This window comes from Oncorhynchus nerka, linkage group LG3, assembly GCF_034236695.1.
Source record: "Oncorhynchus nerka isolate Pitt River linkage group LG3, Oner_Uvic_2.0, whole genome shotgun sequence".
Classification (NCBI taxonomy): domain Eukaryota; kingdom Metazoa; phylum Chordata; class Actinopteri; order Salmoniformes; family Salmonidae; genus Oncorhynchus; species Oncorhynchus nerka.
In genome coordinates this window covers 58,081,335-58,224,258 of record NC_088398.1, presented here as the reverse complement: position 1 = coordinate 58,224,258, position 142,924 = coordinate 58,081,335, and the positions used below count along the sequence as shown (strand labels likewise).

Here is a 142,924-nt window from a genome sequence, read left to right as displayed (position 1 = left end):
GTACAAAGAGGGGAATGTAAGTAACTTAGTTTTCCACACAGACCATCCTCTGCCATGGCACAGGGTATACGAGTACTCTACTCCTATATCAAGATAGAGGGTCGGGGGCCCAGGGTGGAAACTCAATATACTAGACATTTAGGAAATTGAAACAACCTCTGTCAACGTGTACAATTCTGGGACAGTAATGGTGCAGGGAATCTTTAAACAGTTTCAGCAGGACCTTCACGGAATCAAAGAGAGAGCACAGCAGGAAAAGCTTTCTCTTAGTGACGACTCTCCCATCCTGAGTGAGTCTGATCACACCGTATCCTACAACTGCCCTGCAGACGAAGAAGCCCCAAGAGGAGAGTCACTCTCTCTCAGCACAACTGCACTGCTCCTCCATTGTTGAGAGAGATAAATTCACAGCACTGGAGAGAGAGATGGTGGAGCTCAGAAAGCTAGTCCACAAACTCCAGACAGAACAAACCCACAAAACAGACCAGCACAACAATACACTGCCAAAAAGACCCGGAGGGCTGAAGGTGGAGATAGACGACTGTCTGAGAGAGCTGGCTACACCCTGCACTGAGGTGAGAGAACTCAAACAAGAGAGAGAGGAACACACAGCACAGCTAACAACACTGAAGGAGGAGAGGAACACACAGCCCAGCTAACAGCACTGAAGGAGGAGAGAGAGGAACACACAGCCCAGCTAACAGCACTGAAGGAGGAGAGAGAGGAACACACAGCCCAGCTAACAGCACTGAAGGAGGAGAGGAACACACAGCCCAGCTAACAGCACTGAAGGAGGAGAGAGAGGAACACACAGCCCAGCTAACAGCACTGAAGGAGGAGAGGAACACACAGCCCAGCTAACATCACTGAAGGAGGAGAGGAACACACAGCCCAGCTAACAGCACTGAAGGAGGAGAGAGAGGAACACACAGCCCAGCTAACAGCACTGAAGGAGGAGAGGAACACACAGCCCAGCTAACAGCACTGAAGGAGGAGAGAGAGGAACACACAGCCCAGCTAACAGCACTGAAGGAGGAGAGGAACACACAGCCCAGCAAACAGCACTGAAGGAGGAGAGGAACACACAGCCCAGCTAACAGCACTGAAGGAGGAGAGAGAGGAACACACAGCCCAGCTAACAGCACTGAAGGAGGAGAGGAACACACAGCCCAGCAAACAGCACTGAAGGAGGAGAGGAACACACAGCACAGCTAACAGCACTGAAGGAGGAGAGAGAGGAACACACAGCCCAGCTAACAGCACTGAAGGAGGAGAGGAACACACAGCCCAGCTAACAGCACTGAAGGAGGAGAGAGAGGAACACACAGCCCAGCTAACAGCACTGAAGGAGGAGAGAGAGGAACACACAGCCCAGCTAACAGCACTGAAGGAGGAGAGAGAGGGACACACAGCCCAGCTAACAGCACTGAAGGAGGAGAGGAACACACAGCCCAGCTAACAGCACTGAAGAAGGAGAGAGAGGAACACACAGCCCAGCTAACAGCACTGAAGGAGGAGAGGAACACACAGCCCAGCTAACAGCACTGAAGGAGGAGAGAGGGACACACAGCACAGCTAACAGCACTGAAGGAGGAGAGAGAGGGACACACAGCCCAGCTAAGAGCACTGAAGGAGGAGAGGAACACACAGCCCAGCTAACAGCACTGAAGGAGGAGAGGAACACACAGCCCAGCTAACAGCACTGAAGGAGGAGAGGAACACACAGCCCAGCTAACAGCACTGAAGGAGGAGAGGAACACACAGCCCAGCTAACAGCACTGAAGGAGGAGAGGAACACACAGCCCAGCTAACAGCACTGAAGGAGGAGAGAGAGGAACACACAGCCCAGCTAACAGCACTGAAGGAGGAGGTGAGAAACCTGCGGTGTGACAGAGAGCAGGACACTCCCTCAGAGAAGCCAGCAGAACAGCCCACCTCAGACCTGGACCACAATCTCAATACCACAATGGGACAGACAACACAGGAGCCACCAACCCAACAGACCCCACTCCCTCCTAACAGCCCCTCAAACAGCTCCCCCGATAGCTCTCCTGACAGCTCTCCTGACAGCTCTCCTGACAGCTCTCCTGACAACTCCCACACATCCACCAAGGATAATGACTCAAATGTGACCCATTTCAGGAAACTTGTCGCGGCTCACTACTTCACACGAGAGTCATTTGAACATGATCTTTTTTGGGGGGATCAAAATACGTTTTTTGGCAGAAATGCCTTCTGGAACATGTGAACTTTCATGTGCCTTAATATCAAACTTGTATGCCTGTAAATACGAATACAATTGTTAAATTATGAGCCTAGAAAATGTCACACCCTGATCTGTTTCACCTGTCCTTGTGCTTGTCTCCACTCCCTCCAGGTGTCACCCATATTTAAACCGGTGTTTTCTGTCTGTCTGTGCCAGGACTGCTCCTCAAAACCTAATGTCTACCTGGCCCACCACTCCACCCTGAAATTGAACAGCCTTTATGACTAGGTCGACCTATATACATTCACAACTTTTGCCAGGACCCTGAAGGACCCTTACCCTCAGCCCCAGCACATCACACAGGACCAACAGAGCAACGGACACCCCACCCAGACTAGTAAGACACCCTCCTGAAGGACCTGAACCGAGACAACCCAAATGAAAAGGACCTACACCCAGACCACAGCATCACCAGCCACATCCTCAACCCCACCCAAAATAGCCGAGGCCTCCCCCCAAAAAACATGGCCACACCCTATATAGGCACCCTGAGATCAGACCTCAACAGAGAAAAATGTACTTTAACAATGACATCTTCTCTATCCAAGAGGGGAGATCAACCATTTTCAGGCCCAGGGAGATGTACTAGTCTATGGCAACCTAAATGCCAGAATTGGACAAGAACCTGACACTCTTAGCACACGGGGACAAACACCTACCTGGAAGTGACAGCATTCCCTCCCAAATATGCCCTCCTAGACACAACTGCAGTATGACAAAACAACCAACAAAACAGGTCACAACTCCTGCAGCACTGTCTCACGCAGGGTCTGTATATATTCAATGGTAGGCTTCGAGGGGACTCTTAGACTAGGTACAGCTACAGCTCATCCCTTGGCAGTAGTATTGTAGGTTACTGACCCCAACCCAGTGTCTCTCACAACGTTTACAGTCAGCCCACTGACACCCCTATCAGATCACCGCAAAATAACAGTCTACTTGAAAAGAGCAATACTCAATCATGAGACATTAATGGGGCGGCAGGTAGCCTAGTGGGGTGGCAGGTAGCCTAGTGGTTAGAGTGTTGGACTTGTAACCGAAAGGTTGCAAGATTGAATCCCCGAGCTGACAAGGAAAAAATCTGTGTTCCTAGGCCGTCATTGAAAATAAGAATTTGTTCTTAACTGACTTGCCTACTTAAATAAAAATGTAATCCAAAGGAACTGCATAATATTAAGAAATACTATAGATGGAAAAAAGTGGTGTGGAAACCTACCAAGAAAAACAGTTAGACAACAAGTTCAATCCCTTTTAGACAACTTCCTGGACAAAACATTTCACTGTATAAATTCTAAATAGTATATTAGACCTCTCAGCTTTCCTATCAGATCCCAAAACTTCAAGAAGACCCTATAATTAACATCAATGACAAATGGTTTGATGAAGAATGCAATTGAGAAACCTATCCAACCAAAAACATAGCGGCCCAGAAAACTTGAGCCTACGCCGTCATTATGGTGCATCACTAAAACAATACAGAAACTATGAAAAAATAAATAACAACACGTCAGAAATCAGCTCAATGTAATTAAAAACATCCATGGAATCTAACCACTTCTGGGAAAATTGGAACCCACTAAACAAAGAACAACACGAAGAGTTATCTAGGTTATATCCTTCCTGTTTGGCCCTGTCCGGGGGTGTCCTCGGATGGTGCCACAGTGTCTCCTGACCCCTCCTGTCTCAGCCTCCAGTATTTATGCTGCTGTAGTTTATGTGTCGGGGGGCTAGGGTCTGTTTGTTATATCTGGAGTACTTCTCCTGTCCTATCCGGTGTCCTGTGTGAATTTAAGTATGCTCTCTCTAATTCTCTCTTTCTCTCTTTCTTTCTCTCTCTTGGTGGACCTGAGCCCTAGGACCATGCCTCAGAACTACCTTACATGATGACTCCTTGCTGTCCCCAGTCCACCTGGGCGTGCTGCTGCTCCAGTTTCAACTGTTCTGCCTGTGATTATTATTATTTGACCATGCTGGTCATTTATGAACATTTGAACATCTTGGCCATGTTCTGTCATAATCTCCACCCGGCACAGCCAGAAGAGGACTGGCCACCCCACATAGCCTGGTTCCTCTCTAGATTTCTTCCTAGGTTTTGGCCTTTCTAGGGAGTTTTTCCTAGCCACCGATTTGATTCTACACCTGCATTGCTTGCTGTTTGGGGTTTTAGGCTGGGTTTCTGTACAGCACTTTGAGATATCAGCTGATGTACGGGTTTGGCCAGGATAGTCCGTCATTCTAAATAAGAATTTGTTCTTAACTGACTTGCCTAGTTAAATAAATGTGAAATAAAAAAATACAAACAATAACAATTAAACTCTAAAGTCAGTGCCACAAGGCAAGAAGGATCTTCTACGCCATCAAAAGCAACATCAAATTTGACATACCAACTAGGATCTGGCAAAAAATACTTGAATCAGTTATAAAACCTCTTGCCCCTTATGTTTGTGAGGTCTGGGGTCCGCTCACCATACAAGAATTTGAAAAAATGGGACAAACACCAAATTGAGACTATACATGCAAAATACATCCTCCGTGTACATTGTAAAACACCAAATAATGCATGCAGAGCAGAATTAGGCCGATACCCGTTAATCATCAAAATTCTGAAAATAATCGTTAATTCTACAACCACCTAGAAGGAAATTATTCCCAAACCTTCCATAACAAAGCCATTACCTACAGAGAGATGAGCTGGAGAAGAGCCCCCTAAGCAAGGAAAGCAACACAATTAGACCCAACCGAATCATGAGAAAACAAAAGATAATTACTTGACACATTGGAAAGAATTACTAACTAGAATGCTATTTGGTCCTAAATAAAGAGTACAAAGTGGCAGAATACCTGACCACTGTGACTGACCCAGCTTTGACTATGTATAGACTCAGTGAGCATAGCCTTGCTATTGAGAGAGGCTGACGTAGGCAGATCTGGCTCTCAAGAGATGTGCACACTGCCCACAAAATGAGGTGGAAACTGAGCTGCATCTCCTAACCTCCTGCCAAGTGTATGACCATATTAGAGACACATACTTCCCTCGGATGACACAGATCTACAAAGAATTTGAAAAACAAATCCAATTTTGATACATGCCCATATTTGTTGGGTGAAATACCACAGTGTGCCATCACAGCAGCAATATTTGTTACCTGTTGCCTCAAGAAAAGGGCAACAAGTGAAGAACAAACACCATTGTAAATACAACTCATATTCATTTTCCCATTTGTACTTTAACTACTTGCACATCGTTACTAACACTGTATATAGCGATAATATGCCATTTGAAATGTTTCTATTCCTTTGGAACTTTTGCAAGTGTAATGTTTACTGTTAATTTTTGATTGTTTATTTCACTTTTGTTTATTATATATTTCAATTACTGTGGCAATGTAAACATACTATATGTTTACCATGTCATTGAAGCTCTTTCAATTTATTTTAATAGAGAGAGAGAGAGAGAGAGAGAGAGAGAGGGGAGAGTAATAAAAGTGGGAGCTGAGTGATAAAAGGTTGAGTTTGGAACTAGCAGTGACTCATTGAGTGAAGTCATGCTCTGTTGGTCTGTGAGGGAAGGGAGTGGTTTCCATATGTGCATTAGGATAGCTATCCCTACTATTCCCCTTTCCCCGATTCCCTGTTTCCTACTGCTGGGGCTGGATATTTGTTATGCACAAATGTACTGATCTAAGATCAGGTCCACCATGTATGTCCATATAATGTCATTCATTATGATCTAAAAGGCAAAACTAGATCAGTACTCCTACTTTGAGACTTTAAAAAAAGAGAGCCCTTTGTAGGCTACATTAATGTGTTGTTGGGATGCAGAAGAGGAGACATTAATGTGCTTTAGAGTCACAGTATACACTGAATGTACAAAACATTAGAACACATTGATACTGGCCCATGTTGACTCCAATGCTTCCCATAGTTGTGTCAATTTGGGTGGATGTTCTTTGTGTGGTGGACCATTCTTGATACACACGGGAAACTGTTGAGCGTGAAAACACCCGCGGGGTTGCAGTTCTCGACACAAACTGGTGCGCCTGACACCTATTACCATACCCCGTTCAAAGGCACTTAAATCTATTGTCTTCCCCATTCACCCTCTGAATGGCACACATACACAATCCATGTCTCAATTGTCTCAAGGTCTTTAACGTGTCTCCTCCTTGCGCGATGAAAATACAAATAAAGTAAGGGAACACAAAAAAAGATCAATACAGACAACCATGGCTGTTTGTTCGTCTGTTGTCTATAAGACCTTGTTTCATTTCCTCAAGACCATGAAAGAGGCTTGGGGGAGTTAGGCAGAGGGTTTGGAGGGAGGAAAGCATGGGATGGGGGGCTTTGCCTTTCACAAAAAGAAAAGCAATAGGAGAAAGAAAGAAGGGAGAGTTGGTTAAGTTATACACCAACCACTTCCAGTACGAGCGTAACATAATGTAATATCAGGACGACAGGGACACAAAAAGTTTACACTGTTTTTCTTGTTTGTGACATTGGTTAATTGAGCTGTGTACATTACTCTGAGATGAGTGTGGCAGCTGTGACTGAGATGTGAATGACTGGCAGCAGTGTCCCAGCTCTGAGCACCCAACATCCCCAGTGGTGCCCATCGGTGCCCAGACCCTAGAACAGCTGTCCCGGCCTACAGGCAAGAAACTGTCTGAACTGGAAGAGGAGGAGAAAGGGGGAGGAGGGGGGAAGAGGAAGGAAGAGGAGGGAATATAAGGGAGGAGGGAAGAGGAAGGAGGAGGAGAGGAAGGAAGATGAAGGACGTGGAAGGAAAAGAAGAATAGAGAGGAGGAGGGAAAAGGAGGGAAGAGGAGGGATGAGGGACAATGAGGGAAGAGGAGGGAGGAGGAGGGAAGAGGAGGGACAAGGGACAATGAGGGAAGAGGGAAGAGGGAAGAGGGAAGAGGGAAGAGGAGGGAAGATAAGGGAGGAGGAGGGAAGAGGAGGGAAGATGAAGGACGTGGAAGGAAAAGAAGAATAGAGAGGAGGGGGGAAGAGGAAGGATGAGGGACAATGAGGGAAGAGGAGGGAGGAGGAGGGAAGAGGAGGGACAAGGGACAATGAGGGAAGAGGAGGGAGGGAAGAGGGAGGAGGAGGGAAGAGGAAGGACATGGGACAATAAGGGAAGAGGAGGGAGGGGGAGGGAAGAGGAGGGACAAGGGACAATGAGGGAAGAGGGAAGAGGGAAGAGGGAAGAGGGAAGAGGAGGGAAGATAAGGGAGGAGGAGGGAAGAGGAGGGAAGATGAAGGACGTGGAAGGAAAAGAAGAATAGAGAGGAGGAGGGGAAAGTGAGGGAAGAGGGACAATGAGGGAAGAGGAGGGATGAGGGACAATGAGGGAAGAGGAGGGAGGAGGAGGGAAGAGGGGGGAAGATGAAAGACGTGGAAGGAAAAGAAGAATAGAGAGGAGGGGGGAAGAGGAAGGATGAGGGACAATGAGGGAAGAGGAGGGAGGAGGAGGGAAGAGGAGGGACAAGGGACAATGAGGGAAGAGGAGGGAGGGAAGAGGGAGGAGGAGGGAAGAGGAGGGACATGGGACAATGAGGGAAGAGGAGGGAGGGAAGAGGGAAGAGGAGGGAAGAGGAGGGACGAGGGACAATGAGGGAAAAGGAGGGAAGAGGAGGGATGAGGGACAATGAGGGAAGAGGAGGGAGGAGGAGGGAAGAGGAGGGACAAGGGACAATGAGGGAAGAGGAGGGAGGGAAGAGGGGGGAGGAGGGAAGAGGAGGGACAAGGGACAATGAGAGAGGAGGAGGGAGGGAAGAGGGAAGAGGAGGGAAGAGAAGGGAAGAGAAGGGACGAGGGACAATGAGGGAAGAGGAGGGAAGAGGAGGGACGAGGGACAATGAGGGAAGAGGAGGGAGGAGGAGGGAAGATGAGGGACAAGGGACAATGAGGGAAGAGGAGGGAGGAGTGAAGAGGGAAGAGGAGGGAAGATAAGGGAGGAGGAGGGAAGAGGAGGGAAGATGAAGGAAGTGGAAGGAAAAGAAGAATAGAGAGGAGGAGGGAAAATGAGGGAAGAGGAGGGACAATGAGGGAAGAGGAGGGAGGAGGAGGGAAGAGGAGGGAAGAGGGAAGAGTAGAGAGGTGGAGGAGTAGGATAAAGATGGAGGAAGGGGGTCCAGCCCAAAGCCCTAGAGAGGAGACAGCAAGGTGCTGGCTGGCTGGCTGGCTGGGTGTCTCTACCACTCTCACTGGAACCCTTGGAGAGAGGAGGGATAGATAATGCTGTCTCAACATCCATGGGTACATGTCATAGAGGAGAGGATCCACCTCTGGAGTGTTGGGTGGCTTGCGTGCTGGCTGAGGGGAAGAAACATCATTGCAGCTGTTTCCCTTCATAGTTACAGAAAGGGAAATGTCCTGTGTTAGAAAGGAGGCAGAGGGACCACTACCTCAGTGAGTAGTACACAGAGGGAAATATCCTGACTCAGACAGACAGGAGGAAGGGATGGGGGCCACTACCTCAGTGAGTAGTACACAGAGGGAAATATCCTGACTCAGACAGACAGGAGGAAGGGATGGGCACAGAGGGAAATGTCCTGACTCAGACAGACAGGAGGAAGGGATGGGGGCCACTACCTCAGTGAGTAGTACACAGAGGGAAATATCCTGACTCAGACAGACAGGAGGAAGGGATGCGGGCCACTACCTCAGTGAGTAGTACACAGAGGGAAATATCCTGACTCAGACAGACAGGAGGAAGGGATGGGGGCCACTACCTCAGTGAGTAGTACACAGAGGGAAATATCCTGACTCAGACAGATAGGAGGAAGGGATGGGGGCCACTACCTCAGTGAGTAGTACACAGAGGGAAATATCCTGACTCAGACAGACAGGAGGAAGGGATGGGGGCCACTACCTCAGTGAGTAGTACACAGAGGGAAATATCTTGACTCAGACAGACAGGAGGAAGGGATGGGGGCCACTACCTCAGTGAGTAGTACACAGAGGGAAATGTCCTGACTCAGACAGACAGGAGGAAGGGATGGGGGCCACTACCTCAGTGAGTAGTACACCGAGGGAAATATCCTGACTCAGACAGACAGGAGGAAGGGATGCGGGCCACTACCTCAGTGAGTAGTACACAGAGGGAAATGTCCTGACTCAGACAGACAGGAGGAAGGGATGGGGGCCACTACCCCAGTCAAATCAAATCAAATCAAGTCAAATTGTATTTGTCACATACACATGGTTAGCAGATGTTAGTGCGAGTGTAGAGAAATGCTTGTGCTAGTTCCGACAATGCAGTAATAACCAACAAGTAATCTAGCTAACAATTCCAAAACTACTACCTCATAGACACAAGTGTAAGGGGATAAAGAATATGTACATAAAGATATATGAATGAGTGATGGTACAGAGCGGCATAGGCAAGATACAGTAGATGGTATTGAGTGTAGTATATACATATGAGATGAGTATGTAAACAAAGTGGCATAGTTAAAGTGGCTAGTGATACATGTATTACATAAGGATGCAGTAGATGATATAGAGTACAGTATATACGTATACATATGAGATTAATAATGTAGGGTATGTAAACATTATATTAGGTAGCATTGTTTAAAGTGGCTAGTGATATATTTTACATCATTTCCCATCAATTCCCATTATTAAAGTGGCTGGAGTTGAGTCAGTGTGTTGGCAGCAGCCACTCAATGTTAGTGGTGGCTGTTTAACAGAGGAAGGGATGGGGGCCACTACCTCAGTGAGTAGTACACAGAGGGAAATATCCTGACTCAGACAGACAGGAGGAAGGGATGGGTGCCACTGCCTTTGATGACTAGCCCTCTGAAAGAGGAAGTACTGAGTTTACCGATGTGACCATGACCCCATAACATGAATGGCAGAATTCAGACCAGGTTGTAAGTTCCTCGGACAGAAGGAAGGGAAGAGGGCTTCCACCTCTCCTAACTAGGCCCTGAAAGAGGAGGATTTGCTGACCATCCCTTATGGAAAAACCAAATGAATATCACAGAACATGTGACGTTTTCCAAAAACACATGTGTTCACAATATGACTGTCAGAGTTCAGACCAGGGGTGTATGAACTACAGTGCCTTCAGAAAGTATTGGGACCCCTTGACTTTTTCCACATTTTCTTAGGTTACAGCCTTATTCTAAAATGTATTCATTTTTCCCCCTAATCAATCTAAACACAATACCCCATAATGACAAAGCAAAAACAGGATTTTAGACATTTTTGCTAATGTATTAACATAAGTATTCAGACCATTTACGCAGTACTTTGTTGAAGCACTTTTACAGCCTCGAGTCTTCTTTGGTATGACGCTACAGTATATTGTATTTGAGGAGTTTCTCCCATTCTTTTTTGCAGATCCTCTCAAGCTCTGTCAGGTTGGATGGGGAGCGTTGCTGCACAGCTATTGTTAGGTCTCTCCAGAGATGTTCGATCAGGTTCAAGTCCGCGCTCTGGCTGGGCCACTCAAGGACATTCAGAGACTTGTCCCGAAGCCACTCCTGCGCTGTCTTGGCTGTGCTTAGGGTCGTTGTACTGATGGAAGGTGAACCCTTACCTCAGTCTGAGGTTCTGAGTGTTTTGGAGCAGGTTTTAATCAATTATCTCTGTACTTTGCTCCATTCATCTTTGCCTCGATTCTGACTGGTCTCCCAGTCACTGCCGCTGAAAAACATTCCCACAGCATGATGCTGCCACCACCATTCATCACCATAGGGATGGTGCCAGGTTTCCTCTAGAAGTGATGCTTGGCATTCAGGTCAAAGAGTTCAATCTTGGTTTCATCCGGCGAGTCTTTAGGTGAGAGTCTTTAGGTACCTTTTGGCAAACTCCAAGTGGGCTTTCATGTGCCTTTTACTGAGGAGTGGCTTCCGTCTGGCCACACTACAATAAAGTCATGATTGGTGGAGTGTTGCAGGGATGGTTGTCCTTCTGGAAGGTTCTCCCATCTCCACAGAGGAACACTAGAGCTCTGTCAAACAGATCATCGGGTTCTTGGTCACCTCCCTGACCAAGGTCCTTCCCCTCGATTGCTCAGTTTGGCCAGGCAGCCAGCTCTAGGAAGAGTCTTGGTGATTCCAAACTTCTTCCATTTATGAATAATGGAGGCCACTGCGTTCTTGGGGACCTTCAATGCTGCATACATTTTTTGGTACACAAGTTGTAGAAACATTTCAAGGATGATCAATGGAAACAGGATGAACCTGAGTCTCATAGCAAAGGGTCTGATTACTTATGTAAATACATTTAATATATATATACACTGCTCAAAAAAATAAAGGGAACACTAAAATAACACATCCTAGATCTGAATGAATGAAATATTCTTATTAAATATTTTTTCTTCACATAGTTGAATGTGCTGACAACAAAATCACACAAAAATTATCAATAGAAATCACATTTATCAACCCATGGAGGTCTGGATTTGGAGTGACACTCAAAATTAAAGTGGAAAACCACACTACAGGCTGATCCAACTTTGATGTAATGTCCTTAAAACAAGTCCAAATGAGGCTCTGTAGTGTGTGTGGCCTCCACGTGCCTGTATGACCTCCCTACAACGCCTGGGCATGCTCCTGATGAAGTGGCGGATGGTCTCCCGAGGGATCTCCTCCCAGACCTGGACTAAAGCATCCGCCAACTCCTGGACAGTCTGTGGTGCAACGTGGCGTTGGTGGATGGAGCGAGACATGATGTCCCAGATGTGCTCAATTGGATTCAGGTCTGGGGAACGGGTGGGCCAGTCCATAGCATCAATGCCTTCCTCTTGCAGGAACTGCTGATACACTCCAGCCACATGAGGTCTAGCATTGTCTTGCATTAGGAGGAACCCAGGGACAACCGCACCAGCATATGGTCTCACAAGGGGTCTGAGAATCTCATCTCGGTACCTAATGGCAGTCAGGCTAACTCTGGCGAGCACATGGAGGGCTGTGCGGCCCCCCCAAATAAATGCCACCCCACACCATGACTGACCCACCGCCAAACCGGTCATGCTGGAGGATGTTGCAGGCAGCAGAAGGTTCTCCACGGCGTCTCCAGACGTCTGTCACGTGCTCAGTGTGAACCTGCTTTCATCTGTGAAGAGCACAGGGCGCCAGTGGCGAATTTGCCAATCTTGGTGTTCTCTGGCAAATGCCAAACGCCCTGCACGGTGTTGGGCTGTAAGCACAACCCCCACCTGTGGACGTCGGGCCCTCATACCACCCTCACGGAGTCTGTTTCTGACCGTTTGAGCAGACACATGCACATTTGTGGCCTGCTGGAGTTAATTTTGCAGGGCTCTGGCAGTGCTCCTCCTGCTCCTCCTTGCACAAAGGCGGAGGTAGCGGTCCTGCTGCTGGGTTGTTGCCCTCCTACGGCCTCCTCCACGTCTCCTGATGTACTGGCCTGTCTCCTGGTAGCTCCTCCATGCTCTGGACACTATGCTGACAGACACAGCAAGCCTTCTTGCCACAGCTCGCATTGATGTGCCATTCTGGATGAGCTGCACTACCTGAGCCACTTGTGTGGGTTGTAGGCACCGGCAGCATTCAAAAGCGACCAAAACATCAGCCAGGAAGCATAGGAACTGAGAAGTGGTCTGTGGTCACCACCTGCAGAACCACTCCTTTATTGGGGGTGTCTTGCTAAATGCCTGTAATTTCCACCTGTTGTCTATTCCATTTGCACAACAGCATGTGAATTGTATTGTCAATCAGTGTTGCTTCCTAAGTGGACAGTTTGATTTCACAGAAGTGTGATTGACTTGGAGTTACATTGTGTTGTGTAAGTGTTCCCTTTATTTTTGAGCAGTGTATATACATTTGCAAACATTTAAAAAAAAATCTGTTTTCGCTTTGTCATTATGGGGTATTGTGTGTAGACTGCTGAGGATTTGTATTTTTTTAATCCATTTTAGAATAAGGCTATATGTAACATAACAAAATGTAGAAAAGTCTAGGTTTCTGAATGCTTTCTGAAGGCACTGTGTCTGTATGACAATGGTTGTATGTCCCCTGTCTCCCCTGTATCACTACCCCTGACCTAACGATGAAAGCAAAATGGCTCAAGATGATGGGTTGTTGTCATAGGGTGTGAAACCATCAATCTGGTAAACACTACTATGAACATTCCATTGTGTCCCACATAACCACTTTCAGCAACTTTCTCTTCTCTATCTACATATATGACTCATGTGCTGATACTGTCTCTCGTAGTGATGTTGGTGCAACCAGTGAGTGACAGGACTAACCAATGGTGGATTGTTTAAGTTTCATCATGTATTCAGTCAGTACACAGTTATCACTGCCAAGATAAACAGCTTACACTGTACATGTTAGGCCTAAATGTTGACACAGCTAGGCCTGTACAGTTAAAACACAGGGGTTTGTTCACAACTATTTTAAGTTAGCTAAAACACAAGGGTACTACCCACATCTACTCTGTGTTGGCTTGTGTATAGACAGAAAACAAGGATACCATCCATCCACAATTACTTTGAAATAAGGGGACAAGGCATTGTTAAGATGTTAGCTCAGAGTCAGAGCCTGTACTACATGTGATTGTGTAAACTACAACATTGCGCTGCTGACAGGAGGAAGCAGTCAAAGCATTGTTAATGTCAACGGCTGCTTTTGTTTGGCGTTGCCCATTGGCCCGACATATGGAAGGAAGAAGGCTACTTAAAACACATCACTTGAGACAGAGTATCCCAAATGTCATCCTATTCACTTTATAGTGCCCTGCGTTTGACCAGGCCCCAATTTCGGGACACAGCCTGAGACTGAGCTGTTGACTGTGGCAGCCAACATCCTAATGGGTTGATTAAACCGCTTCAGAATGACAGCCTTTTCCTTGAACATGCCTCTATTCACATTCTGTAATATCAAAAAAACAGTCCGTACTCTAGTCTCTCTTCCGAAGTTGAGCAATCTCCCAAAAGTACAGCTTCAGAACTTCAGAGCTCTTTAGTGCAAAAACACAGCTTGTTATTGTAAGCCTTTTAAGTCAATGTTTGTGTCAAAGGTCAATGCTTCTGCTAAACTAACACTTTTGCACTGAATAACCACAAGTTTTGCCTATGTATATTTAAAAATATTTGCTTCTAAGAAATTACAAGACAGCTCACTCCAGAACACAGGATGTGACTGCATTGTTACAAAAGGTTTGAAGTGCTCTGTTGATGTCTGTCTGCATATACATGAACCTTGCAAAAAAATAAACGCCCTCTCACTGTCAACTGCATTTATTTTCAGAAAACTTAACGTGTAAATATTTGTATGACATAACAAGATTCAACAACTGAGACATAAACTGAACAAGTTCCACAGACATGTGACTAACATAAATGGAATAATGTGTCCCTGAACAAAGGGTGGGTCAAAATCAAAAGTAACAGTCAGTATATGGTGTGGCCACCAGCTGCATTAAGTACTGCAGTGCATCTCCTCCTCATGGACTGCACCAGATTTGCTAGTTCTTGCTGTGAGATGTTACCCCACTCTTTCACCGGGGCACCTGCAAGTTCCCGGACATTTCTGGGAGGAATGGCCCTTGCCCCCACCCTCCGATCCAACAGGTCCCAGATGTGCTCAATGGGATTGAGATCCGGGCTCTTCGCTGGCCATGGTAGAACACTGACATTCCTGTCTTGCAGGAAATCACGCACAGAATGAGCAGTATGACTGGTGGCCTTTTCATCCTGGAGGGTCATGTCAGGATGAGCCTGCAGGAAGGGTACCACATGAGGGAGGAGGGTGTTCTCCCTGTAACGCACAGTGTTGAGATTGCTTGCAATGACAACAAGCTCAGTCCGATGATGCTGTGACACACCACCCCAGACCATGACGGACCCTCCACCTCCAAATCGATCCCGTTCCAGAGTATAGGCCTCGGTGTAATGCTCATTTCTTCAACGATAAAAGATCATCTGACCATCACCCCTGGTGAGACAAAACCGCGACTCGTCAGTGAAGAGCACTTTTTGTCAGTCCTGTCTGGTCCAGCGAAGGTGGGTTTGTGCCCATAGGCGACGTTGTTGCCGGTGATGTCTGGTGAGGACCTGCCTTACAACAGGCCTACAAGCCCTCAGTCCAACCTCTCTCAGCCTATTGTGGACAGGCTGAGCACTGATGAAGGGATTGTTCGTTCTGGTGTAACTCGGGCAGTTGTTGTGGCCATTCTGTACCTGTCCAGCAGGTGTGATGTTCGGATGTACGATCCTGTGCAGGTGTTGTTACACGTGGTCTGCCACTATGAGGACGATCAGCTGTCCGTCCTGTCTCCCTGTAGCGCTGTCCTATACGTCTCACAGTACGGTCATTGCAGTTTATTGCCCTGGCCACATCTGCAGTCCTCCATGCAGCATGCCTAAGGCACGTTCACGCAGATGAGCAGGGACCCTGGGCATCTTTCTTTTGGTGTATTCAGAGTCAGTAGAAATACCTCTTTAGTGTCCTAAGTTTTCATAACTGTGACCTTAATTGCCTACCGTCTGTAAGCTGTTAGTGTCTTAATAACGGCTGTTCTACAGGTGCATGTACATTAATTGTTTATGGTTAATTGAACAAGCATGGGAAACAGTGTTAAAACCCTTTACAATAAAGATCTGTGAAGTTGTATGGATTTTTACGAATGATCTTTGAAAGACAAAGTCCTGAAAAAGGGACGTTTCTTTTTTTTCTGAGTTTATTACTGTGTACAGTATATTATCCAAACAAGTCTTTCCACATAACACAAGCACTTCATACCACATTATCTTTATACAGGTGTAGGATCTTAATTTGATCACTCTTTTGTTGCTGAGAATCTTCCTGCACAATTTACATAAATTCACTGAAAACCCATACTGACACACAGTTATATTAACGGTATTGCAGTTTTCATGTAGGCTAATTTTGTCCAGCTAGCAGCCTGATCATAATTCAAGCAACATTATAGACTAAATATTAAAAACCCTGTTGCTGCAGGATTATTTTGCTGTGGCAATACTGGTCAAATTAAGATCCTCCATCTACAGTGGGGAGAACAAGTATTTGATACACTGCCGATTTTGCATGTTTTCCTACTTACAAAGCATGTGAGAGACGGAATCTAAAACAAAAACTCAGACAATCACATTGTATGATTTTTAAATTATTAATTTGCATTTTATTGCATGACATAAGTATTTGATCACCTACCAACCAGTAAGTATTCCGGCTCTCACAGACCTGTTAGTTTTTCTTTAAGAATCCCTTCTGTTCTCCACTCATTACCTGTATTAACTGCACCTGTTTGAACTCGTTACCTGTATTAAAGACACCTGTCCACACACTCAATCAAACAGACTCCAACCTCTCCACAATGGCCAAGACCAGAGAGCTGTGTAAGGACATCAGGGATAAAATTGTAGACATCCACAAGGCTGAGATGGGCTACAGGACAACAGGCAAGCAGCTTGGTGAGAAGGCAACAACTGTTGGCGCAATTATTAGAAAATGGAAGAAGTTCAAGATGACGGTCAATCCCCCTCGGTCTGGGGCTCCATGCAAGATCTCACCTCGTGGGGTATCAATGATTATGAGGAAGGTGAGGGATCAGTCCAGATCTACACGGCAGGACCTGGTCAATGACCTGAAGACAACTGGGACCACAGTCTCAAAGAAAACCATTAGTAACACACTACACCGTCATGGATTAAAATCCTGCAGCGCACGCAAGATCTCCCTGCTCAAGCCAGCGCATGTCCAGGCCCATCTGAAGTTTGCCAATGACCATCTGGATGATCCAGAGGAGGGATGGGAGCAGGTCTGATGAGACAAAAATAGAGCTTTTTGGTCTAAACTCCACTCGCCGTGTTTGGAGGAAGAAGAAGGATGAGTACAACCCCAAGAACACCATCCCAACCGTGAAGCATGGAGGTGGAAACATCATTCTTTGGGGATGCTTTTCTGCAAAGTGGACAGGACGACTGCACCGTATTGAGGGGAGGATGGATGGGGCCATGTACCGCGAGATCTTGACCAACAACCTCCTTCCCTCAGTAAGAGCATTGAAGATGGGTCGTGGCTGGATCTTCCAGCATGACAACGACACGAAACACACAGCCAGGGCAACTAAGGAGTGGCTCTGTAAGAAGCATCTCAAGGTCCTGGAGTGGCCTAGCCAGTCTCCAGACCTGAACCCAATAGAACATCTTTGGAGGGAGCTGAAAGTCTGTATTGCCCAGCGACAGCCCCGAAACCTGAAGGATCTGGAAAAGGTCTGTTTGGAGGAGTGGACAAAAATCCCTGCGGCAGTGTGTGCAAACCTGGTCAAGAACTACAGGAAACGTATGATCTCTGTAATTGCAAACAAAGGTTTCTGTACCAAACATTAAGTTCTGATTTTCTGATGTATCAAATACTTATGTCATGCAATAAAATGCAAATTAATTACTTAAAAATCATACAATGTGATTGTCTGGATTTTTGTTTTAGATTCCCTCTCTCACAGTTGAAGTGTACCTATGAAAAAAATTACAGACCTCTACATGCTTTGTAAGTAGGAAAACCTGCAAAATCGGTAGTGTATCAAATACTTGTTCTCCCCACTGTATATATGGGTCTAAGAATTTCTAAGGACTTTGATTGAACAAACTTGATAATCACGTTGTAATTAATGGGTATAGTCAACATTAGAGGGTATTGTACCCAACAGCTGAATGTGATCCAGGTCAGTGTGACCCGAGGGGAAGAAGCCAGCACTGGCGCATGATCTCACCATCAGAGTTACAGTATGTACCTCCTCTCTGGCTCCTGGTCTGGTCTGGTTTGGCGGGTGCCTTACCCATGTGAAATAAGTCAGTCTGCAATGCTACCTTAAAAAGACATCTAGACTTTATTTAAGTAAAGTTTTTACAGTGACAAATATAGAGTGATCCTGTCCTGTCTGAGGGAGTTCTATAGACTATATTCTGAATATTGAAGGTCAGTCTGGACCTCAGCTGACCTACCCTTGTCCTCTACAGTGATGCCTGGCGCAGAACCCATAGACTGAAAACACACAGCAGTATACAGTAGATAGCAAAAGAAGGTTCCCAGACCTTCTAGCCATGGAATCGCTGTCTTCGTCTCACATAATATTTCATGTTATTTCTCTGTATGGAGAGAGAAGGGGTGGGGTGGGGAACTCTATGAAAAAGGAAAGTGAGCACGGTCACAGCTCATTGACATAATATTCTTTCTACTCACTAACTGAATAAAGATATAAAGCAACAGCAGCAGCGTTGTCAAAGGCACTAGCTAGCAAACAACAGGGAGCTAAATGCAGAGATCAAAAGATGACGATGAATCTATCTGATTACAGACCATTTATATTTGGCTTGCTGTCCTCTGCACAAACAAAAAGAGGCTCAGTGCCCTACAAAGGGCATTATGCATTTAACTTTTGTTACAGTCCGAACTGGATTCAAATACTACTTGAAATCAATCCAAATACTTAAGCTGGGCTTGATTGAATTTGCCTGGTGCAATGGAACCAATAGAATAGTCACAAAAGAGCAAACCCCACCATCTGGCACTCCAGGGTGGCTACAGCAAACGCTACAAGTATTTGAAAGATTTCAAATAGAATTTGAACCCAGGTCTGGTTACAGTAAAGTGTTTCAGTGGTCTTGATATAAATGTAAGCTTTAATTGTAGTCCAAATACGCTCTTCCTGTTTGCAAAGTTCCCATGCACAGCTGACAGAAACCATGGGAGATTTCCCCACCAATAGGAGAAGGCCTTTGAAGAAGCTTTACTACATTAACAATGCATGGTCATACTTAAATGTTATTACTATGCTGCTGTAATTAGCTGAACTTGAGTGTTGTTTTGCAAAACTCGAAATTAAAGTTCAAAAGATGAACTTGTGGGTTTTTAAAAATGACCTGACATTCTATGTCTAGAGGTCTTTTGACCTCAAATGGAGCCAACTGAGTCAGTAACTGAGCACGTTGCCGTGCAGAGATTCGGAACACTATTCTCCATATTTGGAGTTGTTTATAGGACGTGTGCCGTTGATGGTTTCAAGTTCGGAGGCCACCCCAAACCGAAACACAGGTGTTTATTTGGACAGGCACCTTCTGGACTGTCCACACTTTAGAACTGATGTAAAACACTTTTAGAGCTCTTATGTGCTTACAGTAGCATGTTGACTGTTTCACAGATATGTTTCACAGCCCAGACTTGCAAGCTAAGTGAGTGTTTATATGCATGATGTGAGTTCCACCACTGCAGTAGCCTTGCTTATGCTTGAAGTAGCTAGCTCCCATGTTCTCCACGATGACTGTTTCATACGTTTTATAGCTCAGACAAGCTACAGTTTATCGTGTGTGTCACAGGAGGCTGCTGAGGGGAGAATGGCTCATAATAATGGCTGAAATGGAGTAAATGGAATGGTATCAAACACATGGAAACCATGCATTTGGGTTTGATATCATTCCATTATCCTCCGTTCCAGCCATTACTATGAGCCTGTCCTCCCCAATTAAGGTGCCACCAACCTCCTGTGGCATGTGTGTAGTGTACTCTACTGCTGGAATAAATAAGGATACTACACTCCACTGCTAAAAGCAGCCTCCAGTACAGTTCATAGGAGGGCATCATCTGTTTCTTCTGGGTTATGTGTAGGAGCTGCAGCTATGTTGTTTGTTGCTGATGTTCTTGGATGATGTGCTCCAGCTTAGCTTGGTCCTCTGGAGGAGGGAACCCAAGTGGAAAATGCAAAGTGATGCATGTTGCCTCTTTGTCTCCAGCTAACAGGGCTACAGTGAGGCTGCCAGGTGGGAGAGTGTCTGTGGCTCCAGGGGCCCTTCCTGGGCTTTGTGCTTTGTGTTAGCAGGGACCCCAAGCACAGAGATCCACACTACATGTCAACCAGCTGGATTCACATGAACTCACATCAGCCCCAGACACACACATTAGTAATGTGATACAATACACATACAAACAAAGCAACATGTATAATACGCATTGTCAGACTATAATCCTCATGTGGCAGAAGTCAATCACGTAAAATAAGTTATTTGTGCTGGCATTTTGTAGCTATCTTCATATTTTCACAGATACTGTGTAAGCTTTAATTGAACACAGACCGACAGCCACACAATGTACTGTATTCCTAAGTGGTGTGGTATACTATTTGAACAAGGTTTAAAAACAAAGGGGAACTTGTGGCTTGTTCATAATTACATTCTTTCCCAATCGCCACAAAATCTAACTTAACAGGGGTGAGTTGTTTCCCAGTCTATGGTTATATCCCAAATAGCACCCTATTCCCTACATTGGGCACTGCGTTTTACCAGAGCACTATGGGCCCATGTCAAAAGTAGTGCACTATTTAGGGAATATGCTACCATCTGAAATATGCTACCACCCTTCTTCACCCCTTCCTCTCCCCTTCTTAACATTTCCTCTCCCTTTCTCACCCCTTCTTAACCCTTCCTCTCCCTTTCTCACCCCTTCTTAACCCTTCCTCTCCCTTTCTCACCCCTTCTTAACCCTTCCTCTCCCTTTCTCACCCCTTCTTAACCCTTCCTCTCCCTTTCTCACCCCTTCTTAACCCTTCCTCTCCATTTCTCACCCCTTCCTAACCCTTCCTCTCCCTTTCTCACCCCTTCTTAACCCTTCCTCCCCCTTTCTCACCCCTTCTTAACCCTTCCTCTCCCTTTCTCACCCCTTCTTAACCCTTCCTCTCCCTTTCTCACCCCTTCTTAACCCTTCCTCTCCCTTTCTCACCCCTTCTTAACCATTCCTCTACCTTCTTCACCCCTTCCTAACCCTTCCTCTCCCTTTCTCACCCCTTCTTAACCCTTCCTCTCCATTTCTCACCCCTTCTTAACCCTTCCTCTCCCTTTCTCACCCCTTCTTAACCCTTCCTCTCCCTTTCTCACCCCTTCTTAACCCTTCCTCTCCATTTCTCACCCCTTCTTAACCCATCCTCTCCCTTTCTCACCCCTTCTTAACCCTTCCTCTCCCTTTCTCACCCCTTCTTAACCCTTCCTATCCCTTTCTCACCCCTTCTTAACCCTTCCTCTTCCTTTCTCACCCCTTCTTAACCCTTCCTCTCCCTTTCTCACCCCTTCTTAACCCTTCCTCTCCCTTTCTCACCCCTTCTTAACCCTTCCTCTCCTTTCTCACCCCTTCTTAACCCTTCCTCTCCCTTTCTCACCCCTTCTTAACCCTTCCTCTCCCTTTCTCACCCCTTCTTAACCCTTCCTCTCCATTTCTCACCCCTTCTTAACCCTTCCTCTCCCTTTCTCACCCCTTCTTAACCCTTCCTCTCCCTTTCTCACCCCTTCTTAACCCTTCCTCTCCTTTTCTCACCCCTTCTTAACCCTTCCTCTCCCTTTCTCACCCCTTCCTCTCCCTTTCTCACCCCTTATTAACCCTTCCTCTCCCTTTCTCACCCCTTCCTCTCCCTTTCTCACCCCTTCTGACCCTTCCTCTCCCTTTCTCACCCCTTCTTAACCATTCCTCTCCCTTTCTCGCCCCTTCTTAACCCTTCCTCTCCATTTCTCACCCCTTCTTAACCCTTCCTCTTCCTTTCTCACCCCTTCTTAACCCTTCCTCTCCCTTTCTCACCCCTTCTTAACCCTTCCTCTCCCTTTCTCACCCCTTCTTAACCCTTCCTCTCCATTTCTCACCCCTTCTTAACCCTTCCTCTCCCTTTCTCACCCCTTCTTAACCCTTCCTCTCCCTTTCTCACCCCTTCTTAACCCTTCCTCTCCATTTCTCACCCCTTCTTAACCCTTCCTCTTCCTTTCTCACCCCTTCTTAACCCTTCCTCTCCCTTTCTCACCCCTTCTTAACCCTTCCTCTCCCTTTCTCACCCCTTCTTAACCCTTCCTCTCCCTTTCTCACCCCTTCTTAACCATTCCTCTACCTTCTTCACCCCTTCCTAACCCTTCCTCTCCCTTTCTCACCCCTTCTTAACCCTTCCTCTCCATTTCTCACCCCTTCTTAACCCTTCCTCTCCCTTTCTCACCCTTCCTCTCCCTTTCTCACCCCTTCCTAACCCTTCCTCTCCCTTTCTCACCCCTTCCTCTCCCTTTCTCACCCCTTCTTAACCCTTCCTCTCCCTTTCTCGCCCCTTCCTCTCCCTTTCTCACCCCTTCTTAACCCTTCCTCTCCCTTTCTCACCCCTTCCTCTCCCTTTCTCACCCCTTCTGACCCTTCCTCTCCCTTTCTCACCCCTTCTTAACCATTCCTCTCCTTTCTCGCCCCTTCTTAACCCTTCCTCTCCATTTCTCACCCCTTCTTAACCCTTCCTCTTCCTTTCTCACCCCTTCTTAACCCTTCCTCTCCCTTTCTCACCCCTTCTTAACCCTTCCTCTCCCTTTCTCACCCCTTCTTAACCCTTCCTCTCCCTTTCTCACCCCTTCTTAACCCTTCCTCTCCATTTCTCACCCCTTCTTAACCCTTCCTCTCCCTTTCTCACCCCTTCTTAACCATTCCTCTCCCTTTCTCGCCCCTTCCTCTCCCTTTCTCACCCCTTCTTAACCCTTCCTCTCCCTTTCTCACCCCTTCCTCTCCCTTTCTCACCCCTTCTGACCCTTCCTCTCCCTTTCTCACCCCTTCTTAACCATTCCTCTCCCTTTCTCACCCCTTCTTAACCCTTCCTCTCCATTTCTCACCCCTTCTTAACCCTTCCTCTTCCTTTCTCACCCCTTCTTAACCCTTCCTCTCCCTTTCTCACCCCTTCTTAACCCTTCCTCTCCCTTTCTCACCCCTTCTTAACCCTTCCTCTCCCTTTCTCACCCCTTCTTAACCATTCCTCTACCTTCTTCACCCCTTACTAACCCTTCCTCTCCCTTTCTCACCCCTTCTTAACCCTTCCTCTCCATTTCTCACCCCTTCTTAACCCTTCCTCTCCCTTTCTCACCCCTTCTTAACCCTTCCTCTCCTTTTCTCACCCCTTCTTAACCCTTCCTCTCCCTTTCTCGCCCCTTCTTAACCCATCCTCTCCCTTTCTCGCCCCTTCTTAACCCTTCCTCTCCCTTTCTCACCCCTTCTTAACCCTTCCTCTCCCTTTCTCACCCCTTCTTAACCCTTCCTCTCCCTTTCTCACCCCTTCCTCTCCCTTTCGCACCCCTTATTAACCCTTCCTCTCCCTTTCTCACCCCTTCCTCTCCCTTTCTCACCCCTTCTAACCCTTCCTCTCCCTTTCTCACCCCTTCTTAACCATTCCTCTACCTTCTTCACCACTTCCTAACCCTTCCTCTCCCTTTCTCACCCCTTCTTAACCCTTCCTCTCCCTTTCTCACCCCTTCTTAACCCTTCCTCTCCCTTTCTCGCCCCTTCCTCTCCCTTTCTCACCCCTTCTTAACCCTTCCTCTCCCTTTCTCACCCCTTCCTCTCCCTTTCTCACCCCTTCTGACCCTTCCTCTCCCTTTCTCACCCCTTCTTAACCATTCCTCTCCCTTTCTCGCCCCTTCTTAACCCTTCCTCTCCATTTCTCACCCCTTCTTAACCCTTCCTCTCCATTTCTCACCCCTTCTTAACCCTTCTCTCCATTTCTCACCTTCTTAACCCTTCCTCTCCATTTCTCACCCCTTCTTAACCCTTCCTCTCCCTTTCTCACCCCTTCTTAACCCTTCCTCTCCATTTCTCTTCCCCCTTCTTAACCCTTCCTCTCCCTTTCTCACCCCTTCTTAACCCTTCCTCTCCATTTCTCACCCCTTCTTAACCCTTCCTCTCCCTTTCTCACCCCTTCTTAACCATTCCTCTCCCTTTCTCGCCCCTTCTTAACCCTTCCTCTCCATTTGTCACCCCTTCTTAACCCTTCCTCTCCTTTCTCACCCCTTCTTAACCCTTCCTTCTCCCTTTCTCACCCCTTCTTAACCCTTCCTCTCCCTTTCTCACCCCTTCTTAACCCTTCCTCTACCTTCTTCACCCCTTCCTAACCCTTCCTCTCCCTTTCTCTCCCCTTCTTAACATTTCCTTCCTTTCTCACCCCTTCTTAACCCTTCCTCTCCCTTTCTCACCCCTTCTTAACCCTTCCTCTCCCTTTCTCACCCCTTCCTTAACCCTTCCTCTCCCTTTCTCACCCCTTCTTAACCCTTCCTCTCCCTTTCTCACCCCTTCTTAACCCTTCCTCTCCTTTCTCACCCCTTCTTAACCCTTCCTCTCCATTTCTCACCCCTTCTAACCCTTCCTCTCCTTTCTCACCCCTTCTTAACCCTTCCTCCCCCTTTCTCACCCCTTCTTAACCCTTCCTCTCCTTTCTCACCCCTTCTTAACCCTTCCTCTCCCTTTCTCACCCCTTCTTAACCCTTCCTCTCCCTTTCTCACCCCTTCTTAACCATTCCTCTCCATTTCTTCACCCCTTCTTAACCCTTCCTCTCCTTTCTCACCCCTTCTTAACCCTTCCTCTCCTTTCTCACCCCTTCTTAACCCCCCTCTCCTTTCTCCCTTTCTCCTCTCCCTTTCTCACCCTTCTTAACCCTTCCTCTCCCTTTCTCACCCCTTCTTAACCCTTCCTCTCCTTTCTCACCCCTTCTTAACCCTTCCTCTCCCTTTCTCACCCCTTCTTAACCCTTCCTCTCCCTTTCTCACCCCTTCTTAACCCTTCCTCTCCCTTTCTCACCCCTTCTTAACCCTTCCTCTCCTTTCTCACCCCTTCTTAACCCTTCCTCTCCCTTTCTCACCCCTTCTTAACCCTTCCTCTCCCTTTCTCACCCCTTCTTAACCATTCCTCTCCTTTTCACCCCTTCTTAACCCTTCCTCTCCATTTTCACCCCTTCCCTTTCTCCTCTCTCCCCTTCTTAACCCTTCTCTCCATTTCTCACCCCTTCTTAACCCTTCCTCTCCTTTCTCACCCCTTCTTAACCCTTCCTCTCCTTTCTCACCCCTTCTTAACCCTTCCTCTCCATTTCTCACCTTCTTAACCCTTCTCTCCCTTTCTCACCCCTTCTTAACCCTTCCTCTCCCTTTCTCACCCCTTCTTAACCCTTCCTCTCCCTTTCTCACCCCTTCTTAACCATTCCTCTACCTTTCTCACCCCTTCCTAACCATTCTCCCTTTCTCACCCCTTCTTAACCCCTAACCCTTCCTCTCCTTTCTCACCCCTTCTAACCCTTCCTCTCCTTTCTCACCCCTTCTTAACCCTTCCTCTCCTTTCTCACCCCTTCTTAACCCTTCCTCTCCCTTTCTCACCCCTTCTTAACCCTTCCTCTCCCTTTTCTCACCCCTTCTTAACCCTTCCTCTCCCTTTCTCACCCCTTCTTAACCCTTCCTCTCCCTTTCTCACCCCTTCTTAACCCTTCCTCTCCCTTTCTCACCCCTTCTTAACCCTTCCTCTCCTTTCTCACCCTTCTTAACCCTTCCTCTCCTTTCTCACCCCTTCTTAACCCTTCCTCTCCCTTTCTCACCCCTTCTTAACCCTTCCTCTCCCTTTCTCACCCCTTCTTAACCCTTCCTCTCCCTTTCTCACCCCTTCTTAACCCTTCCTCTTCCATTTCTCACCCTTCTTAACCCTTCCTCTCTCCTTTCTCACCCCTTCTTAACCCTTCCTCTCCTTTTCTCACCCCTTCTTAACCCTTCCTCTCCTTTTCTCTTAACCCTTCCTCTCCTTTTCTCACCCCTTCTTAACCCTTCCTCCCTTTCTCACCCCTTCCTCTCCCTTTCTCACCCCTTCTAACCCTTCCTCTCCTTTCTCACCCCTTCTTAACCCTTCCTTTCTTCACCCTTCTTAACCCTTCCTCTCCCTTTCTTTCACCCCTTCTTAACCATTCCTCTCCCTCACCTTCTTAACCCTTCCTCTCCCTTTCTCACCCTTCTTAACCCTTCCTCTCCCTTTCTCACCCCTTAACCCTTCCCTCCCTTTCTCACCCCTTCTAACCCTTCCTCTCCTTTCTCACCCCTTCTTAACCCTTCCTAACCCTTCTCCCTTTCTCACCCCTTCTTAACCCTTCCTCTCCATTTCTCACCCCTTCTTAACCCTTCCTCTCACCCCTTTCTTAACCCTTCCCTTCCTCTTCCTTTCTCTCACCCCTTCTTAACCCTTCACTCCCTTCTTAACCCTTCCTCTCCCTTTCTCACCCCTTCTTAACCCTTCCTCTCCTTTCTCACCCCTTCTTAACCCTTCCTCCCTTCCTCTCCCATTTGTCACTCACCTTCCCTTCTTAACCCTTCCTCTCCCTTTCTCACCCCTTCTTAACCCTTCCTCTCCTTTCTCACCCCTTCTTAACCCCTTCCTCTCCCTTTCTCACCCCTTCTTAACCATTCCTCTACCTTCTTCACCCTTCCCCCTTTTCACCCCTTCTTAACCCTTCCTCTCCTTTCTCACCCCTTCTTAACCCTTCCTCTCCTTTCTCACCCCTTCTTAACCCTTCCTCTCCCTTTCTCCTAACCCTTCCTCCCTTTCTTCTTAACCCATTCCTTCCTTCTCACCCCTTCTTAACCCTTCCTCCCTTTCTCACCCCTTCTTAACCCTTCCTCTCCCTTTCTCACCCCTTCTTAACCCTTCCTCTCCTTTCTCACCCCTTCTAACCCTTCCTCTCCCTTTCTCACCCCTTCTTAACCCTTCCTCTCCTTTTCACCCCTTCTTAACCCTTCCTCTCCTTTCTCACCCTTCCTTCTCCCTTTCTCACCCCTTCTTAACCCCTTCCTCTCCTCTCACCCCTTCTTTTCCCTCCCCTTTCTCACCCCTTCTTAACCCTTCCTCTCCTTTCTCACCCCTTCTTAACCCTTCCTCTCCTTTCTCACCCCTTCTTAACCCTTCCTCTCCCTTTCTCACCCCTTCTTAACCATTCCTCTTCCTCCCTTTCTTCCCTTCTTAACCTTCCTCTCCCTTTCTCACCCCTTCTTAACCCTTCCTCTCCTTTCTCACCCCTTCTTAACCCTTCCTCTCCCTTTCTCCCCTTCTTAACCCTTCCTCTCCTTTCTCACCCCTTCTTAACCCTTCCTCTCCTTTCTCACCCCTTCTTAACCCTTCCTCTCCCCTTTCTCACCCCTTCATTTTAACCCTTTCTCTTTCTCACCCCTTCTTAACCCTTCCTCTCCCTTTCTCACCCTTCTTAACCCTTCCTCTCCTTTCTCACCCCTTCTTAACCCTTCCTCTCCTTTCTCACCCCTTCTTAACCCTTCCTCTCCTTTCTCACCCCTTCTTAACCCTTCCTCTCCTTTCTCACCCCTTCTTAACCCTTCCTCTCCCTTTCTCACCCCTTCTTAACCCTTCCTCTATTTCTCACCCCTTCTTAACCCTTCCTCTTTCTCTCCCTTTCTCTTCCTCTCCCTTTCTCACCCCTTCTTAACCCTTCCTCTCCATTTCTCTTTCTCCCCTTCTTAACCTTCCTCTCCCTTTCTCACCCCTTCTTCCCTTTTCACCCCTTCTAACCTTCCTCTCCCTTTCTTCACCCCTTCTTAACCCTTCCTCTCCCTTTCTCACCCCCTTCCTTCCCTTTCTCACCCCTTTAACCCTTCCTCTCCTTTTAACCCTTCCTCTCCCTTTCTCACCCCTTCTTAACCCTTCCTCTCCTTTCTCACCCTTCCTTCTCTAACCCTTCCTCTCCCTTTCTCACCCCTTCTTAACCCTTCCTCTCCCTTTCTCACCCCTTCCCCTTCTTCCAACCCCCTTCCTCTCCCTTTCTCACCCCTTCTTAACCCTTCCTCTCCCTTTCTTTCTTAACCCTTCCTCCCTTTCTCACCCCTTCTTAACCCTTCCTCTCCTTTCTTCTTAACCCCTTCTCTTCTTTTTCACCCTTCTTAACCCTTCCTCTCCCTCTCACCCCTTCTTAACCCTTCCTCTCCATTTTCTCACCCCTTCTTAACCCTTCCTCTTCTTTAACCCTTCCTCTCCTTTCTCACCCCCTTCTTAACCCTTCCTCTCCCTTTCTCACCCCTTCTTAACCATTCCTCTCCATTTTTCTTCAATTCCTCTCCTTTTCACCCCTTCCTAACCCTTCCTCTCCTTTCTCACCCCTTCTTAACCCTTCCTCTCCATTTCTCACCCCCTTCTTAACCCTTTCCTCTCCCTTTCTCTTAACCCTCTCCTTCTTAACCCTTCCTCTCCCTTTCTCCCTTCCTCCCCTTCTTAACCCTTCCTCTCCCTTTCTCACCCCTTCTTAACCCTTCCTCTCCCTTTCTCGCCCCTTCCTTCCCCTTTAACCCTTTCCTCTCCCTAACCCTTCCTCTCCCTTTCTCACCCTTCTTCCTCTCCCCTTTCTCTTCTTAACCCTTCCTCTCCTTTCTCACCCCTTCTTAACCCTTCCTTCTCTCCTTTCTCACCCTTCTTAACCCTTCCTCTCCCTTTCTCACCCCTTCTTAACCCTTCCTCTCCCTTTCTCACCCCTTCTTAACCCTTCCTCTCCCTTTCTCACCCCTTCTAACCCCCCTCTCCATTTCCCCTTCTTAACCCTTCCCTCTAACCCTTTCACCCCTTCTCCTTCCTTCTTAACCCTTCCTCTCCTTTTCACCCCTTCACCCTTCCTCTCCCTAACCCTTCTAACCCTTCTCCCTTTCTCACCCCTTCTTAACCCTTCTCCCTTTCTCACCCCTTCTTAACCCTTCCTCTCCTTTCTCACCCCTTCTTAACCCTTCCTCTCCATTTCTCACCCTTCTTAACCCTTCCTCTCCTTTTCTCACCCTTCCATTTCTCACCTTCTTAACCCTTCTCTCCCTTTCTCACCCCTTCTTAACCCTTCCTCTCTTTTCTCACCCCTTCCCTTCCTTTTCTAACCCTTCCTCTCCCTTTCTCACCCCTTATTAACCATTCCTACCTCTTCATCTTCCTAACCCTTCCTTCCCTTTCTCACCCCTTCCTCTCCTTTCTCACCCCTTCTTAACCCTTCCTCTCCTTTTCTCACCCCTTCTTAACCCTTCCTCTCCCTTTCTCACCCCTTCCTTCCTTAACCCTTCCTCTCCCTTTCTCACCCCTTCTTAACCCTTCCTCTCCCTTTCTCACCCCTTCTTAACCCTTCCTCTCCTTTCTCACCCCTTCTTAACCCTTCCTCTCCCTTTCTCACCCCTTCTTAACCCTTCTCTCTCCTTTCTCACCCCTTCCCTTTTAACCCTTCCTCTCCCTTTCTCACCCCTTCTTAACCCTTCCTTCTCACCCTTTCTAACCCCTTCCTCTAACCCCTTCTTCCCTTTCTCACCCCTTCTTAACCCTTCCTTCTTTTAACCCTTCCTCTCCTTTCTCACCCCTTCTTAATTCCTCTCTCCATTTCTCACCCCTTCTTAACCCTTCTTTCTCACCCTTTTCTCCACCTTCTAACCCTTCCTCTTTTCTCACCCCTTCTTAACCCTTCCTTCTCCATTTCTCACCCCTTCTTAACCCTTCACCCTCCCTCTCCCTTTCTCACCCCTTCTTAACCCTTCCCTCCCTTTCTCACCCCCTTCTTCCTTCCTCTCCCTTTCTCACCTTCCTTCCTTTTAACCCTTCCTCTCCTTTCTCACCCCTTCTTAACCATTCCTCTCCCTTTTCTTAACCCTTCTTCTCCATTTTCACCCCCCTAACCCTTCCTCTCCCTTTCTCACCCCTTCTTAACCCTTCCTCTCCCTTTCTCACCCCTTCTTAACCCTTCCTCTCCTTTCTCACCCCTTCTTAACCCTTCCTCTCCTTTCTCACCCCTTCTTAACCCTTCCTCTCCATTTCTCACCCCTTCTTAACCCTTCCTCTCCTTTCTCACCCCTTCTTAACCCTTCCTCTCCCTTTCTCACCCCTTCTTAACCCTTCCTCTCCTTTCTCACCCCTTCTTAACCCTTCCTCTCCCTTTCTCACCCCTTCTTAACCCTTCCTCTTCCTTTTTCTCTCCCTTTCTAACCCTTCCTCTCCCTTTCTCACCCCTTCTTAACCCTTCCTCTCCATTTCTCACCCCTTCTTAACCCTTCCTCTTCCTTTCTCACCCCTTCTTAACCCTTCCTCTCCTTTCTCACCCCTTCTTAACCCTTCCCTCTCCTTTCTCACCCCTTCTCCTTCCTCTCCCTTTTCACCCCTTCCATTCCTTCTTAACCCTTCCTCTCCATTTCTCACCCCTTCTTAACCCTTCCTCTTTCTTCACCCCTTCCTCTTCCCTAACCCTTTCTCCCACCTTCTTAACCCTTCCTCTCCTTTCTCACCCCTTCTTAACCCTTCCTCTCCCTTTCTCACCCCTTCTAACCCTTCCTCTCCATTTCTCACCCCTTCTTAACCCTTCTAACCCTTCTTCCTTTCTCACCCCTTCTTAACCCTTCCTCTCCCTTTCTCACCCTTCTAACACCTTCCTCTAACCCCTTCCTTCTCCCTTTCTCACCTTCTTAACCCTTCCTCTCCCTTTCTCACCCCTTCTTAACCCTTCCTCTCCTTTCTCACCCCCTTCCTCTCCTTTCTCACCCCTTCTAACCCTTCCTCTCCTTTCTCACCCCTTCTTAACCCTTCCTCCCTTTCTCACCCCTTCTAACCCTTCCTCTCCTTTCTCACCCTTCTTAACCCTTCCTCTCCTTTCTCACCCCTTCTTAACCCTTCCTTTCTCACCCCTTTACCCCTTCTCCTTTCTCACCCCTTCTTAACCCTTCCTCTCCCTTTCTCACCCCTTCTTAACCCTTCCTCTCCCTTTCTCACCCCCCCTTCTCCTTCCTTCTTAACCCTTCCTCTCCTTTCTCTTAACCCTTCCTCTCCCTTCTCAACCATTCTCTCCCTTTCTCACCCCTTCTTAACCCTTTTCCCTTCTTAACCCTTCCTCTTCCTTTTAACCCTTCCTCTCCTTTCTCACCCCTTCTTAACCCTTCCTTCCTCTCCCTTTCTCACCACCCCTTCTTAACCCTTCCTCTCCTTTCTCACCCCTTCTTAACCCCCTCTCCCCCTTTCTCACCCCTTCTTAACCCTTCCTTCCCTCTTTCTAACCCCTTTCTTTCTCACCTTCCTCTCCCTTTCTCACCCCTTCTTAACCCTTCCTCTCCTTTCTCACCCCTTCTTAACCCTTCCTCTCCATTTCTCACCCCTTCTTAACCCTTCCTCTCCCATTTCTCACCCCTTCTTAACCCTTCCTCTCCTTTCTCACCCCTTCTTAACCCTTCCTCTCCATTTCTCACCCCTTCTTAACCCTTCCTCTCCCTTTCTCACCCCTTCTTAACCCTTCCTCTCCCTTTTTCTCACCCCTTTTCTTAACCCTTCCTCTCCCTTTCTCACCCCTTCTTAACCCTTCCTCTCCATTTCTCACCCCTTCTTAACCCTTCCTCTCCTTTCTCACCCCTTCTTAACCCTTCCTCTCCTTTCTCCCCTTCTTAACCCTTCCTCTCCATTTCTCACCTTCTTAACCCTTCCTCTCCCTTTCACCCCTTCTAACCCCCTTCTTTCTCACCCCTTCCAACCCTTCCTCTCCCTTTCACCCCTCATTTTACCCCTTCTTAACCCTTCCTCTTCCTTCCTTAACCCTCCCTTTCTCACCCCTTCTTAACCCTTCCTCTCCCTTTCTCACCCCTTCTTAACCCTTTAACCCTCTCCCTTTCACCCCTTCTTAACCCTTCCTCTCCCTTTTCACCCCTTCTTAACCCTTCCTCTCTCCCTTTCTCACCCCTTCTTAACCCTTCCTCTCCCTTTCTCACCCCTTCTTAACCCTTCCTCTCCCTTTCTCACCTTCTTAACCCTTAACCCTCTCTTAACCCATTCCTCTCCCTTTCTCGCCCCCTTCTTAACCCTTCCTCCCTTTTCTCACCTTCCTTCTTAACCCTTCCTCCTTCCCTTTCTCACCCCCTTCTTAACCCTTCCTCTCCTTTCTCACCCCTTCTTAACCCTTCCTCTCCTTTCTCACCCCCTTCTTAACCCTTCCTCTCCTTTCTCACCCCTAACCCTTCCTCTCCCTTTCTCACCCCTTCTTAACCCTTCCTCTCCATTTCTCCCTTCTTAACCCTTCCTCTCCCTTTCTCACCCCTTCTTAACCCTTCCTCTCCCTTTCTCACCCCTTCTTAACCCTTCCTCTCCTTTCTCACCCTTCCCTTCTTACCCCCATTCCTCTCTCCCTTTCTCACCCCTTCTTAACCCTTCTCTCTCCTTTCTCACCCCTTCTTCTTAACCCTTCCTCTCTCCCTTTCTCTCTCCCTTTTCTTAACCCTTCCTCTCCCTTTCTCACCCCTTCTTAACCCTTCCTCTCCCTTTCTCACCCCTTCTTAACCCTTCCTCTCCCTTTCTCACCCCTTCTTAACCCTTCTCTCCCTTTCTCATTTCTCTCCCTTTCTCACCCCTTAACCCTCTCTCCCTTTCTCACCCCTTCTTAACCCTTCCTCTCCCTTTCTCACCCCTTCTTAACCCTTCCTCTCCCTTTCTCACCCCTTCTTAACCCTTCCTCTCCCTTTCTCACCCCTTCTTAACTTCCTTCCTTTCTCACCCCTTTCCCTCTCTTCTAACCCTTCCTCTCCCCCTTTCTCACCCCTTCTTAACCCTTCCTCTCCATTTCTCACCCCTTCTTAACCCTTCCTCTCCCTTTCTCACCCCTTCTTAACCCTTCCTCTCCCTTTCTCACCCCTTCTTAACCCTTCCTCTCCATTTCTCACCCCTTCTTAACCCTTCCTCTCCTTTCTCACCCCTTCTTAACCCTTCCTCTCCCTTTCTCACCCCTTCTTAACCCTTCCTCTTCCTTTCTCACCCCTTCTTAACCCCCTTCCTTTCTCACCCCTTTCTTCACCCCTTTTCATCCCTTCTTAACCCTTCCTCTCCCTTTCTCACCCCTTCTTAACCCTTCCTCTCCCTTTCTCACCCCTTCTTAACCCTTCCTCTCCTTTCTCACCCCTTCTTAACCCTTCCTCTCCATTTCTCACCCCTTCTTAACCCTTCCTCTCCTTTCTCACCCCCTTCTTAACCCCTTCCTCTCCCTTTCTCACCCCTTCTTAACCCTTCCTCTCCTTTCTCCCCTTCTTAACCCTTCCTCCCTTTCTCACCCCCCTTCCCCCTTTCTAACCCTTCCTTCCTAACCCTTCTCCCTTTCTCACCCCTTTCTCTCACCCCTTCTTAACCCTTCCTCTCCCTTTCTCACCCTTCTTAACCTTCTCTACCCTTCACCCTTCTAACCCTTCCTCTCTAACCCTTCTCCTTTCTCACCTTCTTAACCCTTCCTCTCCCTTTCTCACCCCTTCTTAACCCTTCCTCTCCTTTTCACCCCTTTTCCTAACCCTTCCTCTCCCTTTCTCACCCCTTCTTAACCCTTCCTCTCCTTTCTCACCCCTTCTTAACCCTTCCTCTCCTTTCTCACCCCTTCTTAACCCTTCCTCTCCATTTCTCACCCCTTCTTAACCCTTCCTTCCTCTCACCCCTTTTAACCCTTCCTCCCTTTCTCACCCCTTCTTAACCCTTCCTCTCCTTTCTCACCCCTTCTTAACCCTTCCTCTCATTTCTCACCCCTTCTAACCCTTCCTCTCCCTTTCCTTCTTAACCCTTCCTCTCCATTTCTCACCCCTTCTTAACCCTTCCTCTCCCTTTCTCACCCCTTCTTAACCCTTCCTCTCCTTTCTCACCCCTTCTTAACCCTTCCTCTCCTTTTCACCCCCCACCTCACCCTTTTAACCCTTCCTCTCCCTTTCTACCCTTCCTCTCCTTTCTCACCCCTTCTTAACTTCCTCTCCCTTTTCACCCCTTCTTAACCATTCCTCTCCTCACCCCTTCTTAACCCCTTCCTCTCCCTAACCCTTTCTCTCCCTTTTCACCCTTCTTAACCCTTCCTCTCCCTTTCTTCCCCTTCTTAACCCTTCCTCTCCCTTTCTCACCCCTTCTTAACCCTTCCTCTCCACCCCTTCTTAACCTTTTCCTCACCCTTCTTCTAACCTCCTTCCTCTCCTTTCTCACCCCTTCTTAACCCTTCCTCTCCATTTCTCACCCCTTCTTAACCCTCTCCTCTCACCCCTTCTAACCCTTCCTCTCCATTTCTCCCCTTCTTAACCCTTCCTCTCCTTTTCCCTTTCTCCCTTCTTAACCCTTCCTCTCCTTTCTCACCCCTTTTCTTAACCTTCCTCTCCTTTCTCACCCTTCTTAACCCTTCCTCTCCTTTCTCACCCCTTCTTAACCCTTCCTCTCCCTTTTCACCCCTTCATTCCATTTCCCTTCTAACACTTCCTCTAACCCCTTCTTAACCCTTCCTCTCCTTTCTCACCCCTTCTTAACCCTTCCTCTCCCTTTCTCACCCCTTCTTTCTTTAACCCTTCCTCTCCCTTTCTCACCCCTTCTTAACCCTTCTCTTCCTAACCCTTTCTCACCCCTTCTTAACCCTTCCTCTCCCTTTCTCACCCCTTCTTAACCCTTCCTCTTAACCCTTTCTCTTTTCTCTCCTCCCTTCTTAACCCTTCCTCTCCCTTCCTCTCCCTTTCTCACCCTTCTTAACCCTTCCTCTCCATTTCTCACCCCTTCTTAACCCTTCCTCCTCTTAACCCTTCCTCTCCCTTCTTCTCTTCCTCCCTTCTTAACCCTTCCTCTCCATTTCTCACCCCTTCTTAACCCTTCTCCCATTTCTCACCCCTTCTTAACCCTTCCTCTCCTTTCTCACCCCCTTAACCTAACCCTTCCTCTCCCTTTCTCACCCCTTCTTAACCCTTTTCCTCTCCTTTCTCACCCCTTCTTAACCCTTCCTCTCCTTTCTCACCCCTTCTTTCTAACCCTTCCTCCCTTTCTCACCCCTTCTTAACCATTCCTCTCCTTTCTCACCCCTTCTTAACCCTTCCTCTCCATTTCTCACCCCTTCTTAACCCTTCCTCTTCCTTTCTCACCCCTTCTTAACCCTTCCTCCCTTTCTCACCCCTTCTTAACCCTTCCTCTCCCTTTCTTCACCCCTTCTTAACCCTTCCTCTCCTTTCTCACCCCTTCTTAACCATTCCTCTAACCCTTCTTCTCTCCATTTCCACCCTTCTTTTAACCCTTCCTCTCCATTTCTCACCCCTTCTTAACCCTTCCTCTCCTTTCTCACCCCTTCTTAACCCTTCTTAACCCTTCCTCTCCATTTCTCACCCTTCCTCTCCCTTCCTTCTTCCTTTCTCACCTTTCTTCTTAACCCCCTTCCTCTCCTTCCCTTTCTCACCCCTTCTTAACCCTTCCTCTCCCTTTTCCCTTTCCTTCTTAACCCTTCCTCCCTTTCTCACCCCTTCTTAACCCCTTCCTTTTCACCCTTCTAACCCTTCTCTCCCTTTCTCACCCCTTCCCTTCCTCTCCCTTTCTCACCCCTTCTTAACCCTTCCTCTCCCTTTCTCACCCCTTCCTCTCCTTTCTCACCCCTTCTAACCCTTCCTCTCCCTTTCTCACCCCTTCTTAACCATTCCTCTCCTTTCTCGCCCCTTCTTAACCCCTTCCTCTCCTTTCTCACCCTTCTTTCTAACCCTTCCTCTCCCTTTCTCACCCCTTCTTAACCCTTCCTCTCCATTTCTCACCCCTTCTTAACCCTTCCCCTCTCCATTTCTCACCCCTTCTTCACCCCTTTTCACCCCCTTAACCCTTCCTCTCCATTTCTCACCCCTTCTTAACCCTTCCTCTCCCTTTCTCACCCCTTCTTAACCCTTACTCTCCATTTCTTTCTCTTCCTCTCCCTTTCCCTTCTTAACCCTCCATTTTCGCCCCTTCTTAACCCTTTCTCATTTGTCACCCCTTCCCCTTCTTAACCCTTCCTTCTCTCCCTTTCTCACCCCTTCTTAACCTTCCTCTCCATTTCTCACCCCTTCTTAACCCTTCCTCTCCCTTTCTCACCCCCTTCTTAACCCTTCCTCTCCTTTCTCACCCCTTCTTAACCCTTCCTCTTCCTTTCTCACCTTCTTAACCCTTCCTCCCTTTCTCTTCTAACCCTTCCTCTCCTTTCTCGCCCCTTCTTAACCCTTCCTCTCCTTTCTCACCCCTTCTTAACCCTTCCTCTCCTTTCTCACCCCTTCTTAACCCTTCCTCTCCTTTCTCACCTTCTTAACCCTTCTCCCCTTTCTCACCCCTTCTTAACCCTTCCTCTCCCTTTCTCACCCCTTCTTAACCCTTCCTCTCCCTTTCTCACCCCTTCTTAACCCTTCCTCTCCATTTCTCACCCCTTCTTAACCCTTCCTCTCCTTTCTCACCCTTCTTAACCCTTCCTCTCCCTTTCTCACCCCTTCCTCTCCCTTTCTCACCCCTTCTTAACCCTTCCTCTCCTTTCTCACCCCTTCTTAACCATTCCTCTACCTTCCTAACCCTTCCTCTAACCCTTCTTAACCCTTCCTCTCCTTTCTCACCCCTTCTTAACCCTTCCTCTCCCTTTCTCACCCCTTCTTAACCCTTCCTCCCCTTTCTCCTTCCTCCCTTTCTCACCCCTTCTAACCCTTCTCCCTTTCTCTCCCTTTCTCACCCCTTTAACCCTTCCTCTCCCTTTCTCACCCCTTCCTCTCCTTTCTCACCCCTTCTTAACCTTCCTTCCCTTTCTCACCCCCTTCTTAACCCTTCCTCTCCTTTCTCACCCCTTCTTAACCCTTCCTCTCCTTTCTCACCCCTTCTTAACCCTTCCTCTCCTTTCTCACCCCTTCTTAACCCTTCCTCTCCATTTCTCACCCCCTTCTTAACCCTTCCTCTCCCTTTCTCACCCCTTCTTAACCCTCACCTTTCTTAACCCCTTCCTCTCCTTTCTCACCCCTTCTTAACCCTTCCTCTCCCTTTCTCACCTTCTTCTTAACCCTTCCTCTCCCTTTCTCACCCCTTCTTAACCATTCTCTCCTTTCTCACCCCCTTCTTAACCCTTCCTCTCCATTTCTCTTCTTTAACCCTTCCTCTTCCTTTCTCACCCTTCTTAACCCTTCCTCTCCCTTTCTCACCCCTTCTTAACCCTTCCTCTCCCTTTCTCACCCCTTCTTAACCCTTCCTCTCCCTTTCTCACCCCTTCTTAACCATTCCTCTACCTTCTTCACCCTTACTAACCCTTCCTCTCCCTTTCTCACTCTCCATTTCTCTTCTTAACCCTTCCTCTCCCTTTCTCACCCCTTCTTAACCCTTCCTCTCCTCACCCTTCTAACCCTTCCCTCCCTTTCGCCCCTTCTTAACCCTTTTCCCTTTCACCCCTTCTTAACCCTTCCTCTCCCTTTCTCACCCCTTCTTAACCCTTCCTCTCCCTTTCTCACCCCTTCTTAACCCTTCCTCTCCTTTCTCACCCCTTCCTCCCTTTCTCACCCTTATTAACCCTTCCTCTCCTTTCTCACCCCTTCCTCCCCTTCTTAACCTTTTCACCCCTCTAACCATTCTTCTTCTTCACCCTTCCTAACCCTTCCTCTCCCTTTCTCACCCCTTCTTAACCCTTCCTCTCCTTTCTCACCCCTTCTTAACCCTTCCTCTCCCTCTCCCTTCCTCTCCCTTTCTCACCCCTTCTAACCCTTCCTCTCCTTTCTCACCCCTTCTTAACCATTCCTCTCCTTTCTCACCCCTTCTTAACCCTTCCTCTCCTTTTAACCCTTCCTCTCCCTTTCCCTTCTTAACCCTTCCTCTCCATTTCTCACCCCTTCTTAACCCTTCCTCTCCATTTCTCACCCCTTCTTAACCCTTCCTCTCCCTTTCTCACCCCTTCTTAACCTTCCTCTCCATTTCTCACCCCTTCTTAACCCTTCCTTCTTTCTCACCCCTTCTTAACCCTTCTCTCCTTTCTCACCCCTTCTTAACCCTTCCTCTCCCTTTCTCACCCCTTCTTAACCCTTCCTCTCCCTTTCTCACCCCTTCTTAACCCTTCCTCTCCCTTTCTCACCCCTTCTTAACCCTTCCTCTCCCTTTTCACCCCTTCTTAACCCTTCCTCTCCTTTCTCACCCCTTCTTAACCCTTCCTCTCCACCCCTTCTTAACCCTTCCTCTCCATTTTCACCCTTCTTCTCTTCCTTTCTCACCTTCTTAACCCTTCCTCTCCTTTCTCACCCCTTCCTCTCCCTTTTCACCCCTTCTTAACCCTTCCTCTCCCTTTCTCACCCCTTCTTAACCATTCCTCTACCTTCTTCACCCCTTCCTAACCCTTCCTCTCCCTTTCTCACCCCTTCTAACCCTTCCTCCCTTTCTCACCCCTTCTTAACCCTTCCTCTCCTTTCTCACCCCTTCTTAACCCTTCCTCTCCTTTTCTCACCCCTTCTTAACCCTTCCTCTCCCTTTCTCACCCCTTCTTAACCATTCCTCTACCTTTTCACCCCTTCCTAACCCTTCCTCTCCCTTTCTCACCCCTTCTTAACCCTTCCTCTCCATTTCTAACCCCTTCTTAACCCTTCCTCTTCCTTTCTCACCCCTTCCTCTCCATTTCTCACCCCCCTTCCTCTCCTTTCTCACCCCTTCTTAACCCTTCCTCTCCATTTCTCACCCCTTCTAACCCTTCTCCCCTTTCTCACCCCTTCTTAACCCTTCCTCTCCCTCTTAACCCCTTCCTCTCCATTTCTCACCCCTTCTTAACCCCCTTCCTCTCACCCCTTCTTAACCCTTCCTTCCCTTTCTCACCCCTTCTTAACCTTCCTCTCCTTTCTCCCCTTCCTCTCCTTTCTCACCCCTTCTTAACCCTTCCTCTCCCTTTCTCACCCCTTCTAACCCTTCCTCTCCTTTCTCACCCCTTCTTAACCCTTCCTCTCCCTTTCTCACCCCCTTCCCTTCCTCTACCCTTCACCCCTCTAACCCTTCTTCTCCCTTTTCTCACCCCTTCTTAACCATTCCTCTCCCTTTCTCACCCCTTCTTAACCCTTCCTCTTTCTCACCCCTTCTTAACCCTTCCTCCCCCTTTCTCACCCCTTCTTAACCCTTCCTCTCCCTTTCTCACCCCTTCTTAACCCTTCCTCTCCTTTCTCACCCCTTCTTAACCCTTCCTCTCCATTTCACCCCTTCTTAACTCTCCATTTTCTCCCCTTAACCCTTCCTCTCCCTTTCTCACCCCTTCTTAACCCTTCCTCTCCCTTTCTCACCCCTTCTTAACCCTTCCTCTCCCTTTCTCACCCCTTCCTCCTTTTCTTAACCCTTCCTCTCCCTTTCTCACCCCTTCTTAACCCTTCCTCTCCCCTTTCTTAACCCTTCCTCTCCCTTTCTCACCCCTTCATTCCTAACCCTTCCTCTAACCCTTCTCACCCCTTCTTAACCATTCCTAACCCTTTTCTAACCCTTCCTCTCCTTTCTCCCCTTCTTAACCCTTCCTCTCCCTTTCTCACCCCTTCTTAACCCTTCCTCTCCCTTTCTCACCCCTTCTTAACCCTTCCTCTCCCTTTCTCACCCCTTCTTAACCCTTCCTCTCCCTTTCTCACCCCTTCTTAACCCTTCCTCTCCCTTTCTCACCCCTTCTTAACCCTTCCTCTCCATTTCTCACCCTTCTTAACCCTTCCTCTCCTTTCTCACCCCTTCTTCACTCTCCATTTCTCACCCCTTCTTAACCCTTCCTCTCCCTTTCTCACCCCTTCTTAACCCTTCTCTAACCCTTTCTCACCTTCTTAACCCTTCCTTCCTTTCTCACCCTTTCTTAACCCTTCCTCTCCTTTTCTCACCCCTTCTTAACCCTTCCTCCCTTTCCCTTTCTCACCCCTTATTAACCCTTCCTCTCCCTTTCTCACCCCTTCTCCCTTTCTCACCCCTTCTAACCCTTCCTCTCCTTTCTCACCCCTTCTTAACCATTCCTCTACCTTCTTCACCACTTCCTAACCCTTCCTCTCCCTTTTCACCCCTTCTTAACCCCTTCTTAACCCTCCTCTTTCTCTTCCTCCTTTCTCACCCCTTCTTAACCCTTCCTCTCCCTTTCTCACCCCTTCCTCTCCCTTTCTCACCCTTCTGACCCTTCCTCTCCTTTCTCACCCCTTTCTCTCCCTTTCTCGCCCCTTCTTAACCCTTCCTCTCCTTTCTCACCCCTTCTTAACCCTTCCTCTCCCTTTCTCACCCTTCTTAACCCTTCCTCTCCATTTCTCACCCCTTCTTAACCCTTCCTCTCCCTTTCTCAGCCCCTTCTTAACCCTTCCTCTCCATTTCTCACCCCTTCCTCTCCCCTAACCCTTCCTCTCCTTTCTCTTAACCCTTCCTCTCCCTTTCTCTTAACCCTTCCTCTCCATTTCTCACCCCTTCTTAACCCTTCCTCTCCCTTTCTCACCCCTTCTTAACCCTTCCTCTCCATTTCTCACCCTTCTTAACCCTTCCTCTCCCTTTCTCACCCCTTCTTAACCCTTCCTCTAACCCTTTCTCACCCTTCTTAACCCTTCCTCTCCATTTCTCACCCCTTCTTAACCCTTCCTCTCCTTTCTCACCCCTTCTTAACCCTTCTCTCATTCCACCCCTTCTTAACCCTTCCTCTCCATTTTCACCCCTTCTTAACTTCCTTCCCTTTCTCACCCCTTCTTAACCCTTCCTCTCACCCCTTCTTAACCCTTCCTCTCCCTTTCTCACCCCTTCTTAACCCTTCCTCTCCCTTTCTCACCCCTTCTTAACCCTTCCTCTCCTTTCTCACCCCTTCTTAACCCTTCCTTTCTCACCCCTTCTTAACCCTTCCTCTCCCTTTCTCACCCCTTCTTAACCCTTCCTCTACCATTTCTTCACCCCTTCTAACCTTTCTCCTTTCTCCCCTTCTTAACCCTTCCTCTCCATTTCTCACCCCTTCTTAACCCTTCCTCTCCTTTCTCACCCCTTCTTAACCCCTTCCTTTCTCCCTTTCTCACCCCTTCTTAACCCTTCCTCTCCCTTTCTCACCCCTTCTTAACCCTTCCTCTCCCTTCTTCACCCCTTCTTAACCCTTCCCTCTCCTTTCTCACCCTTCTTAACCCTTCCTCTCCCTTTCTCACCCCTTCTTAACCCTTCCTCTCCTTTCTCACCCCTTCTTAACCCTTCCTCTCCCTCACCCTTCTTAACCCTTCCTTCCTTTCTACCCCTTCTTAACCCCTTCCTCTCCCTTTCTCACCCCTTCTGACCCTTCTCTCCCTTTTCACCCTTCTTAACCCTTCCTCTCCCTTTCTCACCCCTTCTTAACCCTTCCTCCCTTTAACCCTTCTCTCCCTTTTCACCCCTTCTTAACCCTTCCTCTCCATTTCTCACCCCTTCTTAACCCTTCCTCTCCCACCCTTCTTAACCCTTCCTCTCCCTTTCTCACCCCTTCTTAACCCTTCCTCTCCCTTTCTCACCCCTTCCTTCAACCCTTCCTCTCCATTTCTCACCCCTTCTTAACCCTTTCCTCTCCCTTTCTCACCCCTTCTTAACCCTTCCTCTCCCTTTCTCACCCCTTCTTAACCCTTCCTCTCCTTTCTCACCTTCTTAACCCTTTCCATTTAACCCTTCCTCTCCATTTCACCCCTTCTTAACCCTTCCTTTCTCACCCCTTCTTAACCCTTCCTCTCCCCACCCTTCAGAATCTCCCTTTCTCACCCCTTCTTAACCCTTCCTCTCCCTTTCTCACCCCTTCTTAACCCTTCCTCTCTTTCTCACCCCTTCCTTCCTCTCCCTTTCTCACCCCTTCTTAACCCTTCCTCTCCCTTTCTCACCCCCTTAACCCTTCCTCCCTTTCTCACCCCTTCTTAACCCTTCCTCTCCTTTTCACCCCTTCTTAACCTTCCTCTCCTTTCTCACCCCTTCTTAACCCTTCCTCTCCTTTCTCACCCCTTCTTAACCCTTCCTCTCATTTCCTCACCCCTTCTTAACCTCACCTTCTTAACCCTTCCTCTCCCTTTCTCACCCCCCTTCTCTAACCCTTCCTCTAACCCTTTCCCTCACCCCTTCTTAACCCTTCCTCTCCATTTAACCCCCTTCCTCTCCCTTTCTCTTTCTTAACCCTTCCTCTCCTTTCTCACCCCCTTCTTAACCCTTCCTCCCTTTCTCACCCCTTCTTAACCCTTCCTCTCCATTTCTCACCCCTTCTTAACCCTTCCTCTCCTTTCTCACCCCTTCTTAACCCTTCCTTCCTCCCTTTCTCACCCCTTCTTAACCCTTCCTCTCCCTTTCTCACCCTTCTTCCTCCTCTCCCTTTTCTCACCCCTTCTTAACCCTTCCTCTCCCTTTTCACCCCTTCTTAACCCCTTCCTCTCCTTTCTCACCCCTTCTTAACCCTTCCTCTCCATTTCTCACCCCTTCTTAACCCTTCCTCTCCTTTCTCGCCCCTTCTTAACCCTCCCTCTCCTTTCCCTTCCTTCCTCCCTTTCTCTTAACCTTCCTTCCCTTTCTAACCCTTCCTCTCTCCCTTTCTCACCCCTTCTTAACCCTTCCTCTCCCTTTCTCACCCCTTCTTAACCCTTCCTCTCCTTTCTCACCCCTTCTTTCTCACCCCTTCTTAACCCTTCCTCTCCCTTTCTCACCCCTTCTTAACCCTTCCTCTCTTCCTTTCTCACCCCTTCTTAACCCTTCCTCTCCTTTCTCACCCCTTCTTAACCCTTCTCTCCTTTCCTTTCTCACCCCTTCTTAACCCTTCCTCTCCCTTTCTCACCCCCTTCTTAACCCTTCCTCTCCATTTCTCACCCCTTCTTAACCCTTCCTCTCCCTTCTTTTCTCACCCCTTCTTAACCCTTCCTCTCCCTTTCTCACCCCTTCTTAACCCTTCCTCTCCCTTTCTCACCCCTTCTTAACCCTTCTCTCCTTTCTCACCCTTCTTAACCATTTCTCACCCCTTCTTCTCCTTTCTCACCCCTTCTTAACCCTTCCTCTCCATTTTCCTCTAACCCCTTTTCACCCCTTCTTAACCCTTCCTCTCCTTTCTCACCCCTTCTTAACCCTTCCTCTCCCTTTCTCACCCCTTCTTAACCCTTCCTCTCCTTTCTCACCCCTTTCTCCCTTTCTCACCTTCTTAACCCTTCCTCTCCTTTCTCACCCCTTCTTAACCATTCCTCTACCTTCTTACCCCTTTCCTCTCCCTTTCTCACCCCTTCTTAACCCTTCCTCTCCCTTTCTCACCCTTCCTTCTCTCACCCCTTCTTAACCCTTCCTCTCCCTTTCTCACCCCTTCTTAACCCTTCCTCTCCTTTTCTCACCCTTTTCTTAACCCTTCCTCTCCCTTTCTCACCCCTTCCTCTCTCCCTTTCTCACCCTTCTTAACCATTCCTCTACCTTCTTCACCCTTCTTAACCCTTCTCTCCCTTTCTCACCCCTTCTTAACCCTTCCTCTCCATTTCTCACCCCTTCTTAACCCTTCCTCTTCCTTTCTCACCCCTTCTTAACCCTTCCTCTCCATTTCTCAACCCTTCTTAACCCTTCCTCTCCTTTCTCACCCCTTCTTAACCCTTCCTCTCCATTTCTCACCCCTTCTTAACCCTTCCTCTCCCTTTCTCACCCCTTCTTAACCCTTCCTCTCCCTTTCTCACCCCTTCTTAACCCTTCCTCTCCATTTCTCACCCCTTCTTAACCCTTCCTCTCCTTTCTCACCCCTTCTTAACCCTTCCTCTCCCTTTCTCACCCCTTCCTCTCCCTTTCTCACCCCTTCCTCTCCTTTCTCACCCCTTCTTAACCCTTCCTCTCCTTTCTCACCCCTTCTTAACCCTTCCTCTCCTTTCTCACCCCTTCTTAACCCTTCCTCCCCTTTCTCACCCCTTCTTAACCCTTCCTCTCCTTTCTCACCCCTTCTTAACCATTCCTCTCCTTCTCACTTCCCTTCCTCACCCCTCTCCTTTCTCACCCCTTCTTAACCCTTCCTCTCCATTTCTCACCCCTTCTTAACCCTTCCTCTCCCTTTCTCACCCCTTCTTAACCCTTCCTCTCCTTTCTCACCCTTCTTAACCCTTTCCTTCTCCCTTTCTCACCCCTTCTTAACCATTCCTCTACCTTCTTCACCCCTTCCTAACCCTTCCTCTCCATTTCTCACCCCTTCTTAACCCTTCCTCTCCCTTTCTCACCCCTTCTTAACCCTTCCTCTCCCTTTCTCACCCCTTCTTAACCCTTCCTCTCCCTTTCTCACCCCTTCCTCTCCCTTTCTCACCCCTTCTTAACCCTTCCTCTCCCTTTCTCACCCCTTCTTAACCTTCCTCTCCCTTTCTCACCCCTTCTTAACCCTTCCTCTCCCTTTCTCACCCCTTCTTAACCCTTCCTCCCCCTTTCTCACCCCTTCTTAACCCTTCCTCTCCCTTTCTCACCCCTTCTTAACCATTCCTCTACCTTCTTCACCCCTTCCTAACCCTTCCTCTCCCTTTCTCACCCCTTCTTAACCATTCCTCTACCTTCTTCACCCCTTCCTAACCCTTCCTCTCCCTTTCTCACCCCTTCTTAACCCTTCCTCTCCCTTTCTCACCCCTTCTTAACCCTTCCTCTCCCTTTCTCACCCCTTCTTAACCCTTCCTCTCCCTTTCTCACCCCTTCTTAACCCTTCCTCTCCCTTTCTCACCCCTTCTTAACCCTTCCTCTCCCTTTCTCACCCTTCTTAACCCTTCTCTCTCCATTTCTCACCCCTTCTTAACCCTTCCTCTCCTTTCTCACCCCTTCTTAACCCTTCCTCTCCATTTCTCACCCTTCTTAACCCATCCTCTCCCTTTCTCACCTTCTTAACCCTTCCTCTCCCTTTCTCAACCCCCCTTCTTAACCCTTCTCTCCCTTTCTCACCCCTTCTTAACCCTTCCTCTCCTTTTCTCACCCCTTCTTAACCCTTCCTCTCCCTTTCTCACCCCTTCCTCTCCCTTTCTCACCCCTTATTAACCCTTCCTCTCCCTTTCTCACCCCTTCCTCTCCCTTTCTCACCCCTTCTTAACCCTTCCTCTCCCTTTCTCACCCCTTCTTAACCCTTCCTCTCCCTTTCTCGCCCCTTCCTCTCCCTTTCTCACCCCTTCTTAACCCTTCCTCTCCCTTTCTCACCCCTTCCTCTCCCTTTCTCACCCCTTCTGACCCTTCCTCTCCCTTTCTCACCCCTTCTTAACCATTCCTCTCCCTTTCTCGCCCCTTCGTAACCCTTCCTCTCCATTTCTCACCCCTTCTTAACCCTTCCTCTCCCTTTCTCACCCCTTCTTAACCCTTCCTCTCCATTTCTCACCCCTTCTTAACCCTTCCTCTCCATTTCTCACCCCTTCTTAACCCTTCCTCTCCTTTCTCGCCCCTTCTTAACCCTTCCTCTCCCTTTCTCACCCCTTCTTAACCCTTCTCTCCATTTCTCACCCCTTCTTAACCCTTCCTCTCCCTTTCTCACCCCTTCTTAACCATTCCTCTCCCTTTCTCAGCCCCTTCTTAACCCTTCCTCTCCATTTCTCACCCCCTTCTTAACCCTTCCTCTCCCTTTCTCACCCCTTCTTAACCCTTCCTCTCCCTTTCTCACCCCTTCTTAACCCTTCCTCTCCATTTCTCACCCCTTCTTAACCCTTCGCTCCCTTTCTCACCCCTTCTTAACCCTTCCTCTCCATTTCTCACCCCTTCTTAACCCTTCCTCTTCCTTTCTCACCCCTTCTTAACCCTTCCTCTCCCTTTCTCACCCCTTCCTCTCCCTTTCTCACCCCTTCTTAACCCTTCCTCTCCCTTTCTCACCCCTTCTTAACCATTCCTCTACCTTCTTCACCCCTTCCTAACCCTTCCTCTCCTTTCTCACCCCTTCTTAACCCTTCCTCTACATTTCTCACCCCTTCTTAACCCTTCCTCTCCCTTTCTCACCCCTTCTTAACCCTTCCTCTCCTTTTCTCACCCCTTCTTAACCCTTCCTCTCCCTTTCTCACCCCTTCTTAACCATTCCTCTACCTTCTTCACACCTTCCTAACCCTTCCTCTCCCTTTCTCACCCCTTCTTAACCCTTCCTCTCCATTTCTCACCCCTTCTTAACCCTTCCTCTTCCTTTCTCACCCCTTCTTAACCCTTCCTCTCCATTTCTCACCCCTTCTTAACCCTTCCTCTCCCTTTCTCACCCCTTCTTAACCCTTCCTCTCCATTTCTCACCCCTTCTTAACCCTTCCTCCCCTTTCTCACCCCTTCTTAACCCTTCCTCTCCCTTTCTCACCCCTTCTTAACCCTTCCTCTCCATTTCTCACCCCTTCTTAACCCTTCCTCTCCCTTTCTCACCCCTTCTTAACCCTTCCTCTCCTTTCTCACCCCTTCTTAACCCTTCCTCTCCTTTCTTAACCCCTTCTCTCCCTTTCTCACCCCTTCTTAACCCTTCCCTCTCCCTTTCTCACCCCTTCTTAACCCTTCCTCTCCCTTTCTCACCCCTTCTTAACCCTTCCTCCCCTTTCTCACCCCTTCTTAACCCTTCTTCTCCTTTCTCACCCCTTCTTAACCATTCCTACCTTCTTCACCCCTTCCTCTACCTCTCCTTTTCACCCCTTCTTAACCCTTCCTCTCCCTTTCTCACCCCTTCTTAACCCTTCCTCTCCCTTTCTCACCCCTTCTTAACCCTTCCTCTCCCTTTCTCACCCCTTCCCTTCCTCCCCTTTCTCACCCCTTCTTAACCCTTCCTCTCCTTTCTCACCCCTTCTTAACCCTTCCTCTCCCCTTTCTCACCCCTTCTTAACCCTTCCTCTCCCTTTCTCACCCCTTCTTAACCCTTCCTCTCCTTTCTCACCCCTTCCTCTCCTTTCTCACCCCTTCTTAACCCTTCCTCTCCCTTTCTCACCCCTTCTTAACCTTCCTCTCCCTTTCTCACCCCTTCTTAACCCTTCCTCTCCCTTTCTCACCCCTTCTTCCCTTCCTCCCCCTTTCTCACCCCTTCTTAACCCTTCCTCTCCCTTTCTCACCCCTTCTTAACCATTCCTCTACCTTCTTCACCCCTTCCTAACCCTTCCTCTCCCTTTCTCACCCCTTCTTAACCCTTCCTCTCCCTTTCTCACCCCTTCTTAACCCTTCCTCTCCCTTTCTCACCCCTTCTTAACCCTTCCTCTCCTTTCTCACCCCTTCTTAACCCTTCCTCTCCCTTTCTCACCCCTTCTTAACCCTTCCTCTCCCTTTCTCACCCCTTCTTAACCCTTCCTCTCCCTTTCTCACCCCTTCTTAACCATTCCTCTACCTTCTTCACCCCTTCCTAACCCTTCCTCTCCCTTTCTCACCCCTTCTTAACCCTTCCTCTCCCTTTCTCACCCCTTCTTAACCCTTCCTCTCCCTTTCTCACCCCTTCTTAACCCTTCCTCTCCCTTTCTCACCCCTTCTTAACCATTCCTCTACCTTCTTCACCCCTTCCTAACCCTTCCTAACCCTTCCTCTCCCTCCTCTCACCTCTCCTAACCCCCCCCTCTAGTTTCTGAACTGAATTATTGGTCAGTCTGGTCCTGGGGCTGTCCTTGTTTGGGCCTAATAAGGCCAGCCTGGGAGGGAACCCAGGCCAGAGCCAGAGAAGCCCTGCTCTCTGTTCCCACTGCCCAAGCAGAGTAGACCAAAGCCAGCCTCACCAAGGAACATTTCTACCTCCCAGCTACAGTCCAGGCCAGGCAGACCCAAAGGACTGGGGGAAACAAAGGTGATTTGGCCCTTTCATCGGCTCTATGTTAGCAACAGAAATAAGGATATATTGTAGGTCTTATAGCAACATTGTTATTCTGAGAAGCCCCCAGACCCCTGTGGATTTGTCACATCTTGGGCATGAAGGACCTCCCAAGAACTGACCCTGACACGTTTAGACACGTTGTTACAGCGGCAGAAGCCAGCCTCACTGAGGAGGATCCCTCCTTGTTACAGGCCATGGCAGGCTAGGCTGAGAAAGGAGCTGGTTAAATGTACAGTAGGTCATGGACCACACTCACCTCCTCATTAATAACAAGAGCAACTTTACCAACAGACCACATATTGTTGATTCATGATTCACCACTGGAAAACCAACAAAATTCCCAGGTTTTCCAGAAATCCCGGTTGTAAGGTTTCTGGAATACGAATCGGATGATGACATGGGCTTCGGCCTGTTGACTAGACGACAGCTAACTCCACTTCAATGGTTGCTGACCAAATTCAACAAGATCATTGAATTTAAGAAAAACATCAACAACAAAACAATCTAATAATAATCCTAGGTTTTACAGAAATCCCATTTGGAAGCATTCTTGAATCAGGAGAGAATAAGCAAAAATTCAGGAATCCTCCAATTTCAGGAAAACCTGGGAATTTGGAGAAAGTTACCAGAATTTTGCAACCCTATGTATAACTTAACTTGATTAAATCCATTACTCCTCAGAGAGCATAGGCCATTGATTACTCCTTTCCATTGCACTCTGTTCTGGGAAGTCTTATCCAGCTCATTCCACCCCATGACAGTGTTCTCTAGCTATGGACAACATTAAATAAAGTGGGTATTCAAATCCCACACAGGATACCCCAGCTGGTTTGTGGGTGCGAAGACTGATGCTTGTATAATTCCACATCAAGCCTTCTATGGCACATATGGCTCCTGGAAGGACAACATTTGGTTTATTTTAGATTACAATTTGTGGGTGTAGGCTTGGAAAACCTGCATATTGTTTATGTTACACTGAAATGTCAACATGAAAGTCTCAACTATATCCCCTCTTCTTTCTTTTCCTATATCCCCTCTTCTTGCTTTTCCTATATCCCCTCTTCTTGCTTTTCCTATATCCCCTCTTCTTGCTTTTCCTATATCCCCTCTTCTTTCTTTTCCTATATCCCCCTCTTCTTTCTTTTCCTATATCCCCTCTTCTTGCTTTTCCTATATCCCCTCTTCTTGCTTGTATCTTATAATCTTTTCAAAACAGCACATTTGATCCTTTAGTGTACCATATAGATATTTTATATAGTCTCATTTCAAACTCCTGTTTCTCCAGCTGTCAGATAACCTTTCATTCATTCCTTCTAAGAACACTTAAGCTTTGACAAACCTAGACATAATAAGGTTTTTCAGAGCATTTCTGAAATACACAGGAGTTTGGCATGTCAAATCGAGATTTTCCAGTGATGCTGAATTCCATTTCAGTGAGTCGGCTACTATCAGTATGTTTACTTTACAAAATGGTAATTTACTCCATCCCTCCCCTTTCTGCCATTGACAGAGAGCAGGATCTCTCTCTCTCTAATCATGGACTACAGGAAACGGAGGGCAGAGCACACCCCCCATTCACATTGACAGGGCTGTAGTGGAGCAGGTTGAGAGCTTCAAGTTCCTGTGTGTCCACATCACTAAGGACCTATCATGGTCCAAACACACCAACACAGTCTTCCCCCTCCGAAGGCTGAAAATATTTAGCATGGGCCTTCATCTAAAAGTTCTAGAGCTGCACCAGAGCATCTTGACTTGCCGCATCAAATCAAATCAAATTGTATTCGTCACATGCTTCGTAAACAACAAGTGTAGACTAACAGTGAAACGCGTACTTACGGGCCCTTCCCAACAATGCAGAGAGAAAGAGAATAGAGAAATAATAGAGAAGTAAAACATGCAGTAATAATTAAAGTCATAATAAATGGTACATGCCTCGCTCAGGTAATACCTCCCATCCTTTCTAAGCATTGTTGTCGTACTGTTGCCTATACTGCCAGGGATGTCGGCAGTAATCTTGCACCCATTCATGTGAACTCCACTCTTAGATCTGCTATTGTTAGCTCAAAAAATAAGCCCACTGTGGTCTGCTCACCCAGTACATTTACTTGAAATGTGAATTCCATAAACTTGAAAACCCCCTCGATTTTAAAATCATGTAGAGGGCTTGGGCTGTTGCACGATAACAATCAAAGCCCATGTAAGTCTGTTTATAAAATTCCATCATTGGTTCTTCTGAGTGCCAACCTTGAAAAAGTCATTTCAATTTCTACTCTCCTATTACAAATAGGTATAGACCAAATGGTGCAGTTCTATGCAATTGTATAGCCATACCAACTACATCCATATCAAGCATTAGACAGGGCCTGCAAGAGCCTATTGAACACAGCTTGTTTGAGTTGGAGACTCCCTGTGACTTTAAAAATTGTAAAGGACTTGGGTTGATGCATCTGAACATGAGGAGCTTACTTCCTAAACTGGATTACATCAAGATCTGGGCTATGCAGACGAATCCGGACATTCTAGTATTGACTGAAACTTGGATCGATTGGGATATTCTGATATTAAAATGGATTGTTATAATGTGTTCAGAGCTGACAGAGAGGCTAGAGGTGGTGGAGTGGCCATTCCTATAAAAAAAAAAAAAATACTAAAATATTTTTTACTGAATATTGTTCTACTATCTTTAAGCCATTAAGCCTCTAGACATGTATCCATAACTGTTATAGGAGTCTACAGTACCATCCTCCCTCAGCTAACATTTGTGCACTCAAGGATTTAACTAGTTTGTTGTCTTCTTTTACTAAGTCAGAAGTTATTATCCTGGGTGACCTACATTATGATTGGGAAATGCAGGATTCAGACAATCTAAAATGCATGTGTAAATGATCTAAACCTAACCCAGCTGGTGACTTAGCCTACACGGCCCAACCCTAAAGATCCTTCAAAGTCAATTATGATTGATCTTTTTCTAACGAATACACCAGAGAAATATGTTTCTACTGGTGTCTTAGTGACCATTGCCCAGTTGTTTTTTTGTTAGATAAGTGAGAATACAACAATGCTTTTTTACATGATCATTAGTTTTGTGACATTGATTGCATTTCATCTCTGAACCTAATTTAGCTGTCAGACCTTTCAGATGCCTTCAATACTATTGTGGATAATTATGCTCCCTTCAGAACGTGAAGGGTTAAAGGTAGGTTGAATGCCTTGTATACTTCGGAATTATCAGAAGTCATTCATAAAAGAGATAATGCCAGGAACACAGGCTCAGGCCTAGACTGGCAAGCTTGTCACCCTTTCCTGCAGTCAATGACCAAAAGCGCACTCGTTGGTCTCATGGGTTGAATGTTATCAATATTTGTCATAATTTCATTAAAAAATATAAAAAATTAACTACAAGAAATATGGTGTTTCTATGTCAAGGCGTTTTGTTATATTTACATTTTCTGTGATGTACATAAAGTGTAATATTGGGATACAAACTCAAACTGTAATACATTTCAACTCTATATCTGACATGGTACAGGTGTCTTCTTTTTTTAAGCCCCTAACCATGTGTGTGAGGTGTATACTTTTGATTTAAAGTAGATTTGTTTAAGATTACCAAGAATTATTATGTGTGACCCTGATTTAGCCAACTGCAGTAAGAGGTTAAGCAACTGAGGAAGACACTGTGTAAGACAAATCAGAAAGGCAAAATCTAATTATCATATAACCTGATGGTCACTCTGACAGAGTTCTTCTGTCGAGATGGGAGAAACTTCCAGAAGGACAACCATCTCTGCAGCACTCCACCAATCAGGCCTTTATGGTAGAGTGGCCAGACGGACGCCACTCTTCAGTAAAAGGCATATGAAAGCCCACTTGGAGTTTGACAAAAGGCACCTAAAGACTCTCAGACAATGAGAAACAAGATTCTCTGGTCTGATGAAACCAATATTGAATTCTTTGGACTGAATGCCAAGCTTCACGTTTGGAGGAAACCAGGCATGATTTTCAGCGGCAGGGACTGGGAGACTAGTCAGGATCGAGGGAAAGATGAACGGAGCAATATACAGAGAGATCCTTGATGAAAACTCAGGACCTCCGACTGAGGTGAAACACACTACTCCGACCTGAAGCACACAACAAAGACAACACAGGAGTGACTTTGGGACAAATCTCTGAATGTCCTTGAGTGGCCCAGCCAGAGCCCGGACTTGAACCCGATCAAACATCTATGGAGAAACCTGAAAATAGCCGTCCAGCGACGCTCGAGGCTCCTCTTCACATACACTGCTGCTACTCTGTTTATTACCTATCCTGACTGCCTAGTCACTTTTACCCCTGAACACTTTTCTACATGAACAGATCACTTGAATTACCTTAACTACCTCGTACCTCATTTAATCCACATTGTGAAAATCTCTCTCACTCTCTCTTAAAGTATATGTATGTATGTATGTATGTATATATTTATATATACACACAGTTAAAGTTGGAAGTTTACATACACCTTAGCCAAATACATTTAAACTCAGTTTTTCACAATTCCTAACATTTAATCCTATTTATTTTACCTTTATTTAACCAGGCAAGTCAGTTAAGAACAAATTCTTATTTTCAATGACGGCCTGGGAACAGTGGGTTAACTGCCAGTTCAGGGGCAGAACGACAGATTTGTACCTTGTCAGCTCGGGGGTTTGAACTTGCAACCTTCCGGTTACTAGTCAAACGCTCTAACCACTAGGCTACCCTGCCGCCTAGTTAGGACTCCAGTTAGGATCACCACTTTATGTTAAGAATGTGAAATGTCAAAATAATAGTGGAGAGAATGATTTATTTCAGCTTTTATTTATTTCATCACATTCCCAGTGGGTCAGAAGTTTACATACACTCAATTAGTATTTGGTAGCATTGCCTTTCAATTGTTTAACTTGGGTCAAACGTTTCGGGTAGCCTTCCACAAGCCTTCCACAATAAGTTGGGGGAATTTTGGCCAAACTCCTCCTGACAGAGCTGGTGTAATTGAGTCAGCTTTGTAGGCCTCCTTGCTCGCACACGCTTTTTCAGTTCTGCCCACATATTTTCTATGGGATTGAGGTCAGGGCTTTGTGATGGCCACTCCAATACCTTGACTTTGTTGTCCTTAAGCCATTTTGCCACAACTTTGGAAGTATGCTTGGGGTCATTGTCTATTTGGAATACCCATTTGCGACCAAGCTTTAACTTCCTGACTGATGTCTTGAGATGTTGCTTCAAAATATCCACAATTGTCCTGACTCATGATTCCATCTATTTTGTGAAGTGCACCAGTCCCTCCTGCAACAAAGCACCCCCCACAACATGATGCTTTCACCCCCGTGCTTGACAGTTGGGATGGTGTTCTTCGGCTTGCAAGCCTCCCCCTTTATCCTCCAAACATAACGATGGTGATTATGGCCAAACAGTTATATTTTTGTTTCATCAGACCAGAGGACATATCTCCAAAAAGCACAAACTTTGTCCCCATGTGTAGTTGCAAACCGTAGTCTGGCTTTTTTATGGTGGTTTTGGAGCAGTGGTTTCTTCCTTGCTGAGCGGCCTTTCAGGTTATGTCTACAGGTTGGTAATGGTTCACATCAACAACCTTATTCCATAACCCTAGACCCACTCCAATTTGCATACCGCTCAAACAGATCCACAGATGATGCAATCTCTATTGCACTCCACACTGTCCTTTCCCACCTGGACAAAAGGAATCAAATCAAATCAAATGTATTTATATAGCCCTTCGTACATCAGCTGATATCTCAAAGTGCTGTACAGAAACCCAGCCTAAAACCCCAAACAGCACAACCGATGCAGGTGTTGAAGCACGTTGGCTAGGAAAAACTCCCTAGAAAGGCCAAAACCCAGGAAGAAACCTAGAGAGGAACCAGACTTTGAGGGGTGGCCAGTTCTCTTCTGGCTGTGCCGGGTGGAGATTATAACAGAACATGGCAAGATGTTCAAATGTTCATAAATGACCAGCATGGTCAAATAATATGTCTGGGAAAGGTAGCACGTCCGGTGAACAGGTCAGGATTCCATAGCCGCAGGCAGAACAGTTGAAACTGGAGCAGCAGCATGGCCAGGTGGACTGGGGACAGCAAGGAGTCATCATGCCAGGTAGTCCTGAGGCATGGTCCTAGGGCTCAGGTCCTCCGAGAGAGAGAGAAAGAAAGAGAGAAAGAGAGAATTAGAGAGAGCATACTTAAATTCACACAGGACACCGGATAAGACAGGAGAAGTACTCCAGATATAACAAACTGACCATAGCCCCCCGACACATAAACTACTGCAGCATAAATACTGGAGGCTGAGACAGGAGGGGTCAGGAGACACTGTGTCCCCATCCGATGATACCCCTGGACAGGGCCAAACAGGAAGGATATAACCCCACCCACTTTGCCAAAGCACAGCCCCCACACCACTAGAGGGATATCTTCAACCACCAACTTACCATCCTGAGACAAGGCCGAGTATAGCCCACAACGATCTCCGCCACGGCACAACCCAAGGGTGGGCGCCAACCCAGACAGGAAGATCACATCAGTGACTCAACCCACTCAAGTAACGTACCCCTCCTAGGGACGGCATGAAAGAGCACCAGTAAGCCAGTGACTCAGCCCCTGTAATAGGGTGAGAGGCAGAGAATCCCAGTGGAAAGAGGGGAACCGGCCAGGCAGAGACAGCAAGGGCGGTTCGTTGCTCCAGAGCCTTTTCGTTCACCTTCACACTCCTGGGCCAGACTACACTCAATCATATGACCCACTGAAGAGATGAGTCTTCAGTAAAGACTTAAGGTTTGAGACCAAGTCTGTGTCTCTCACATGGTAGGCAGTCCATTCCATAAAAATGGGGCTCTATAGGAGAAAGCCCTGCCTCCAGCAGAAATTCTAGGGACAATTAGGAGGCCTGCGTCTTGTGACCGTAGCGTATGTGTAGTAGTGTACGGCAGGACCAAATCAGAGACATAGGTAGGAGCAAGCCCATGTAATGCTTTGTAGGTTAGCAGTAAAACCTTGAAATCAGCCCTTGCCTTGACAGGAAGCCAGTGTAGGGAGGCTAGCACTAGAGTAATATGATCAAGTTTTTTGGTTCTAGTCAGGATTCTAGCAGCCGTATTTAACACTAACTGAAGTTTATTTAGTGCTTTATCCGGGTAGCCGGAAAGTAGAGCATTGCAGTAGTCAAACCTAGAAGTAACAAAAGCATGGATTAATTTTTCTGCATAATTTTGGGACAAAGTTTCAGATTTTTGCAATGTTACGTAGATGGAAAAAGCTGTCCTTGAAACAGTCTTGATATGTTCGTCAAAAGAGAGATCAGGGTCCAGAGTAACGCCGAGGTCCTTCACAGTTTTATTTGAGACGACTGTACAACCGTTAAGATTAATTGTCAGATTCAACAGAAGATCTCTTTGTTTCTTGGGACCTAGAACAAGCATCTCTGTTTTGTCCGAGTTTAAAAGTAGAAAGTTTGCAGCCATCCACTTCCTTATGTCTGAAACAGAGGCTTCTAGCGAGGGCAATTTTGGGGCTTCACCATGTTTCATTGAAATGTACAGGTGTGGGTCATCCGCATAGCAGTGAAAGTTAACATTATGTTTTCGAATGACATCACCAAGAGGTAAAAGGAACACTTATGTGAGAATGCTATTCATTGACTACAGCTCAGTGTTCAACACCATAGTACCATCAAAGCTCATCACTAAGCTAAGGATCCTGGGACTAAACACCTCCCAATGCAACTGGATCCTGGACTTCCTGACGGGCCACCCTCAGGTGGTGAGGGTAGGTAACAACACATCTGCCATGCTGATCCTCAACACTGGAGCTCCAGGGTCCCTTCCTGTACTCCCTGTTCACCCACGACTGCATGGCCAGGCACGACTCCAACACCATCATTAAGTTTGCAGACGACACAACAGTGGTAGGCCTGATCACCGACAACGACGAGACAGCCTATAGGGAGGAAGTCAAAGACCTGGCCGTGTGGTGCCAGACTAACAACCTATCCCTCAACGTAACCAAGACTAAGGAGATGATTGTGGACTACAGGATAAGGAGGACCTAGCACGCCCCCATTCTCATCGATGGGGCTGTAGTGGAGCAGGTTGAAAGCTTCAAGTTCCTTGGTGTCCACATCAACAACAAACTAGAATGGTCCAAACACACCAAAGACAGTCGTGAAGAGGGCACGACAAAGCCTATTCCCCCTCGGGAAACTAGAAAGATTTGGCATGGATCCTGAGATCCTCAAAAGGTTCTACAGCTGCAACATCGAGAGCATCACTGCATGGTACGGCAATTGCTCAGCCTCTGACCGCAAGGCACTACAGAGGGTAGTGCGTATGGCCCAGTACATCACTGGGGCTAAGCTGCCTGCCATCCAGGACCTCTACACCAGGTGGTGCCAGAGGAAGGCCCCAAAAATAGTCAAAGACCCCAGCCACCCCAGTCATAGACTTCTCTCTACTATTGCATGGCAAGTGGTAATTGAGTCTTGGACAAAAAGCCTTCTCAACAGTTTTTACCCCCAAGCCATAAGACTCCTGAACAGGTAATCAAATGGCTACAAGGACTATTTGCATTGTGTGCCCCCCCAACCCCTCTTTATATGCTTCTGCTACTCTCTGTTTATCATGTATGCATAGTCACTTTAACTATACATTCATGTACATACTACCTCAATTGGGCCGACCAACCAGCACATTGGCTAACAGGGCTATCTGCATTGTGTCCCACCCACCACCCGTCAACCCCTCTTTTACGCTACTGCTACTCTCAGCCTGACTAACCAGTGTCTATGTAGCCTCGCTACTTTTATAGACTCGCTACTGTATATAGCCTGTCTTTTTAATGTTTTTTTCTTTACCTACCTTATTGTTCACCTAATACCTTTTTTGCACTATTGGTTAGAGCCTGTAAGTAAGCATTTCACTGTAAGGTTGTATTCAGCTCATGCCACAAATAAACTTTGATTTGATTTATAGGACTTGTTTTACTGTGGATATAGATACTTTTGTACCCGTTTCCTTCAGCATCTTCACAAGGTTTTTTGCTGTTGTTCTGGGATGGATTTTCACTTTACACACCAAAGTACGTTTATCTCTAGGAGACAGAACGCTTCTCCTTCCTGAGCAGTATGATGGCTGTGTGGTCCAATGGTGTTTATACTTGCATACTATTGTTTGTATAGATGAACGTGGTACCTTCAGGCGTTTGGAAATTACTTCCAAGGATGAACCAGACTTGTGGAGGTCTACATTTTTTTCTGGGGTCTTGGCTGATTTCTTTTGATTTTGCCATGATGTCAAGCAAAGAGTCACTGAGTTTGAAGGTAGGCCTTGAAATACATCCACAGGTACACCTCCAATTGACTCAAATGATGTCAATTAGCCTATCAGAAGCTTCTAAAGCCATGCCATAATTATCTGGAATTTTTCAAGCTGTTTAAAGGCACAGTCAACTAAGTGTAACTTCTGACCCACTGGAATGGTGATACACTGAATTATAAGTGAAATAATCTGTCTGTAAACAATTGTTGGAAAAATTGCTTGTGTCAAGCACAAAGTAGATGTCCTAACCGACTTTCCAAAACTATAGTTTGTTAACAAGTAATTTGTGGAGTGGTTGAAAAACAAGTTTTAATGACTCCAACCTAAGTGTATGTAAACTTCCGACTTCAACTGTATATTTGTGTGTATCTGTCCCTCTCTCTTCCCCTTTCTCAATCTAATAGGGAGATGACACAAACAAATTAAGCCTGCAGTGCGAGCAATAAATGCTGCCAATCGAGCACACGATGCCACAGCCCCAGTGGTCAGTAACAGCTGCGATAACGAGGGGAGGGCCGGGGGACAAACGTACATGTGCGTGTGTATATGTTTGTGTGAGCGAGAGAGCGAGAGCGAGAGCGAGAGCGAGAGCGAGAGAGGAGGAACATATGGACTCTGCCGCCAAACATCAAGCCTGCAAGCAGGGCAGAAAGGAGCATAGAACTCACACACAGACACACACACTGTGCCAACAGCTGGATGTTGTTAACCAATAAGCTAACTAATAAGCTACAGCTCCTTATCAAACCTAACAAAAAAAATCCATCTTCAAGCACAAAACTAGCTAGTTGTAAAATATGTAAAGACTTGATCTAGAAAAAAACAATGTATTATGCTTTATTATTTTAGTTAGAAAAGCGGGTGAATTAGACAGGAAAAAAGTGCCCGCTTTGTTTTTATTTTTCTTGTCACTCCTGTCGGCTGTGCCACGTAAACGTTCGTGCTCTCTGATTGGCTAGAGTCAAGTTGTCGGCAGCTCCCAAGAATGTTGATTCTTCAAGCGGAAACTGCAGGTTCATCGGTACAAGGTCAGTAAGCAGCAGGTACGTCTTTTTGTTCTAGCAAAAGAAGGAACTCCTACTGTGGTAAGTACCTATCAGCAGTCTATCGGCAGTCAGATTGTCTGTGTGTTTCAGGCTTTACAGCAGCAACCACATGTCCAGCTACAGGAGTATGGATACAGGTCTTACAGTACCAACATTATCCCAACTAAACCCCTTACCTTGCTGATTTCACAGGTCTCAGTCACTAAGGACTTCCCAGGAACTGAGCGAACTGAGCTTTAGACACTTCTTGGTAAGCATTCTCAAAAATATACATTTGAACATGTGCATGTATTTCTACTGTAGTCTCGAAGTCATGTTGGAACAGGAAGTTGTACATTCCTGGATTATTAAAAAAAAAAACTTTAATCATAACTGAAAGATAGTATTTTTTTCCTTTATTGAACAAGGAAAATAACATAAACCTTAGCATGCCGCATCACTCCATATGGTTTCAGAATTAAGCATATTTAAGCACCTGTAAATGTAACATTCAAGAATGAGCTTTTTCATATATTACTGTTTCACTGTGCCACAGAAATACTTTTGATTAAACATTATTCTCCCAAAAATGGACAGCATCTGGAGAAGGATGAGATTGAGAGCAAGTGAGAACCTTTAGCTTTTACTAAATGAGGAAATGCAAACCAAATGTCAGTGTCCCTCTGCAGTGCCTGCTCCTCTTCCTTTACACACACACACAGTTCCATGGGTCTTAAGGCCAGACCCTAGCCAGAGGAGAGCGCCTCCAGTGTGGACTAATATCTGAAGAGTAGAGCCTCTCACATTGAGGGATGAAGAAACTCACTGCCTGGGACTCCCGGGGCTCTGAGCAGCTCTAACAGCTCTAAACGTGGCCCTGTTGGCAATCGATTGCCCACTCTCTTTGAAGAGACCCTTCCAATCTTTCATTCACATGGACATGGAGCTGTTTAGATCAACATGGTCTCATTGGAATATGTTAAACAATTGTGACATTTGACTATTGTTCTTATATAGCTAACGTCCCCCGTCTAGCTAACGTCCCCCGTCTACCGAATAGCAGCACTGTAAAAACTATTACACTCAACTGAATGACCTGATTAGTGTAGTGTTAGCTAGCTACATAGTTGTCTTTGCTGTCTTCGTATCCAAGATAATTGTGTAGTTTAGAGTGTGTAGTCTTAGAGTGATTATCTTAATTTACCGAGGTTAGCTAGCCAGCTATTTGTCGTCCTTAACGTAGGAGACACTGCTAGCTAGCCAACAGCTAGCCAACGTCCACCGAATAGAACTTCCTCACTCAACAACCCGGTCGCATTCCGCTTCGCTCCACAGGTAGTATCACATTTTCATTTCATTTCATTACAGTACAACGGTTTGATTTGTTTGATCGTAGCTAGCTACATAGCTAGCTACATAGCCGTCTTTGTATCAAAGATAATTTGTGTAGTCTAGAGCGATTTTCTAGGTTAGCTAGCCAGCTATTGTCGTTCTTTTACGCAACGTAACGTAATCAACACTGCTAGCTAGCCAGCTAGCCCCGAATAGCAGCACTGTAGAAACTATCACACTCAACGGAACGACTTGATTAGTGTAGTGTCAACAACGCAGCCACTGCCAGCTAGCCTACAAAGTCAACAACGCAGCCACTGCCAGCTAGCCTACTTCAGCAGTACGGTATCATTTGAATCATTTTAGTCAATAAGATTCTTGCTACGTAAAGCTTAACTTTCTGAACATTCGAGACGTGTAGTCCACTTGTCATTCAATCTCCTTTGCATTAGCGTAGCCTCTTGTGTAGCCTGTCAACTATGTGTCTGTCTATCCCTGTTCTCTCCTCTCTGCACAGACCATACAAACGCTCCACAGCGTGGCATGCCACCCTAATCTGGTGGTCCCAGCGCGCACGACCCACGTGGAGTTCAGGTCTCCGGTAGCCTCTGGAACTGCCGATCTGCGGCCAACAAGGCAGAGTTCATCTCAGCCTATGCCTCCCTCCAGTCCTCGACTTCTTGGCACTGACGGAAACATGGATCACCACAGATAACACTGCTACTCCTACTGCTCTCTCTTCGTCCGCCCACGTGTTCTCGCACACCCCGAGAGCTTCTGGTCAGCGGGGTGGTGGCACCGGGGTCCTTATCTCTCCCAAGTGGTCATTCTCTCTTTCTCCCCTTACCCATCTGTCTATCGCCTCCTTTGAATTCCATGCTGTCACAGTTACCAGCCCTTTCAAGCTTAACATCCTTATCATTTATCGCCCTCCAGGTTCCCTCGGAGAGTTCATCAATGAGCTTGATGCCTTGATAAGCTCCTTTCCTGAGGACGGCTCACCTCTCACAGTTCTGGGCGACTTTAACCTCTCCACGTCTACCTTTGACTCATTCCTCTCTGCCTCCTTCTTTCCACTCCTCTCCTCTTTTGACCTCACCCTCTCACCTTCCCCCCCTACTCACAAGGCAGGCAATACGCTCGACCTCATCTTTACTAGATGCTGTTCTTCCACTAACCTCATTGCAACTCCCCTCCAAGTCTCCGACCACTACCATGTATCCTTTTCCCTCTCGCTCTCATCCAACACTTCCCACACTGCCCCTACTCGGATGGTTTCGCGCCGTCCCAACCTTCGCTCTCTCTCCCCCGCTACTCTCTCCTCTTCCATCCTATCATCTCTTCCCTCTGCTCAAACCTTCTCCAACCTATCTCCTGATTCTGCCTCCTCAACCCTCCTCTCCTCCCTTTCTGCATCCTTTGACTCTCTATGTCCCCTATCCTCCAGGCCGGCTCGGTCCTCCCCTCCCGCTCCGTGGCTCGACGACTCATTGCGAGCTCACAGAACAGACTCCGGGCAGCCGAGCGGAAATGGAGGAAAACTCGCCTCCCTGCGGACCTGGCATCCTTTCACTCCCTCCTCTCTACATTTTCCTCTTCTGTCTCTGCTGCTAAAGCCACTTTCTACCACTCTAAATTCCAAGCATCTGCCTCTAACCCTAGGAAGCTCTTTGCCACCTTCTCCTCCCTCCTGAATCCTCCTTCCCCCTCCCCCTCCTCCTCTCTGCAGATGACTTCGTCAACCAGTTTGAAAAGAAGGTCGACGACATCCGATCCTCGTTTGCTAAGTCAAACGACACCGCTGGTTCTGCTCACACTGCCCTACCCTGTGCTCTGACCTCTTTCTCCCCTCTCTCTCCAGATGAAATCTCGCGTCTTGTGACGGCCGGCCGCCCAACAACCTGCCCGCTTGACCCTATCCCCTCCTCTCTTCTCCAGTCCATTTCCGGAGACCTTCTCCCTTACCTCACCTCGCTCATCAACTCATGACCGCTGGCTACGTCCCTTCCGTCTTCAAGAGAGCGAGAGTTGCACCCCTTCTGAAAAAACCTACACTCGATCCCTCCGATGTCAACAACTACAGACCAGTATCCCTTCTTTCTTTTCTCTCCAAAACTCTTGAACGTGCCGTCCTTGGCCAGCTCTCCCGCTATCTCTCTCAGAATGACCTTCTTGATCCAAATCAGTCAGGTTTCAAGACTAGTCATTCAACTGAGACTGCTCTTCTCTGTATCACGGAGGCGCTCCGCACTGCTAAAGCTAACTCTCTCTCCTCTGCTCTCATCCTTCTAGACCTATCGGCTGCCTTCGATACTGTGAACCATCAGATCCTCCTCTCCACCCTCTCCGAGTTGGGCATCTCCCGGCGCGGCCCACGCTTGGATTGCGTCCTACCTGACAGGTCGCTCCTACCAGGTGGCGTGGCGAGAATCTGTCTCCTCACCACGCGCTCTCACCACTGGCGTCCCCCAGGGCTCTGTTCTAGGCCCTCTCCTATTCTCGCTATACACCAAGTCACTTGGCTCTGTCATAACCTCACATGGTCTCTCCTATCATTGCTATGCAGACGACACACAATTAATCTTCTCCTTTCCCCCTTCTGATGACCAGGTGGCGAATCGCATCTCTGCATGTCTGGCAGACATATCAGTGTGGATGACGGATCACCACCTCAAGCTGAACCTCGGCAAGACGGAGCTGCTCTTCCTCCCGGGAAGGACTGCCCGTTCCATGATCTCGCCATCACGGTTGACAACTCCATTGTGTCCTCCTCCCAGAGCGCTAAGAACCTTGGCGTGATCCTGGACAACACCCTGTCGTTCTCAACTAACATCAAGGCGGTAGCCCGTTCCTGTAGGTTCATGCTCTACAACATCCGCAGAGTACGACCCTGCCTCACACAGGAAGCGGCGCAGGTCCTAATCCAGGCACTTGTCATCTCCCGTCTGGATTACTGCAACTCGCTGTTGGCTGGGCTCCCTGCCTGTGCCATTAAACCCCTACAACTCATCCAGAACGCCGCAGCCCGTCTGGTGTTCAACCTTCCCAAGTTCTCTCACGTCACCCCGCTCCTCCGCTCCCTCCACTGGCTTCCAGTTGAAGCTCGCATCCGCTACAAGACCATGGTGCTTGCCTACGGAGCTGTGAGGGGAACGGCACCTCAGTACCTCCAGGCTCTGATCAGGCCCTACACCCAAACAAGGGCACTGCGTTCATCCACCTCTGGCCTGCTCGCCTCCCTACCACTGAGGAAGTACAGTTCCCGCTCAGCCCAGTCAAAACTGTTCGCTGCTCTGGCCCCCCAATGGTGGAACAAACTCCCTCACGACGCCAGGACAGCGGAGTCAATCACCACCTTCCGGAGACACCTGAAACCCCACCTCTTTAAGGAATACCTAGGATAGGATAAAGTAATCCTTCTCACCCCCTTAAAAGATTTAGATGCACTATTGTAAAGTGGCTGTTCCACTAGATGTCATAAGGTGAACGCACCAATTTGTAAGTCGCTCTGGATAAGAGCGTCTGCTAAATGACTTAAATGTAAATGTAAATGTTATACTGTATGTCAATGGACCACTCTCCATTGAAAAAGTGATGCACTATATAGGGAGTAATGCAGTGTGAAGTTGGATGAAATAGTCTGCTTTAGCCAGGTATCTGCAGGTTAGCATGTGTGCTAGTTCATATCACGATTGGTAATAGAATAGCCAGAGTTGATTCCATTTCAACAACGTCACTTCAGGCATTGAAATCAGGCATAAATAGCAGGTGTTTACTGCTGTAAGATTGCTGCATAGTTACAAAAAGCTCTCTTGAGGTTGATGTGGAGTGGATAACATTATTGTGTTAGATACCAGTTCTCTCAGCGTATACAAAGAATGTTCTCTGATTTGATCTGCTTTTCATGAAATCTAGATTATTCACCACATTTAAACGAGAAACAAATCAAATCAAATGTTATTTCTCACATGCGCCAAATACAACAATACAACCTTAGTGTGAAATGCCTAGTTACAAGCCCTTAATCAACAATGCCGTTTTAAGAAAATAACAAAAAAGAGAAAGAGATAAAAGTAACAAATAATTAAAGAGTAGCAGTAAAATAACAATTGCGGGGCTATATACAGAGGTACGGGTACAGAGTCAATGTGCGGGGGCACCAGTGTCGAGGTAATTGAGGTAATATGTACATGTAGGTAGAGTGACCATGCATAGATAATAAACAGAGAGTAGCAGCAGCGTAGAAAAGGGGGGGAAGGGGCAATGCAAATAGTTTGGGTAGCCATTTGATTAGATGTTCAGGAGTCTTATGGCTTGGGGGTAGAAGCTGTTAAGAAACCTCTTGGACCTAGAGTTGGCGCTCCGGTACCGCTTGCTGTGCGGTAGCAGAGAGACAAGCAGTCTATCTTTAGGGTGAAGTGAGACAGTATTCCCCAGTACCCTTGGCCTTTTGAAAGACCTCACCCTCTGTCCTCTCTGACTCTCACCTCCAAATTCCTTTTGTAAGGAGGCCGGGTCAGTAGGGCGACAAACACACAGACACACGCACACACACCTCACCCCAAATTCCTATTCTAAGAGGGCCTGTAGGACCAGTCAAAGGAGAGGACAGCCAGGACCTGTAGCTTCCCTCACAAATTCAGTTTGACAGGGAGATTGGTCTGTGAAATACAACCAGGCTCCGAAAGCACAGGCAGAAATATCTGATAAGTACTGATGGCCAGTCAGCAGAGACATTGAACAGGACAGAAGCTGCTGTTACGACAGAGAGGGGGAGGGAGAGAGAGAGAGTGATTCTACTACATTAACGCTACACAGACTGGACAGAGAATAATTGTAATCGTGTCCTCCTAATGATAAGTTGCTTAAGACTAGTTGCTCAATATCACATTTGTTAGGCTAAGCCAAGGCATGCTAGCCCCTGTTGCTAGAGAAAGCAATGTGCAATAATCAGAGCCAGAACCTTCTTTCACTTTTCATACATTCCTTTGGTTAATTAACAAAAGAACACTCTGCCATAGGAGCCAATTTATGGAGACATGCTGCATGCTGTTCTTCTCTGTGTCAGAACGGCTCTAGCTCGAAGTGTTGTAAATGGCTGATAGAGGCTGTGTGTGTGTGTGTGTGTGTGTGTGTGTGTGTGTGTGTGTGTGTGTGTGTGTGTGTGTATATGTGTGCGTGCATGTGTGTATGTTGCTATCTGTCTCTGAGTCTGGTAAGTCACTGACTGATAGAGCGTGTCTGCACATTACAGTATAAATAACTTCACTGGTACATTCATTACCACCTCTGACTAGACTTTGCCACGCAATCACACCACACACACAGCTAATGACAACCCCAGCTAATGGTAAACCGTGTCAAAGCCTCGGCTTGATCGGCAGGATCCCTTTACACCTTCCTGTGAAGAGAAGGTGATGAGCTTGAGAACGGTAAGTATCACTAGAACAGATAACTGAAGTGTGTAAATGCACCGAAACGACAAGTCGAGGTGACAGTAGGTGTAAAACTTGCCACCTTACTCTGGTAGACATGTTAGCATTCATCTGTCATCGTTTCTGACATTTAGAGGAGTTGGAAAGAAAAGAGAAAACACTTTTTCTAGCCAAAGAATGCTCAGGGTATTAACACAAAGTATGGTCTTCCTGTCATCGTCTGATTAGCTATCACAGCTCAAACTCGTTGTAAGGAGCTTATAGATCAAATCAAATTATATTTGTCACATGCTTCGTAAACAACATGTAACGGTCCTCTTCGTCTGATGAAGAGTAGTCAAGATCGGACCAAAACACAGCATGGTAAGTGTCCATGTTAATATTTATTTTAACTCAGAACACTAAGACAAAATAACAAAAAATAGACCAACACGAAACAGTTCTGTCTGGTGCAGACACAGAGACAGAAAACAACTACCCACAAACACAGGTGGGAACAGGATACCTAAGTATGGTTCTCAATCAGAGACAACGATTGACAGCTGCCTCTGATTGGGAACCATACCAGGCCAAACACATAGAAGTACAAAACATAGAACAAAACATTGAATGCCCACCCCAACTCACGCCCTGACCAAATCAAAATAGAGACATTAAAAAGGAACTAAGGCCAGGACGTGACAGTACCCCCCCACAAAAGGTGTGGACTCTGGCCGCAAAACCTTAACCTATAGGGGTGGGTCTGGGTGGGCATTTCATCGCGGTGGCGACTCTGGTGCGGGACGTAGACCCCACTCCACCTTAGTCTTGGCCCACTTAGGTGGCGCCTCTGGAGTGGCCGCCGACCCCGAACTGGGGACCCTTACCGCGGGCCCCGAATAGGCCCCGTCCCTCTAAACGTTCAGCTCATACAAGGAGAAGACTGATCAGAGATGCAGCCAAGAGGCCCATGATCACTCTGGATGAACTGCAGAGATCTACAGCTGAGGTGGGAGACTCTGTCCATAGGACAACAATCAGTCGTATATTGCACAAATCTGGCCTTTATGGAAGAGTGGCAAGAAGAAAGCCATTTCTTAAAGATATCCATAAAAAGTGTTGTTTAAAGTTTGCCACAAGCCACCTGGGAGACACACCAAACATGTGGAAGAAGGTGCTCTGGTCAGGTGAAACCAAAATTGAACTTTTTGGCAACAATGCAAAACGTTATGTTTGGCGTAAAAGCAACACAGCTCATCACCCTGAACACACCATCCCCACTGTCAAACATGGTGGTGGCAGCATCATGGTTTGGGCCTGCTTTTCTTCAGCAGGGACAGGGAAGATGGTTAAAATTGATGGGAAGATGGATGGAGCCAAATACAGGACCATTCTGGAAGAAAACCTGATGGAGTCTGCAAAAGACCTGAGACTGGGACGGAGATTTGTCTTCCAACAAGACAATGATCCAAAACATAAAGCAAAATCTACAATGGAATGGTTCAAAAATAAACATATCCAGGTGTTAGAATGGCCAAGTCAAAGTCCAGACCTGAATCCAATCGAGAATCTGTGGAAAGAACTGAAAACTGCTGTTCACAAATGCTCTCCATCCAACCTCACTGAGCTCGAGCTGTTTTGCAAGGAGGAATGGGAAAAAATTTCAGTCTCTCGATGTGCAACACTGAGAGACATACCCCAAGCGACTTACAGCTGTAATCGCAGCAAAAGGTGGCGCTACAAAGTATTAACTTAAGGGGGTTTGAATAATTTTGCACGCCCAATTTTTCAGTTTTTGATTTGTTAAAAAAGTTTGAAATATCCAATAAACGTCGTTCCACTTCATGATTGTGTCCCACTTGTTGTTGATTCTTCACAAAAAAATACAGTTTTATATCTTTATGTTTGAAGCCTGAAATGTGGCAAAAGGTCGCAAAGTTCAAGTGGGGCCGAATACTTTCGCAAGGCACTGTATCTTGATGGTTTTTGTGACTGCACTTGAAGAAACGTTTAAAGTTCTTGAAATGTTCCTGATTGGCTGACCTTCATATCTTAAAGTAGTGATGGACTGTCATTTATCTTTGTTTATTTGAGCTGTTCTTGCCATAATATGGACTTGGAGTTTTACCAAATACGGCTATCTTCTGTATACCAACCCTACCTTGTCACAACACAACTGATTGGCTCAAATGCATTAAAAACAAAGAAATACCACAAATATACTTTTAGCAAGCCACACCTGCTAATTGAAATGCATTCCAGGTGACTATCTCATGAAGCTGGTCGAGAGAATGCCAAGAGTGTGCAAAGATGTCATCAAGGCAAAGGGTGTTGACTTTGAAAAATCTAAAATATATTTTGATTTGTTTAACACTTTTTTGGTTACTACATTGTCCAGGTGGGAGAGGGAGTGTGGAATGCAATAGAGATTGCGTCATCTGTGGATCTGTTGGGGCTGTATGCGATTTGGAGTGAGTCCAGGGTGTCTGGAATAATGGTGTTGATGTGAGCCATGACCAGTCTTTCAAAGCATTTCAGTGCTACGGCATGATAGTCATTTAGACAGGTTACATTGGCATTCTTGGGCACAGGGACTATGGTGATCTGATTGGTACATGTACGTTTTACAGACTGGGTCAAAGAGAGGTTGAAATTGTCAGTGTAGACACTTGCCAGCTGGAAAGCACATGCTCTGAGTATTCGTCCTGGTAATGAATCTGGCCTCACAGCCTTTTGAATGTTAACCTGTTTAAAAGTCTTAATTGGCAACGGATAGCGAGATCACACAGTCGTCCGGAACAGCTGATGCTCTCATGCATGGTTCAGTGTTGCTTGCCTCGAAGCGAGCATAGAAGGCATTTAGCTTGGCTAGTAGGCTTGCATCACTGGGCAGCTCGCGGCTGGATTTCCCTTTATAATCTGTGATATATTGCAAGCCCTGCCACATCCGACGAGAGTCAGAGATAGCGTAGTAGAATTTGATCTTAGTCCTGTATTGATGCTTTTCCTGTTTGATGGCTCGTCTGAAATCGTAGCGGGTTTTCCTGCAAGTGTCTGGATTAGTGTCCCATTCCTTGAATGTGTCGGCTCTAACCTTTAGTTCAGTACAGATGTTGCCCGTAATCCATGGCTTCTGGGATATGTACGTTTTGCACCTATTTTGCAGGTAAGCACCAATATTGAGTTAATAAAGCTTCATGCAAACTTGGTCTCTTTTTTGCTTTCTTGAGTAAGGCAGCTCCAAAATGCAGGTGTTTCAGCCTAGCTCAGTGCTTTCTGTGGTGGTGGGGCAACCAGTGGAAATTATGGAGCGTATGTGTTGGTAATGTTCTCTAGTTGCACCATGATTAGCTCAGTGTTCTGTCCCTCAAGTGGACAGTACGAGTTCCCGACTTACAATTCCAAGTCTAAGAGTAGACCTCGAAAATTCAAGCCCCTTGGGTGCTGCCATAGAGTTACATTAGAAGTGCCCATCCAATAAGGCTCAAGGTCATTGGCCAAAGATACAATTATGTCAAATCATGTTATATCTACAGTAGCTTTGATTGGACTGATGTCAAAATCATACTTTCAAAATCTTAGCTAGCAGTCATCATCATGAATCAAGTTGACAATCCTTTTTAATCCTTGTCATATGAAGAGAAATAATGAAGAGAAATTATGGATAAAATGTATTTTGCTCAGCGGCCATTAGACATTACACAACAAGTTGGAAATCGCAAATTCAACAATGAGTGGTTTGGTAGGAATCAGTAACAGTGGCTAACTGCAAGCATTGCAAAGCAATCACTAGTTGTCCCAAATCTGTGGTCCCAAATCTTGGACTGTGTCTCTTTTCCAAGTTTAAAATTATAAACATTCAACATTGGCCATGCTGTCAATTAAGCATGATTTGTGCCGCGCTCAAAACAACTTAACTCGGAACTGCGAACGTGAAGATCAAGGATGTCATCCTGATTCAACCTAGTTTTTTTTCAGAGTTTCCAGTTCTCTTGAAAGCATCATAAATCCAGAAATTTACCCACGAAGGACCACCGTGCCACCTTCCTGTACAAGTGAGTACAGCACAACAAGTTGAGTCCAAAAATGTATTGTATGCTGCTGCATAATTTATGTAATATGCCAGGGAGATATGTATACTGTAGATAAGAAAGTAACACTAAGTGTATGTTGTGTAGTAGGCTGTTAGTGGCCCATGTGCTTCACCCTAAAAATGTGGTCTATTTACCCCTCTTAATTTGACCTACTGTTCTGACTTGGTGGTGCACATGTTCTAGAGAATTGTAATCATCGAAATTTGTAAGAGCTTTCATTGTCTGCTTATATGCCCCCTTTATTTATCCTACGGTTCTGACTTTGTTTACAGGGAGAACACTGTAAGAATGGCCCATGTTCTGAATTATGTCGCTGTACATTTCAAAAGTGTTAAACAAATAGTTATATTGACTATGTCCGTCCTAGCTCGCTCATTAATGTCTTAATTGAAATCACGGATTGCCTCTTATCCGCTTGTCGTCCCCTTATGTCATAGTTTGTACATCTCAATTGTCAGTAGAAACCACATTTGTTTAAGCAAGTCAGCCATATCAGCTATGTTTTTTTAAAGGCAGTAAATGAGGCTGAATGAACTGTTTTGCTGCCAGACAAGGCTCCACTGATATCCAGGTGTAGCAGTAGTAAGATGTTGGGACTGCTGTTGGGACAGCTTTATGTAGGCCCTAATAGTTTGTGGGCACCGTTTGTCACCATTATAGAGCAATTAATGTATTGTTGCTGGCGTGCATCCCACGTTTTATAATTTTTTTGCCCCACCAAGATTTACATGCAAAAATTGCAACTGCTCTCTCAGCCCTATTCCAACCTTGACCCTCTCTCTCCCAGCCCTATCCCAACCTTGACACTCTCTCCCAGCCCTATTCCAACCTTGACTCTCTCTCCCAGCCCTATCCCAACCTTGACTCTCTCTCCCAGCCCTATTCCAACCTTGACCCTGTCTCTCCCAGCCCTATCCCAACCTTGACACTCTCTCCCAGCCCTATCCCAACCTTGACTCTCTCTCCCAGCCCTATCCCAACCTTGACTCTCTCTCCCAGCCCTATCCCAACGTTGACTCTCTCTCCCAGCCCTATCCCAACCTTGACCCTGTCTCTCCCAGCCCCATCCCAACCTTGACTCTCTCTCCCAGCCCTATTCCAACGTTGACTCTCTCTCCCAGCCCTATCCCAACCTTGACTCTCTCTCCCAGCCCTATCCCAACCTTGACTCTCTCTCCCAGCCCTATTCCAACCTTGACTCTCTCTCCCAGCCCTATCCCAACCTGGACTCTCTCTCCCAGCCCTATTCCAAACTTGACTCTCCCAGCCCTATCCCAACCTTGACTCTCTCTCCCAGCCCTATCCCAACGTTGACTCTCTCTCCCAGCCCTATCCCAACCTTGACTCTCTCTCCCAGCCCTATCCCAACCTTGACTCTCTCTCCCAGCCCTATTCCAACCTTGACTCTCTCTCCCAGCCCTATCCCAACCTGGACTCTCTCTCCCAGCCCTATTCCAAACTTGACTCTCCCAGCCCTATCCCAACCTTGACTCTCTCTCCCAGCCCTATCCCAACCTTGACTCTCTCTCCCAGCACTATCCCAACCTTGACTCGCTCTCCCAGCACTATCCCACCTTGACTCTCTCTCCCAGCCCTATCCCAGCCTGGACTCTCTCTCCCAGCCCTATTCCAACCTTGACTCTCTGTCCCAGCCCTATTCCAACCTTGACTCTCTGTCCCAGCCCTATCCCAACCTTGACTCTCTCTCCCAGCACTATCCCAACCTGGACTCTCTCTCCCAGCCCTATCCCAACCTTGACTCTCTCTCCCAGCACTATCCCAACCTTGACTCTCTCTCCCAGCCCTATCCCAACCTTGACCCTGTCCAACCCAGCCATGTCTCAGTCCTGACTCTCTCTCTCCCACATTCTTCAACGCTGGGCCTGGGCCAAGCAGTAAGCAGCAGAAGTCAGAGTTCATGCCTGGTGACCCATAGCCCTCAGATAGAGAGCCTCCCCACACCAAGCATCAACACCAGAGGCACTTTGAAGGGCTAAAACCAACAGGGGTCATGGTCTGAGAAAACATAAGATCCACACCTTCTCTAGCCAAACACCACAATGGCATCAAATAGCTTTCCCACACAAGAGGCATCGAAAGTCTGAGCTTGCTACACCACAGGCGCAATAAAGACGTTATACCAATAAGGTCACAGTGATAGAAAACATGAGAACCACACCTCACTCCATATTTATACCCTGTTGCGACAAAAAAATGTAACCTTTATTTAACTAGGCAAGTCAGTTAAGAATAAATTCTTATTTTCAATGATGGCCTAGGAACAAGTGGGTTAACTGCCTGTTCAGGGGCAGAAAGACAGATTTGTACCTTGTCAGTTTGGGGGTTTGAACTTGCAACCTTCCATTTACTAGTCCAACAATCTAACCACTAGGCTACCCTGCCACCCCATTACTGCCTCTCCACACCACATACACTTTCAACGGCTGAAACCAATAGGGTTCATTGTCTGAGAAAAACCTTCTCTAGTCATTCACCCTCCCCATTGTGACTACTTCTTCTCTCTCCACAGTGTGCTTCCCTTTACCACCTCAGTCAATTAGACACAGTGTATTAATGTAGCACTACATACAGATGCAGGATCTCAATTTAATCCCCCTGTTGCAAGAGAACATTCCTGCAATGCAGGATATTTAAAACCGGTAGTGTTTTTGAGGTTTAATAAGAAGGTGACAGAAGTTTGGAATTTCCACTTTGACATTTCACAATTGCTTTTCCTTTAAGAAAAATGCATCAACCCCTGCAAAAATGTCCATTAATTAAAATCCACATAATAATTCATATGTCCTGTTTCTGCAGGCTTATTTTCTTGCTGTAGAAAACGGGTTCAAATTAAGATCCGACATCTGTATGGAATCAGGTGCCATTTGAGATACACACAGTGTAATAACAACAACAGATCTGATGCCCTGAGCCAGACTCTCTCCTGGCAGGAGTGTATCAGGGTCCTGGAAACAACAGAGCACCCCCTGGGTTGTCTCAGTCACCGTAAGGGGTACAGTATGCTAATGTTAGCTACTAAAGAAGAGAAACACTAATGTTTACACAGTCTAAAGCTGTAAAAGTACAACTAGTCAAGTCTCACAACTATTTACAATCGCTTCATAACCGCAATGTAACTGTTGAAGAAATACACCAGTGAAATGTTTAAGGGAGATCAGTGTTAAGTTTTGCAGGGAGATTTTCATTCATTTTCTGCTCTTTAAATCATTTGTCAATCAATGGGCTTTCCAGGTATTTTACAGGACCCATGTTACCTTGTGTGGTTGACACGCAAGCAAAATCTATGCAAATGTAGCATCTTTTCCAAGAACATCAGAAGTGTAAATCCCTATTTTTATGCAGTGTAAATCAGTGCAACACTTTATAAGTTCCAGATCTCTCTCTGGACGTCTTGCAGAATCACCCATGTAGTTACCAACATACTTACTTGATTGTCATTCTTAACTGCAGCCAAGGGTCAAAAGGTTCTTATCACACACTCACTTTGACCGGAGCAAGGTGAAGTGATGTCACATTCTGTGAATTGGATGTGCTTTTATTTATTTCCTCGGTTGTAAAGATATCAGAGTTCCAGTGATGCCTCTCTGTGTTATTGGATGATTGAATGTTTAAGTGCAACTATAAATAACTTCTAGGCATAGTACCTTTAACCTTTCGATTAAATTAAGTGTTCAGTGCTCCCCTTGTGAAAATGGGGTCCGGTCCGGCAGAAACTGGTTGGTTAAGGACTGGTTGTGGGAGACAAGAGACCTGGGTTCAAACACTATTTGAAATCTTTCAAATACTTTGAGCGTGTGTTCTATCCTGCCTGGAGAGACAAATGGATGGAGTTTGCAGTTTTGGGAATATTCTATTGGTCCATGAAGCTGGGCAAGCTTAATCCCGCACAGATAAAGTCGTTGAAATGATTTGAAATAGTATTTGAACCCAGGAAGCCAATGAGAAAGTTTGTCTTGCTGGAAGGAGACAGTAGGAATGTAACAGGAAGTCAAGGGGCTGAGAGCCTAAATAAAGGTTCCTTCCTTTTAAAAGCCATGTCATAAACATCTACAACCTCTCTTGATGCTTCCCAAATGTCACCCTTTTCCCTATATAGTGCACTGCTTTTGACCCATAGGACTCAAAAGTAGTCAAAGTAGTGCACTATATGGGAATAGAGTGCCATTTGGGGTGCACACTGACTGTACAGGAAACTCATTTGTCACATCATGTCACAATTGTCTTGCTATTCTTTCCACATATTGTAACAGTACTGATGTTATTTGTGTGAGATTTGAAAGAATGGGCTACTTACTTGGAGTTTTCACTGATTTCCAGGGAGGGCCCCAGGCCCAAAAGTGTCCTGTAATTTACAGCTCTGGGCTCTGTTTCTCAGATAAGAAGGGGAAGACAAAGTATAGTGCTTACATTTGAGTCTCAAATTAAGCTGTCATTGGTGCACACACATTCACAGAAGTGTAGGAGGCCTGTTAAAAATGCCTCACTTCAAGGCAGGCAGAATATGGCCTCCAGATTGAACATCATCCCTGGGAACCTACAGCAAGATTGAGGCAGTGTTGTGTCAATCAATCAATCAAATGTATTTATATAGCCCTTCTTACATCAGCCGATGTCACAAAGGGCTATACAGAAACCCAGCCAAAAACCCCCAAACAGCAAGCAATGCAGATATAGCAGCACGGTGGCTAGGAAAAACTCCCTAGAAAGGCAGTAACCTAGGAAGAAATCTAGAGAGGAACCATGCTCTGAGGGGTGGCCAGTCCTCTTCTGGCTGTGCCGGGTGTAGATTATAACAGTACATGGCCAATATGTTCAAAGTTCATAGATGACCAGCAGGATAATAATCACAGTGGTTGTAGAGGGTGCAACAGCACATCCGGTGAACAGGTCAGGGTTCTTAGATGCAGGCAGAACAGTTGAAACTGGAGCAGCAGCATGACCGGTGGACTAGGGATAGCAAGGAATCATCAGGCCAGGTAGTTCTGAGGCATGGCCCGAGGCTCAGGTCCTCAGGGAGAGGAGGGAGAGAGAATTAGAGGGAGTGTACTTAAATTCACACAGGACACCAGATAAGACAGGAGAAATACTCCAGATATAACAGACTGACCCTGGCCCCCGAGACATAAACCATTGTAGCATAAATACTGGCGGCTGAGACAGGAGGGGTTGGGAGACACTGTGGCCTCGTCCAACGATACCCCCGGACAGGGTCAACCAGGCAGGATATAGCCCCACCCACTTTGCCAAAGCACAGCCCCCACACCACTAGAGGGATATCTTCAACCACCAACTTACTACCTTGAGACAAGGCTGAGTATAGCCCACGAAGATCTCCCCCACGGCACGAACCCTAGGGGGGCGTCAACCTGGAAAGGTAGATCACGTCAGTGACTCAACCCACTCAAGTGACATACCCCTCCTAGGGACGGCATGGAAGAGCACCAGTAAGCCAGTAAGCCAGCCACAGTAATAGGGTTAGCGGCAGAGAATCCCAGTGGAAAGAGGGGAACCGGCCAGGCAGAGACAACAAGGGCGGTTCGTCGCACCAGTACCTTTCCGTTCACCTTAATTAACACCCCTGAGCCAGACTACACTCAATCACAGGACATACTGAAGAGATGAGTCTTCAATAAAGACTTAAAGGTTGAGACCGAGTCTGTGTCTCTCACATAGATTGGGAGACCATTCCATAACAATTGAGCTCTATAGGAGAAAGCCCTGCCTCCGGCTGTTTGCTTAGAAATTCTAGGAACAATAAGGAGGCTTGCGTCTTGTGACCGTAGCGTACGTGTAGGTATGTATGGCAGGACCAAATCGTAGAGATAGGTAGGAGCAAGCCCATTTAATGCTTTGTAGGTTAGCAGTAAAACCTTAAAATCATCCATAGCCTTAACAGGAAGCCAGTTCTAGTCAAGATTATTGCAGCCGTGTTAAGCACTAAATTAAGTTTATTTAGTGCTTTATCCAGGTAGCCGGAAAGTGGACTGCATTGCAGTAGTCTAATCTAGAAGTGACAAAGGCATGGATTAGTGTCACGCCCTGACCGTAGAGAGCATTTTATGTCTCTATTTTGGTTTGATCAGGGTGTGATTTGGGTGTGCATTCTATGTCCTTTTTCTATGTTTTGTATTTCTTTGTTTTGGCTGGGTATGGTTCTCAATCAGGAACAGCTGTCTATCGTTGTCTCTGATCGGGAACCATACTTAGGTAGCTTTTTCCCACATGGGTTTTGTGGGTAGTTATTTTCTGTTTAGTGTTTGCACCTTACGGGACTGTTTCGGTTTCATTTATTCTCTTGTTATTTTGTATTAGTGTCAGTTCAATAAAACATGAACACTTACCACGCTGCGCTTTGGTCCAACTACTCTTCCTCATCCGAAGACAAAAGCCATTACAATTAGCTTTTCTGCATCACTTTTCTGCATAATTTTTGGACAGAAAGTTTCAGATTTTTCCAATGTTATGTAGATGGAAAAAAGTTGTCCTTGAAATAGTCTTGATATGTTCATCAAAAGAGAGATCGGGGTCCAGAGTAAAGCCAAGGTCCTTCACAGTTTTATTTGAGACGACTGTAGAACCATCAAGATTAATTGGCAGATCCAACAGAAGATCTCTTTGATTCTTGGGACCTAGAACTAGCATCTTTGTTTTGTCCGAGTTTATATGTAAAAAATATTGCCGCCATCCACTTGTCAGAAAAACAGGCTTCTAGGGAGGTGCAATTTTGGGGCTTCACCATGTTTAGTTGAAATGTACAGCTGTCTATCGTCCACATAGTGGTGAAAGTTAATATTATGTTTCTGAATGACATCACCAAGAGGTAAAATATATAGTGAAAACAATAGTGGTCCTAAAACGGAACCTTGAGGAACACCAAAACTTACAATTGATTTGTCAGAGGACAATCCGTCCACAGAGACAAACGGATATCTTTCCGACAGAGCTAAACCAGGCCGTGTAGTCCAATGTTGTTTTCCAATTTCTCCCAAATAACACCCTATTTTCTATATGGTGCAGTACTTTTCACCAGAGACCTATGGGCCCTGGTCAAAAGTATTGCACTGCATAGGGAATAGGGTGCAATTTATTACACAACCGGTGTGTTGTAATGTACCAGTTTACGACGTACCATTGTTTTCAGGCGAGGAGAAGAGATACCCCAGGTGTGATTTGTACAGGACCAATTAGTGAAGGGGGATTCGCTCCCCAACAACCGCACATCCCCCTTCCCTTCCCTCCCTCCTCTTCTCTCCCTCTATCCCTCCACTCACCCTCCCTCCTCCACACACTCATCCCATCCCCACAGTTGATGAATTACATGCTACACAAGTCCTTTTCTCATACAACTGTTTTGAATTAGACCTCTTCTCTTTATTTTGGATGAAACTAACTTTCTTTTAGCTTACTCATCTTTCTCACACACAGCCACTCATTAATAAGGAGGTAGAAGTGTGCCCTCGACGTGTGCCCTTGTTCAACTAAACAAACTCATTATACCTGTCATCAACCAGCTTGTACTGTATTGTAAGCGGAGAGGAGAGCACCGCTGTGTGTATGACAGTATGAGGGATCTAACGTCTGGGTTCTCGTGTTTGAGTGGAATGATTTATGAGCTTTGGATACAAACCCACACAGGGGTATTACAGATATTACATTTGGATTATTGTTCTGTTAGTGCACTCAACAATGTCGCGAGAGCACCGTGGTTACTGTACGTGCTTGCATTGTTTTGTTCTGTCCCTGCGGCACACATGTATAAAGAACAGACAGGATAATAAAGGGTTGTTGTCAGCGCAGCAGGTTTCTGCATCTTTCTAGCTCATCGTTGAGACCAAGGGGTCAGGTTTTCAGACCTAATTTCTCTATCCTGGGTAGCATTGGCTTTTCCTGCTCCATTATAGCCTTTAAATCCTATTTCTGTATATCTGCAATTATATGCAGTATGGTACCTTCCTCTTATTACTGGCTTGGTTAATGCAGCATAATCCACATCTCAGGTAGACTCTAAAAGTGTTTGTTTTTCCAGGCTGTGGCTCATTTGAATGGCATCAATGTTAAGTGAATCTATTCAGCTGGGGTTGCCTATGGTTCCCCATAGAGCAGGATTATACTCCAACCCAGTCATAAATCCTCTCCCTTGGAATAAAATAACCAAAAGGTTTCACCTTAAATATAAGTCTACAAAGGAGAGTTGCCTCTGTCATTTGACTATGGGTTGGTGATTCATAATGATCAGGAAACACCCCCCCTCTAGCCTGTATCAATATGTGCAATTAAAGGTACAATCAGAAATATTTACATATGATTGAGCTTCTCTGGGACAATGGAACCAATAGAATAGTCTCAAAACGGAAAAGCAGAATAAAGCAAATGCTCAAAGTATTTGAACGATTTCGAATAGTATTTGAACCCAGGTCTGCTGCTATCTACACACTGATCTGATCTACACAGCTTTCAGCTGTCTGTCCTATGCCTTGCTCTTAATAGGGTTTATGAGACACTTACTGTTAAATGAACAGGCAAGCATGCCTCAAGTATTCAAGAGTAGGAACTTGCTAGTTCTCTTGTGAGATCATGTTGGTATAAACAGTGCGGGGGAGAAATACCTTCAAGTCAAGAGGCTATATTGTGAAATCTCAAATTGAACTGAGATCCTGCTAAACATCATGTTAAATTCTCGACTTGACAGTATACAATTATTTTCTGAGGAAACTATGCTTTCTTTTAATAGTCATAGTTATGTACCTCAGTCAGAACAAATCAATTGTATTGAGTGTTTCAAAAAAAACTTTACATCTCATTATCAGCATCCTTTTCCAATTCCCACTTTATCTTCTGTTCTGGCGTTTTCTAGATGTTCAGTGATTCACTCGGTGAGTCATACATGCCCATTGACCCCTTCAATAAATCCCAAACACTCCAGACTGATTATAAAACCGCAATTTAGTTTCTCAACGATTCCCAATAAAAATGCCGATCATGTCAGTGAACAGTGTCACGTTTAGCTAGTTAACAGAAAACACATGTTGATGAAAAGCTGCTCAGTTAGCGTCATGGAAGGAAGGTTATATCCATTATCCAAAGCTGACTAACTGAAGTTTATATCCAAGGCTTACTAACTGCTTGTTCCCATCAGTTTTATGTCTTTGACTTGAGAAGACAAAAGAGCCAGCGTCTCAAATGGCACCATAGTCCCTATATAGTGCACTGGGAATAGGGTGCTATTTGGGGTACAACCAGACATGACTGAGTATACTGCCTGCTGCCCAAACCACATTGTACTCTTCAGCACACAAGAAGAAGTGGGAAACAGAACAGTCACACATTGTGACCTTATTTGGGTCTGTGGACAAACCCTATTCCTGTGTTTCCCTGTCTGTGTGAATGAATAAGACGTCTCAGAGTTCCAGAGGCACAACCTCTGCTCAGACACACACAGTGTACGCACACACATGGACCTACATGGACACACACAGACACACACGGAGACACATGCAGGCACGTACGCACACACACGAACACACACACACGCACGCACACACACACACACACACGAACACACGAACACACACACACACAGCTCAGCTCTGAACTCACTGTGGGGGCTAATCAGTGTGGTCACAGAGCTGATCTCACTGAGAATGACTATGACAGACAACACTCGGGTGACTTTTGCCTGGCAGGCAGCTAGACGCGTGGGTAGGGAGGCTTTCCCTCATATCCAGTACTGCTGGATGGGAAGGACAAGGGGTTTGTATTCAGTATTCAGCTGATCAGGAGCTGGAATGTTGTCTGAGAATAGGAGGTGTTCAGTGGGGTAGAAACCTGAGGACCTCGGGAGTAGCTCAGGGCTGCTAAAGCCCAAACCTGGCCATGTAAAAAAGCCTTCTTAACTTTTGTCTCTGTTCTTCTTCAAATATGACATTCATGTCCATGTAAAAACCTGTCCTTTGGAACATTAATCCAACTGTTCTATCTAAACTATCAGACAGTTCCTGGGACAACAGGGTTATGTTTGATGGCCTGTGAAACACCTTGGTTTTAAAGCGCGTTACAAGACGTTTATAAACATGGCATCTTATGAGATTTCTGACGTCTTCTTCATGTTCTGCCCACGTTCCTAACTTATCTTCTATAAACTGACAGACAGGGATGCTGGATTCACTCAAGCCCCATACGGGAGGGCTGTATGAATCAAACAAGCCTAAAATAGAGTAGGAGTGATCGTAATCATAACTTTTTAAGGGAAAAGAATCAGCCCAAGGTGCTGGAGCTGGCTGGAGGTACTGACAGACTCCGCAGTGGAGCGGAGCAGAGTAGAGGCCAGGTTAGGGGTCTATATAGGGAATAGGGTGCCATTTGGGACGCATTCCCACTTTGTTGCGTCATGTAAGACCTTGTGTTTAGGATATCACCATGGAGAATAAACACACAGGCTAGTCCTGTAAACCCAGAACTGGGTTCAATGGAGATGCAGTGTTTTGTTCAATCAAGTCAATCAAGTCAGTACTGAAGCAATATCACCAAGGAGAGTAAACACAGTTTGCATCCCAAATGGCACCCTATTACCTTTGTAGTGCACTACTTCGTTTTGACCAGAGCACTAAAGGGAATATGTGTAAAAAAAAAAAAACTACAGCACTCAGATGTCCCTGGTTGCAGCTTTGAGTTTGAAGAAGAACTGAAGAGGGGTACACACGGTCTAGTCCTGAGCCCTGTAGCAGGAGCAGACACCCAGAAGTGGTCCTCTTACTGCATGCAATAAAACATACAAACACAGGGATATTTCTGAAGACTAGTCTCTTGTTTTGAATTCTAAAATAACCACGAGTCTCCATCTGCTGACTAGTACACAACAACCATCCCCCACTGTACTGTGTGTGTGTGTGTGTGAAGATCAGATGAGACATTTCAAATTCTCTGACTACTTACAAGGAGTCATTGTTTGAGTTACCCCTCAAGTCCACTATAACTAATTCAAAACATACACTTGTCGACATGGAATACAGGAGGCTTGAACCACACAGTTTATTTAACATAGTCACTGTATTGTCTTTCACATGCACCTCTGTGCTGGCTGAGACTGCCATCAGCTGTACTTGTCATTTTTGTTCAAACAGGATAGACAGATGTGCAGGTGGGCTGTTTGTGTGTGTATTCTTTGATTAGCACCCCACCCATTTCCTCCTCTCACAGGGTTACAGTGAGAATGTAATCTGAAAGTACCGTAACTTTCCTTTCTGTAGCACTGACTGTGGCACTAGTGACGCCCAAACATATAGAACACTTCATGTAAATATCCCAAGCTGTACACAGGAAATGGTGAAAGAGGATGTCGTCAAGATCAAAACTGACCAAGGATAAAAATCCAAAAAAACTTAATCCAGACAGGTTCATAGTACTCTGGGTTGCTGCAGTTCCCTCAAATGATCTAAATTCAACCCATTTAACCTAATCTAAAATCACCCAAAATAGGTCAGTCATCATAGCCTATCAGAGCCCTTGCTGATAAGCTGAATGCCCATACAGCTTCTTGAATCTTGAGCAGCACCAAGAGGTGAAAATGAAGAAACGGTGGACCTCAAAAAGAGGAACTACGTAACGTACTCTCCCCTCTTCTCCACAGTGACATGGTAAGGGGCCAATGATCCAGGCAGCAGCAGTAGCAGCAGCAGCAGCTGTGGTTTGTGAGAGGAGAGCATCTCATGTTGGAGACTGATTGGCTGGCTGGCTAGTTGGCTGACTGCTAAGCTGCAATCACAACAGAATCCCAGAGGACATACTTAGCCACTCTTCTCAGATCCACCATGAAGACAAAGCAACTTCAATCTCTGTGTCGCTAGCTGGATGCAGCACAGCCAGAAATTAAAGTGTGGCTACAGCGCCATCTGTTGGTCACATACACTAGCACGCATACAGTTCTATGCCCTGAGTTGAGTACTAGAGGTGAAAATAAAAACTTCAATTTGGAGATTAGGTTTGCTAGATTGAATTTAATAGAGATAGAGATTCTTCCAATGAATAGTGGCTGAGTGAATGTGATACGATATAGTACGTGCTTGGAAAGTGTGTCCTTGAGTGATAACTTCGACACTACATTCTTTATAAAGAAGAAAAAAACATCTCAAAAAGAGAACCCATGCAATTTTCCATCAAATTAAAATTGTATTCGTTTTTGTGATTTCATTATGACCATGCCGGCCTAGTGAAAAGTGTTTCAGCTGAAAGGGAGGTTAAACTGCCTGCCATTGAAAACACATAGTCCTTGAGAAACAACCGAGAAGGCTTGAGCACACACACACACACACACACACACACACACACACACACACACACACACACACACACACACACCATCAGAGGGCTTCTATTGTGGCTTAGGCTTATGGCATTTAGGAGAGCTGTGATCGCAGCACAGAGAGCACAGCAGACCACGGATCACAATTAACTCATTGTGCCTGCCACTTGTAATGGCTCAAAACCCACGGGAGAGGAGAACGGGGTCAGGTGTGATCATGCTGACAGAGAGGGGTCAGGTATGATCATGCTGACAGAGAGGGGTCGGGTGTGATCATGCTGACAGAGAGGGGTCGGGTGTATTCATGCTGGCAGAGAGGGGTCGGGTGTGATCCTGCTGACAGAGTGGGGTCAGGTGTGATCAAATCAAATCAAATCAATGTATATAGCCCTTCGTACATCAGCTGATATCTCAAAGTGCTGTATAGAAACCCAGCCTAAAACCCCAAACAGCAAGCAATGCAGTTCTCTCCAAAACTCTTGAACGTGCCGTCCTTGGCCAGCTCTCCCGCTATCTCTCTCAGAATGACCTTCTTGATCCAAATCAGTCAGGTTTCAAGACTAGTCATTCAACTGAGACTGCTCTTCTCTGTATCACGGAGGCGCTCCGCACTGCTAAAGCTAACTCTCTCTCCTCTGCTCTCATCCTTCTAGACCTATCGGCTGCCTTCGATACTGTGAACCATCAGATCCTCCTCTCCACCCTCTCCGAGTTGGGCATCTCCGGCGCGGCCCACGCTTGGATTGCGTCCTACCTGACAGGTCGCTCCTACCAGGTGGCGTGGCGAGAATCCGTCTCCTCACCACGTGCTCTCACCACTGGTGTCCCCCAGGGCTCTGTTCTAGGCCCTCTCCTATTCTCGCTATACACCAAGTCACTTGGCTCTGTCATAACCTCACATGGTCTCTCCTATCATTGCTATGCAGACGACACACAATTAATCTTCTCCTTTCCCCTTCTGACGACCAGGTGGCGAATCGCATCTCTGCATGTCTGGCAGACATATCAGTGTGGATGACGGATCATCACCTCAAGCTGAACCTCGGCAAGACGGAGCTGCTCTTCCTCCCGGGAAGGACTGCCCGTTCCATGATCTCGCCATCACGGTTGACAACTCCATTGTGTCCTCGTCCCAGAGCGCTAAGAACCTTGGCGTGATCCTGGACAACACCCTGTCGTTCTCAAATAACATCAAGGCGGTGGCCCGTTCCTGTAGGTTCATGCTCTACAACATCCGCAGAGTACGACCCTGCCTCACACAGGAAGCGGCGCAGGTCCTAATCCAGGCACTTGTCATCTCCCGTCTGGATTACTGCAACTCGCTGTTGGCTGGGCTCCCTGCCTGTGCCATTAAACCCCTACAACTCATCCAGAACGCCGCAGCCCGTCTGGTGTTCAACCTTCCCAAGTTCTCTCACGTCACCCCGCTCCTCCGCTCTCTCCACTGGCTTCCAGTTGAAGCTCGCATCCGCTACAAGACCATGGTGCTTGCCTACGGAGCTGTGAGGGGAACGGCACCTCAGTACCTCCAGGCTCTGATCAGGCCCTACACCCAAACAAGGGCACTGCGTTCATCCACCTCTGGCCTGCTCGCCTCCCTACCACTGAGGAAGTACAGTTCCCGCTCAGCCCAGTCAAAACTGTTCGCTGCTCTGGCCCCCCAATGGTGGAACAAACTCCCTCACGACGCCAGGACAGCGGAGTCAATCACCACCTTCCGGAGACACCTGAAACCCCACCTCTTTAAGGAATACCTAGGATAGGATAAAGTAATCCTTCTCCCCCCCTCCCCCCTTAAAAGACCTAGATGCACTATTGTAAAGTGGCTGTTCCACTGGATGTCATAAGGTGAAAGCACCAATTTGTAAGTCGCTCTGGATAAGAGCGTCTGCTAAATGACTTAAATGTAAATGTAGAAGCACGGTGGCTAGGAAAAACTCCCTAGAAAGGCCAAAACCTAGGAAGAAACCTAGAGAGGAACCAGGCTATGTGGGGTGGCCAGTCCTCTTCTGGCTGTGCCGGGTGGAGATTATAACAGAACATGGCCAAGATGTTCAAATGTTCATAAATGACCAGCATGGTCGAATAATAATAAGGCAGAACAGTTGAAACTGGAGCAGCATCACAGTCAGGTGGAAGTTGAAACTGGAGCAGCAGCATGGCCAGGTGGACTGGGGACAGCAAGGAGTCATCATGTCAGGTAGTCCTGGGGCATGGTCCTAGGGCTCAGGTCAGTTGAAACTGGAACAGCAGCATGGCCAGGTGGACTGGGGACAGCAAGGAGTCATCATGTCAGGTAGTCCTGGGGCATGGTCCTAGGGCTCAGGTCCTCCGAGAGAGAGAAAGAAAGAGAGAAGGAGAGAATTAGAGAACGCACACTTAGATTCACACAGGACACCGAATAGGACAGGAGAAGTACTCCAGATATAACAAACTGATCATAGCCCCCCGACACGTAAACTACTGCAGCATAAATACTGGAGGCTGAGACAGGAGGGGTCAGGAGACACTGTGGCCCCATCCGAGGACACCCCCGGACAGGGCCAAACAGGAAGGATATAACCCCACCCACTTTGCCAAAGCACAGACCCCACACCACTAGAGGGATATCTTCAACCACCAACTTACCATCCTGAGACAAGGCTGAGTATAGCCCACAAAGATCTCCGCCACGGCACAACCCAAGGGGGGGGGGGCGCCAACCCAGACAGGATGGCCACAACAGTGAATCAACCCACTCAGGTGACGCACCCCCTCCAGGGACGGCATGAGAGAGCCCCAGTAAGCCAGTGACTCAGCCCCTGTAATAGGGTTAGAGGCAGAGAATCCCAGTGGAAAGAGGGGAACCGGCCAGGCAGAGACAGCAAGGGCGGTTCGTTGCTCCAGAGCCTTTCCGTTCACCTTCCCACTCCTGGGCCAGACTACACTCAATCATATGACCCACTGAAGAGATGAGTCTTCAGTAAAGACTTAAAGGTTGAGACCGAGTTTGCGTCTCTGACATGGGTAGGCAGACCGTTCCATAAAAATGGAGCTCTATAGGAGAAAGCCCTGCCTCCAGCTGTTTGCTTAGAAATTCTAGGGACAATTAGGAGGCCTGCGTCTTGTGACCGTAGCGTACGTGTAGGTATGTACGGCAGGACCAAATCAGAGAGATAGGTAGGAGCAAGCCCATGTAATGCTTTGTAGGTTAGCAGTAAAACCTTGAAATCAGCCCTTGCTTTGAAAGGAAGCCAGTGTAGAGAGGCTAGCACTGGAGTAATATGATCAAATTTTTTGGTTCTAGTCAGGATTCTAGCAGCCGTATTTAGCACTAACTGAAGTTTATTTAGTGCTTTATCCGGGTAGCCGGAAAATAGAGCATTGCAGTAGTCTAACCTAGAAGTGACAAAAGCATGGATTAATTTTTCTGCATCATTTTTGGACAGAAAGTTGCTGATTTTTGCAATGTTACGTAGATGGAAAAAAGCTGTCCTCGAAATGGTCTTGATATGTTCTTCAAAAGAGAGATCAGGGTCCAGAGTAACGCCGAGGTCCTTCACAGTTTTATTTGAGACGACTGTACAACCATTAAGATTAATTGTCAGATTCAACCGAAGATCTCTTTGTTTCTTGGGACCTAGAACAAGCATCTCTGTTTTGTCCGAGTTTAATAGTAGAAAGTTTGCAGCCATCCACTTCCTTATGTCTGAAACACATGCTTCTAGCGAGGGCAATTTTGGGGCTTCACCATGTTTCATTGAAATGTACAGCTGTGTGTCATCCGCATAACAGTGAAAGTTTACATTATGTTTTCGAATAACATCCCCAAGAGGTAAAATATATAGTGAAAACAATAGTGGTCCTAAAACGGAACCTTGAGGAACACCGAAATTTACAGTTGATTTGTCAGAGGACAAACCATTCACAGAGACAAACTGATATCTTTCCGACAGATAAGATCTAAACCAGGCCAGAACATGTCCGTGTAGACCAATTTGGGTTTCCAATCTCTCCAAAATCCAAATGATCCTGCTGACAGAGAGGGGTCAGTGTGATCATGCTGGCAGAGAGGGGTCGGGTGTGATCATGCTGACAGAGAGGGGTCGGGTGTGATCATGCTGACAGAGAGGGGTCGGGTGTGATCGTGCTGACAGAGAGGGGTCGGGTGTGATCGTGCTGACAGAAAGGGGTCGGGTGTGATCGTGCTGAGAGAGGGGTCGGTGTGATCATGCTGACAGAGAGGGGTTGGGTGTGATCGTGCTGACAGAGAGTTGTCTGGTCTGCTGTATCCCTGCCCACTGGGCTCCATCACCACAAGAAAGGAGGGAAGGTGCCCCTGCCCACTGGAGTCTGTTCTCAACACACCTATATCTACTCTCGCAGTCTGGAGTTAGGACTAGAAATATGCTCCATTTAATGTAAATTATAATTTGAAATGGTTCTAATGTGTCAATTAATCGAATAAATACCGCACAAAACATGAACCTTATCTCTAATATTAATGCCTTAACACATAAAACAACTAGGTGAGATTCAGATGTCCATCATGATCCCTTATGGATAGTCAGTAATACAACTGTCGGGATTTCAGCACTAGATTGGAACAGTTTGTCCAGCTCTGATCTATCACGCTGACAGACCATCCAGTATTTCCCACGTCTACATTAATCACTGTTCCGCCTATTAGCTCTGAAGGGTATATTCTCCGGCAAAAGGCCTCCCTCACTCTCCGCTGAATACATACAGACATGCACGCTCGCTTGTAGGCATGCACACACACAGAGAAACACACACACACACACGAGAGAGGAATACCACACACTCACACACACAGAGGTGGGAAAGGCCACACTCTCCATTGAATTCCTCTGAGAGAGCAGGACTGATGCCTCACTGCCGAGCCTTACGGCATGCCCTGCCCTCTGCTGCCTACCAGCCATATAGATTCTTTCAGTCTGTGTGTGTATTCATGTGTGTGTAACTAATATACACTGAGTGTACAAAACTTAGGAACACCTTCTGAATATTGAGTTGCACCCGCTTTTGCCCTCAGAACAGCCTCAATTAGTCAGGGCATGGACTCCACAAGGTGTCGAAAGCATTTCACAGGGATGATGGCTCATTTTGGCTCCAATGCTTCCCAGAGTTGTGTCAAGTTGGATGTCCTTTGGGAGGTGGACCATTCTTGATACACAAGGGAAACTGTGGAGTGTGAAAAGCCCAGCAGCGTTGCAGTTCTTAACACACTTAAACTTTGCAAATAGAATGATTTACTCTCTTCTCAGGATTCACATTTATGTTACTATCTCCCTACACAGCGTAATTAATTGTTATACACAATGTGAAAACTAGTTAAGATTTTCAACTAGCCATTAATCTGATAAGCATATTTTCCCATAGAAAGTCAGATAAATCATACAGACAATTTGAGCCATTATCTACAAAATATAAAAACATTTTGTGTCATATTTCATACAGTAGACAATCAAACAGCAAGAAATCAGTAAATTTCTCAGAGGATCATATCAACACCTCTTCATTAAACCAGCAACATACCATAGATATATGATCATAGAGGGTACTCAACATAGGACAAGACCATTATATGATACAGTATTATAATACAGTATTGGTCTCTCCCAGATACAGTGCCTTCGAAAAGTATGTAGACCCCTTGACTTTTTCCACATTGTTAGGTTACAGCCTTATTCTGTAATAAGGCTGTAATTCTTCCATTTAAGAATGATGGAGGCCACTGTGTTCTTGGGGACCTTCATTGCTGCAGAAATGTTTTGGTACCCTTCCCCAGATCTATGCCTCGACACAATCCTGTCTCGACGCTCTACGGACAATTCCTTCGACCTCATGGCTTGGTTTTTGCTCTGACGTGCACTGTCAACTGTGGGACCTTATATAGACAGGTGTGTGCCTTTCCAAATCATGTCCAATCAATTGAATTTACCACAGGTGGGCTTCAATCAAGTTGTAGAAACATCTCAAGGACGATCAATGGAAACAGGATGCACCTGAGCTCAATTTCGAGTCTCATAGCAAACAGTCTGAATACTTATATAAATAAGGTATTTCTGTTTTTTCGTATTTCACTTTGTCATTATGGGGTATTGTGTGTAGATTGCTGAGGAATTTTTTTTATTAATACATTTTAGAATAAGGCTGTAATGTAACAAAATGAGGAGAAAGTCAAGGGGTCTGAATACTTTCCAAAGGAACTGTATGTGTGTAGTTCAAAGAAACAACCACAAGGGGGAGGTCTAACTTTGAGTGGGGTAAAGCACCGCCGTGGGGTGGAGCTGCCTCTCGATACAAATCTAGGATCAGCTTGCCCTACCCACATCCTAACCTCAACCATTGAGGCAAAACACACAACTGACCCCAGACCAGCATCTAGGGTTAACTTGGCCTTACTGCTACAGCACCCATAAAAGGAATTCTTCCATCCATCTCCAGAATATCAATATGACACATTATACTCAAGACCAGAGGACATCGACCTCTCACTGCACTGTTGAGGTTAGACCGCGAAAAGAGGACAATTTGCCTGAACACTGACAGCAGCTACTCTTCAAAGACCATCTCTCAAACCACACATCACATCTGAGATCGAGAGAGAATACAGAAAAAAAAGACATAAATAAACCAGAAACCTGTGTCTTTGTGTATAGAGTGAAGAGACTGATAGCTAATATACAGATAACAGTATATCTACAGTTTACATCCTAAATCTACTATAGCTACTAACGTCTACATCAATAGCATTTATCAGTTTCTCTCTCTTTCCAGCCCAAAATGTATTTCTTTGTTATCCTCATAGGATTGAACTTCAAGAGAGAGCTGCGTCTGTTCCCCACCGATGTGAATCTGCTATTTTAGCCGCACTTTAAGTCTAGGTCGATTTGAGCACTGTCTTTTCCTACACACACCAGTCCTCGTAGGGTAAAAGGAGTAGAATCACTATGGCGTTATACACCCCAAGAGATAACAGGATGGTAGTTTGCATATCAGTAGTTCTGAGTGACTACTGTATCTCTATGCAACATAATGACAATGTCCTGTTCATCTCCCGGGGGACGGGTCCTCTCATTATGCATACTGGGCCTGAACAAATTGAGCTTTTGTCTGCATCCCAAATGGCACCCCTTTCCCTTATGTGGTTCACTTTTTTTTATTTTTTTACCAGGGCACATAGGCCTTTGGTCAAAAGAAGTGTGCTATATAGGGAATATGGTGCCATTCTGGATGCACCCCAGGTTATTGAATGCCAGCTGCCAAGTCGATCATCCAATAGTTTACACTGTACAACTCAACCCTTGGGACAAGTTTATTGTGTTTTGGGGATGTTACAGTGGTGGCTCATCTTTTGCTGCACTACAAAAAGGTTGAAATTAAATCTTGTTTTCATTACAAATTGACAAAGGTAAAACAGTCACAACAGTATAATGTAACTACATAAGTGGAAATGGGTGTCTGGCGTTCATATAAATGACATCATCTTCTCTAATAATCTACAACAGCTAATTGTTTTTTCTTCTTTAACTTCATACAGATAATGGAGAAGGCTAAAATGCACCATAATATTTGGTTGAGGAATAGTTTCCTTTATTACATCACAAAATACATTTTATTTTTTAATATCCCAAAGAAGCAAGACTTGCAAGTAGAGGCATTTAAACATAGCTAAAATCTACAGCTACAAAATTCTACTCCAATATACATTTACCTGTTGTTGGGCATTGTCTTCCGACAGATGGCGTCATTCTAACGCCCTGTGTTGCCATGAACTATCAGTAGTGCAGACGGAGACGCAGCTGCGCTATCTGACGTGAGACAATGCCTGTTGGGGTCTGCTTATCTCTCGGTCTCTCTTCAGACCCAGTCCTCATAGCAGGGTAAAATGTGGAGGAGTAGAATCAGTAATCAGACAGATACACAGAAGTCCATATTGTAAAGGCTATAAAGATTTGTTGCACAATGTGACGTCGCCTCCGGGACCTTCACACTGCAGGCAGAGGGGCTGGGGGGGACGGGGGTTCAGACAGGACGGGGTCGGGAGTCGTGACCTCTATGTGGCGTATCTCTTGGTCCACTGTCGGGCTATCCTGTCATGCTCGGCTCTGTTGGTCAGGTACTGAGTGGCAATGCTACCAACCAGAGGGTCCGCTGAGGAGAGGAGAAGACAGGAAGAGAGATGAGCAATGCATTAGTAAGAGGGCTGCCTAAGTCTAACATTTTTTTTTATTGAACATTTATTTCTACAGGTTTTAAAGCAAAGGCTGCCGCATGAAAGTATAAGCAGTGGCGGTTCTGGCTCGTATGGCTCCCTGGGCGGACCCCCCCCCCCCCCCCCCCATAAAGTATAGACAAAAATAAGACTCATTAAAATCAACAGAAAGTAACAAAGACAAATAGAAACAGATGTGTGTTGATTTGGCACTCGAGCATCAATACATCACCCATCCCCCAACCCTGTCAACCAAGAGTCAAAACCAAACCAATTCACCTTGGTGGTGTGCAGACTGGTTTTATATTATTCTTAACAATTTCGCACAAACCAGAAAAGAATGCAACAATATGTCTGTGAAACTATATATTCACAGTATTATGAATGAATTGTGGTTTATTTGGTAGCATTTCGAAGTGTGACAGATTTTTCGAATTGCATTAGTAAATGCAAACTACAATCAGGGTGCCCACTCCGACAAGGTTAATTGACCCACAATCCCACATGGTGACGTGATGTGCAAATGAGCGATAGAAAACCTATTGTGAAAATGTCGCCATTCCAATATTTTTTGTGTGGGTGCCCGGTGCCACCCCCGGCAAGATACCACCCAGGGCGGCTGCCCATGACTCCTATACCTAAACCGCCACTGGGGAGAAGTGTTGCTTGAACAATCTTACTTCTACTTTCCAAAGTGAGGCAGGATTTATTTCTATAAAAGAAACCAACTTGCTCAACTTGGGCTCCCTTCAATGTGCAAATATGCAGGTCCTTAGGGTCAATATTACGAGGCCTAGAAAACAACCAACTTCATTTTATTAGCATTTAGGACTAATTTAAGATCAGTAAGCGATTTTTGAACTGATTCAAACCATTCTGAAGGTCACGTAAGGACTGCTGTACTGAGAGGGCTCAGGAGTAAACAACTGTATCATCTGTGTAAAGATATCAATGTTACGGGTTTTAACAGACAGACCAATATTATTTATATAAATAGTGAAGAGAACATGGCCCAAAATCATCCTCTGCGGCACACCTTTCGTAATATTGAGGAAACTTGATTTGATACTGTCAGTAAGCAGACATTGGGTCCTGTCTGTTGGACAGTTCTTGAACCAATTGCAAGATGCCTGATCTAGGCCTATTTCAGACAACCTTTGAACAAGTAAGCAATGGTCAACCATATCAAATGCCTTCAACAGGTCAATAAACAAGGTAGCACAATGGTTTTTATGGTCTAAACCAGGTATTCCCAAACACGCGCAAAGCCGTCGGGGGTACGCCAAACCAAAATGTGATTCACATTTTAAAAAACATATCTTTTTACATATTTTTTTCTTCACATTTTCAAACAGTCCATTTATATTTTCCAATATACACTTGGGTGAGTTTTTTTTCTCGCTTGAGTACCCTTGTTTCACTGCCAAAAATAAAAAATAAACAATTTAGTGTTCAGCGAAATAACAACACTATGTCAAATACAGGTAGCCTAGTCAAAAAATTAACATCCAGTCACATTAACCGTTACTCTCTCGTGGGAATTTCACTAACGGTCCATCTTTTTACATATTTTTTACGTATGTAGCCAAACGTAGCTGCTGCTCATGTTGGTATCTGTACTGATGTCGCAAAAGCCATGACAGGGAGACATAGTGGAGTGGTAACCTGTGTGCAAGCAGTTGCTCCCGGCACCACTTGTTACACTGCAGCATCCACCGAGAGGCTCTTGCTGCCAAGGGAATGTCTGACAGCTTAAAATACATTTTGGACACTACAGTGAAAATGTTTAATTTTGTTAAAGCAAGGCCCCTGAACTCCCATGTATTTTTTGCATTATGCAATTATATGGGAAGTGACCATGTAACACTTTTACAACATACAGAAGTACGCTGGTTCACGAGGGGCAAAGTCTTGACACGTTTTTTTTAATTGAGAGATGAGCTTAAAGTTTTCTTTACTGACCATAATTTTCACTTGTCTGACCACTTGCATGAAGGATGAGTTTCTCACACAACTGGCCTATCTAGGTGATGTTTTTATTCGCCTGAATGATCTGAATCTAGGATTACAGGGACTCTCCGCAACTATATTCAATGTGGGGGACCAAATTGAGGCTATGATTAAGAAGTTGGAGCTATTCTACGTCTGCATTAACAAGGACAACACACAGGTCTTTCCATCATTGTATAACTTTTTGTGTGCAAATGAACTCAACCTTACGGACAATGTCAAATGTGATATAGCGAAGCACCTGAGTGAGTTGGGTGCGCAATTACACAGGTACTTTCCCGAAACGGATGACACAAACAACTGGATTCATTATCCCTTCCATGCCCTGCCTCCAGTCTTACCGATATCTGAACAAGAGAGCCTCATCGAAATTGCAACAAGCGGTTCTGTGATAATGTTATTTAATCAGAAGCCACTGCCAGATTTCTGGATAGGGCTGCGCTCAGAGTTTCTTGCCTTAGCAAATCGTGCTGTCAAGACACTGATGCCCTTTGCAACCACGTACCTATTTGAGAGTGGATTCTCGGCCCTCACTAGCATGACAACTAAATACAGGCACAGACTGTGTGTGGAAAATGATTTAAAACTGAGACTCTCTCCAATACAACCCAACATTGCAGAGTTATGTGCATCCTTTCAAGCATACCCTTCTCATTTTTGATGAACAAATAAGGTTTTATATGCAAGATCGCTAAATAAAGAGCAAAATTATTGATTATTATTATATTACTATTTGTGCACTGGACCTATAAGAGCTCTTTGTCACTTCCCATGAGTCAGGTTGTGACAAAAACTCACACTCATTCTTCTGTTTAATAAATGTATTGTATAGTGTGTGTGTGTGTGGCAGGCTTACAATGATGGCAAAAAACAACATTTGAGAGTGTGCTGACCCTGGTGCTAGAGGGAGTACACAGATGTAGGTTGAATGTTTGAAGGGGTATGGGACTATAAAAAGTTTGGGAACCACTGTTCTAAACAACATAGCACATCATCTTAGACAAGTATAGCCACTGAAACAGTGCTATGTCCAGGTCTTAAACCAGACTGGTGCAGTGCTATGTCCAGGTCTTAAACCTGACTGGTGCAGTGCTATGTCCTGGTCTAAATCCAGACTGGTGCAGTGCTATGTCCAGGTCTTAAACCAGACTAGTGCAGTGCTATGTCCAGGTCTTAAACCAGACTAGTGCAGTGCTATGTCCTGGTCTAAAACCAGACTGGTGCAGTGCTATATCCAGGTCTTAAACCAGACTAGTGCAGTGCTATGTCCAGGTCTTAAACCAGACTAGTGCAGTGCTATGTCCAGGTCTTAAACCTGATTGGTGCGGTGCTATGTCCAGGTCTAAAACCAGACTGGTACAGTGCTATGTCCTGGTCTAAAACCAGACTAGTGCAGTGCTATGTCCAGGTCTTAAACCAGACTGGTGCAGTGCTATGTCCTGGTCTAAATCCAGACTGGTGCAGTGCTATGTCCTGGTCTAAATCCAGACTGGTGCAGTGCTATGTCCAGGTCTTAAACCAGACTAGTGCAGTGCTATGTCCAGGTCTTAAACCAGACTAGTGCAGTGCTATGTCCTGGTCTAAAACCAGACTGGTGCAGTGCTATGTCCAGGTCTTAAACCAGACTGGTGCAGTGCTATGTCCAGGTCTTAAACCTGACTGGTGCAGTGCTATGTCCAGGTCTTAAACCTGATTGGTGCAGTGCTATGTCCAGGTCTTAAACCTGACTAGTGCAGTGCTATCTCCAGGTCTTAATCCTGACTAGTGCAGTGCTATGTCCAGGTCTTAAACCTGACTGGTGCAGTGCTATGTCCAGGTTTAAAACCTGACTGGTGCAGTGCTATGTCCAGGTCTTAAACCAGACTAGTGCAGTGCTATGTCCAGGTCTTAAACCAGACTAGTGCAGTGCTATGTCCAGGTCTTAAACCAGACTAGTGCAGTGCTATGTCCAGGTCTTAAACCAGACTGGTGCAGTGCTATGTCCTGGTCTAAATCCAGACTAGTGCAGTGCTATGTCCAGGTCTTAAACCTGACTGGTGCAGTGCTATGTCCAGGTTTAAAACCTGACTGGTGCAGTGCTATGTCCAGGTCTTAAACCTGATTGGTGCAGTGCTATGTCCAGGTCTTAAACCTGATTGGTGCTCATTAAGAATAGAATGAGAAGTTTAAAGCCATGGACTCTAAAACTTTGTAACCTGGACTCCATCACTTCCTTGATTACCTGCCCTATATATGTCATTCCCTTTGGTTCCTTCCCCAGGCATCATTGGTTCTGTTTCTGTTTCTGTGTCATGTCTGTGCGTTGTTCGTGGTTTCTTGTTTTGTATTATGTTATGTTTATTTATTAAAACACTCACTCCCTGAACTTGCTTCCCGACTCTCAGCGCACTCGTTACAGGTAAGAGGGTGACCTTAGATAACCAAGTCTCTCAAGGCAGGCAAACAGGATTACTTAGTTAGAAAATGTTTAGAAACGACTTCATTCAAGTAGAAATTAAAGCATGCATCAAGGTAGAATAATATTTTCTGGCTGTCCACGTCTGACACAGCACAAACGTTCTAAAACTCAATTGCAGTGTAATGTATTTGGTTTGACTCCCTGCCATAGAGAACCCGTGTCACTCACCAGGGTTACAGTCTAACGTGTACAGTATATCTACTGTATTGGTTGACCGTTGCGTCACTCACCAGGGTTGCAGTCTGTGAGCAGGGAGCAGATGGACAGCAGCACCTTGGAGATGGTGAGGGCGGGGCTCCAGTTGTCTTTCAGGATATCCAGGCAGATCACCCCCTGGCTGTTGATGTTACAGTGGTAGATCCTAGTGCGGAACGTCACCTAGGAAACAACACAAAGTAGATCAAGATCACAGACAGATCACCCCGACTGTTGATTCTATGGTCGTAGAACCTAGTGTGGGACGTAACCTAAGAGACCACAGGAAGTAGATCCTGGCTAGGAAACAACCCAGACAGACAGCTCAGTACTCCCTGATTGGTGTTTTACTGTTGTAAATCCTCGAATGGAAATTGACCTGTGGAAAAGGAAGAAATCATGAAACACATTCAGGCTTTATCAGCCAGCCAGGCAGATAAAATAAGCTACAGTGTTAACAATGGGGTCAACGATAAAGCATGCAAGGATTACGGTTACTGTAATTCACCAGCAAAACCTTTAACTGTTTCCAGTCGACAAGAAGCATTGTGTCAAAGGAGCTAGAGCATTGCCAATCCACACCTCCCAGTCTGCAGATTTTTTATTTAACCTTCATTTAACTAGGCAAGTCAGTTAAGAACAAATTCTTATTTACAATGACGCCCCACCCCGGCCAAACCCGGACCACGCTGGGCCAATTGTGCGCCGCCCTATGGGACTTCCAATCACAGCCGGTTGTGATACAGATACTATACTCACCTACACCTCACAAAGCTAAACTACACATTCTTAACCTTTCACCATGTCCCAACATTTGCCCTTATAAACAGAAAAACATAATTAAGACACCATAGATGAGAGACAGGGAGACCACAGGCCAGGAGCAAATGGTGCGTGAACATCTATTAACCTTTCCATACAATCTCAAGTAGGGCCATGGTCGGTGACATATGCTTAAACTTGGACTCTTAACATCCCATTGAAGCCTTCTCCCTCTGAGCAGACCTTCTGCGTCCCAAATAAAATAACACCCTATATAGTGCACTACTTGTCAATAGTAGTGCGTTATATAGGGAATAGGGTGCCATTTGGGACAAAGTCCTTAATGCAAGGAAAACCAATTAGACCAGGCACGGAGGATGATCTTAATGATACCACTGGCTGTGGTTATGCCTTTGACATGAGCGAGCGAGCGAGCGAGCGAGAGAGAGAGAGAGAGAGAGAGAGAGAGAGAGAGAGAGATGCAGAGAGAGAGAGAGAGAGATGCAGAGAGAGAGAGAGAGAGATGCAGAGAGAGAGAGAGAGAGAGAGAGAGAGAGAGAGAGTATACAAGGTCTGAAGTCATCTGCCTTTGGCCTAAAGAGCAGGAACCCAGACTTCATCAAAGAAATTGGAGATACAGCCATTGTCATCCTACAAGAAACCTGGTATAAAGGAGACGGGGCCACTGGTTGCCCTCTAGGTTACAGAGAGCTGGTAGTCCCATCAACCAAACTACCAGGTGTGAAACAGGGAAGAGACTCAGGGGGTATGCTAACTTGGTATAGAGCAGACCTAACCCACTCTATTAAATTAGTCAAAACAGGAACATTTTACATATGGCTTGAAATTAATATAGAAATGATCTCAACAGAGAAAAATGTCCTCATGTGTGCTACATATATTCCCCAATAGAATACCTATACTTTAATAATGACAGCTTCTCCATCCTAGAGGGGGAGATAAACAATTGCCTGGCCCAGGGACATGTACTAGTCTCTGGCGACATAAATGCCAGAACTGGACAAGAACCTGACACCCTCAGCACACAGGGGAACAAACACTTAGTTGGAGGTGACAGCATTCCCTCACCCATATGCCCCCCTAGACACAACTACGACAACATAACCAACAAAAATGGGTCACAACTCCTGCAGCTCTGTCGGACGCTGGGTATGTACATAGTCAATGGTAGGCTTCAAGGGGACTCCTACGGTAGGTACACCTATAACTCATCTCTTGGCAATAGTAATGTAGACTACTTTATCGCTTAGAGCGTTCACAGTCAGTCCACAGATTACAGCAAAATCACACTCTACTGAAACAAAGCTATGCTCAATCATGAGGCTTCAAAGCCAAAGGAACTGAATAATATTAAGAAATGGTATAGATGGAAGGAAAGTAGTCTTGAAATCTACCAAAACACTATTAGGCAACAACAAATTCAATCCCTTCTAGACAATTTCCTAGACAAAATGTTTCACTGTAATAGTGAAGGTGTAAACTTAGCAGTAGAAAACCTAAACAGTATATTTGACCTTTCAGCTTCCTATCAAATCTACAAATGTCAAGCAGACAACATAAGAAAACAAACAACAATGACAAATGGCTTGATGAAGAATGCAAAAAGTCATTTTTTTAGAAACCTATCCAACCAAAAACATAGAGACCAAGAAATCCTGAGCCAGAATCACTAAAACAATACAGAAATACATGGAAAAGAAAGAACAGCAAGTCAGAAATCAGCTCAACGTAATTGGAGAATCCATAGAATCTAACCACCTCTGGGAAAACTCTTTAGCATCTTAAGGTATAGGGGGCAGCATTTTCACTTTTGGATAAATAGCGTGCCCAATATCAGCTACTCATGCCAGGAATATAAGATATGCATATTATTAGTATATTTGGATAGAAAACACTCTGAAGTTTCTAAAACTGTTTGAATCATGTCTGTGAGTATAACAGAACTTATGTAGCAGGCAAAACCCAGAAGACTAACCGTTCAGAATTTTTTTTTTGGTCTCTGTCTGTTCACTGAATTCTCATTGGCAAATGATATTTCTTAGGAACCTGTTTTCAGTGAGTTCTCATTGGGAAACGGTATTTCTTAGGAACTTGTTTTCCGTTCCTACCGCTTCCACTGGATGTCACCAGTCTTTGGAATTTGAGGTTATTCATTTGTGCAATGAAAAAGTAGGCCATCTAGAAACTGGGTAACACTGTTGAGAGTGCGCAAGACGTGAAAAGTAGTATGGTTTGTTGTCTTCCTGTATTGAACACCCGTCTACAATTTGAACGATTATTAACGTTTAAAAATACCTAAAGTTGTATTACAAAAGTAGTTTGAAATATTTTGGCAAAGTTTATAGGAAACCTTTGAAATCATTTGTAGTGACATTGTGTTTTTTGGAAGCGGTTTTTATCTGGATCAAACGCGTCAAATAAATGGACATTTGGATATATATGGATGGAATTAATCGAACAAAAGGACCAATTGTGATGTTTATGGGACATATTGGAGTGCCAATAAAAGAAGCTTGTCAAAGGTAATGCATGTTTTATATTTTATTTCTGCGATTTGTGTAGCGCCTGCAGGGTTGAAATATTCTACCCTCTTTGTTTACTATTGTGCTATCATCAGATAATAGCTTCTTATGCTTTCGCCGAAAACCTTTTTAAAATCTGACATGTTGGCTGGATTCACAACGAATGTAGCTTTAATTGAGTATCTTACATGTGTGATTTAATGAAAGTTTGATTTTTATAACATTTTATTAATTTGCCGCACTGCATTTTCCCTGGATTTTTGACCAAGTGGGACGCAACCGTCCCCTATCCTAAAGAGGTTAACATCATCCTCAGCTCTGGCATATTACGCCAAATTTTGGAACCAAGGACTGATCACATCAATCCACAAAAGTGGAGACACATTTGACCCCACTACCGTGGGATATGCGTCAACAGTAACCTCTGCATTATCATTAACAGCAGACTCATACATATCCTCAGCGAAAACAATGTATTGAGCAAATGTCAAATTGGCTTTTTCCCAAATTACCGTGACAGACCACATATTCACCATGCACACCCTAATTGACAAACAAAGAAACAAACCAAAACAAAGACAAAGTCTTCTCATGCTTTGTTGATTTCAAAAAATCTTTTGACTCAATTTGGCATGAAGGCCTGCTATACAAATGGATGGAAATTGGTGTCGGGGGAAAAATATTATAAAATCCATGTACACAAACAACAAGTGTGCGGTTCAAATTGGCAAAAACACACACCAATTTCTTTCCACATGGCCGGGGGGTGAGACTAGGATGCAGCTTAAGCCCCACCCTCTTCAACATAATCCACAAATTGTCGAGGGCTGCAGCATAGTCAATGGGGAATATATGATCTGGTGCTTCTGTCCCCAACAGTAGCACCTAGATATTCTGCACAGATTCTGTCAGACCTGGGCCCTGACAATAAATCTCAGTAAGACAAAAGTAACGGTGTTCCAAAAAAGGTCCAGTTGCCAGGACCACGAATACAAATTCCATCTACACCGTTGCCCTAGAGCGCACAAAAAAACTATAGATACCTCGGCCTAAACATCAGCGCCACAGGTAAATTCCACAAAGCTATCAACGATCTGAGAGACCAGGCAAGAAGGGCATTTCTTGCCATCAAAAGGGACATCAAATTTGACACTGCAATTAGGATCTGGCTAAAAATACTTGAGTGATAGAACCCATTGCCCTTCACAGTTGCGAGGTCTGGGTTTCGCTCACCAACCAAGAATTCACAAAATGGGACAAACACCAAATTGAGACTCTGCATGCAGAATTCTGCAAAAAATATCCTCAGTGTATGACGTAAAACACCAAATAATGCATGCAGAGCAGAATTAGGCCGATACCCGCAAATTCTAGAAAATTCTACAACCACCCTAAAAGGAAGCGATTCCCAAACCTACCATAACAAAGCCATCACCTACAGAAAAATGTACCTGGAGAAGAGCACCCTAAGCAAGCTGGTCCTGTGGCTCTGAGACCAAACCAAATCATGAGAAAACAAAAAAATAATTACTTGACACATTGAAAATGATTGACAAAAAAACTGAGCAAACTAGAATGCTATTTGGCCCTATACAGAGAATACACAGTGGCAGAATACCTAACTACTGTGACTGACCAAAAATTAAGGAAATCTTTGACTATGTACAGACTCAGTGAGCATAGCCTTGCTATTGAGAAAGGCCGCTGAAGGCAGACCTGGCTCTCAAGAGAAGACAGGCTATGTGCACACTGCCCACAGAATGAGGGGGAAACTGAACTGCACTTCCTAACCCCCTGCCAAATGTATGACCATATTAGAGACACATATTTCCCTCAGATTACACAGACTCACAAAGAATTTGAAAACAACTTTTGGAACTTTTATGAGTGTAACATTTACTGTGAATTTTGTATTGTTTATTTCACTTTTATTTATTATCTATTTCACTTGCTTTCACAAGTAAACATATATTCCCCATGCCAATAAAGCCCCTTAAATTGAATTGAAAGACAGAGATAGAGAGGAGGGTAATCAGTAGCTCTCCCTCTCTCTAAACGGTTTGTGGCATCTATATGGCATGTTAAAGAATGTATTTTATTCCCATAACCACTGTAAAGGCTAATCCCATCACTGTGTTTAGTACTATAACTGCTGGAAAGGGCAAACATATCATGACCAGTGTAGAGTGGTAGCACATTAAGTTCCGTGGCTAATTTGTTTTTATGTGAAATGGGGTAGAAATAACCATAGTAGCTAGTTCCCCTCCACTCCCAGAAAGCAATTATGATCCAGATTAAATCCAGATTCTGTAAAAAAAAATCAGAAACATAATAAACAGTATAGCCTTCTGTTAGAAGTCTGTATTAACCTTTTGACATGTACGTGGTCCCTGCATCGAGCCATCGCAAATATTTGATTGGAACAGTAGCAACAAGTAGCAACAACTCATTCCATAAACCAGTCTAAAAAACAGGTTGCGCTGACAAAAAACAAAACATAAATTAGCGACCTAACATCTCCAACTTGCGACTTCAGTGCGTTCAAGACAACTGGGAACTGGGAGCTTAGACTGTAAAAAAAAATCCTACAACTCGGGAACTGGGGCCTCTTTCTAGAGCTCCGACTTTCCGACTTGAAGATCACTGACGTCATGATTTGACCTCGTATTTTTCAGAGTTCTCAATTGTCTTGAAAGCGCGCTCGCGTCGTGTGCGCAAGCATTGCAAAATAAATGTGCACATATGTTATTCAATCACTGCACCCACACTGCTCGCAAGCGTCTGCGTAGCCAGGCGCTAAAATAGAACTCGATTCTATTTGTGACGCTTGACGCGCTGCAAGTCCTGCCCCTTCCATCTCCTCATTGGTTTTTAGGAGCATATACCCACGTGCCATCTCTTCATTGGTTTTTAGGAGCATATACCCACGTGCCATCTCTTCATTGGTTTTTGGAGCATATACCCACGTGGGTGATTGAAAGATGAACTGAGGTCCACACTCCAGTCCAATTGGAAGTGGTAATGCAGCTTAAAGTTTGTTGCCTACCGCTATAGAAAGTCCAAAGAAGAAGCCTGAAGGAGGAGCGATTACTAGGATCTAACTGGGTTTACCGTTTTATCTGTGGATTAATTGTCGGAGTAGAGGACCTTGTGCATTTCAGGTAAAATAGCATCCCAATGTCTATATACCAGGACAAATTAGCTAGCAACAGCAAGCTAGCTAAATTTCCACAAATGTTTAATGCTTTTCAAGCTGTCCCCAAGTTAATACAGTTGGTTCAGAGTTTATTTTGATGGGTGGACCAAATCAACATGCGCGCGATGGCGGGCGCGTGTGCGGTCTGGTCAACGTGTGAGTCAGTCGGGTATCCCTTCACCTCCCTTTGTTATAATATCTTAGGTCTGACAGATGCTTACTAGACAACCATAATGCATTGTATGATGTCAACAAACATGGCACCACACATAGCTGGCAAATAGCTTAGCATTATCTCATCGTAATCAGTACAACCTTCAAAAAAGTATTTACACACATCATATGTGTCCATTACAATATAAGCAAGAATAGGAATACATGGTTTGTCACCAGTACTTGAAAACATGTTACTAAAACAGTAAATACATTATGCTCCATATATACATACGGTGTGCTACAGTAGAAACAACAACAAGATATACAGAAAATAAGGAACTTACTTTGATAGTCCAAAGTTATTATTTGTAAGAAAAACTTCAATGAAGGCCAGGGGGAAAGGGTTTGCGCAAGGCCTGTTCTGACTAGAGATGCACAATGTCGTCCGGCGCCGACAGAGAACGCTTCGCGTTCCTAGGAAACTATGCAGTATTTTTTTTTTTACGTGTTATTTCTTACATTGGTACACAAGGTAATCTTAGGTTTTATTACATAGTCGGGAGGAACTACTGAATATAAGAGCAATGTCAACTCACCATCATTTCGACCAGGAATATGGCTTTCCCGAAGCGGATCCTGTGTTTTGCCTTACACCCAGGACAATGGATCGGATCCCAGCCAGCAAGCCTAAACAATGTCGCCGTAAAAGGGGCAAACGAAGCGGTCTTCTGGTCAGGCTCTGTAGATGGGCACATCGCGCACCACTCCCTAGCATACCACTCGCCAATGTCCAGTCTCTTGACAACAAGGTTGATGAAATCCGAGCATGGGTAGCATTCCAGAGAGACATCAGAGACTGTAACGTTCTTTGCTTCACGGAAACATGGCTCACTCGAGAGACGCTATCGGAGACGGTGCAGCCAGCTGGTTTCTTCACGCATCGCGCCAACAGAAACAAGCATCTTTCTGGTAAGAAGAGGGGCGGGGGGTATGCCTTATGATTAACGAGACGTGGTGTGATCATAACAACATACAGGAACTCAAGTCCTTCTGTTTACATGACTTAGAATTCCTCACAATCAAATGTCGACCGCATTATCTACCAAGGGAATTCTCTTCGATGATAATCACAGCCGTATATATTCCCCCCCAAGTAGACACATTGATTGCCCTGAACAAACTTGATTTGACTCTATGTAAACTGGAAACCACATATCCTGAGGCTGCATTCATTGTAGCTGGGGATTTTAACAAGGCTAATCTGAAAACAAGACTCCCTAAATTCTATCAGCATATCGATTGTGCAAGCAGGGCTGGTAAAATCCTGGATCATTGTTATTCTAACATCCGCGATGCTTATAAGGCCCTCCCCCGCCCTCCTTTCGGAAAAGCTGACCACGACTCAATTTTGTTGCATCCAGCCTACAGACAAAACAAGAAGCTCCCGCGCTCAGGTCTGTTCAACGCTGGTCCGACCAATCTGACCAAGACTGCTTCGATTAAGATATGTTCCGCATTGCGTCCAACAACAACATTGACGAATATGCTGATTCGGTGAGCGAGTTCATTAGAAAGTGTATCGGCGATGTCCTACCCACAGCAACTATTAAAACAGTCCCAAACCAGCTGGCTCGGGTGTTTACGGACATATTCAATCAATCCTTATCCCAGTCTGCTGCTCCCACATGCTTCAAGAGGGCCACCATTGTTCCTGTTCCCAAGAAAGCTAAGGTAACTGAGCAAAACGACTACCACCCCGTAGCACTCACTTTCGTCATCATGAAGTGCTTTGCAAGACTAGTCAAGGACCATATCACCTCCACCCTACCTGACACCCTAGACCCACTTCAATTTGCTTACCGCCCCAATAGGTCCACAGACGACGCAATCGCAACCACACTGCACACTGTCCTAACCCATGTGAACAAAAGGAATACCTATTTGAGAATGCTGTTCATCGACTAAAGCTCAGCATTTAACACCATAGTACCCTCCAAACTGGTCATCAAGCTCGAGACCCGCCCTGTGCAACTGGGTACTGGACTTCCTGGTGGGACGCCCTCAGGTGGTGAGGGTAGGTAACAACATCTCCACCCAGCTCATCCTCAACACTGGGGCCCCACAAGGGTACGTTCTGAGCCCTCTCTTGTACTCGCTGTTCACCCACGACTGCGTGGCCATGCACACCTCCAACTCAATCATCAAGATCATCAAGGACAACAACCACCCGAGCCACTGCCTGTTCACCCCGCTATCATCCAGAAGGCGAGGTCAGTACAGGTGCATCAAAGCAGGGACCGCGAAACTGAAAAACAGCTTCTATCTCAAGGACATCAGACTGTTAAACAGCCACCACTAACATTGAGTGGCTGCTGCCAACATACTGACTCAACTCCAGCTCACTTTAATAATGGAAATTGATGGAAAAAATGTATCACTAGCCACTTTAAACAATGCCACTTAATATAATGTTTACATACCCTACATTACTCATCTCATATGTATATACTGTACTCTATATCTACTGCATCTTGCCATCTTTATGTAATACATGTATCACTAGCCACTTTAAACAATGCCACTTAATATAATGTTCACATACCCTACATTACTTGTGTCATATGTATATACTGTACTCGATACCATCTACTGCATCTTGCCTATTTACATTTACATTTAAGTCATTTAGCAGACGCTCTTATCCAGAGCGACTTACAAATTGGTGCATTCACCTTATGACCTCCAGTGGAACAGTAGTGCATCTAAATCTTTTCAGGGGAGGGGGTGAGAGGGATTACTTTATCCTATCCTAGGTATTCCTTAAAGAGGTGGGGTTTCAGGTGTCTCCGGAAGGTGGTGATTGACTCCGCTGTCCTGGCGTCGTGAGGGAGTTTGTTCCACCATTGGGGGGCCAGAGCAGCGAACAGTTTTGACTGGGCTGAGCGGGAACTGTACTTCCTCAGTGGTAGGGAGGCGAGCAGGCCAGAGGTGGATGAACGCAGTGCCCTTGTTTGGGTGTAGGGCCTGATCAGAGCCTGGAGGTACTGAGGTGCCGTTCCCCTCACAGCTCCGTAGGCAAGCACCATGGTCTTGTAGCGGATGCGAGCTTCAACTGGAAGCCAGTGGAGGGAGCGGAGGAGCGGGGTGACGTGAGAGAACTTGGGAAGGTTGAACACCAGACGGGCTGCGGCGTTCTGGATGAGTTGTAGGGGTTTAATGGCACAGGCAGGGAGCCCAGCCAACAGCGAGTTGCAGTAATCCAGACGGGAGATGACAAGTGCCTGGATTAGAACCTGCGCCGCTTCCTGTGTGAGGCAGGGTCGTACTCTGCGGATGTTGTAGAGCATGAACCTACAGGACCGAAGTTGTGGCCTATGACATTCTGTACCATCACTCATTCATATATCTTTATGTACATGTTCTTTATCCCTTTACACTTGTGTGTATAAGGTAGTAGTTGTGGAATTGTTAGGTTAGATTACTCGTTGGTTATTACTGCATTGTCGGAACTAGAAGCACAAGCATTTCGCTACACTAGCATTAACATCTGCTAACCATGTGTATGTGACAAATAGAGAAGTTTGTCTGACTCAGTAGAGCCTCAAACATAAATTGTCCACAACAGTGAAATGGGCTACATTGTATGTGAATTAATGAGGAGGCAGAACACATCTTAATTCAAACTGTTAGAAAATAATTTAAAATTGACAAATTGAAACATAATTAGCAGGCAGCATGCCTTGGTTTGAGGACAGCGCGGGTTAACTGTCCTGTTGCGTAACAATCACATTTTGGAACATTGAGTGCATTCTGACATTACGCGCATAAAATAACTCACGCTGGGGTGACCGTTAGAGATATTTGGAACTCAAGTGTGAAAAGGTTAATGAGAATATATGCTGTAAACTCAGTAAATGGCTCTAAAAAAGAGGAGCCCCTGCCATGCCTATAACACACAGAGTCTACATCCCACACGGCACCCTATTCCCTAAATAGTACACTACGTTTGACCTGAGCCCTATGGGCTCTGGTCAAAAGTAGTGAACTATGTAGGAAATAGGGTGCCATTTGGGGGACCCATTCAAGCTTTGCTGGCCTTCTCCCTTAGTATCACACAGCCACAAAGCCACGTCTGACCGAGACTGAAACCACCACTGCTGCCTGTCTCTCTCTCAATAACAGCATTGTGTTAAATGGTTCAGGGTTATTCTGGTCCCCTGGTCTCCACAGTCATATGACAGTAGCGCAGAGTGCTGTAGTGTTATTGCTACTGTGTCGTGCATAATAGCCTCAAGGAGATGATGGCCGGGCGCCGCCACAGTTAGTCAACAAACACAAGACAAGACATCATGTTTATCAGCTTCAAGGTTTCAACTGATGACCTCAGCAAACTGCTCTACCTCCATGAATAACGATAGAGGACTAGCTGCAGACAGAGGCTGCGTACCAAATTACACCCTATTCCCTACTTAGTGCACTACTTTTGAAAAGAGCCATGTGGGCCATGTTACTGAGCTGTTAACCGTTAATACTCCGACCTCTAAACCTATAAAGCAAGTGATTAAAGCATTCAGTACCTTTGGTGGCTTGAAGGGGTAGTCGGATGAGAAGGTGATATCTAAGAAGAAGACCCCTCCCTCGTACACCGAGCCTGGTGGTCCCAGGATGGTGGATCTCCATTCATAGATGTTGTCTCCCTTGGGTCCCGCACTGCAAACAAACAAAGACAACAGAACAGAGGGAGTGAAACACCGCTCAACACAGAATAACAGCATGTGCGCACTCCCTCAAATCACTTGGAGAAATTATCCTTTGTTTTATTCAGCTATATTCAATTGTATTCTTCATACTATAAAATAATGCCACAGAATTCTAAGCAAATCTTGTCTGCTAAATAGACTAGTGCAGCCCACAATCATACGGCATTGCCAGAACAGGGCTTAACATAAGGATAACTTAGAGTATACTATTGTGTCCTTCTGAAATAGACAACATTTTCTTCCTATGTTTCTTCAGGCCTGTCTAAAATAAATAATGGGTTTATTGTGAAGGTGTAGGCTACATTACATGGATTTATTAGACTTAAAATGTTGATGTTCCAAAGGTCAGCATCATTGGCTTGTAGGCTATGCATGGAAGCCAGGAGATGCTAAATGTGTTTATGTTAATTAACAGGCAAGTACCGTGAGACTGAGTTATTTGCTTGACAATCACCGGCTTACAAAATGTCATGACCACCACAGCCCTAGTGGATGCTGCTTTGAGCTGACAGACACTTATCTACACTGTCCTCTCTCCTCACCCTCAGCTCCATTACCAGGTGATAAAAAGACCACACACAAGCACGCTCTCACGTACACATGCACACACACACTCAACCAACATGTCTGTCAGTAGCCTTGAGATATATAGATATACAATTGAAGTCGGAAGTTTAAAAACGCTTAGGTTGGAGTCATTAAAACTCGTTTTTCAACCACTACACAAATTTCATGTTAACAAACTATAGTTTTGGCAAGTCGGTTAGGACATCTACTTTGTGCATGACACAAGTAATTTTTCCAACAATTGTTTACACACAGATTATTTCACTTATAATTCACTGTATCACATTTCCAGTGTGTCAGAAGATTACATACACTAAGTTGACTGTGCCTTTAAAAAGCTTCTGATAGGCTTCTGATAGGCTAAGAAAAAAAAGTTGAAATAAATCATTCTTTCTACTATTATTCTGACATTTCACAATCTTAAAATGAAGTGGTGATCCTAACTGACCTAAAACAGGGATTTTTATTTTTTATATACAGTTGAAGTCAGAAGTTTACATACACCTGAGCCAAATACATTTAAACTCAGTTTTCCACAATTCCTGACATTTAATCAGAGTAAACATTCCCTGTCTTAGGTCAGTTAGGATCACCACATTATTTTAAGAATGTGAAATGTCAGAATAATAGTAGAGAAAATTATTTCTTTCAGCTTTTATTTCTTTCATCACATTCCCAGTGGGTCAGAAGTTTACATACACTCAATTAGTATGCATGATGTCTTGAGATGTTGCTTCAATATATCCACAATTTTCCTGCCTCGTGATGCCATCTATTTTGTGAAGTGCATCAGTCCCTCCTGCAGCAAAGCACCCCCACAACATGATGCTGCCACCCCTGTGCTTCACGGTTGGGATGGTGTTCTTCGGCTTGCAAGCCTCCCCCTTTTTCCTCCAAACATAACGATGGTCATTATGGCCAAACAGTTCTATTTTTGTTTCATCAGACCAGAGGACATTTCTCCAAAAATTACAATCATTGTCTCCATGTGCAGTTGCAAACTGTAGTCTGGCTTTTTATGGCGGTTTTGGAGCAGTGGCTTCTTCCTTGCTGAGCGGCCTTTCAGGTTATGTCGATATAGGACTCGTTTTACTATTGGATATCGATACTTTCGTATCTGTTTCCTCCAGCATCTTCACAAGGTCCTTTGCTGTTGTTCTGGGATTGATTTTCACTTTTCGCACCAAAGTACATTAATTTCTAGGAGACAGAACACCTCCTTCCTGAAAGGTATGACGGCTGCGTGGTCCCAAGGTGTTTATACTTGCATACTATTGTTTGTACAGATAAACGTGGTACCTTCAGGCGTTTGGAAACTGCTCCCAAGGATGAACCAGACGAGGAGGTCTACAATTTTCTGGGGTCTTGGCTGATTTCTTTTGATATTCCCATGATGTCAAGCAAAGAGGCAGTGAGTTTGAAGGTAGGCCTTGAAATACATCCACAGGTACGCCTCCAATTGTCTCAAATGATGTCAATTAGCCTATCAGAAGCTTCTAAAGCCATGACATCATTTTCTGGAATTTTCCAAACCTTTTAAAGGCACAGTCAACTTAGTGTATGTAATCTTCTGACACACTGGAATGGTGATACAGTGAATTATAAGTGAAATAATCTGTCTGTAAACAATTGTTGGAAAAATGTCTTGTGTCATGCACAAAGTAGATGTCCTAACCGACTTGCCTAAACTATAGTTTTTTATTATTATTTTTTATTTTTTAACAGGGTGGATCAGCTTAATATTGAGGAAAGATTGTTACTTCCATCAATGTAATTGTCTGCATCATTTCCAATCCCCCATATATTTTGGGGGTAAATATATGAATCCATATACATACACGTATGCATACATATACACATATATACATACACATACCTATATAGACATACATACTTTTTAAAGAATATACCTTTATTATTCCCCGCAAACCCTACCACCCTTCTCCCAATTGGAGTAAACTAATAAACACTTAGGCTTCTACCTTCAGTTTAAACATCTTATACACATTTTACAGACACAGTCTATTTTACAATAGTTATATTTTGTTTGTTTTTAGTCCTTCCTCTATTTCTTTTTATTTGTAACTGTGCTATTTCACAGAATTTCTGAACCTAAATACATTTTACAGAGCCCATATGTTTTACATTGGTTATCTTATTAGTCCCACCCTTCAGCTCCATTCAACCCCTCCCCATCCATCTCTCAACACCATCCAGTCCCACCCTTCAGCTCCATTCAACCCCTCCCCATCCATCTCTCAACACCATCCAGTCCCACCCTTCAGCTCCATTCAACCCCTCCCCATCCATCTCTCAACACCATCCAGTCCCACCCTTCAGCTCCATTCAACCCATCCCCATCCATCTCTCAACACCATCCAGTCCCACCCTTCAGCTCCATTCAACCCCTCCCCATCCATCTCTCAACACCATCCAGTCCCACCCTTCAGCTCCATTCAACCCCTCCCCATCCATCTCTCAACACCATCCAGTCCCACCCTTCAGCTCCATTCAACCCATCACCATCCATCTCTCAACACCATCCAGTCCCACTCTTCAGCTCCATTCAACCCCTCCCCATCCATCTCTCAACATCATCCAGTCCCACCCTTCAGCTCCATTCAACCCATCACCATCCATCTCTCAACACCATCCAGTCCCACTCTTCAGCTCCATTCAACCCCTCCCCATCCATCTCTCAACACCATCCAGTCCCACCCTTCAGCTCCATTCAACCCATCACCATCCATCTCTCAACACCATCCAGTCCCACTCTTCAGCTCCATTCAACCCCTCCCCATCCATCTCTCAACACCATCCAGTCCCACCCTTCAGCTCCATTCAACCCCTCCCCATCCATCTCTCAACACCATCCAGTCCCACCCTTCAGCTCCATTCAACCCCTCCCCATCCATCTCTCAACACCATCCAGTCCCACCCTTCAGCTCCATTCAACCCATCACCATCCATCTCTCAACACCATCCAGTCCCACTCTTCAGCTCCATTCAACCCCTCCCCATCCATCTCTCAACACCATCCAGTCCCACCCTTCAGCTCCATTCAACCCATCACCATCCATCTCTCAACACCATCCAGTCCCACTCTTCAGCTCCATTCAACCCCTCCCCATCCATCTCTCAACATCATCCAGTCCCACCCTTCAGCTCCATTCAACCCCTCCCCATCCATCTCTCAACATCATCCAGTCCCACCCTTCAGCTCCATTCAACCCCTCCCCATCCATCTCTCAACACCATCCAGTCCCACTCTTCAGCTCCATTCAACCCCTCCCCATCCATCTCTCAACACCATCCAGTCCCACTCTTCAGCTCCATTCAACCCATCCCCATCCATCTCTCAACACCATCCAGTCCCACTCTTCAGCTCCATTCAACCCCTCCCCATCCATCTCTCAACACCATCCAGTCCCACCCTTCAGCTCCATTCAACCCCTCCCCATCCATCTCTCAACACCATCCAGTCCCACCCTTCAGCTCCATTCAACCCCTCCCCATCCATCTCTCAACACCATCCAGTCCCACCCTTCAGCTCCATTCAACCCCTCCCCATCCATCTCTCAACACCATCCAGTCCCACCCTTCAGCTCCATTCAACCCATCACCATCCATCTCTCAACATCATCCATTTTGGATTTCTATTTGACATGTATTTTTCAACTGTGCTGCTTCACAAAAGTACTGAACCTTTCTACTCTCATAGCTTCTACAGATTGTAAATTTAAAAAAAAATTGTTTTGCTAAAATAATTATTATATTATTGATTGACTATGGATTTTCAAATGACCCAGTATTGCTATCTACAGCGTTAATTCTAGGCTAATGTTGCAATTCTTCAGACATTCCTGGACCTGTGACCAAAAAAGAGCTACAAATGGGCAATACCAAAATAAATTATCTAATGACTCTGCCTCCTCACAGCAGAATCTGCAGAGTTGGGAAGATTGTATTAAAGATTAAATTGGTATATGTTTTTATTTATCACACTTTTCTTCAACTATTTATGTTCTTTACTACAGGGCCGACATACAAGTTCCTTACTTTTTTCCCCTTCTACTTGCCTCTTCCATTTTTGTGGTAATGCTGAAATTAATTGGTTGTAATTTTGGGTAGAGCAGACATTTCCATATGTCTGTGTTAGCTGCATGTGTGACATAACTCCACCTGTACTATTTATGATATCATTCACTAAAATTATACCTTTTTTATGAAGAATGTCTTATTTATTTTGGAACTTTTGTGAGTGTAACGTTTACTGTGAATTATGTATTGTTTATTTCACTTTTATTTATTATCTATTTCACTTGCTTTGGCAAGGTAAACATATGCCAATAAAGCCCCTTGAATTGAATTGAAAGAGAGATATAGAGAGGAGGGAGTCAGACACACCACCCAGTAGCGCTCTCTCTCTCTCTCTCTCTCTCTCTCTCTCTCTCTGTTTGAGTGAAGGAGTGCGTGTGTTGTGGAGAGTTAGATATTCACAACTTTCTTTCGGTTTGCTATTTCTTGGTGGCATTTTGTTTTGGTGCATGATTAACGTTATTATTATTATTTTTTTGTGTGGTAGAATTAAATATTTAGTTTTTCGTATCAAAATTACCCTGATTTTGGCGGGGATGGCAGCCCGAATGGGGATGCCGTCCCTGTCACTTCGGCACGGCTTTAGGTGTGTTACTGAAGCTGCTGTCACGGTGGAGGAGTTTCTGGTCGCCGTAGGAGAGAAGGTAGGATATGAGAATATTGCTTATGCATCCCGGATGAATAAAGCTGTGGTGGTATTTCTTAAAGAAGAGTGTCTGGTTGATCGTATGGTTGAGCATGGTGTACTTCTTAAAGGAATGTTTATTCAAGTTACGCCGCTTTTATCCCCGTCAACAAGGGTAACGATTTCAAATGTACCACCGTTTATTCCAAATGAGCTATTGGAGCGCGAGTTATTGCGCTTTGGGAAGTTCGCCAGTTCAATTAAGGTTGTCCCGTTGGGTTGCAAACACCCGGCGTTGAAACAGGTAATGTCATTTCGGCGACAGGTGTTTATGTTTTTGGACTCACCGGAGCAGACTTTAGAGTTATCGTTTAAAATCAAGTATGACAATAGATTGTATATGGCTTATGCTAGTACGGGTAGTCAACGGTGTTTTGAGTGTGGGGATGTTGGTCATAAGCGACATGCTTGCCCCGAAAAGGGAGAAGGCAGAGGGAGGGGCACAGGTGGTCATCGTAACGCCTGGGCCCGCTGATGTAGGGAGAGGTGGGCCGACAGCGGTAGAGCAGCCACAAGCACCTGTTGCTGAGGAACAAGTTATCCGTGTTGAGGGCACGGGGTTGCAACTTGTATTAGAAGGAAATGTTATGCTACAGAAAAGTATTGTTGTAGAAGGTAAGGATGTATCTGAAGAGCCAGTTCCTCAGACTGGTGAGCAGGTGCCCCGTATGAGTGCTGGGGTAAAGGAGGGGGTTCATGTGGAGCTAGGCTCCCAGGGAGGGGAGGAGATGCCCACTACGAGTAATGAGGTACAGGAGGGTTTTCATGTGGAGCTAGGCTCCCAGGTAGTGGAGGAGATGCCCACTATGAGTAATGAGGTACAGGAGGGTTTTCATGTGGAGCTAAGCTCCCAGGTAGTGGAGGAGATTCCCACTACGAGTGATGGGGTTCATGTGGAGCTAGGCTCCCAGTTAATGGAGGAGATGCCCACTATGAGTAGTGATGTTCAGGTGGGGCTAGTCTCCCAGGTAGTGGAGGAGATGCTTGGTACGAGTGATGAGGTGCAAGTGGGGAGTGTTGAAAGCGATGTGGTAGAGGGGAGTCAGTTGTCTGTGGTCTCAGCTGAGGAGGATCAAGAGAAGGATATGGATATCTCTTTAGATATGACAGCTGATGGTGAGGACTCAGTTTATGATCTAGAGGAGGTAAATGAGTTTCTGGATCAGACTTTTGGGAAATCTGTCAAATTGGCAGATTATTTTGATGTTGATAAGTTTGTGAGGTCAGCTGTGATGTTACAGAAGACGGTGGGGTTAGACCAGTTGAGTGAGAAGAAGCGGTTTCGCTTGAGGAAATGTATTACTGCTGTTGCAGCAGCAAAAGGTGGTGGGAAACGTGTTCAGGTTAAGAGAAGAAAAAAGAATAATGATGATGATCATGCTTCATAGGGTGTCTTTTTTCTCCTTGGTTTCTCTGTGGGCTCTTCTGCTTTTCTTTTCTCTTTTCTATATGGAAGTACTAAGGGTAGGTTCTCTTAATATTAATGGGGGAAGGGACAGGAATAAGAGGGCTTGGGTTTTAGAAGTAATAAAACAGAAAAGGCTTAATGTAGTTTTCCTACAGGAGACACATAGTGATGAGGAAAATGAGGTTGACTGGGGTATGTGGTGGGAGGGGCAGCATGTACTCAGTCATGGTACTAATTTCAGTACTGGGGTGGCAATCTTGTTTTCCTCAGGCTTAGGGGTGACTGTGGTATCTACAACAGAGATTGTCATGGGTCGGGTTTTATTGGTCAAGGTGGATGTTATGTTTTTTTAAAGTTTTTTTTAAAATGTTTATGCTCTTAATGAGGGTACAGAGCGTATTGCTGTTTTTGATCAAATTAAGGAAACCTTAAGACAGTGTGATCAAGAGGGGTGTATGGTTTTAGGGGGTGACTGGAATTGTACAGTGGATTTTACTGTTGATCGCACCGCTGAAGAACCTCACCTGCGGTGAGGCCTATTAACTGTGTTTGAGCTTTCTGATGTGTGGAGAGTAAGGAATGCAAAAGTTAGGCAGTACACATGGCTAAAAATTAATGAAGGTCGTGTCAGTGCAGCAAGGTTAGACAGGTTGTATGTATCTGAGCAATACTGTAGTATGGTTGGAAAGTGTGCCATTACTCCTGTGGGATTTTCTGATCATTATATTGTTTCTGTTGATATTCACTTGTCCTGTCCACGAAGGTCATCACTTGTTACATGATGTCATGTTTTGTGACAGGTTTTTGTTGTTTTGGGAAAAATGGAGGGTTATAAAGGGGAATTTTGAGTCCTTGAGACAATGGTGGGAGGTTGGGAAGGCCCAAATACGAGTATTTTGTCAACAGTATACTGCTCTGTCTCAAATTGAATTTAAAGAGACTATCAAGGCCCTTGAACAGGACATCAAGTCTATTGAATTGAAGCTGCTCACTCAGAACGACCCTGGACTAGTCATGAACTTACAGGACAAGAGACATGAACTGAGGTCGTTTCTGCATGAAAGAGTGAAGGGTGCCTTGATTAGGTCTCGTTTCGCTTCCCTCAAGGATATGGATGCTCCTAGTGCTTTTTTTTAAACCTAGGACAGTCGACGTTTCAACGTAAACAGATGGTCTGCCTTCGTCTCCCTGATGGGAAGGTGACTACGGATGATATTGAAATGCGTCAACATGCCGTGGATTTTTACTCGTCCCTTTATAAGGCGGAGGATTGTGACTCTCTGTGTACTGAACAGTTGTTACATGGTCTTCCTCAATTGGGACCTGAGCAGAGAGTCACATTGGATGCTGACATTACACTGCAGGAGCTGTCCACAGCAGTTATGCAGCTCTCATCAGGCCGAGCCCCTGGCATCGATGGTTTACCATCTGAGTTCTATAAGCACTTTAGGGGGTCTATTGGGGAGGATATTTATGAAGTGCTGTGTGAATCTTTTCATGAGGGTTCTCTTCCTGTATCTTGTCAACGTGCGGTGCTTTCACTGTTGCCAAAAAAGGGGGATTTGGCTCTCATAAAAAATTGGAGACCTGTTGCTTTGCTGTGCGCAGAATACAAAATTGTTTCTAAATGTCTCTCAAACAGGTTGAAAGAGTATCTGGGACTGTTGATCCACAAGGACCAGTCCTACTGTGTACCTGATCGCTCTATTGTTGACAACTTGTTTATAATAAGAGATGTTTTAGACATTTGCAAACTGTCTGATGTAAATGTGGGTTTACTTTCGTTAGATCAGGAGAAGGCTTTTGATCGTGTGGACCATCAGTACTTGTTTAAAACAATGAAAGCCTTTGGGTTTGGGGATGTTTTTCTGTCTTGGGTGAATTTACTGTATGCTGGAGCCTCGTGTATGGTGAAGGTGGGTGGTGGTTTAAGTTGCCCCATCCCTGTCCAAAGGGGCATCAGGCAGGGATGCCCAATTTCAGGGCAGTTATATAGTCTGGCGATTGAACTAATGCTTTGTTTTTTAAGAGCGAAGCTTACTGGTTTCTCTGTGCCAGGTGTAATGAAGGGTCCCACGATAGCACTGTCTGCGTATGCAGATGACGTGATAGTTTTTATTACAGGGGGTGAGGATGTTAAGGTTCTCTCAAACACTTTAAAGGTGTATGAGGGGGCCTCCTCAACTAGAGTCAATTGGGGAAAGAGTGAAGCGCTGTGGGCAGGTCGGCCTCAAACGGGGTCCACTCCAAGGTTACCAGGGGGGCTTCAGTGGGGCAGAGATGGGATGAAGACTTTGGGGGTTTTTCTAGGCTCTGATGTTTTTCAGAAAAATAACTGGGAGGGTGTATTGGAGAAAGTGTGTGCCAGACTGTCAAGATGGAAATGGTTGCTACCCCAGCTGTCTTATAGGGGAAGGGTCCTGGTAGCTAATAATCTTGCTGCCTCTACCCTGTGGCACAGACTAATGATTTTACAGCCACCAAAGGGTCTGATACAAGAGCTTCAGAGGACCCTTGTCAATTTCTTCTGGTCTGGACAACACTGGATCAAAGCTGCAGCCCTGTACCTGCCACTGCATGAGGGTGGGCAAGGCCTGGTGGACATTTCCTCTAGGATCACAGCTTTCCGGCTCCAAGCAGCCCAGAGATTGTTGTACAGAGACTGTTCGAGCTGGGTTGAAACAGCCTACACATTGATGAGGAGAGCGGGCTGTTTTTTATTTTTTTTTATTTTTTTATTTCACCTTTATTTAACCAGGTAGGCTAGTTGAGAACAAGTTCTCATTTGCAACTGCGACCTGGCCAAGATAAAGCATAGCAGTGTGAACAGACAACACAGAGTTACACATGGAGTAAACAATTAACAAGTCAATAACACAGTAGAAAAAAAAAATGGGCAGTCTATATACAATGTGTGCAAAAGGCATGATGAGGTAGGCGAATAATACAATTTTGCAGATTAACACTGGGGTGATAAATGATCAGATGGTCATGTACAGGTAGAGATATTGGTGTGCAAAAGAGCAGAAAAGTAAATAAATAAATAAAAAAACAGTATAAAAACAGTATGGGAATGAGGTAGGTGAAAATGGGTGGGCTATTTACCAATAGACTATGTACAGCTGCAGCGATCGGTTAGCTGCTCGGATAGCTGATGTTTGAAGTTGGTGAGGAGATAAAAGTCTCCAACTTCAGCGATTTTTGCAGTTCGTTCCAGTCACAGGCAGCAGAGTACTGGAACGAAAGGCGGCCAAATGAGGTGTTGGCTTTAGGGATGATCAGTGAGATACACCTGCTGGAGCGTGTGCTACGGATGGGTGTTGCCATCGTGACCAGTGAACTGAGATAAGGCGGAGCTTTACCTAGCATGGACTTGTAGATGACCTGGAGCCAGTGGGTCTGGCGACGAATATGTAGCGAGGGCCAGCCGACTAGAGCATACAAGTCGCAGTGGTGGGTGGTATAAGGTGCTTTGGTGACAAAACGGATGGCACTATGATAGACTGCATCCAGTTTGCTGAGTAGAGTGTTGGAAGCCATTTTGTAGATGACATCGTCGAAATCGAGGATCGGTAGGATAGTCAGTTTTACTAGGGTAAGCTTGGCGGCGTGAGTGAAGGAGGCTTTGTTGCGGAATAGAAATCCGACTCTTGATTTGATTTTCGATTGGAGATGTTTGATGTGAGTCTGGAAGGAGAGTTTGCAGTCTAGCCAGACACCTAGGTACTTATAGATGTCCACATATTCAAGGTCGGAACCATCCAGGGTGGTGATGCTAGTCGGGCATGCGGGTGCAGGCAGCGATCGGTTGAAAAGCATGCATTTGGTTTTACTCGCGTTTAAGAGCAGTTGGAGACCACGGAAGGAGTGCTGTAATGGCATTGAAGCTCGTTTGGAGGTTAGATAGCACAGTGTCCAATGACGGGCCGAAAGTATATAGAATGGTGTCGTCTGCGTAGAGGTGGATCAGGGAATCGCCCGCAGCAAGAGCAACATCATTGATATATACAGAGAAAAGAGTCGGCCCGAGAATTGAACCCTGTGGCACCCCCATAGAGACTGCCAGAGGACCGGACAGCATGCCCTCCGATTTGACACACTGAACTCTGTCTGCAAAGTAATTGGTGAACCAGGCAAGGCAGTCATCCGAGAAACCGAGGCTATTGAGTCTGCCGATAAGAATATGGTGATTGACAGAGTCGAAAGCCTTGGCGAGGTCGATGAAGACGGCTGCACAGTACTGTCTTTTATCGATGGCGGTTATGATATCGTTTAGTACCTTGAGCGTGGCTGAGGTGCACCCGTGACCGGCTCGGAAACCAGATTGCACAGCGGAGAAGGTACGGTGGGATTCGAGATGGTCAGTGACCTGTTTGTTGACTTGGCTTTCGAAGACCTTAGATAGGCAGGGCAGGATGGATATAGGTCTATAGCAGTTTGGGTCCAGGGTGTCTCCCCTTTGAAGAGGGGATGACTGCGGCAGCTTTCAATCCTTGGGGATCTCAGACGATATGAAAGAGAGGTTGAACAGGCTGGTAATAGGGGTTGCGACAATGGCGGCAGATAGTTTCAGAAATAGAGGGTCCAGATTGTCAAGCCCAGCTGATTTGTACGGGTCTAGGTTTTGCAGCTCTTTCAGAACATCTGCTATCTGGATTTGGGTAAAGGAGAACCTGGAGAGGCTTGGGCGAGGAGCTGCGGGGGGCGGAGCTGTTGGCCGAGGTTGGAGTAGCCAGGCGGAAGGCATGGCCAGCCGTTGAGAAGTGCTTATTGAAGCTTTCGATAATCGTGGATTTATCGGTGGAGACCGTGTTACCTAGCCTCAGTGCAGTGGGCAGCTGGGAGGAGGTGCTCTTGTTCTCCATGGACTTCACAGTGTCCCAGAACTTTTTGGAGTTGGAGCTACAGGATGCAAACTTCTGCCTGAAGAAGCTGGCCTTAGCTTTCCTGACTGACTGCGTGTATTGGTTCCTGACTTCCCTGAACAGTTGCATATCACGGGGCTATTCGATGCTATTGCAGTCCGCCACAGGATGTTTTTGTGCTGGTCGAGGGCAGTCAGGTCTGGAGTGAACCAAGGGCTGTATCTGTTCTTGGTTCTGCATTTTTTGAACGGAGCATGCTTATCTAAAATGGTGAGGAAGTTACTTTTAAAGAATGACCAGGCATCCTCAACTGACGGGATGAGGTCAATGTCCTTCCAGGATACCCGGGCCAGGTCGATTAGAAAGGCCTGCTCACAGAAGTGTTTTAGGGAGCGTTTGACAGTGATGAGGGGTGGTCGTTTGACTGCGGCTCCGTGGCGGATACAGGCAATGAGGCAGTGATCGCTGAGATCCTGGTTGAAGACAGCGGAGGTGTATTTGGAGGGCCAGTTGGTCAGGATGACGTCTATGAGGGTGCCCTTGTTTACAGAGTTAGGGTTGTACCTGGTGGGTTCCTTGATGATTTGAGTGAGATTGAGGGCATCTAGCTTACATTGTAGGACTGCCGGGGTGTTAAGCATATCCCAGTTTAGGTCACCTAACAGAACAAACTCTGAAGCTAGATGGGGGGCGATCAATTCACAAATGGTGTCCAGGGCACAGCTGGGAGCTGAGGGTGGCCGGTAGCAGGCGGCAACAGTGAGAGACTTATTTCTGGAGAGGGTAATTTTCAAAATTAGTAGTTCGAACTGTTTGGGTATGGACCTGGAAAGTATGACATTACTTTGCAGGCTATCTCTGCAGTAGACTGCAACTCCGCCCCCTTTGGTAGTTCTATCTTGACGGAAGATGTTATAGTTGGTTTTGGAAATCTCTGAATTTTTGGTGGCCTTCCTGAGCCAGGATTCAGACACGGCAAGGACATCAGGGTTAGCAGAGTGTGCTAAAGCAGTGAGTAAAACAAACTTAGGGAGGAGGCTTCTGATGTTGACATGCATAAAACCAAGGCTTTTTCGATCACAGAAGTCAACAAATGAGGGTACCTGGGGACATGCAGGGCCTGGGTTTACCTCCACATCACCCGCGGAACAGAGAAGGAGTAGTATGAGGGTGCGGCTAAAGGCTATCAAAACTGGTCGCCTAGAGCGTTGGGGGCAGAGGATAAGAGGAGCAGGTTTCTGGGCATGGTAGAATATATTCAGGGCATAATGCGCAGACAGGGGTATGGTGGGGTGCGGGTACAGCGGAGGTAAGCCCAGGCACTGGGTGATGATGAGACAGGTTGTATCTCTGGACATGCTGGTTGTAATGGGTGAGGTCACCGCATGTGTGGGAGGTGGGACAAAGGAGGTAACAGGGGTATGCAGAGTGGGTCTAGGGGCTCCATTGTGAACTAAAACAATTATAACTAACCTGAACAACAGTATACAAGGCATATTGACATCTGAGAGAGACATACAGCGAGGCATACAGTAATCACAGGTGTTGAATTTGGAAAGCTAGCTAAAAACAGTAGGCGAGGCTAATCCGCTAGCACAACAAACAGCAGGTAAAATGGCGTTGACTAGGCAACGGGGCCGACAGGTAAGACAAACAAGCAGAAAGGAGTACCGTGATTAATGGACAGTCCAGCGTGCGTCAGCTATGTAGCCAAGAGATCAGTGTCCAGGGGGCAGCGGTGGATGGGCAGGGGGCTGGGCTGGCGAGTGTTATCCAGGTTTTTTTAAACTAACAATGACTAACTAGCTTGTAGCTAGTTAGCTGGTTAGCGTCTGGAGGTTCTTGAGTGTGTCATAAAAATAAAAATAAGAGTAAAAGTAATAGCGATTCCGTATCACATTGGGTGAGGCAGGTTTCCGGAAGGTATAAACAAATTAAAAATCAAAAAGAGATAGAAAGTAAATGGGGTCAGAGAGTGATTGGGACGCGGTGGTTCAGACGGTTAGCAGGCCTGTGCTAACAAGCTAACAGTTCGTAGGCCCGAGCTAGACAAGGTAGCAGTTAGCGGACCGGAGCTTGACAAGCTAGCCGTTAGCAGGCCGAATTAGCAAGCAGGGAGATAGCGAGGGCTAGAGAGTTAACCTTTGGGGGACGTCGCGATGGGGTGAGTCTGTTTATTCCTCTTCATGCGGTGAGCTGGAGATACAGCGATTCAGAAAGCTCGCGGGCCTTGGCCAGCAGATGGATCTTTGGCGATGTCGCAGCGGAAAAGCCTGTTGAAACCCCTCGGACGATTATGTCGGCGGACCAGTCTGATGGATCGGCGGGGCTCCGTGTCGGCAGTAGAGGGTCAATAGAGGGTCCAGGCCAATTGGCAAATTAGGTATTTTTGGACCTCTTCGGCTAGTCGGGAGATGGGCTTAGCTCGAGGCTAGCTCCAGGCTAACTGGTGCTTGCTCTGGGACAGAGACGTTAGCCAGGAGTAGCCACTCGGATTGCAGCTAGCTATTTACGATGATCCGGTATAAAGGTTCAGAGCTTGCGGTAGGAATCCGGAGATGTGGTAGAGAAAAGCAGTCTGATATGCTTTGGGTAGATGTCGCTGGTGTCCTAGTTAGCGTTGAAGACCGCTAGCAGTGGCTAGCTAGTAGCTAGTTAGCGGCTAGCTTCTGATGAGGGTTCCGATTCTAAAGTATAGAAAAAGCAGATCCGTACCACATTGGGTGATGCGGGTTGCAGGAGAGTATATTCAGCCTGTAGTTGGAAAGTGAGATTAAAATATGTACGAAATATATACAGAAAAAAAAAACGAGGAAAAACTATATTTACACTATACAGGACGGGACAAGACAAAACACACGTCCGACTGCTACGCCATCTTGGATCAACAAGATGTTTGGGCTTAGACAAGCATCTTTTCCTCTTAAAGCTGGAGGGGGGTGATTTGCCTGGCCTGACTCCATTTTATGAGTCTGTTATGCAGGCTTGGAGAGTCCTTGTCAAGTCCCGTAAGGCCTGCACGCCACCAGGGATGTGGCTTTTTGAAGAGCCTCTTTTTCACAACACTGCCATCCAGTCCCGTGTTCTGGGTTCAGCTAGCCTACGTTCATGCCTGTTAGGCGTGGGGTGTACCAAGCTGGGTCATCTGATGCGGAGCAGGAGCAGATCGTTGGAGGAGCTGGGAGAAAGAGCGGGGATCCGATCATCTCGCCTACTGAGGAAGGTCGTCGATGAGGTCTGCGACTCGTTGCCAGTGCTTCATCTGCAGTATGTGACTGACACTTCCAATTCTGATCGGTGGAAGGATGTTCTGGATTATGTGTTCCCTGCACTGATTGTTAGTGCTGCGATAGGGGCATTTGAAGAGGACGTGGGGATGCTGCTTTCCTTCGATACCCCGGAGCTGGGGGAGTTCAAGGAGGTGAGAAAGAAGACCATGTACAGAATATGTGTAAAGGTGTCCCATGCCTCTTCCATGGAAGGGGTAAAATCAACGAGGTGGGCGGATGTGCTTGGTCCAGGTGCCTCTCCAAAATGCTGTTGGCGATCATTATATAAACTGCCTATTGATAAGAGGACAGCTGACCTCCAATGGAGGATAATACATGGAGCTATAGCCACTAACATGCATCTGGTACACCTGGATCCTACTGTTGGGGAGGGGTGTCCATTCTGCATCTGGTACACCTGGACCCTACTGTTGGGGAGGGGTGTCCATTCTGTGTCTGGTACACCTGGATCCTACTGTTGGGGAGGGGTGTCCATTCTGTGTCTGGTACACCTGGACCCTACTGTTGGGGAGGGGTGTCCATTCTGCATCTGGTACACCTGGACCCTACTGTTGGGGAGGGGTGTCCATTCTGTGCTGAGTCTGAATCTCTGGCACATCTGTTTTTACTGTGTCCCAGGTTGGTTGGGATGATTGAACTGATCACTGATTGGTTCTCAACGTTGGGAGAGGTTTTCTCTTCCCAACTGTATATATTTGGGCCAAAGTACAGGTTTAGTCAAAAGTTTGTAGTTGTGTTGCTTAATTTTGTGTTAGGGGCAGCAAAATTTGCGATATGGAAGACCCGAAAGAACAGTATTCGGGGACAGGGGTCTGTGGATGTGGTGGGAATGCTGGAGGGAATGTTGGCAGCGAGACTAAGGGTTGAGTTTGCCTATTATAAACTTGTCAACAATATCGATCTGTTTTTGTGTATATGGGGTATTCAGAGGCTGTTGTGTTTAGTTACTGTGGAGGAGGAATTGGAGTTGTGTTTTTAATTGATGTGTAACTGTGGTTTTGTATGAGTATTTATTGTGTGGTGGGCCCCCAGACCCAATAAAGAGTATTTAAAACTCAAAACTCTCTCTCAACACAAGTTAAAGCTGGCACATGCTTCATAATGACTGGACTGGTCATACAGTTCCATGGTTAGTGATTTTTGATGCATCAATATATTTCATGCATAAAGGCTCTCCAACCCTGTTTTTATGATTCATACATACTTTCCTAACTCTAAAATGTGCCTAAATAATCTACAAAATCAGATAATTTTTTTAATCTACCAGATGGTACTGAAACAGAGACGAGTATCCATGTATTTAGATGGCTTTCTTTCAGTGAAACTTTCAGTATTCTGATTAAAGGTACATGTACTGAAAACCTTATTGAAAATCTGTTGGTCAGCAAGTTGGCGGGTTTTCAGCGGTTGAAATAAATGTATTCAGCCTGCAAAGTCCGTTATGCACCATCATAAGGTACGTCTGAGTACTAACTGCTGAGAAGTGCGTAGGAAAGGTGTCAATTCTGAATTGGGTCTTAGGGGAATTCTTCAAGCATAGTCATTCTTACAAAACATGGTGCCAAATCTCTGTTATTACCTCTAACACTTTGCTCTACAACCCAGATCCTTCCAGTTACAAACATGGTGAATGAGCAACACTGTCTGGTGCTATTCTGAAACACAAAGCAGGAAGTGGTTTCTGAGGTGGCTGTCTCTCTGCAGTGACAGAGTATTTAGTGCAGAGAGAGAAAAATAAGCATTGTATGTGGTGTATTATAGTAGAGCTTAAAGTTATGCTGAGAGCATCATGCCAGCCCAGATCAACACGATACAGTACAAGCACACACTAGTCAACAAACACAACACAGTTTCATGCTTTTAAGCAAACATTAACCCGTTTTAAAAAGCCCTGGGAGAGTAATACATTCATGATTATGTTTTGTCATACAACCACTACTACAAGGTAAACCAACACACAATCAAATCACACCATTACATTTACATTTTAGCTAACGCTCTTATCCAGAGCGACTTACAGGAGCAATTAAGACGAAGTGCCTTGCTCAAGGGCACACCGGCAGATTTCCGCCTTGCCGGCTCCAGGATTCAAATCAGCAACCTTTTGGTTACTGTCCCAACGCTTTTAACCACTAGGCAACCAGGACATTGAAAACTAGGATAGCAGTGCTTCTATAATATATGTCCCAGGGGAGGACTGAGGAGGTGGGATCTGCGGAGGAGCGGAGGAGACCAACTGAGAGATGAATCATCCCTGACGAGGTATTGCCTTTGTGTGTGTGTGTTTGTGTGTGTGTGTGTGTGCGTGCATGTGTGTAGCTGGGCTACAAAGCTGCTCTTTCTCTCTCTCTCTGGCAAGACCTGTTGCTAAGGGATATGCCAAGACATTTAATTGTGGATTATGACAAGGCAGACAGTCATGAAAGAGAGCAGCCCTATTAATCTCCTCTGACTATGATACAACGAGAGAGAGAGAGAAACAGTGATACTACAAAGTGGAGAGACGCAGCACTTCAAAACACTGTTCTGTTTGAGGCCTGACATGGATGTTTACACAAATGAAACGCTTCCAGTGGTGTTGTGTTTATAAAGTCCTAATTAAACTCTGATTTCAACAAAGAAGGTGGAGGACAACCCACAATGTATCCTGTAACAGCTCTTCTCTCCTCTCCACCATCTATGAAGATGTACATTTATGTTAGGAGGAACATTTCTACTTGTTACAACTCGCATGAAAACATTTTAAAATCAGTAAGCAGGCTGTGACATTTCTGTTTCTGACAGATGCCAAGTCCTTTTTCAAACCTGGCCCTGCTCTTCATCCAAAATAGACACAATAACATGAACAGAAAAGTTTACACAGAGTACTGTATCTGTTGTGAATGAGATGCTTTTCTGTAAGACAAGGTCATTTCTGACTCATGAGATCTTGCTAGAATAACATGTCTCATGCACTCTCATGCACAGAGAAGATACAGCTCATGAACACAGGGAGAGGGGGTGAGTTTCCAAACCAGTGTTTGCAAACAACAGGAATGACAGATAAACAGAAGCTCTGTTTGTTGGGCACAGCACAGAGCGCATGTCATACAAGACAAACCACTGCTGATTAAAATACAAACAACCCCACCACCACATCCCAAGTCTATTGACGGGTACACTGTGATGAGACAGACGCGGCCCACAGGCCTGCATCCCTACTGGGGGTCTGTGATTAGAGTCAGCTAGCTCAGCATCTCCTGGGCCAGGGGCAGAGAGGGAGGAGGCTGTGTCCCAAATGGGCCCAGGTCAAAAGTTGTGCACTACATAGGGAATAAGGTGCTATTTGGGACGCATGAGAAGAGAAATGCTAATCTAGGAAACGGGCAGGCTTTGCTGACAAAAACAAGTGCCTGATGTGGAGAGCTGCTTGTTGACAGGCCACTTTGATGACAGGATGAGGACTCTTTTGTCTGGTTCAAAGGGACCGAGGCAGTAAAAAAAACGTTAACCAAATTGGACTGGCGCGTTGTGTAGCTGGTCTTCCCTTTGTGCGTGTATGTGTATGTGTGTGTGTGTGTGTGTGTGTGTGTGTGTCTAGTAGAAGGGCAGGTGGCTTAAGGGTCTGTAGGGTCTGGTGTCTTATGTTCTGGAGATGTAGTGAGACGAGACTCCCTCCAGAACCCTTGGCTTCCTATTCTCTCCACTACCCGGCCTGCGGCTAGCGTGAAAGTAAGTGGTGTGGCTTTGTGCTCTGTGTTACAGCGATGAGCTAGTGACCGGAGACTAGGTCTGTGACCGGAGACTAGGTCTGTGTCCCAAATGGCACCCTATTCCCTATGTAGTGCACTACTTTTATATTCCCTATATAGTGCACTACTTTCAATCAAAGCACTGTGGGGCCTCGTCAAAAGTAGTGCATTATATAGGAAATAGGGAGCCATTTGGGACTCAAAGCAGGTGGATTCGTCAGGCAGACATAGCGTGCACTCTCTGACAGCCTGAGCCTTATCAGAGCACAGCAACACAGTCAGTAGAAGTATAAAGCAGATCTGAGCCCATACTCATAAAGCGTCTCAGAGTATGAATGCTGATCTAGGATCAGGTCCTCCATGTCTATTTAATCATATTTATTATGATCTGAAAGACAAAACTAATCCTGGATCAGCCCTCCTACTCTGAGATGCTGTGTGAATACGGACCATGATTACAGAAGAAAAATACCAGTGAGTGAAACATTCTACCACAAATCAACAACAGAACATTACCAAGTGCAGTGTGGCCTGACCTCTAAACCCAAACTAATAGGCTAACAAGGTTGGGCTTCCATGGAAGCAGCCGAGAGGGGGGAGAGTGATTATAAAAGGAACACAATGTTTTGCCTTGATAGTCCCTTTAACAGTCCCTTTAAATGAAAATGAGACACGCCACAAGGTGAAGGTGGGAAAATCAGCTGTGATCAAAGTGATGAGCGTTTTATCCTTCCTATCCCTCACATAGTGGCATTGTGACATGAAGGGGCACTGTGGTGGTGGTGGTGTGTGTGTGTGTGTGTGTGTGTGTGTGTGTGTGTGTGTGCGCGCGTGCGTGCGGTCCAGGCCAAACAGCCGCACGCACGCACGCACGCACACACACACACACACACACACACACACACACACACACACACACACACTTCTATTCCGTGTTTTATCAGAGTAATGGGCTCTGAGCAGAGGAGGGGGGAGGGAATCATACTGGGACAGCCAGCTCACTCAGGAGACCCTGTAAAGGGGGTAGGGAGGGAGGAGGGAGAGGAGCAGCCAGGAACAGCCAGCTAAAAGCCTACTCCTGAGACACTGGATTCAGACAGAGCAAGGGGCCAGCAGCCTAGCAAATTACATTAGGGATATACTCCCTTGAGATTAAAGGCCTGGGGAGCACAAGCATGATAGAGATAAAGAATCATTATCTATATTTACCATGTCTGGGGGAACTAATGCAGGACCGGCTTCACATACCATCCAAGGCAATTGTAAGAATATATCTTTAAGAAAGACCCAGGCTTTCATATCACATTCCCCAAACAGCAATCAGGATTCACTCATTTATATTATGCAGGTTAGATAATCTCTTTTTGTACGCCTTTAAAACAGGATGTCATCCAGTAACACTAACAAGAAAGATAGAGGTTGGTGAGCTACTGCAAGTGACTGACCCAGGCTAGGTCCTCATACCACACCCTTCCCCTGAAGTGTGCAGTTGCACACTCTCTCCCCATCATCGATTTAAAAGCATAGGATTGGTCTAAGTATTGGCTGGAAGGAGTTTCCACCATTTGTAAGTCAATGAGAGGAAGTGTGTAAGTGCCCACTTTAGAAGACATGTGGATAATAGGGATCCAGCTTGTAGTCCTGTCCAGTGTCCAGTCACAGTCAGGCTCAGACTACAGGACATTCGCCAGAAGGTCAGACTGTAATCTAAAACACCCTCGTTCCCCTGTGGGACAAGCTAAGTGTAATTCATTCACAAACAATTCATTAGAGGCAAAGCAAGGCCTCACACAGGTGACGCTAATATGTTGAATGAATCACTCAGAACAGAGGCAACAAACACAACATTACACACTTCAATAACTCATCAAGTGTGTGATAATTAATGGGGGAGGTGGAGAAATGTCCTATAGAGAGGTGTGGGAAGGGCAGAGGGCGGTTTAATGGGGCACAGGGGCAAACAGGGTGTGTGTGTGTTTCTGCTGGGTCATTTTGTGCCACAGCAAACCCCAGTGGGACTCTGATTGCAGCCAGCCAGCCAGGGCAGGTCCAGCCAGATAAATACTATTACTGTCATCTCAGGAGTAAATGTGTGTTTGAAAGGCAGCCAGCACAGAGAATGTAGAAAGACTACAGAGAGGAAGGAAGAACCGGGACTGGAGTAGACAGCAGTTTTACCCCTCGGAAGGGACTGGAGTAGACAGCAGTTTTACCCCTCGGAAGGGACTGGAGTAGACAGCAGTTTTACCCCTCGGAAGGGACTGGAGTAGACAGCAGTTTTACCCCTCGGAAGGGACTGGAGTGGACAGCAGTTTTACCCCTCGGAAGGGACTGGAGTTTTACCCCTCGGAAGGGACTGGAGTGGACAGCAGTTTTACCCCTCGGAAGGGACTGGAGTGGACAGCAGTTTTACATTAGGAAGGGACTGGAGTGGACAGCAGTTTTACCTTAAGAAGGGAGTGGACAGTAGTTTTACCTTAAGAAGGGAGTGGACAGCAGTTTAACCTTAAGAAGGGAGTGGACAGCAGTTTAACCTTAAGAAGGGAGTGGACAGCAGTTTTACCTTAAGAAGGGAGTGGACAGCAGTTTTACCTTAAGAAGGGAGTGGGCAGCAGTTTTACCTTAAGAAGGGAGTGGGCAGCAGTTTTACCTTAAGAAGGGAGTGGACAGCAGTTTTACCTTAAGAAGGGAGTGGGCAGCAGTTTACCTTAAGAAGGGAGTGGACAGCAGTTTACCTTAAGAAGGGAGTGGACAGCAGTTTTACCTTAAGAAGGGAGTGGACAGCAGTTTACCTTAAGAAGGGAGTGGACAGTAGTTTACCTTAAGAAGGGAGTGGACAGCAGTTTTACCTTAAGAAGGGAGTGGGCAGCAGTTTACCTTAAGAAGGGAGTGGACAGTAGTTTACCTTAAGAAGGGAGTGGACAGCAGTTTTACCTTAAGAAGGGAGTGGGCAGCAGTTTTACCTTAAGAAGGGAGTGGACAGTAGTTTACCTTAAGAAGGGAGTGGACAGCAGTTTTACCTTAAGAAGGGAGTGGACAGCAGTTTTACCTTAAGAAGGGAGTGGGCAGCAGTTTTACCTTAAGAAGGGAGTGGACAGCAGTTTTACCTTAAGAAGGGAGTGGACAGCAGTTTACCTTAAGAAGGGAGTGGACAGCAGTTTTACCTTAAGAAGGGAGTGGACAGCACTTTTACCTTAAGAAGTGGTGGTACTGACAGATAATAATAACTAACAACACATGCCACAGCTTCTATTGAAATATGACTATACGATCCCTGAGGGGATTGAACACATAAAGCCACACAAAGCATGGCAGGTATAGAGTGCAGGTTGACATTTATTGTCATGAGTCTTGTCCTGGGGGCAGAACTCTTAGATAGGCCAACTGCAAAGTCAAAATTGCCTATATTGTAAAAATTCCTGAAAACTAAAATGTGCCTTTTTTTCTACATTTAAGTTCGGGTCAGGCATTAGGGTTAGCAGTGTGGCTAAGGTTAGGGTTAGGTTTAAAATCAGATTTGAGGAATTTGTCTGTGCTTCCAGAACAAGAAAAATGCTAACCTGCGTGCTATGGCAGGACAGAACAACCTTTTCGCTGTCCTGGGGGTGAGGGGGTGAGGGAGACAGGGGGGAGTGAAACGGGGAGGGGGGATTGAAGGGGGTGACTCTTTGGCCTATGTGTACGTGGCAGTGGGGACTGTCTTACACTGTGTGACCCCACAGTAATGCAGGGTAGAATGTCCAAGACGCCTACCACAGCTGACACAGACCAGGCAGTAACTGACGGACTGCCAGCAGCAGGCGATAACCAACTAACTCTGGTTCATATCAGATCTGTGCATCAAACCTTAATGACACGTTCCAGCCTAAAGGGTTCCAAAAGGGTTCTTCAGCTGTCCCCATAGGAGAACCCTTCTTGGTTTAAGGTAGAACCATTTTGGGTTCCAAGTAGAACCCTCTTTGGAAAGGGTTCTTTCTACATGGATCCCAAAAGGGTTCTACCTGGAACCAAAAAGGTTCTAAGGGTTCTCCTATGGGGACAGCCAAAGATAGCACCTTTTCTTCTAAGAGTGTAGAGCTTTCTTTAAACGTTTATTCAGGGTAGATCAGATTGGGTGAACAGGGCAGAGAAATCAGCATTATATTTCTTCATAGCCCATTCTACATGCACTGCTTGCTTTAAGTGTAATAATACAGCTGAGGGGTACAGTGTGTGTAGAGTTTCTCTGGTTGAGCCTGTTCTATAGTGATACACACTAACATTGCTTCTTTCCTGATCTGTTTCTGAACTAGACTATATGCAGAGAGGAATCACCAATTACTGAACTAATCTAACAATTATATACAAATGAGATTGTTTGAATAAATGAATGGAACACAGATAAATAAGATGGAGAAGGTCTTTTCATAATTTGTCTAAATTATTCTTCAACAGTATCCCTCTAGAAACCAGATAATGAAAAGGATGAATTCCAGACGCTGTCTTCTAACAGGGGTAGAGGTAGGGGCGGCCAGACGGTGAAATGTATCCTGCCATGCAGAATAAACTATCAATCCACAATGCAAGCTAACAAGAAGAACGGCTCCAATGTATACACAATTGTATCTTGTATCTAACTATTTTCAATGATTATGTATCCTTATATACATAATACATATATAACAAGGGAAGTCACATTGAGATTGACATGTCTTTTTCAAGTGAGCCCTGACTGGATATGCAGTGCAGATGCAGAAGTCCTCTGCTACAATATGTTCACTCTCACTAGAAATTCCATGGCTATTAGCACTTTGTCCTTTCAAAGAAGAAGTGAGCAGAGTGCACGTTGTAAACCAATACCAGGAAGACCGGCACGGGGAAAGAATTGCATGTCAAGGTACATTACAAACAGAGCAGACTAGACTATACAGTTGATGTGCTTTATAGTAGCTTTATTTTGTTTAGTCATGTCGTCATTTAGATGTTTTTCCTTTTCTAAAGGAGTAAACATCCCCATATATGTCCTTTGCTCATAAACACGTGTGTTCATGTCTGGTCAGACAGGTCTGCATGGTGGCGTTGGTGTTTCATCAATAGCAGTGCTTCTCTGCATTACTATCCAATAGCCTCGGCATAAACATTAAAACCATCATCGATCAGGTTACTGAATATGAATAGACTAGAATAGGTTCCTAGAGGGAACATCGCTACACTGGGTGGACCAGCAACACAGAGCTAATGTTTTAATTCATCTGTTTAAGAATGGCATTCAGGTCCATTAAGTCTGTAATTCTTAGCATCAAATTGCAGGAGAGCTTGCCCTTGGATTAGTGTAGTAGTGTGTGTGTGTGTGTGTGTGTGTGTGTGTGTGTGTGTGTGTGTGTGTGTGTGTGTGTGTGTGTGTGTGTGTGTGTGTGTGTGTGTGTGTGTGTGTGTGTGTGTGTGTGTGTGTGTGTGTGTCAATTTGGAGTACACAAGGGCCTAAGGTGAAAGAACAAGGAAAATATTTGATAGTTGATACTGCAACCAAAACCAACAGCAATGAACTAGGCTATCTAAACCAACTGAAATTAGAGTCGAGTTGTGGGCCAAGGCACTATCAAGGCAGTGAGCCGAAATGTGACGCATTAGCATCAAACCACTGTAATGTCCCAGGCAGCCTCCAGGTAAATGCACTGGCCACTGGGGATGTGTGTCCCAGGCAGCCTCCAGGTAAATGTGTGCACTGTATAGGGAACAGCGTGCTATTTGGAACACAACCAGAGACTGACTGTCCAATTGACTGAAAGGTGATTCATGAGCCACGCATGCACACACCATGACAGCAGTGCTGATCAAGGATCAGGTCGCCCTTGTCCTTTTAATCATATTTGTTATCATCTAAAAGGAAAAACTGATCCTATATCAGCACTCCTACTCAAAGTGCACAGCACAGAGTGAAGGATAAGACCGAGAAAGGTCCTGCATTGTCAATTACCATTATCAAAGGTTGTCTCGGGAATGCCCTAGTTATGCGAGGGTAGGATATCGATCCCGTTTCAATTCAGAAGACACACGGTGTGGGCTGGAGCTCACCACTACAGCATCAACACAACAGGCAGAGGAGGAGCACATATTCACCCACAACATGCTGATCTGTGGTCCATGATCCACGACCACATGTTCACAGGGACACAGTGATCCAATCTACATCTCAGTGAGGCAGTCTTGCATGTCGAAGGCTAACTTAACCTATGCATACATGCAACATCAGCATCTTAGAAAACAGGGGTGTATTCACTAGGAACCAAACAGAACCAAATGGAAGCAAACGGAACGATATAGGGAGGCACCTACCTGAATTTTTCCAATAGAAACTCTTGTTTCGTTTTACGTTTGGAGTAAATCGTTTCCGTTGCGAAATGTTTTGGGCTAATTACACCCCAGAATGTTTGTCCAAAGACGTTTCTTATAAATGTCTCTTGACTAAAGGTAGCAGCCTCTACATCAACCCCTATGACACCACAGTAACTGATTCTATTCTAAAACCACAAACCTGGAGTCAAAGGAATTCATGTCGGAGGTTAGTGTTAAGTTGAGTTTATTAGGATCCACATTTGCTGTCACACATGCAGCAGCTACTCTTACTGGGGTCCACTTAAACATAAAATACATGACAGTGAAATATTGGTGTAACGTGAATCATCTCTATATAAGAGAGCGGCTTTCAAAGAGGCAGTGGGCACAGTGAGGTTTGTTTAGCAGGAAATAATTAATGGTTGCAGCCCAATAGAGGGGTGAAGGGGCTAGTCTGAAGAATGCCAGTACCCCCCTTTAAGTCCTGGGTCTAGAGAGTAGAACAAAGACCATATGTCATAGTGCTGCTTCATGAATATGTTCTAGAAGGATATTCCCGGGCTGGGGTCAAAGTCATTAGAGCTAATACACTTAATGACAGCATGAAACCCAGTTTCAGAGGCATAACTCAAACTCTGTCTGTAATTTCTCCTTGGTTGAAGACATTTAAAATGCAACAACAACAAAAATGATGAAAATACAACTGTCGGTATCGTTGCAATAGTGGTTTGGATAAAGAACATTTACACACCCCAGTAAGCAAAGTACTGTAAGTTTATCAAATCGCATGACTGGAATTGAATTTCAGAAGACTCAAAAGGGCATTCAAGAATCTAAACAGACAATTTTTTCACCCTCAAAAAGACTTTTAACAGCAAACAGTAAGACGTGTTTAACAGCTAAAAAGTATGAAGCAAAATTACTCAGCGGTCATCCAAAAACATAAAATCATACATTCTCTAATTAAACTGAATCTCTCTAATTAAACTGAATCTGCAGCATCCCATCTGCTTTTCAAAAACATATCCATGTCAACTCTGTTATAGACACATAACTATGTCAACTCCGTTATAAACACATACTGTATCTATGCCAACTCTGTTATAAACACATAACTGTCAACTCTGTCATAAACGCGTATTTGTGTCAACTCCGTTATAAAGGCATTTCTATGTCAACCTCGTTACAACAGATGGAATCTAAATGGACAGAGATCAACAGCATGTAGGATGGAATCAAAGACAGTCTGCAGAAATGCATTATTGAAAACATGACTGGGCAAAAACCACAGCTACAAATCAATTATTTAACACGTCAAAAATCATCAAACCAGACCATCCTCTTCGTCTCTGCTTTGAAGCCAGGCATTGAAATAATATGAATGTCCTAATAAAACACTTTAATATGACAAGTAATACAACAAGTTAAAATAAATATCTTGCAACAGTTTTGTGTGACAGCAGAACACATAACTGACAGCCTTCAGCCTCATCCTAAAAAAGAGCATAAACAGAATACAAATGAATATGAAATCTTTGCGATACCTGCAGTTAGGTGGTGGATCCAGAGTGATCTCAGCAAGCTCCTTCTGGATTCTGTGGGAAATAAATGATACATGTATTGAAACGATGAGAAGAGGGCTGTGAGAGAAGAGACTCAACAGCACTAGACTAGAGCAGCCCTATAGGGATGAACAATACACACATAAACAATCATCAAGGATAAAAACACAGCAAAGTCAACAGACTTGTTTCTATTGTGGACCTCGCTGTCAGAGAGAGAGAGAGAAATGAGAAAGGAGAAGAGATTTTACAGCACTAAACTAGAGTAGCCATGTAGACTAGGGACTTACACTGCCCTCTACCAATGTAGCTCTAACTGCATGGCTCTCCCTCTCTATATATCTCTATATATATATCTCTATATCTCTCTCTCTATATATATATCTCTATATCTCTCCCCTCTCTCTATCTATATATATATATATCTCTCCCTCTCTCTCTCTATATATATATCTCTATATCTCTCCCTCTCTCTCTCTATATATATATCTCTCCCTCTCTCTCTATATATATATCTCTATATATATATCTCTATATCTCTCTCTCTCTATATATCTCTATATCTCTCTCTATATATATCTCTATATCTCTCTCTCTATATATCTCTATATCTCTCTCTATATATATCTCTCTCTCTCTCTCTATATATATATATCTATATCTCTCCCTCTCTCTCTCTATATATATATATATCTCTCCCTCTCTCTCTCTCTCTATATCTCTCCCTCACTCTTTCTCTCTATATATCTCTCCCTCTCTCTCTCTCTCTATATCTCTCCCTCTCTCTCTCTCTATATATATATTTATATATCTCCCTCTCTCTCTCTCTCTCTCTCTCTCTGCTCAGCACAGCTAACATGGCTGCTTCCTCTTTGTTCTCCCAGGCAGAACCCGAAGCCCAAAACAGCAAAACTTTCTCTCCTTCGTTTCTTCCCATCCATTCACCCCAAAACAACACTCTCACCCCCAGCACAAAGCTAGCTCCCCTCACCTCCAACCCCGCCACTCATCCACCCGTTCCAGTCACATTAAGCACAAAAGATTTTATTTTAAAGCTTATATGCAAATGAGGCAAAGAGGGAGAGGGAGGGGGGAGGACCTCGGGTATATTTGACAAGGGCTTTAAACCAGAGAGAGCTGCGTAGGGGGCTGTTACTAAAGCATTATTAACAGTTCGTAAGGGAGAAAAAGGGGAGGATTTTGACATACTTACCTTTAAATACATTTCTATTCTAGTCTACCGTTAGTATTTGATACATATATTAAAAGGGACAATCTGCAGTTGCTACATCCATTTTAGGACTTGTAAATTAATGATATGTACCCACTGATTCTTGAAGAATACAACTCCATTGTTTGTAAACAACTTAAATGTAAACAAACCCTATATAGCCTTAAAACATGGTTGAAACTATCATTTCTATATCATGGATGGTCAGTCCGTGTGCATCCATAGCGCTGTCCATGAATTTGAAAGTGATTGCATTTCTCCAGCCCCATTCCTCAGCTTTTGAATGAAACAGGGGCGGGGTTAAGGCTTGGTTATTGTGTTTTTAATTTATTTTACCTTTATTTAACTAGGCAAGTCAGTTAAGAACAAATTCTTATTTTCAATGACGGCCTAGGAACAATGGGTTAACTGCCTTGTTCAGGGGCAGAACGACAGATTTTTACCTTGTCAGCTCAGAGATCCTTTAAGTTACGAGTCCAACGCTCTAACCACTAGGCAACCTGCCGCCGTTGCAACTGCTGATTGACACTTTAAGGGCTATTGTGTAGATCATTCTGTTTATTTTTGAAGTTCAGATAATCTTGAAAACTGCTAAACATTTATGTATGTTAAAGTGACTATCTTCCTCTCACACAACATTAAATGTTGTGACATGATGAGAATAGGTCACTATCAATACTTCACGAAACCTTGATCAAACAACTTAATAATAAAGCCTTTACTACATATGATAATGTAGTACAATGGCTGTAGTTTTTAATAATCGTATTTGGCACATGAATAATAGATTCAAAGAAATGGCTCCTATCATAATAGGATTTGTGACTCAAAGGATTAAAGCATTATAAATGAACCATAATTCTTATATTAGGCTACTCAGTTTAGCAGGATGTCGGCTACAGTAATTATGAATTATTCCAAATTGGAAGAAGACAGTGATAATGAAGACATTACCTTTTAGCACTAGTGGACAACTTGGCGGTAGTCTTGCTGGATAATTTGGTAGGTTTCTTCTGCTGCTGAGGGGGTGTGGCGGGCTGCTGTTTTCTCTCGGGCTCCGGCACTGCCGGGTCTCTCTGGTCCGCATCAGAACTACCACTGCTGGTGCTTGGACTCTCATCATCTGACCGCCCTTGTCTTTCACTGGACATGTTGATTCCCCCTATGAAGAATGAACAGAAAAGTTATGCACTGTTTCAATAACTGGGATACCTACATCATAACTTTGGATAATAACATGGTCATAGGCTACAGCTAATGGATAACTGCATTGAATCTACGCATGATGTTATTGCAGCTGAGATTATTGATATCCAGCCGAGAGAGATAGGTGTTGCTCATCATCAGACATGTAGGTTACCTCCTCAACTTGACATAACTCACTGGACTGGTAGACCCCTTTGTGGGTTGGTCTGTGGTTTGTAACCTACATGAGTAGGCCTATTCAGGCCTATGTCCTGTCTGTCAATTTGATGGTTAGATGTTGAGCATTACTGAGTATTCATCAAAAGTTATTTATAAACAAAAGCTAAAACTATTTATACATAATATCCATTAGAATACTTTATTTAAATCACTGTAATTTTGATGGACAAACGATGTTCTTTATGAATCCATAATCCATAATGGTCACACCACACGTCTATATCAAGGTATATGGTTAGATAAGGGTCACCAAATCATTCCATTAGCTCGATCCAATTGGCTTTTAATAATCCCCTTATAGACCCATAACTCGCGTGCAAATATTGTTACATTATCGCAGTGTATTTCAAGCCCTGTGGTCGGTAATAAAAGAAGGCTCGGATTCAATCCTTGTGACTAATGACCAAGGTACTATACCTTCCTTTTGGGGTGAGTTCCCGAATGATTTACCTGTCAAAAGCCAAGCAATAGAAAACAATGATACAAAACACTCCTAGCCTACAACATAGCCACCATCACACAAATATTGGTTTGTAGAATACGAATGAAGAGCTGCAAGGAAAGCATAATTGCACCTATTTGCAGCAAGGGGGCTCGCAGACAGGCAGGCGAGCTAAATAAAACATAGCGTGTTTCTCTCACTTTAGGAGACCATTATTATACGTCTATCCCCGACGAATAGGAGCATATCGACTATAAGTCAATTGACGCATTCTAAGGAACAGTACATGTTTCGAATCCGACCTTAGAGTCCCTTGTAGATCGGTAAGGTTTGTTATGGTAGGAGACTCCAGTATCAGCATGGTGTACCAAGTCAACTGATGCATGAAGTCAGTTCTGAGCAAGCTCCCTCTAACACGACAGCGCTGAAAAAAACAAGAAAGGACGATCTTTTTCCGCCTAAACTAGACTCTCCCGGGTCATTGGAGCTTGTTCTTTACCTTTAGCGTGGTCTTGTCCTGATTTAGGCCGGGTAGGAGTGTTTAAAATCCGGTGGAATTGTAGCCGGGAAGACGACGAGCTCCGGCCAAGCTGTGAACATTGGAGAATCGGAAGGAGAGGAGGTGCTGCATTACTGGCTTAGAAGAGACAGGTGGCGCTGGATAGCGAGTGAGTCAATCGTTGCTTTGGGTCCATTGAGATTGAGACAGGGAGATCTGTTTCACTCTCACTTCCAAACGATGGAGCAAACAGCAGGAAATGCACTGTCTGTCACTACTTGCAGTCCTCTGATATTCATTCGAGTGAAGGAGCATATGTAGGACTATTATTTTGTTGTTTTGGGGGCTTCAAAACAGCGGAGGGGAATACAGAATACAGGTTTGAACAACGCTTGTTATGTGTCACTACAGTTGGATACAATGTTGCCTTGTGGAAGTTTTCTGTGATGATTGTCTTGACTGCAGCTGTGCACGGAACGAGAACGGATCCATTGTATATAGACAAAGCTATAATGTATCCCGTTGGGAACAAGTTGAAGATTGCCAAATAATTCTGAATTTATAACATATGTATTACCTTCTGCATTTGTTTTTCTATAACGGAAAAGGTATGTATTTTACATTATATGTTAATAATTCATATCCTATAATATCTTCATTGAATGAATTTGAAGGGTTTATCATAATTGGATAATTGAATTGAACTGATCTTAAGCATGAAATAATTATTCTGGCTGACACCTAACTTGAAGTCCTCCTGGCTGTCACGTGAGTCGAGACAGCCAGGCTATGAAAGAATATCCAACAACCTCAAACATTTGCTTATGAATTGGCCTACCTCTCTGCACTACACACATTCAAAGGAATGCCATGACAGCTTGACAGGGTGTTAACATGAAGAACACAGGAGTCAGAAATAAGTCATAAACTGTTGTGGCAGGTTGGAATGTACAGATGTCAGCCACTTACTCAGAGGGAAAAGAGTTGAATCTGTTGCTACTTCAGCAGCTTCCACAGGATACATGTGCAAACAGGAGGATTAGCTGCAACGTTTGACACCCAGCAGATAACCACATAGTTGATTGATCGAGGGGGGAACATTATCAGTAAATTATTTGCCAAGTTCTTGTCACACCATTGTGATATAAAGATTGTAGAAATGCCACCATTGATTAGTGTAGGATTCAGAATCAGCTACAATACGTTTTGATGGCTCCTTCACAGAATCTAGAGGTGAAATCAGAAAGGAAGATCGTTTAGTTTGGCTGTGTGGCTAGCTCCCTGGAGGAGAGGAGAGGAGAGGAGAGGAGAGGAGAGGAGAGGAGAGGAGAGGAGAGGAGAGGAGGGAGCAAGTGCCTGACGTCTGGGCCTTATCGTCTGTGACAGCTCACTGACAGCAGGGAAAGGAAAGGAAAACAGAGTTTTCCAATAGATGTGATGAAAATGAATTACAAGGCTGTACTCAGCCATGATATGAATCAAATGTACAGTAGGGAGAGAATAGATACATCTCTGGAGGGCATATATCAACAGAGTGAAAAATGGGTTGGTATTCATTATTGTGTAGAATATAAAAGCAAAAGGAAGTAGGGCAGTAAGTCCTTGGTTTATTGCATCTTTGTTGTAATCGCTTCCCTTCCCCTTAGCGAGAGGAATATGTGCAAGTCAATTATTCATGAATAATACCTCAAGGTAAATAAAGGTAGGAATGTCTTTGAAGGAATCAGTAGGTCAACTGATACAATTATCTGCAATGTTATCATTCGTGTTTTGTCTACATCCAACTTCCAGTTGATTTAACTCTTTTAAGCTTAACTGAAGCGGTCAAGCTCCTTTTTCAAAAGTATGCAAAGTAATGGAGCATAATGCACCTGCCTTTTACTGAAAGCTGCAGGATGTCCTTCATCACTCAGCCATGATATGAGTGTAGTAACACTTTATTGCCACCTGAAAAAGCCCTTATGATAACAGAGAAAAACCACTGTACCGCTATATATTTCTGATCATAATCAGCCAACTGCATTTTTCAAACCATAAAATGCTATACTCAAGTGTTTTAAGGCCTTTGGTGTGAACGATAGGAAGATGGACTAAAGTAACTCATAGAAACTAATATGAGAGCTACTCTAAAGACAATGGGTTTGCATTTACAAGAGAGCCAGTAATTCATTCGCCCACATACACACAAATACACACACACACACACACACACACACAGAGTTACAAAGCCACTATAAATAAAAGTAATGTACCTTGTGGCTCTTTTAAATGAGAGTACATTTAGGAATTGCCAGGACCCTAAAACGATTGTCCTGCCTTAATATTAATAATGGGTTCTTAATTAGACTCAGTACACAGAAAGCAGAGGAAATGGACATTAATATTTCATCACACAGATGTCTGTCTGTCTGTCTCTCTCTGTCTGTCTGTCTGTCTGTCTGTCTGTCTGTCTGTCTGTCTGTCTGTCTGTCTGTCTGTCTGTCTGTCTGTCTGTCTGTCTGTCTGTCTGTCTGTCTGTCTGTCTGTCTGTCTGTCTGTCTGTCTGTCTGTCTGTCTGTCTGTCTGTCTGTCTGTCTGTCTGTCTGTCTGTCTGTCTGTCTGTCTGTCTGTCTGTCTGTCTGTCTGTCTGTCTGTCTGTCTGTCTGTCTCTTTTTCCTTCCACCCCAGGGAAACAGCTACAGTAGACAGGGCAGAGATTCACAACAAGCACTTCAAATGCAGACCGACTGTGTCTGGACTGGAACATTGCTCTTAAAAACGTCCCCTTCCAGTGCTGTCTGTGTGTATTTGTGGTGGTAGTGGTTTGTCCAAAGGTAGGACCTGATGTTTGTTTGTTTTTTATTCCTGATATTTACTAAGAGTGTTTGTGTATCGGGGATGTCTATATTTGAAGTTAGTTTATTGGTCAATTAAGCTTTCCCCCTCTCTTATACTGTACTTTTAATGTTGATATGGAAGTACTTGCCATGAGTGAGCTGACTATGTGTGTGTAGACAATACGAGTCAATAAGGTCCGATAATCAGAGAGGAGGAAGTGTATATTCCATCTTTGTGAAGGTGCCCTCTGTGTAGTTCTGAGTGTAGATAGAGCCACTAGTGCGTCAGTCTGGTCTACACTCTTAGAAAAAAAAGTGCTATCTACATGGAACTCAAAATAGTTCTACTCGGAAACAAAAAGGGTTCTACCTGGAACCAAAAAGGATTCTCCTATGGGGACAGCTGAAGAACCCTTGTTTCTAAGAGTGTAAAGAGTGTAGTGGAAGTGCTGCAGACTCCAAACCACGTATCCCCCATGGTGATGGGGGTTTGATCTCCCTTTCTGATTACTCTGTCAAAGCTCCTCTATCTCTGTAACTTCCAATTGTCCTTTCTTAAAATAATTCAAAAGTGAAAGGGCATTAGAAATCTGATGTCCTTTTTTTCCTCAGGAAAGTGCCTTCTCCTGCTCCTCCTAGGTCTATAGGCTGAAACAGCATGTTGGGACATCCAGACTCCCAGACATAACACACCACTGTGCTCATTGACACTGAGTCACTGGCACCATGCAGCCAAAGACAACTCCCCCAGAAGAACATTGTGTAATCTGATGGTTTTTCTCTCTGGTGTGGTTTTGGATGAATTCATATTTTCCTCACACAAGTATTTAAGTCCTGGTGAGACATGGAAGACAGACACCTCGCTAACTTAGTTGTGGGTTGTCCCTTCTCCAGAAACAAATGTGTCCAAAATGGCCCCCTATTTCCAATAGCGAACTACTTTTGCCATTTGGGACACATGAAATGGAGTGCTGTAGAGGATTGCCACCGAGTGTTCTGATATTGGGTAGAGCTGCAGAGCTATTTGTTTTCACTGTAGTTTACATTTGATCAGGTTGACTCTTGTGCGAAGTTGTAGACGAGATGATAATATTGCCTTAAGAGTATGTTGAAATTATTCCATGATGTGGTGTGTTAATACCGCTGATGTCTTTGTGGATAATTGCCATATGGTTCTAATCAAGTTAAATGCAGTGTTTTGAAAGAAAAGGCTAATTGTTTATTTGCTGCATCTGTCAATTTGATACCGGATCCGATTTCCTTTTATCTAATATGGTGGTGGTCATTTCTTTGCTTATTGACCAATTCTAACATTGTTTGGTTGGAATTGCTTCTCACATGTTGTCTGTAGCTGTAGCTCTGCCGCACAATTACACATAACCTGCTGACTATTACATTCCTTTTGTCTAGACATTGCTCTCTCTGATGGATTTTATACAACGAGAACAAATATTTACATTGTTGTAATCCAATAGTTTTGTAGGGGAGGACATTGTGTGAATAACTCCTTCTGACTGTGTATGTTTAATGATTGGTTTGTAGATTTAGCTTATCTGGAGACGTGCGAAAGGGAGGGCTTAGCGAGGACATTTGCATCCAAAATGGTACCCTATTCCCTGTATAGTCCACTACTTTTGACCAGGCCCATCGGGGCTCTGGTCAAAAGTAGTGGACTATTTAGGGAATAGAGTGCCATTTGGGACGCAGCTTGTGAATATAAGCCCTCTTTGATTACAATATTCTACTGAAGTGACATGAGCCTTCTGTTTTCATCACACAGCGTTCACAGTTCACGCTTTGGCTGCCCCATCGCATGTGTGTGTGTGTGTGTGTTTGTGACTGCGAGTGTGTGCGTCCATGTGTGCGCACGTGTGTGCCCATGTGTGTTTGTATGTGAGGGGGGCGGGGGAGGGGTCAGTGTGTGGTAATTAGAGTACCAATGAATAGAGCTGCTGATGGGGGGGAGAATCTGTGAATTATTACCCTTTATTCATTCTGAGGTATATTGTAGGTGTATTACAACTTGGAGGTGAGGAATCACCATAGACATTCTGATTGATCTGTATGAAAGGCCACCTAAAGACAGAGGCATGTGGGGGATGACTTGGGGAAGGTGATGCATAGTAACCAGGTCCCAGATCTGTTTGTACTCTCACCAACTCGTATATAGTCATTATCATGCCAATAACCACAGGAGTACCATATACAACACAAACAGATCTGGGAATAGGCTATGTTCATAGCACTTCTGGGCTGGCTTTGTCTTGACCGCTGAGGATTTATTAAACAAGATTTTATTTTAGCTCCGATATGTTCTCTGTTGACCTGGATTAATATAAAGTATATAGCCTCTGAATAGCCCCTTCTCAAGACTCCTCTCTCGCTTTCTCCTTCTCTCTTTCCATCCCCCCTCAGGCCCCCTCCCTCCCGTAATGTAGCCCAATGTCCTCTGATTACCACTGTGCAGTTTGCATGGTGTTGAAATTGAAATGTGCTGTACTAATATCCACCATTAATTATTGCCAGGGAAAAGAGAGGAATTCCAGTTATTCCTCTCTCTCCCATTCTCTGTCTCCTCTCATGCTCTCTCTCTTTCACTCTCCTCCTTATTCTTCTCGTTTCGATTCTATGCTAGGATGCAGGATTTATCCATCATTATTACCCATCTGGATTCATATTCACCACACACTCAGCAACATTTCAAACCAGTCTGACCCAATGTTAATCTGAAATGGTTAACATGAACAGAATCCATCCCTAGACCTCAACACAAAACGGTGTAATGAAATGTATTTGCCTTAACGTCTATCTCACATCCATAAGTAAAAAGGTGCTATAAAATACATATTGACTGTGGCAGTTTAGATTGAGAATTGTCTCTGACGACTCTCTGATGACTTGAGCAGAGTTTTAAATACACCTCTCAAGGCCACACTGATAGAGGCACTCTACTCTTTATAAATGCGTGCACACTCTCACACACACACACACACACACACACACACACACACACACACACGCGCACACGCACACAAAGCTCTTTATGGGCAAACTGACACATTCAAATTCCATCAGATGAAGAGCATCTAGCATCCCTCCCTCATAGGACTGTCTGTTACCATGTCTGGTCTATAGTTCAGCTGAGGGATGATCTATTTTACTGTTGAGGTGATTCCTTCCTGGTTTGACCAGGCCAGCTGCATTTTGGCAGAAATTTAGACTCAGGCCATACCCAGTGGGCAAACCTGGTTGAAATTATTTCAACAACCAGATTACAGCCAACCGTGTGACAATACATTCAGCTTGTAAACTGGTTGTAATGATGTCAACAACCAGATTACAGCCAACCGTATGACAATACATTCAGTTTGTAAACTGGTTGTAATGATGTCAACAACCAGATTACAGCCAACCGTGTGACAATACATTCAGCTTGTAAACTGGTTGTAATGATGTCAACAACCAGATTACAGCCAACCGTATGACAATACATTCAGCTTGTAAACTGGTTGTAATGATGTCAACAACCAGATTACAGCCAACCGTATGACAATACATTCAGTTTGTAAACTGGTTGTAATGATGTCAACAACCAGATTACAGCCAACCGTATGACAATACATTCATCTTGTAAACTGGTTGTAATGATGTCAACAACCAGATTACAGCCAACCGTATGACAATACATTCAGCTTGTAAACTGGTTGTAATGATGTCAACAACCAGATTACAGCCAACCGTATGACAATACATTCAGCTTGTAAACTGGTTGTAATGATGTCAACAACCAGATTACAGCCAACCGTATGACAATACATTCAGTTTGTAAACTGGTTGTAATGATGTCAACAACCAGATTACAACCAACCGTGTGACAATACATTCAGCTTGTAAACTGGTTGTATTGATGTGTCACAACGTGGCCCTTTTGGGTGCATATCGTGGCTCTCTCACTCTCTCTCCTACATCAGGTTTCACAACGGTCATACATTCCTGGTAGAAACTCTCAGTATAGAGGGAGCGAGCCTATGGAGAACATAGACATTCTCCTTGCCAAATCCCCAAAATGGGAGAATTAAACAATATTTATATTTTTGAGAATGTGGGAATGGTCCGCGGACACTTAAGAGACAGTCATGTCGAGTCTGTTTCATTGGGTGATCTCATGAAGGACAGGAAACACACATGACTGTGTCTTTGGTTGAGTACACTTCTCAATTGTGGGGTGTATATCTAAATGTTGTGAAACGTATATGATTACATATTAGACTATTTGTGAAAGATGAAATGTGATGTTGTTAGCCTTCTAAATGAGAGTATGGGTTTTCATATAAAGTTTAACAGGTCAATGGCCACACCCCCGTGAGCCCAGCCATAACAGCAGGCGTCATGGAACACCCCCTTCTTCTACTAAGTATGAAACCCATTTCTGACTAAATTTACATTAGATCAGAAAACATGTTGAAATGGTTGGCAACTGTGCCAAAGAGAAGTAAGCTGGACGTCTCGAATGGTTAAGAAGACTAGAAAACCTGGAGCTGACGCTACATGTTTAAATGGTTAAGAACTACAACTCTACCAAAGGACAAGACCAGAGAACGTGGAGATCATTCCCACGTTGAAATGGATAAGAAATCTACAAACCAAAGAGCAAATATTCAGACTACATCTGT

General features: G+C 45.5%; 1 protein-coding gene across 1 annotated transcript; it reads right to left on the bottom strand.

The window, feature by feature from the left end:
• Positions 1-88,323: 88,323 nt before the first annotated feature.
• On the bottom strand, positions 88,324-135,522 carry LOC115111411 (ubiquitin-conjugating enzyme E2 E3-like). Its single transcript, XM_029637433.2, has 6 exons — positions 135,436-135,522; positions 134,024-134,231; positions 131,821-131,871; positions 105,135-105,267; positions 93,936-94,083; positions 88,324-89,176 (listed from the first exon to the last, which is right to left on the bottom strand). The coding sequence occupies exons 2-6, from the start codon at positions 134,218-134,220 to the stop codon at positions 89,079-89,081; spliced, it is 627 nt and encodes a 208-aa protein (XP_029493293.1). The 5' UTR covers positions 134,221-134,231; positions 135,436-135,522; the 3' UTR covers positions 88,324-89,078.
• Positions 135,523-142,924: the final 7,402 nt, after the last annotated feature.

Excerpts from the sequence above, each read along its gene's own strand:
- LOC115111411 (XM_029637433.2), bottom strand. The coding sequence starts at position 134,220 with ATGTCCAGTGAAAGACAAGGGCGGTCAGATGATGAGAGTCCAAGCACC. Across the intron at positions 131,872-134,023 it reads TTGTCCACTAGTGCTAAAAG|AATCCAGAAGGAGCTTGCTG; the intron begins GTAATGTCTTCA and ends TATTTCCCACAG. Across the intron at positions 89,177-93,935 it reads GCTCACAGACTGCAACCCTG|CGGACCCTCTGGTTGGTAGC; the intron begins GTGAGTGACGCA and ends TCCTCTCCTCAG.